Source organism: Schistosoma haematobium, chromosome ZW (genome assembly GCF_000699445.3).
Source record: "Schistosoma haematobium chromosome ZW, whole genome shotgun sequence".
Classification (NCBI taxonomy): Eukaryota; Metazoa; Platyhelminthes; class Trematoda; order Strigeidida; family Schistosomatidae; genus Schistosoma; species Schistosoma haematobium.
Window position 1 is genome coordinate 86,615,683 of NC_067195.1, and position 144,179 is coordinate 86,759,861.

At 37.3% G+C, this 144,179-nt stretch overlaps 5 protein-coding genes across 8 annotated transcripts; 2 read left to right on the forward strand and 3 right to left on the reverse strand.

Moving 5' to 3' along the window:
- Positions 1-24,766: 24,766 nt before the first annotated feature.
- Positions 24,767-26,971, reverse strand: ANKRD42_2 (Ankyrin repeat domain-containing protein 42; the record flags this gene model as incomplete). Its single annotated transcript, XM_012943917.3, has 1 exon — positions 24,767-26,971. Exon 1 carries the CDS (start codon positions 26,768-26,770, stop codon positions 24,767-24,769), a length of 2,004 nt encoding a protein of 667 aa, XP_012799371.2. The 5' UTR covers positions 26,771-26,971.
- Positions 26,972-45,457: 18,486 nt separating this feature from the next.
- On the reverse strand, positions 45,458-79,293 carry GFM1_1 (elongation factor EF-G). 2 transcript variants are annotated; one of them, XM_051212587.1, is made up of 13 exons: positions 79,178-79,293; positions 79,025-79,144; positions 74,551-74,888; positions 72,427-72,543; positions 70,515-70,588; positions 68,704-68,938; positions 66,560-66,635; positions 58,581-58,823; positions 56,012-56,289; positions 53,450-53,757; positions 52,403-52,563; positions 49,641-49,882; positions 45,458-48,069 (listed from the first exon to the last, which is right to left on the reverse strand). In XM_051212587.1, exons 1-12 carry the CDS (start codon positions 79,253-79,255, stop codon positions 49,676-49,678), a joined length of 2,235 nt encoding a protein of 744 aa, XP_051072778.1. In that variant the 5' UTR covers positions 79,256-79,293; the 3' UTR covers positions 45,458-48,069; positions 49,641-49,675. The 2 variants fall into 2 exon arrangements, with proteins under 2 accessions (XP_051072778.1, XP_051072777.1); XM_051212586.1 differs by having other exon boundaries at positions 45,458-49,882; positions 68,704-72,543.
- A 20,376-nt stretch (positions 79,294-99,669) lies between these two features.
- Positions 99,670-108,188, forward strand: TRUB2_1 (TruB pseudouridine (psi) synthase 2). Of its 2 annotated transcripts, XM_012944470.2 has the most exons (7): positions 99,670-100,114; positions 100,959-101,091; positions 101,135-101,254; positions 101,299-101,379; positions 101,418-101,567; positions 103,307-103,660; positions 106,023-108,188. In XM_012944470.2, the coding sequence occupies exons 2-7, from the start codon at positions 100,959-100,961 to the stop codon at positions 106,442-106,444; spliced, it is 1,260 nt and encodes a 419-aa protein (XP_012799924.1). In that variant the 5' UTR covers positions 99,670-100,114; the 3' UTR covers positions 106,445-108,188. The 2 variants fall into 2 exon arrangements, with proteins under 2 accessions (XP_012799924.1, XP_051072779.1); XM_051212588.1 differs by having other exon boundaries at positions 99,670-100,028; positions 103,307-108,188.
- Positions 108,189-111,483: 3,295 nt separating this feature from the next.
- On the reverse strand, positions 111,484-113,181 carry MS3_00004644 (uncharacterized protein). The gene has a single exon (XM_051212589.1). The coding sequence runs from the start codon at positions 112,774-112,776 to the stop codon at positions 111,889-111,891; it is 888 nt and encodes a 295-aa protein (XP_051072780.1). The 5' UTR covers positions 112,777-113,181; the 3' UTR covers positions 111,484-111,888.
- Positions 113,182-118,703: 5,522 nt separating this feature from the next.
- MS3_00004645 (uncharacterized protein) lies at positions 118,704-135,567 on the forward strand (the record flags this gene model as incomplete). Of its 2 annotated transcripts, XM_012944471.3 has the most annotated exons (6): positions 118,704-118,895; positions 120,463-120,685; positions 123,747-124,111; positions 125,388-125,870; positions 128,899-129,314; positions 131,520-135,567. In XM_012944471.3, the coding sequence occupies 6 exons, from the start codon at positions 118,704-118,706 to the stop codon at positions 131,917-131,919; spliced, it is 2,079 nt and encodes a 692-aa protein (XP_012799925.1). In that variant the 3' UTR covers positions 131,920-135,567. The 2 variants fall into 2 exon arrangements, with proteins under 2 accessions (XP_012799925.1, XP_051072781.1); XM_051212590.1 differs by having other exon boundaries at positions 120,463-124,111; positions 125,388-135,567.
- Positions 135,568-144,179: the final 8,612 nt, after the last annotated feature.

Below are 144,179 nucleotides of genomic sequence, written 5' to 3' on the forward strand. Positions count from 1 at the left end.
AAAAGACTAGGAGAACACCACAGTAAGTGCTGTCTTCAAAACAGGTACAAGACTTATACCTAAGAAAACACAATTTGGAAGGAGTTGTTTAAGTATGCAGATAAAAACCGGATTCTTTTTGAAAAGCAGCATGGCTTTAGAACAGGTTATTTATGTCTTACTAACTTATTAGTAGCCCGTGAAATTTGGTGCTCTGTTAATGACTAAAATTCACCTATAAATGTAGCCTAAATTGATTTAAGTAAGGCTTTTGAAAAAGTTCTTCAGGGCTAGCTGTTACATAAGTTAAGGAACATCGGGATTAGAGGCAAATTATTAATGTATTTATTTATTTCAACACATAAATATTGGTACAAGGGGGTACCAGATACATATGCGCCACACAAATCTCATTTGATATATGTGAGGGCCGTGATACTGCCCGGGTGCCCAAACCAAAGCAGGTGGTTTTCTCAGGGGGCCACTCCCCGAGCCTTTGACCTAAAGGTCTAACCCACAAGGCAGTGGAGCATCGTAAGGAGATGCAGTCCCATGGAAGCCGGTGACCAACAATTAGTTCATGCCCCATTTGTCCCAGCAGGATACTGGAGCCCATGTGCACCATTGGTTTGTAATCCGATTAAAGAGCCGGATATTCGCTTTTCATCCTCTCAATTTCGCAAACAACACTCCCGCCACGAGAAGGCAGTGAGTAGGACTTCCTTGGCAGAAGTTGTAAACGCATGGCCGTGTGAGCGCATTTCGAGAGGGAGGGCGAACCCACCCCACTCTCGGCCATACCAGGGCATTTGGGCATCAATAAAGAGTACGACTGAACTCAAGGTTGTCCAGTTGGGACACTGTAAAAATGTTCACAATCCCAAACCAAATTACTTGTCAGCTGACTATCAACTTTCTCATCGAATCATCAACGAATAGAACTCATTATCTCAACAAGTGATTGAAGCTCCATCTGTTGACGCTTTCAAAAGAAATTTGGATCACCTGAGAGACCACCACTGACAGGACTAACATAGACCATCTAGCCTCTTGTCCTTTCCAAACTGAAACTGAAATTAATTTAATATTTGTTGAGAATAAATGAAATGGAGAATTTCTTTAAATTATAGAAAAATTTATAATTTTTATCAGGGAGTAACATCGACTAGGGAACTATCAGGAGCAATGAGGCATCAAAGAAATACTCCTAATGACTTAACATCAAACCGTAGATCATACGATGTTGAATTATGTAAAGTGGTAGTCACGCTGCAACTCTATCAATAGCAGTTAATTGTTATTAACGTTTGATAAATATGACACTAATTATCACTAACTTAGAGATCACTGTAAATATTCTAATCTTATAGATGGGGAATTATGTCCTGCATAAGGCAGTCATAACTCCTCTGACAGTAAGATCTCCACGGTTAATGCTCACTTCTATGTAAATTAGTAATCAATCCTAAATGGAATAAAACGTATATCCAGAGCTTCTTATTGTTGGCCTCTTGCTAATTTATAGAGCTATTTTACCTAAGATCACAATTCCAAATTTGTATTTACTAATGATTTCATATATAATCAAAATAAAATGTCTTAACTAATATGATACATGTATGTAGTGATTTATAATACCATGATTTACATTTATTAACTTTAGTTGAATATCATCAGTAATAAATGTTTCCCTTCTGTTGTGAATAAACCATCATAAACACACTTATTTACTGATGCATGTTACGCCTTGTGGAGAAGTATAGGCCATCCATCAGTATTCCCCATTCAACACTGTACTGAGATATACTACGCAGTCATTTGCAGTTGCTATTCCTATTTTCAATGTCTGCTTCCAGTTACCGACTCAGTGTGTTCTTTGGCATTCCTCTTTTTTGTTTCTCTTTAGGATTCCAAGTTGGCGCTTCCTTTGTGATGGAGTTTGATGGTTACGACGATGTGTGTCCTATAAACCTCCATCATTTTTTCTAATATTTTCTTCAGATGGAAGCTTGTTTGTTTTCTCCCACAGTAGGCTGTTTGTTGCTGATGGTATCCGGTCAACAACGAACAATGAGTATCTTCAGTTTACAATTGTTTATGAGTACTTGTGCATTCTTGATGATGGTTGTGATAGTTCTGCAATCTCCACCTCCATACAGTTCCTATTGAAGATTGTGACTTTCATATTGGTTGACAGTTGTTTTGAGTTCCATATGTTGTTCAACTGTACGTCCTTGAATGCCCTGGTTGGCTCCCAAATGCTCTCAAGTTGCCACGTAAATACAACCACATCCACAGAAGTCCCACTCACTACCTTCTCGTGGCAGGAGTGTTGTTTACGAAATTGAGAGGACAAAAAGAGAATGTCCAGCGCTTTAACCGGGTTGCTAGATACGGCGGATTCATATAAGGGAGTTGAGAAACCCTGATTCCAAACCAATGGTACACATGGGCTCTAGGATCCTATGGACACAAATGGCACATGAACCAATTATTGGTCACCGGCCACCATGAGACTGCATCTCTTTATATTGCTCCACTGCTTTGTGGATTAGACCTTAAGGTCAAAGACTCAGGGTGTTTCCCTTTAAGAAAACCACTTTCTTCGGTTTGGGCAAACGGGTAGTACCCCAGCCCTCACACAAATCGGATGATTTATGTAACGCATATCTATTTGGTGCCTTCTTCTACCAATGTTTATGTGTTTAAATAAATAAATAATTGATGTGTGGGGCGTAGGTGATAATGATTGGTTGTCTGCTCAGACAGACATGTAGATAGTCTGACAGATGTCAGATGAGTTATATATTCCTCTGTCTTTATTATTATTACTCACTTATTATTGATTGTTCGATTGTGTTGGGTTTTGGTGTGGAAACATATTTACTTTGTGGTCAGGCTAATCACGTTTTCTTTATCTGAGTTGTGTTGAAGTCCCGTAAAATAAACACTAGGTGGGGTGAGAATCTAGTGTAGATATTCGTCCAAGTTAAATTAACGTCCCATACGTGTAAACGTTGAAAAATCAACCGTTATAACATTAGACGAGGTAAAACCAAGCAATATAACAATAATCAAGTGTAGAAATGCAGTCTTTACTTTGTCAATCGTCACCTTCACGTTTGTATCAGATCTTCCACATTCATCGATGATGCTACTAACCACGTAGATATGTAGAAGTTTTCACCTGTTCCAGAGTTTCTTCATCGAGTGTGATTGAGTTAATGTTCTTTGTGTTGTATTTCAGGTTGTTACTTTTTACTTTATGTATATTGAGACCTATTGTTTAGAGGTTTCTATTACATTGATTCTGTTTATACATATATTTATAGGATAATTAGTGTTATGAATAGTTATTGATTATGCTTTTTTCTGGTTAGCGTTTTTTTAACGAGTTAGTTTTCTACGGCTAAGGGTCGTTAGCCCCATGCCCAACCCTCCTCCTTTATCCGGGCTTTGGACCGGCAGTAGCTCATGGAGGGACTCCAGGCGGAGTTAGTTATTCATTATAGATGTATACAATTCGTGAATTAGTGAAAGTCGACAATTCACAGGAATATTCTATCATTCTAACTATTGATTAATTACCTTTTATATACATATACATAGTTTCTTGTTGTGTTTTTTTTAAAAAAGATTTAATTACATTATTATTATTATATTGGTTAATTCCAGATTGTTTTTGACTTGTCATTAAATGAGAACAATTATCCATGTGTAACTGTTAAATGTAAAATGAATGAGATAAATATCACTTCTTTTCTTTCTCCTTTTTTTTCTCTTTTCTCCGTTGTTATATGAATATCAAAGAGATAAAGATAATGAATTTCAATATTTTATTACGTTCATATTTCATTGACTAACTAAGAATCTAACTTTATTGTGAAGTGATTATTGAGGAAATAAAGGGAATGTGGAAATAGAAAAACTGATTAAGGAGTTAGAATGAAGAGATCGATAGAAGGCCTTTTCTAGGGCCAAATATTACTTACTTACTTACTTACTTACTTACTTACTTACTTACTTGCTGACGCCTGTTCCACCTCACAAAGGAGCACAGGCCGCTCACCATCATTCTCCATCCAACCATGTCCTGAACAATCCTTTCCAGCTCCTTCCAGTTCTTATTCATCCTCTTCATATCTGATCCTACTTTCTAACGTAATGTGTTCTTTCGCCTTCCTCTTTTCCGTTTCCCTTCAGGATTCCAACTAAGGGCTTGCCTCATGATGTAGTTTGATGATTTCTCACATATATGTCCTATCCATCTCCATCGTATTTTCCTAATTTTCTCTTCATGTGGAAGCTGGTTCTTTCTCTCCCACAATAGGCTGTTTATTGCTGGTGGTATCGGGCAAATGAATGTTGAGTATATTGCGTAGAAAATTACTTATATATACTTTTACCTTCTTGATGATGGTTGTAGTAGTTCTCGAAGTTTTAGATTCGTATATTCGAACTGTCTTGATGTTCGCATTAAAGATTCTGATATTGATGTTGGCTTGTAGTCAGTTGTTTTGAGTTCCATATGTTCTTCAATTGTAGGAATGGTGTACTTGCTTTGTCAATCCTCGCCTTTACGTCTGCATCTGAACTTCCTTGTTTATCGATGATGCTTCCCAGGTCCAAATATAATTTGATATAAATTTTTTATTTTGTAATTCATTACAAATTGTATCAACAAATTACTGTCATTCACATACGATTAACGTTTTCTATGTTTTCAATGACAATTTATTTATTTATTGGAACACATAAATATTTGTTTGAATTGGCATCGAATACATGTGCATCATACAAGTCACTTGATTTGTGTGAAGGCTGGGATACTGCCCGTGTGCCCAAATCGAAACATGTGGTTTTCTTAGGGGATCACTCATCGGGCCTTCGACCTAAAGGTTTGATCCACAATGCAGTGGAGCAACGTAAGGGGATACAGTCTTATAGTGGCCGGTGACCATCAATAGGTTCGTATATCAATTGTTCTTTCATGATACTGGAGCCTATATACACCATTGGTTTGGAATCAGGGTTTTCCAACTCCTCTAGGTGGATCCTCCATATACACGAACCCTGTTAAAGCGCCGGATATTCGCTTTTTGTCTTCGCAATTTTGTAAATTCAGCGAGTCACACTTCAATAACAGTTCAGCCAGCATTACGTATCCATGATCTTATATTACAGTTGTATTTGTTCCCTTTTTGTATTTTTCCAAATTCACATCATTCTTATGTGTTCCAAAACAATTCTGTGGTTACGAAAAACCGATTACACTGTAACAATTACATTTTTAAGAATGATAAATACTGACACTTGTATGGCCTGCAGTTTAGGCGATATTAAATCGTACAGACTGAAACTAATGAAAATGTAGTTAAACGCTTGACGAGCTTATTACAGTCCTTCAGTAAATGTAATACGTGGCATTATTTAGACATCATTTTTGGTATATATATATATGCTTCATATTCATTTCATGGAAGGTGAGAAGAAACTACCCTGTTATCCGATAGTACGCATTTTTTTACATCTTATATGTGTAACATATGCAACATGCACTAAGCCGTATGTCCTTCATGCATGAAAACATATGAATATGTTCAACCTTATATTTTCAAAACATTAATTTATGCATTTAAGCTAATTTTATTATATCCCGACGAGGATCATGGATGATAATTGGTGGAATCTATTTATGGACCAATATGACACATATACTTTTTATTGTACAATTGTTAAGTAGTTCAACTTTGCATATTCATGTTCTTCTTATTATAAGCTTCCATTTGATCTATAGACTATTATTATACGATTTACCATTCTTGAATTATACCCAAGTCTATCAATTACTACCCTTCACATTTACAGTTATATTTAGCTAAATCTTGTACAAATATTGTTTCCTATTTTATGATACGATGTGATCTGTCTGGTTGGTATATAAACCCAGTATGCTCATACGAGTTTATGTGTCTTCGGTCTTGTCGATAACTCACTGTTCACCAATTGGCAGTATCGTTACGTTATACATTGATAGGGGCACAAACCAAAAAATTGTAACAAATTTGCATTAACCTTCATCTTTAAGCAATATCTGTTATCTTAGTATATGCCATTATGTTAACTGTGAATCACATGAAATACAAAGATTGGTGCAGAATAATATGGATTCATTTTATTTCGTTAGATTCTTATCAGCTGCTTACAAACTATAATATCCCTATTATGTTAGCACCAATTGTGTATACAAATTCACATGTATCTGTCAAATCAGTTACAATGGTAGAATAGAAAGAAGAGCCTACGTCTGATTCAAAGAATATATTTTAAAAAGTCTGAGATCAATCGTATTCATCAGTGTTATCTCAAGACCTCTCATTGAAACAGGACATCAAGTGAATATACGGAAGTTTTTCAAGTTGATTAATAAACAATAGAATATCGATTGTTGAAATTCCCTGAAGTGATAGTGATCAAACATCTAAAACTAGATTTGTATGTCCAAAAAGAAACAGCATTATATCTTTTGTTATCTTGATAACATCACATCCTTTTTATTGCATCATTCATTATTTCAACTATTTGTGAAGTTTGATTACAGCATCATCGTTTCTCCTTAACACTTAAATGAGTGATTTCAATTCTTATTTTTCTTTATTAACATTATTCTATTTTCAATAATTGAATCGATGGGTCAATTAAAGCTAGACCGTCATAGAAAATCTGGAAGCACTGGATGGCCGTCTCGTCATAGTATGGGACTAATCAGCAGTGTGTATCTACGATCCTATTCGTGGGATTCAGACCCAGGACCCTCGGTCTCATGCTCAAACGCTTAATATGTAGACCACTGAGCCGGCATCCCATGGCGTTAATATCTAACTTCAACCAATCCAAGATAATAATCTGTTTTCAGTTACTTTATTACTTATTCATCTAATGTCTGTTAACTCTATGAGTTCTAATCACTAATTCAATGTACTAGAACTTTCCTTCCGAAACTTTACGTATCCACAACAAAATATTTTTTCTGACCCTATTAACCCTCTCGAAATCTTCGTTATATAATGATACATAAATTTATTTGTCATCACCTTCGTATGTATAAATATGTCAATATCTGTAATAACGTTAATTTCAAAATACTATAGGTTGTAAGTGGCAGATGAGAATCTAACATCAATCGGATATTGATCTCAATCAAAACTTAACAATCTCCACAACCCCTATACTCATAATTACCATGTGCTCACTGGTGACTAGTTTCGTGAGAAAATTCTCGGAGTTCTGGTGAGAAGCCGTGACCAGTGGAGCTAATTCATGTCGGGTAGAAACAGATGTCTACCTCAGTACAATGGAAGGTGGTTGCGCAATTTCATGGATTGGTTGAGGTTAGATATTAACACCATTGGATACCGGCTCAGTGGTCCAGTAGGTTAAGCGTTCGCGCGCGAGACTGGAGGCCCTGTGTTCGAGTCCCGCGAGAAGGATCGTGGATGCGTACTGCTGAGGAGTCCCACAACAGGACAAAACGGCCGTCCAGTGCTTCCAGGTTTTCCATGGTGGTTTAGCTTACATCAACTCATGAATTCAATCATTAAAATAGACTCTAATAATCTATCGTCTGTTTGAATCATTCACAATAAAACATATACATTTTCTTATTTCTATCTAAATCATAAGTTTTAATAGCCCTATATAACGATTCTCTTTACCTTTCTTAATTCTCAACCACATTCGGTCAGTGTTTAGTTCCTCATACTATCATTGATTTTACTATTATTTCGAATCTTTTGGTAACTCGGTCAAACACACATGGATACCAAGGACAAAGATGATAAAGACCAACCGGTTGGTCCGTAATCATGATGTAGTATTCATATCTATTGTTCATATACATATATTTGTAAAAACATACCATGGTACCGACTATCATTGAAAATGCATTGAAATTTTAAATAAAACTTAATGTATACACTCATTTTGGTCATCGTCCAATACACCTAAATCTCTAGTTTCTCCCTATCGGTTCTATTAAGAGACATATCCAAGAATGAGAGATTTTTTTCGGACTCCTTTTGCAATATGAATTGTTTACTGTTGATTAAATTCCAGTCATTTCTCAATTCATTCTCTTCAATGATGACAAATATGTTGTTCACATAATGTATCTATATTATTGGCGTGATTACTAGTAAGATTAAAGCTATTAGTCGTCAAAAGGATTACTGTTTCAACAATTGTTTCGTTATCTTATTATACTCTTGTGTGTATTTATGTACAAAATTTGATTTCTTCGGTATTATTCCTAGTTATACAACTCAATCCAAAGTTCCAACTGATTGAAGGTTCTAGACTCAAGTCACGTGTATGAGATCGTGGATATGCACTGTTGAAGAGTCCCATGCTGGAACGAAACAACCATCCACTGCTTCTAGGTTTACAATAGTTGTCTAACATTGATCAATTCATGATCTCAATCAAAAATCGTGACAATCTCCACAATCCCATACTGTTAATCCAGTAAATCTTTCTCTCGGTTGCATCGGCGCGCGTGCTTTATCATCTTTTCTTTCTTCATAGTGAAAAAAAAACAACCATACAAACAAATGAAAAGCATTTCATTTTATTTTTATCAATATAAAATCAGTGATTCTGACAGAATTCGTTAAAAGCAAATATGAATGTTTCACGAATTTCATATCTTTTCAATTGATCCTCTTATTCGATATCATTCTAATTAAAGTAAAGTGAAGTAAGTAAGTAAGTAAGGAAGGAAGGAAGGAAGGAAGGAAGGAAGTAGGGAAGTACATATAGTTTTCTTTAATTAAATTTGATATTTATATAAACATTTGCTATTCTTCAATATTGTACTTTATCAGATTTGAATTATCAAATTATTCAATCATGATTGCATAATATACCTTTTTTTAATAAATAAATAAAAAACAAACATACAGAAAAATAGATAAAACTATAGATAAAGATAGAAAAAATTATTAAAAGGAAAACTCTCAGACAGACATCAGTTAAAATCTACTCAAGTTTCAATTTTTCCATATTGTGAAAAATATGTTGTTGTTGTTGTTATTGCTATCGTCGTTGTCGCTGTCGTTGCTGTTGCTATCTTTCTCGCTGTAGTTGTTGTCGCTGTCGTCATAGCTGTCGTTGTCGTTGCTGTCATTGTTGTTGCTGCTGCTATCTTTCTCGCTGTCGTTGTTGTCGCTGTCGTTGCCGTTGCTGTCGTTGTCGTTGCCGTTGCTATCTTTCTCGCTGTAGTTGTTGTTGCTGTCGTCGTAGCTGTCGTTGTTGTCGCTGTCGTTCCCGTTGCTATTTTTCTCGCTGTAGTTGTCGTTGCTGTCGCTGTCGTTGCTGTTGCTATTTTTCTCGCTGTAGTTGTTGTTGTCACTGTCTCTGTTATTATCGTTATCGTTACTACTTTTATTGTTTTGTTTGGTTGTTTTCCCTTTAAGAAAATAATCTGATTAGAACTATACTACATAATGTGATTTAAACAAACAAAAAAATAGTAAGATTTTCGTTTGTTTTTAGATAACAAAATTAATGTGATTTATTTCTATTTTAATGCTTCTTATCCATTGTAAATTAGTTTAAAGTTATAATTAAATGAAAATTTTGTATACAGTTTAATTAATGAAATTAAGTTTAATAAAGCAAAGACAAACATATGGAGGAAGGAGAGCAAGGAGATATGACATAATTAACATAGTACTTTCAGATTGTTGATGAATACTTATAATTTAGAGACGAAATCATGCAGAGCAGAAGAAAAAAAAGAGGAAAAGGAAGAGAAGTGGGAGGAGAAAGAGAAGAATAACGTCATAAATACTAATTAGAAGACAACATTTAAAATCTTTCTCTTCACAAATGATTGATTCTATAATGATTCCTTCCAGTTGGTTGAAAATCTCATTTTAATATTGTGAAAGAATGTTAATGAAACATTTTGTTTTAAAGTTCGTAACAGAATAAATGAATTATGCACATGAGGGAAACTTCTCTTGAAGCTCTTTTAAAAGGTTAATCTTAGCCTCAATGCTGGATAAAAGGAGTTGGTTAGGTGTAGGGATAGTAACTACATCCAATAAAAAGGAATCTCATTAAAAAAGTTTAATCGAATTATGAATTCAACTATGAAATGATTATCATTTTACTTAAACTCGATAGTTTTTCATTTAATTTTCTAAGGTGAACTCATTAACTCATAATTTAAAAGAAATGACATTAACTAAACTAAGACAATATTTGTGAATTTTAATTTCGCAAACCAAATTGCGACACTACGGATCATCGTTGAACAATCAATTGAGTGCAACTCAACACTGTACATCAAATTCATTGATTATGAAAAGGCATTTGACAGTGTAGATAGGAGGACGTTATGGAAACTTATTCGACACTACGGAGTTCCTGAGAAGATTGTCAACATTATCCGGAACTCGTACGACGGACTACAGTGCAAGGTCGCGCATGAAGGAAAGATGACAGATGCATTTCAAGTAAGGACTGGAGTCAGACAAGGCTGCCTACTCTCTCCCCTCCTCTTTCTTCTGGTGGTCGACTGGATTATGAAGACCTTAACATCTGAGGGAAAACACGGAATACAATGGACAGCTCAGAACCAATTAGACAATTTGAACTTCGCAGATGACCTAGCCCTCCTATCTCATACACATGAACAAATTCAGACAAAGACAGTCAGTGTATAAGCAGCCTCTGCAGTAGTGGGCCTCAACATATACAAGGGGAAAACACCAACACAATCACAATTGATGACGAAACACTGGAAAATGTGGAGTCTTTCACGTGCCAGGGAAGTTCAGATGCAGACGTAAAGGCGAGGATTGACAAAGCAAGTACACCATTCCTACAATTGAAGAACATATGGAACTCAAAACAACTGACTACAAGCCAACATCAATATCAGAATCTTTAATGCGAACATCAAGACAGTTCGAATATACGAATCTAAAACTTCGAGAACTACTACAACCATCATCAAGAAGGTAAAAGTATATATAAGTAATTTTCTACGCAATATACTCAACATTCATTTGCCCGATACCACCAGCAATAAACAGCCTATTGTGGGAGAGAAAGAACCAGCTTCCACATGAAGAGAAAATTAGGAAAATACGATGGAGATGGATAGGACATATATGTGAGAAATCATCAAACTACATCATGAGGCAAGCCCTTAGTTGGAATCCTGAAGGGAAACGGAAAAGAGGAAGGCGAAAGAACACATTACGTTAGAAAGTAGGATCAGATATGAAGAGGATGAATAAGAACTGGAAGGAGCTGGAAAGGATTGTTCAGGACGCCAAAATCACAACTAAAGATACGAAATTCCTGTATATGGTCACCTCGCGTCCTAAGATACGACAAGGGGGAAAGGTTTAGGCGTTTTAGGCGCTCATCGTAAGGGAGATGGTTTGTGGCAAGTTTCATTGTTCTAAACATAGATTGATTTTAGTTAGATAATCAATGGAAAAAAGAAACACAAGAATTATTGGACAAGTATTTTGTTCTATTGCAGGACGTATCAGAATTGTGCATCCGATAGCACTGGGAGACGGTTGCATGATATCACGAATTAGTTAAAGTTAGCAATATAAATGACTGGATAATGTTTAATGGTTTAAAAATTAAGTGCTTAACATGAGAGTTGAGACTCTAACCGTACTTACACGGCCTACCCAAAACTCACAAGCCCAATATCCCGATTAGACCAATATTATCCATGGCCAATTCGCCTTTCCATAAACTCGCCCGCTGGCTGACAAAGTGCCTTGAACCAATACGAAAGAAACTAACACCTTACAGTCTAAAAGATAGTTTTGAATTTGTACAAAAACTCGACAACCTAAATGTTTCCGATAAATTTATGGTTTCATTTGACGTCTCATCGCTCTTCACAAACATCCCCTTGGAAGAAACGATAGAGATCATATGTGATTATCCTGAACTTCTACCCCTACCAATCCATGCATTCAAAAAGAGACTTTAATTAACTTATCACTACCCTAGTAACCCTTTTTTTATTTTATTATTTATTTATTTTAAAATATTTGTACTCCTCCCCTATTACATAATTCTTAAACCACATTATTATTCACATATTTCCACCACCTGATCCTCTTAAATTATCTTAACTTTTCGAATTCTATTTAATTATTATTACGTAACCTATCTTATGATTATTCAATTAAATTATTACACCACCCAACCTGAATTAATTCCTTTTGACCTCTGACCTGTTCTAGCATATATATATTTATTTATAGTTATTATTGTAACCCAGTTATTTACACTCATCTATGTCATTTGTTTTCACTCTATCTCAATGTAAAAATTTTCTATCACATTTTTTGGTTTGTAACCAGCTGACGAGAAACCTCGAAATAATATGAATTCATACTATTCTGCACCAATATTTTTTCTTGCTTTATTTAAATTCATAAAGGGAACCAATTGCATGAAAAACATATTAATCTTCACAACCCCATACTGATCATTAGATGAATAGTTTATTTCTGAAAAGTTGACAGTTACTATGGGATGTCGACTCAGTGGTCTAGAGGTTAAGTGTTTGCGTACGAGACCGAAGACTTTGGGCGCGAATCCCGCGAGCGGGATCGTGGATACGCACTGCTAAGGAGTCCCACAATGGGATGAAACGTCCATCTAGTGATTCCAGGTTTTTGATGGTGGTCTAACATCAATCGGTTCATGATCTAAATCAATCAATCATTAATCTGCACAACCCTATACTGATAATTACTATGGAATTTATTCATATTTACATTCCTTATTTAATCATCTTTTTACAGGTATAGATTTTTGAAAATCATCTTTTCATCTAGTACTAGCCATGAGTAGTAGATTATCTTTCTTCTATGTGTTTAATCACTACCCTAAAGTTTACTTCCTTTCCATTTTGTCTTTCATTGATAAAAAAAAGGTTCATAAATAACATTTTAACATAATGGATAGTTTAAAATACTTTTGTTTTTCATACTCTCACGTATATAACCATAGGATGTTATTACGTGAATGAGACAAGTCACATTATACCGGATCCATGATTCACAATAACTCACAATAGACAATCATATCAATAGCAAAATAATAGTTTATTTAGTACAATTACAACGAATCAATTAAGAGTAGAAATCAATAAGAGAAAAGGAAATCATATACTTAATAGTCATCCATTCTCAATGACCAACCATATTTTATTTTCATTACCATATATCCATACATTTCTGAATTAGAATTTCGGTTGACAAGAGAAAAGAGATAACAGATGGAGACAATTATCTATCTCAGACGATGAATGAAGGATTGCATAAGGTCATGAATCGATTGAATTTGGTTATCAACATCGTTGAATTTCGACATAGTAGTCTTAAGGTTATGCATTTGCGCGCGAGACTGTAGGTCCTGGTCTTGAGTCTTGCATGTAGGGTATACATTGCTGAGGAGTCCCATTTTAGACTGTTTGTTTATGAGATAGAGATTTTATTATGATAAATTTGTATTCATACTCTTAAGCAGTCTGGTTAACATTAATTAGACATAATATTTTGCTGATGGACAAATCAGAATGAATCATTCAATCATTTTTCCATTGTAATTTCAAGTTAGTTAAAAGGGTACATTAATAATTGCTTTCTTTTTATAACTATAGATCATATCGCTCGTTCAACAAGACAAGAAATATTGATGTTTGTGACAAATTCAATGCACTTTTATTGTTGCACTTGTCCACTCTACCGTACATGGAAACATACAACTGAATCTAGGGAAACAGGGACATACTGTAAACATAAATTCTTGTAATTTACATTATAGACTTACCTTAGTTAGATAACAATTGAAAACGAAGATGCACTGGATAGTTATTTGGTTCTATTATAGGACTAGTCGGTAGTGCACATTCACGAACTTACCAGCAATCGAAAAGAAGAGTTTCGGATCTAATATTCAATGAGTTGGTATTCAATAGTTTACATTTTGATCTCGATCAATTCGTGATATATATCACAACCATCTTTTAATGTCATCAATGGCTAACTGTTACTTCTCCGGATATGGATGAAATCTATTGGTGATAGATTCTTATTAGAACTCCAGGGATAAGATATAGACTGATTCAGCACCAAAACTAAATGCAGAACATACTTTTATATTGATTTCGTTTATATGAGCTAATTGTAGGATATCAAATAAAAATTCTAATAGATTAGTGTTACATCCCGATGAGAATTATGAATGGTAACTTTGGAGATCCATTTATGGACCAATACTATGCGTATATTTTAATTGTATAATTATTAAGCAATTAAACTATTCATATTCGTGTCGCTCTTGTTATAAGGTTTATTTTTACCTCTGAACTATTATTATACGATTTACCATTCTTGAATTATGCCCTGTCTATCAATTACTATCTCCCACATTCACCAACATATTTGGCTAAATCTTGTACAGGCGTTGTTTCCTATTTTATGGTACGATGTGGTCTGTTTGGTTTGTATATAAAACCAGTATGTTTGAAATAAGTGATTTATATCGCAGAGGCTGAGATTGGTGTTCTGGACACCGACGGGCAGGGCTAAGCAGGAAGCAAGGACTGATAATGACTCTAGACTGCTTGTATATGTTTTATATGTCATTGGTCTGATCGATAATTCACTGTTCTTTAATTGGTGGTATGATTACGTTGTACATTACCAAGGCATACAGGCCACAATTAACACTCCCTAAGCAACCGTCAATAATTTTTCGGATGAAATCAGTTTACAAATGTTAGATTATTCATACTAGAATCAGCAAATTTAACAAATGTAATGAACTAACCGAATTGAATACTTAGTTCGTTTGGAATTATTGTTATGATCAAATGGGACGTTTGTTTATCAATAATCAAATATGATTTGAACAAATTTCAAGAAATTTCACAAGTTGAAATCATGAGTCAATTAAAGCTAGACCACCATGGAAAACCTGGAAGCACTGGACGGCCGTTTCGTCCTAGTATGGGACTCCTCAGCAGTGCGAAGTCGTTACCAGTGGAGTTGAACCAGGTCTGTTGTGAGATAGGAACTCACTGAAGACAATGGTGTACGGTGGCGCAACTTCGTGGATTGGTTGAAGTTAGACATTAACACCGTTGGATGCCGGCTCAGTGGTCTAGTGGTTAAGTGCTCGCGCGCGAAGCCAGTAGGTCCTGGGTTCGAATCCTGCGAGGTGAGGGGTCGTGGATGTGCACTGTTGAGAAGTCCCATACTAGGACGAAACGGCCGTCCAGTGGTTCCAGGTTTTCAATGGTGGTCTAGCTTCAATTGACTCATGATTTCAACTTGTGAAATTTCCTAAAAATCTCCACAAAACCCATTCTGATAAATTTCAAGAAGTTAACACTCATTTTTGTATTAGCTGTGTTAAATCTTCAGATTGATGTTAAGAATTACAGTTGATTAGTCTCATATTGACTCTTATTGAGATGATTCAGGTAATCAATACAAAAATAAATTGAACTTTATCTCATTACATAAGCTAGTGACTACATGAACTCAGTAGCTAAATAGATAACTGTATGGTGTTTGAAATGAACGGTAGAATTAGAGTGTAGATTTATGGTCTACTTCGTTATTAGTACTGCTCTAATAATAGACCTAATCCTAAAATTGTAGATTTGTCTTGATGTAACTGCTTAATCTATAAGATCTTACGTGGAAGTCACATCATTGCCTACCCTGACTCATCGTATTTTAAAAATCACCAATATATGATATAGAACACATTTAGGAAGGAGATAGTACAATGTATAAAAGTTACACCACTCCTGCAAAGCTGAGCTATACCATCCAATGAATTCAATTTCTTCCCATCTTCTCCATCATTGGGTTTTTCTTCGTGTTAAATGTTAAATATCTATTTTCCCAGTTGTTTTGTGTTCCATTTTGAGGATTGTGTGGTTAGGGTCCAATGCTATTACAACAATCCTGAAATGAACATCAACTCTAAGGATACAGATATATCTAGTTGAATGAGTGTCAAGATAGGACGACAGATAAGTCTTGATATCCATTGCTAACCACTATCATTTTAGCTTACAAATGAACATTGTATAGATTTTTAAAGAGAATTAAAACTGTTGTTTATAAGTAAAGTATCCAATTAAGAATGAAATGCCAGTTAATAAATGAAAATAATTAATCAAATGTCAAAATAAAGGTTACTTTATTGTCTTAGATACTTGATTCAACCAGATATATATCTATGATAGAATGTTGAAAGAAAAGTAGTAATAGTGGTAGTAGTAGTTATTCACTATTATATAACTTGTTGAATGAAAACAATCTATAGGAACTTCTGATTAATATTGTACATTATCTCTAATATAAACTAACTAAACAACCAACTAAACAAACACAAAGGATTCAATGATTCATCTTTCACATTCCATAGTTGAAAATGTCAATTGAACTTCAGTTTATACAATGATGTATATCTTTAAAGGTTTCATATACTCTAGATTGTTTTTTTAATGATTAGATATTAAGTGAATAGATAAATGTAGAATGTAGCATCGTTTGATGGAAGCTTTCAACAAGAATATTTATTACAGAAATATATAGGTTTTAATGAAAATCATAAATATAAAGATAAGATTCAACCTGCATGAAGAATGACCTGATATACATGAAAATGATCGCCACGTAGTAACTAATCAATTGTAAATATATATCAGTCTTACAGGAGGTCAGTTGCGGCCCGAATAGTTCAATGGTAACGTCTATTATTGTAAAGCTGGGTGACATGGAGTCGAATATGTCAGGGAGCATTCGTTTCTTCAAGATTACAGGTACACCTTCCTGACGAGTGCCAAGTAGTAGGAAACGTAGGTCCAGAGTTTCCTGTCAATTAACTTCAATCATCATCTTATCTCAACATAGTACACGCAATGTTGAGTCACCTAGACTGGTGGTCACATAGCAACTTGATCGATCTGTACTAAGAATGACCTGACATATATGATATTGATCACCATGCAGTAACCAATCAGTTCTATCAACATTACAGGTACACTTCATTGAAGCAGTTATGAAAAAGACGAATAACAACAGGAAAGAACTGGACAGGGTTGGATAGAGAATGCTGATGGATGGCCTATGCTCCTCCACAAAAAGCAATGTTACATGTAGAGTATATAGATATATTGTATAACTGTTAAGAAAGATATGTTTACAAATTGTTTTGACAGAATATTTATTATAAGAATGATAATTATGTGAGATAGTAGTCATTTTTAATAAGAGGGACTGCAATATCCTGTCAAAGTATAAATCCTGTATTGATGGACGTTTTTAGAGTGATTACAGTGTAGTTATGATCATCTAACTCCGCCTGGAGCCAATCTGGGGCTACTCCCACTCCCAAGTTCGGATAAAGCAGGAGGTTTGGGCATGGAGTTATCTACCCTATCCCGTAGAAAACTAACTCGCTAAAGAAAAACGCTAACCAGAAAAAATAATTCAAGCCATATAAATGTTACCCTGGAAGTTAGGTCTTCATTTAGAAGAGTTGTGACTCCTCATGATGAAAGCCGAGTTCTTTCAGAAGTCACAAGGCTTATCCCCCTTCTGACAACCAGAGCAACCATTAATTTACGTACATGGAATGCTCGTACAATGTGGAAGACCGGGAGAGTCTTCCAAATTGCTGCAGAAATTATGATCATTTACATTTAAGGAAAAGTAACTAGAGACAGACAGTAGAGAATAACAACTTAAGTACATTTAGAAGTATTTTTTGAGTACAAAATGAATTCGAAGAATTATTCATTGAATATATGCTTGGTCATATTTCAGAGATTTTATCTTCAATATGACTTAAATGACTGACTGAAATGTTATCCATGTGATGTCTAGACAATAACAAAAACTGATATGACGGAATAAAAAAGCGAAATCGAATTTTGACTCGTTTTTTTTGTTTTTCAGTGTGTTATTCTATTCGTTATAACACTGATTTATCTGAGTGTAATGTATGTTTACGTGAGAAAATCGTCAGCGTCATACGGAATTCACACAACGGACTACAGTGCAAGGTCGCGCATGAAGGAAAGATGACAGATGCATTTCAAGTAAGGACTGGAGTCAGACAAGGCTGCCTACTCTCTCCCTTCCTCTTTCTTCTGGTGGTCAACTGGATTACGAACACCTCAACATCTGAGGGAAAACAAGGAATACAATAGAAAGCTCAGAACCAATTAGACAATTTGAACTTCGCAGATGACCTAGCCCTCCTATCTCATACACATGAACGAATTCAGATAAAGACAGCCAGTGTAGCAGCAGTCTCTGCAGTAGTAGGCCTCAACATATACAAGGGGAAAACCAAGACCCTGAAATATAACACGGTGAAACCAACTCAATCACGCTTGATAGAGAAACTCTGTAAAAGGTGGAAACAATCACGTGCCTGGGAAGCATCATCGATGAACATAGAGGATCTGATGCAGACGTAAAGGCGAGGATTGACAAAGCAAATACACCATTCCCACAATTGAAGAACATATGGAACTCAAAACAACTGACTACAAGCCAACATCAATGTCAGAATCTTTTATACGAACATCAAGACAGTTTGAATATAGGGATCTAAAACTTCCAGAACTATGACAAACACCATCAAAAAGGTACAAATATTTATAGATAATTGTCTACTCAAGATACTCAATATCCGTCGTTGATTGATTACCATCATCATCAGCCTACTGTAGAAATGAACAGATCAGCCTCCATCTAAGAACTGCAGTAATTCCTTATCTTTTTCAAGTATTATTAATAAACAATGCGGACATAACAAGAATATTTCTTACATTAGATTGTAAATATAACAGACATAACCTTTATAATCAGGTAATGCACCATTTTGTTGTTTTTAACATAAATGTTCAATAAATTACTGAATATGAATCAAGTTTGTTATTAATAATAATAATATTTATTTGCAAGTCACTGATGTTGTAACAAAACATTTATAATAGTTTACATTCATGATCTCGCGTAAGGGACTCAAACTAAGGATCCTCGGTCTCGCGAGCGAACGCTTAACCTCTAGACTACTGAGCCTAACTTACATCGACTTATGAATTCAACTATTAAACATCACTCAGTCAGTCAGTCGACGACGTGGAACTTCGTACGTAAGTATATCAGTCCAAGTTGCCATACCACTTTAGCACAGAAATATAATTATCTATTTAAATCCCATAGTGGTAGAGGCAGTAAAAGTATAAGCAGCAGTCGGAAACATTAGGGTTTGAAGATGTTATTCAAGGAGTACAATCCAGTGAAATAAATTTGGAAAGAGTAAAAAAAGAGAAAGGGGCATGAAGAATTCAGAAGATTAGAATTTGGGAGAACATAAAGAGTGGAGTCACCTGCGCCATTGCAAACGATTTTGAGCCATGTCATTCAGGGTCTCTAACCATCAGTTGCTATCGTCTCGCGGATCCCAACCAGATAGTCTACATCTACGAATATGGCTTAGTCCACGTGTCAGTGACTTCATGGATTTGTGTCATGTTTTGGTCTGGCCGCCTCTAGCTTTCTTACAACCTACTACTACACGATAAAACATTGCACACCGAGGCAGTCGATGGTTAGGCATACGTAACACATGTCTCAGCCCTCTCAACTGACGAAGTTCCGAAGACACCTATGGTCAAATACTAGTAACATATGAATATCCTCTACTCTTACCGGCCATGTTTCACAGCCATAAAGTAGGACGGAAAGAACATTAAAAATCACTACAATCTCCCATTCTAAAGTAAAACATTCATAACAAGTTATTTAAATATGAAGTGTAGTTAATAGATATCATTCTTAGCATGGACTGAACTACTTTTAATTTTCAAGTAGTGTCTTAGGAATATGGCATCAATTGTGAACAACTTTCTGACTTAGTGCCTTGTTTCTAACTGGATATAAAGTATAATGTTGAAATGCTGTAAAAAAGTTATTTGGATGAAAGGTCTATGATGACTGTACTTACCACGAGACAGAAGGTTCTAGTTTGATCTTTGACCGTATTGTAAATGAGTCATGTTTAAAGGTCTTACACTGAGACAAAACAGTTTTACCTTGTTTAGTTATTAGCCAGTCCATAATGTTAATCTTCATCCAAATATCACTTCATATTTACAGTAAGCTGCAGAAAATTATGAAGTCCTTATTTCTCAACTATATACACTGATTCGTTTTATTTTAAAAAAACTTACAACTTATAATGATACTAAATACTAGAAAATACTAAGTTAACCATCTTAATTGTTTGCACGTTTCCTCTTTGTTTACTCTTTGAAGAAATAGGCGACTACATTGGCATTTAGACAATCATAATATGAAGCATGAAGAAATAAATGTAACCGCTAAACTATTATGGCGTTCCTTAGCAGTGCATACCCATGATATCGATAGCAGAACTCGAACCCAGAACCGGTCTCGTGTATGAACACTTAACATATAGACTACTGAGCCGGTGTTCAATGGTGTTAATGTCTAGTTTTAACCAAATAGTAGTCAGTGATATATAGAAGTATAACTTTTAAAATTGTCATAGAAGGGGTTATTCGTCCCACAACAAGACCAAACGGCTGTCCAGTACTTCCACATTATCAATAGTGGTCTAACATCAATCAGTTCATGATCTCAATCAAAGACCATTTATTTCTTTTTTATACAGATAAATGTTCTTAACAAGTATATTAAGTGTGATTAGATTGTTCAAAATGTATTGGGCTAATATACATTATCACATAGTTCTTTTTATTACATTATCATAGAGACTAATTGCTTTAAATTGAAAACCCCTATAAACTAATAGTATTTAGTTGTCATGATTCAAAGTATTGACTATTAATTTATTTTTTTTTTAAAAGGGATCATAAAGAGAAAAATTGTTAAAATTCATTCACACAAATCAATGTTGTCTAGGCAACTAATTCATTTATTTCATATATACATAGAATTCCCTTTTATTATTTCGTTAAGAGTAAGAATAAAGATTCTAGTAGATTAGCATAAATTCATTTTTATTTTGTCTAATTCTCATCAACTACTTACAATCTGTGATAATCATAATTATCGTTTAAAGATCCTCATTATATTCAGTGACTAATATTGAATGAAGAATATTCTTTTCGATAAATTCTCTTCAGGTTCTACAATTACCACATATCCAAATTGTTACTCCAAATATTACACCGTTGGATGCCGGCTCAGTGGTCTAATGGTTAAGAGCTCGCGCGCGAAGCCAGTAGGTCCTGGGTCCGAATCCCGCGGGGTGCGGGTTTGTGGATGCACACTGCTGAGGAGTCCCATACTAGGACGAAACGGCCGTCCAGTGCTTCCATGTTTTCTATGGTGGTCTAGCTTCAATTGACTCATGATTTCAACTTGTGAAATTTCCTAAAAATCTCCACAAAACTCATTCTGATAATCCAAATGTTAGCCAGGTTAAGGGCATAGCTTATTGTTTAAACATCATTAATCTCCCTTATACATGATTCATTCGCTTCACATTCATCCTTCCGTATTACGTCTTACTTATTTGATCGAATTGTAATTGCACTATTATTTCTCTCTCTCTCTAACCCTATTTGATCCATATTTATTCGGATCATGGATCTTGAAAAAAATTTCACTTAACATACACGCAAATTCAAGTTAACATTAACATTAAGAATTTTATTGTAGTTTGCTTATCGCAATCCTAAATTCACATGCTTCAAACGATGTACTTTGCCCTTAACCTGGCCATTTTTTCGGATTATTCATTTGGATATGGGATAATCATAGAACGCGGCGGCCTGCTTGAATATCTGGGCTACCTGTTTCTCCGATCTAGATAATTCATCAAGTTATGTGTTTTGTTGTTTGTTTCAGCACATCATTATGTCTATTGTGTTCACAATCTATTCAGGCGCGTTTATGGAAAGTTTACAACCTTTCACTATACGGGATACAAAAAGGTACAATCAGCGACATTATGGCGGCTGGCAATATGCATTGAAACGAATGAACATTAATCAAATGTGGATTACCGAACTCCTAACATCTAACTGGTGATCATTCAAAATTTATCGTCACAATCGATCGAGGTATAAGAAAAGGAAACTTGTTGAAATACTTTATGCTGAGAATTCTATATTGTACCAAAAATATAATGTTGAATAAAGCTTCTAATAATAATAATAATAATAATAATAATAATAATAATAATAATAATAATAATGGTAATGATACTCATTATGTAATCACTTGTTTCTAACCGTTTGAATTGTTGTCACAATCAATGTTGTGGGAATGTCTTTCAAATAAGATACAATATTCAGTCTATTAAGTTTGTTTACACCCCTTACTATAGTATACTAATGTGTCTTCAATATCACTTCTAACCAAACTCTTTCATGTAAGTAATTTAAACCCATTATGTAATTATGATGTTTAAATATCCCAAGTTGTAAGCAACTGATGAGAACCAAACGAAATGAAATGAATTCATACTATTCAGCTAGAATCTTTCTCCTTTTATAGTTACGTAATCATCATCAAACGGTGTTGATATTTTTAAAAAAATATCTGATATTTCTTTAAGTATTGTTCAGATCTATAGCATTGTGAATCGTAATTGATTAAATAGAAATGTTTAGCTAAATGAATGTTGAATTGAAGATACTTTTCGGTTTGAGAACAAACCAGATCCCAGCGGAGGAATAGATCAGAAAGAAACGATGGAAGTGGATAGGATACATATTGAGGAAAGCACCGAACTGTGTCACAAGGCAATCTCTCACTTAGAATCCATAACGCCAAAGGAAATGAGGAAAACCAAAGAATATATTACTGTGAGGAATGAAGACAGACATGAGAAGAATGAACAACAATTGGATAGAACTGGAAAGGTTTGCCAAGGATAGGGTTGGATGGAGAGTGCTGGCCGTCGGCCTATGATCCATTGAGTGTAACAGGCGAAAGTAAGTAAGTACTCTTCGGTTTAGTGGAACAAGACAGTTAGCGTTTTTAGAAAAAAAATTGATAACGATTGGAAAAACTACTGGATACTAAAGAACAGTAGAGACTTCATTACTTCATATCTCTAGTTGAATTTGTTATGAATCAATGAGTGAATAAAAATCTGGTATAGAATGTTTTTAACTGATATTTGTTGTCATCTTTGATAATTAAATTTTGGTTAACATGACTGAACTCGACTGATAATGATTTCTAACTAAAATCCATCAACAAATATTTCTAGTAATTTCAGTAGTTGAGATCATGAGTCAATTAGAGCTAGATCATCATGGAAAACCTGGAAGCACTGGAAGGCAGTTTCGTCCTATTGTGAAGCTCCTCAGCAGTGCGCATCCACGACACCGCCCCGAGGGATTCGAACCCAGGACCTATCAGTCTCGCGCGCGAGCACTTAGCCACCAGACCACTGAATCGGCATCCAACGATATTGATGTCTAACCTCAACTAATTAAGCAAGACATCCACCATTGTCATCAATGAATTACTATCTCACAAATTAACACAAAGAAATCCATTCATGAATAATATAATCATGATCAATAATAAATTGTTTTGAGAAGAGTCCTTAAATTTCCAATGAATCGTTTAGAAATGTCAAGAGAAGAATAGTTGTCATCAGTTATTTTGAATAACATTCATGCTACTGTATGAATTAATCTAAACTGTAATTATTTGCTATTGTATTACATCCTAGTGATCTAACATTTAGGCGCTTACTATGAGATTTGAATGTTTCGGTATTACATTGAAGTGTATTTATGGATGAATATTAATGAGTTATTCCATTACCAAGATGAAAGAGTTATGTAGTACTTTGTGGTTAACAATGATACTTTAGTCAAAGTTAACCTGTTGAAAATATCACCTATAAAGAGACATCTATTTATTACTACATTGATTATCGTCGAATCACTTACAATCATCGCACTAATAATTTAACAAGCCATGAACTTCTTAATTCACATGTACATTTTGACCAGGTAAAATGTTTACTTATATTTAATATTTTACTAAAAATAATAAGAAATCCAGATGATCACAACTAAAAAATTACATATCAAGCATTAATGATCCCAAAAAAATTGATCCCGGATCATTAGTCTAGTTTGATATCAGTCAAATTCTCACTATTCATTCATTCATTCATCCATTTCTTTATGCCTGTTACTCCTAATAGAGTATAAGCAATCAATCAATATTTTCCAATCCTTTCTATCCTATACCTTCCCTCATAATTCTATCCAATTGTTGTATCAATTCTTCTCCACTGGAAGTCCTTTTTTAAGCTATTGTCGATTTCAAATCTGGATAATTGAATATTAGGTTAATGACCACATCTCATAGAAAACTAAATCTCTATTAAAATTAGAAAGACAACGTTAACCAGACAAACATCTCAGTATATTATTCATCCAATATCAATCAATCATTTTTTTTTATTCAATCTAAATTAACTACTTATATAATCATATTTATGAGTAGTTATGTTAGAGAAGAAGAAGAAGAAGAAAAATGAACTAACCAAAAATGCTTGAATGATTTGTTTGTTCGTTTGTTTGCTTCTTTTCAATGTGTCAATATATAAAACACAATAATAATAATAAGAAGAAGAATCCTTCATTAATTTTGTTTTAATCCTTATTCAATATTCAATATTTCGCAAGTAAACGTTTTAATCTTTCACGAAAACTTTGATTAAATAATGAATAAATAAAAAAATTCACAGCATTATTGACATAATAAAATTCATGATGTACAGTTGTCATAAAACTTCCATCATTCTCTTGATTATTAAGAATAAATTTTGTTCTATTATGTAATTGATTCGTAGAGTAATTCGTGATGGTGGTGTTGGTGGTAGTGGTCATGGCGGCGGTAGGGATAGTGGTGGTAGGAGTAGCAATGATGGTATATTTCCACCAAAATTTAAAATGTACCCATAAAACAGGAAATAATGTAGCATAAAATATTACAGTAGAAATAAATATCATTAAACCTGTACGATGACTACGTGTTACACGTTTAGATAATAAACGATTTACAGATAATGGAGATATTGAAGACGATATTGTTGTTGTCGTTGTTGTTGTTGTTGTTGTTGTTCCAATAGATTGATTATTATGTTTTGATATTATAGATTTATTAGATTCTTGTTTAGCTTTTGAATGTTCAAATAATGTTGATATAGATGGTGTTTTTAATAGAATACGTCTTTTTAATATATTCCATTGTATACTTGTCTCTAATTGATGTTGATGATAACATTGTTCTTGTTGTTGTTGTTGTGCTGGTGGTGGTTCTTGTTGTTGTAGTTGTGGTTGTTTTGTAATCACTTGATCACAACTTAATTGTTTCATTAATCTAAATGATAATCCATATCTTCTAGATTGTGTTGTATCACAATGATGTATTTTGGTGTCATGTTCATTTGTTACCTTTAATATTGGTTCTATTTCATTATTATTATAGATAGATGATTGTAAAAATGAATTTGATTTATTCAATAATTTCATTGATGTATAATTTGTATTATTATGAATAGTAGTTAACCATCGTTGTTTCCTTAAATCATTCTCTCTAACTATTCTAAATATTCTTACATATAAATATGTTATAATAATAAATGAGATAAATGTTAATAGAATATAAATTTGATTAATTAATTCACGTAATTGTTCAGTGAATTGACAATTCCATTTCATTAATTCCAATATAATTAATATACATTCAAATAAACATGTTCCAATAATCACTAGAATCAATATGGATGTAATACATCTATTCAATGAACATAATAGATGATTCTTATCTTTTTGATTAGTGATATTCATCAATGTTGTAGATGATCTTGTTAATTCATTCGAATGATTAGTATGATGAATCGATGGAGTCTTATGAAATAATGAAGTGACATTATTATTATTATTATTATTATTATTATTCAATAAATGATGACAACATAGAGATGATTTACATAGATCTTGTTTAACAAGTATCATATAACGTTCAAATGCAATCGCTGTTAATACACTACCTTCACATGCAAATATAATATTACGTAATAATGTTAATATAATATTTAATTGATAATTTATATAGAATCCTTTATTAGAATTTATATCAATACGATTTCCAGAAGAACTATTCTGATTCAGATTATTATTATTATTATCATTTATAGATAAGATAGGAATAGTTTCATCATAGGCATAATTAGCAACACGATATATATCCCATGGTAATATAAAAACACATGTGAATAAATCAATAAATGCCAATAATAATATTAAATTATGTTGATTTAATTTATTTTTATATAATGGTAATTTATATGATTTCAATGAAATTGAATGAGTGCCAAATTTTTTTGTCATTTTAGTATCCAAGGGATTATTATTATTACTATTATTATTATTATTACTATGGTTACTATTTATGATTGTATGCTGATTCATCATATAACGATTAGTATAATGTTTAGGTTTAATACAATAAACAATAATTACTAAACTATTTCCAATAATACCTAATAAACATATGAGACTTAATAGGATCACTGATATAATCGATTGTATAAATGAGACATGATCTCTTTCATGTAAATTATTACATAATTGTAATTGATTATTATTTATGATCAGATCAATAGTCATAATCAATTTTTTTTCTAAAAAAAAAATAATGGATTGAATTCAATAATAAATGAAATGATTAATGAATTTATTCAATAATTATTAATCATTTCATGATTTCTTCAATTGATCATTTCGAATGCCATTGGTGAGTGTGTGTGTGTGTGTGTATGAGGCGAGGGGGGGTATTGTTGTTGTCTTCATGAAATGTTTTGGTTTGCCTAACTACTACCATTGCTACTATTATTATTATTATGCAATGCCCATTGTACAAATAGATTTCATTGGTTATTGAATAGTAACTAATCATTGGTTTATTTTTGTAATTTTTTACATGAAATGGAAACAGTGCTTAAAACTTATTATTAAATTAAAGGAGTTCATTGATTGGTTAGAACTATATTCAACGTTGTTGTCATGTCAACTTGCTTCATTTTGTTTGGTTACTAAGTAGACTGTTAAAAAATGACCAATTGGAATTAAATTTAATTTCAGTCTATTTATTTGATGTAAATAGTGGTAAATGATAGTTTATTTATTTTATAGTAAAAATTCCCAATTAGACATTTAGTAAATAAAGAAGGACAGAATCGAGTGAAGAAGTTACCGTGAGACTATAATGTATGGACAACCACCTTTGAGCGACGCTAGACTGACCTTTACAGTATTCACCTAATAAGTAACACCAAACCTGTGTGAAGACCTCAAATTGTGATTTACAGTTGACGTTTAAGGTCAGGAATAAGATTTAGGGTTTTCACTACGAATTGACATCACCTATAATGCCAAAATTCTATTTATCCAAATGTGAACGTCGCACCAAAGTCCGAGACCCGTTATCTTATACGTGATTGGTCCGTCCATAAATTATACTCTCACCGATTAGTTTTTCACTATGGCTCAACACTATATATATATGGGGCGTACAACTCAGCAAGTTCGTCATCGTATAACAGGACACCATCCGTTGTGTTTGAGTAAAAGATAAATAAGAGTGATTAACAGTTCTATTCTCGCTCACTTAATGAACACAAGTCATCAAGTTGAATTTCAATAAAACTTTTAAGGTTATCCACCGTATTCCATCAAATTTGCCACATAGTTTACGTGTACATCTTGTGCACATAGCTAAAGTCATTTCAATCCGTGTTCACAAACGGAACCTTTGCATCTAAAATAACTTTCTACAACCACTCTCTACTTTGACTATCGGTATAGGAGAGTTTAAAGCAGAACTTTGATATACTATTTTCGTATTCCTTCAACTTTTTGTATTTTATTTATTTTCAACATTCGTCTCTTGATTCTTACATAACTACTATACTACTGATTATTCAACAAAATATTCTATTAGTTCCTTCTCTTTTCTATATTATGCAACGTAGCAACTGATTGATCTTCGAATAATTACTTTGATCAGTTAATGGTTGAATTCATGAGTGGGTTAAAGCTACACCACCATGGAAAACCTAAGAGTGCTGAACAGCCGTTTCGTCTTAGTATGGGACTTCTCATTGCTGAGCATTTACGATCCAGCCTTGCGGGATTCGAACCCAGGACTTATCGGTCTAGCGTGATTATTGATTATTATGATCCTCTTTCTTCCAATCACTCAATGTTAGTTTATAATTGATATGTCATTATATAATTATTGCGTTACGTATCTACTCGATGAGTATTATTTCATTAATGTAAATCATATAGATATACATATGCATTAGTGTAGAGCTATGATGAAGAACTAATTGAAAAGAAATTTGTTCACTCGATTCGTTCCTTCTTTAATTTTTTTAAAATGCCTGTTAACTGATTATACAGTTTGAGATGCGATGATCTATAATGCTGCTAAAGTTCTGGTTATCGTTTTTTTCTACGTGTTGGGGTCGCTAACCCGATGCCCAACTCTCCTTCTTTATCCGGGCTTGCGACCGGCAGTAACCAAAGGAAGGCTCCAGGTGGAGTAAGAGGCCTAAGTAAGTAAGTAAGTAAGTAAATAAATAAATAAATAAATAAGCTGGTGATGTTCGATCTTGACAGAAAATTAAGCAAGTCATGAATTGAATATCAGAATAGCCAACTTGACCCATTCATCAATTTCAAAGATGAAATAGAAAAAATACAAGGGGTTTTTTAACACTCTTATTAATTTTATTTATTTGATATCGTTTTTTCTATGAATATTAGAAGACATATACTTCTTTCAATAAACTCCATTCAAAGAATCGTATTCCTTCATCAGACACCATTGCTAAAAGCTTTACAACAGATCTCTAAAAGATTTATTATTCTTAAGTAACTCTTCGGCTGTGCGATTACAGATTCATGTATCGAAATTTATCGTGAAACTTTTACATGGTTTATGAACTTGGGTAGATTAAAGATTTGGGTAGAATAGTACGAATTCATTCTATTTCGTTTGGTTCTAGTCAGTTGCTTACAACCTGTGATATTTAAACATCATAATTAAATAATGGGTTTAAATTACTTACATGAAGTAGTTTAAGCAAAGATGGATAGTAGCTAGCAACAGAATCCAAGACGTACGTTTCGTCTTATTTGAGACTCACCAGCCGGATGTATCTGCATCCCACAGTTGATGTTCACTCTGGGACTCGAACTCAGTGCCGTCCGCTTCAGACGCTATCACGTTATCCACTTAACTACGTGCTTGTGCACGTATATATCTTGATTATCAATATTCCTCATTATTCATTATGTAATTGATCAGATTGTGACGAAATATTATTGTTTGTAGAATATTTTAAATCAAACAACAAACTTGTTATATGTCAAAATCATCATGTTCAACTTGAAAATCGAAAAAGAAAAACACAAGTATTTGTTTACAGTAAATAAATGAACTAAATAATAAAAGTACATGCATGTTATCACAAAAACAACATTGAAGTAAATGTGTCTAGATAAACAAACAAACAAACAAACAAACAGATAGATAGATAGATAGATAGATAGATAGATAGATAGATAGATAGATAGATAGATAGATAGATAGATAGATAGATAGATAGATAGATAGATAGATAGATAGATAGATAGATAGATAGATAGATAGATAGATAGATAGATAGATAGATAGATAGATAGATAGATAGATAGATAGATAGATAGATAGATAGATAGATAGATAGATAGATAGATAGATAGATAGATAGATAGATAGATAGATAGATAGATAGATAGATAGATAGATAGATAGATAGATAGATAGATAGATAGATAGATAGATAGATAGATAGATAGATAGATAGATAGATAGATAGATAGATAGATAGATAGATAGATAGATAGATAGATAGATAGATAGATAGATAGATAGATAGATAGATAGATAGATAGATAGATAGATAGATAGATAGATAGATAGATAGATAGATAGATAGATAGATAGATAGATAGATAGATAGATAGATAGATAGATAGATAGATAGATAGATAGATAGATAGATAGATAGATAGATAGATAGATAGATAGAATCACCTATCGCTAACTTATTTTATTACATCTGACTGAGAGCATTGTGACTGGGAATCAAAATAGTTATTTAGTTATCTAAGCTCATACAATTCTGCATACTTTAACTTTCATTATCATAGACTGATAGCAGTAGGTAGTGAAAATCCATCAATCATGTTACAATCAAGTGACAAATTGAAGCTTTGTCACCAATAGTTGTGACACATCTTAAACAAATTACTCATAGTGTATTTAGTTAACCCAAGATTCTCTCACATAAGACATTATTGTTGGTTACTTCGTTTAATGCTATGAAGATCAAATCATCTAAACTAATTCATTGTTTGACAAATTTACAATGTAAATGTTTATAATGATTCAAGTGATGTTTTACGTTATTCTGACAATCAGTATTCAAAGTTCAAATCATTTTGATTTGTCCTATACAATAAGAAAAATCAATGAGTTGATCAACTACTTTTGTAGTGAACGATGTCCTTTGAGCGACATTCGGTTAATCTTCAGATTGTTCACCTTATAACCAGGATCTAAATTGAGAATGATGAATCTGTATGAGGAATTAGAATTATGATTTAAAATTACTGATTAAGATAACGAATTAGATTTAGGGTTTTCATTACGAACTGATATCACCTATAATACTAAAGTTGTATTTATTCAAATAGATGAGTGAATTTCGCGCCAAAACATTCGAAATCTTTTTTTCTTATATCTGATTGGTTCATTCATTCATTTATCAGAGTCTTGCCCATTTATCTCTTTTAATAACATAATCTATTATTACTTCCATTTTCTATGTGTAATGTAAAGGTCTACTTGAATCAATTACATAATTCACTAAAATAAGGAGTTCACTGAAAACAATCAAACTTTCATATTTTTTTTACCAATAATACAAAAGGATCATTGATAGTGACCAAAATATCATAATCCCCTGTTAGTCCACATTACTCCATTTATTCTTAATGTCTAGTCAGAATAAGTGAACTATGAACAAACTTGAATAGAAGAAAGAAAACATATATATATATATATATATATATATATATATATATATACACCTTACATTGCCTATGTAATTTAACTACATGATCATTATGTACCATAAATAAGAAACTATCATTTGTATATAACTAGGTCATAAGTGGGACATCTAGGATGCAACTGGACGATCTGGACTTCGTAGATGATCTGGCTCTTCTATCCCAAACGCAACAACAAATGCAGGAGAAGACGAACAGTGTGGCAGTAGCCTCAGCAGTAGTAGGTCTCAATATACACAAAGGGAAAAGCAGGATTCTCCGATACAACACAGAATGCACCAATCCAATCACAATTGAGGGAGAAGATTTGGAAGATGTAAAAACCTTAACATATCTGGGCAGCATCATTGATGAACATGGTGGGTCTGATGCAGATGTAAAGGCGCGGATCGGCAAAGCAAGAGCAGAATATTTACAACTGAATGACATCTGGAACTCAAAACAACTGTCAACCAACACCAAGGTCAGGATTTTCAATACAATTGTCAACACAGTTCTACTGTATGGGTCAGAAACCTGCAGAACTACCAAAGCTATCATCCAGAAAATACAGGTGTTTATTAACAGTTGTCTACGCAAAGTACTTCAGACAAACACTATTAGCAACAACCTGCTGTGGGCGAGAACAAACCAGATCTCAGCGGAGGAAGAAATCAGGAAGAAGCGCTGGAAGTGGATAGGACACACATTGAGGAAAGCACCCAACTGCGTCACAAGACAAGCCTTCACATGGAATCCTTAAGGTCAAAGGAGGAGAGGAAGACCAAAGAACAAATTACGCCGAGAAATGGAGACAGACATGAGAAAAATGTACAAGAATTGGATGGAGCTAGAAAAGAAGGCTCAGGACAGAGTGGGTTGGAGAATGCTGATGGGTGGCCTATGCTTCACTGGGAGTAACAGGCGTAAGTAAGTAAGTACTAAGTCAGCATATTTAGTTTAAATGAAATAGATGTAAGAGAATTCATTCGCACATGTGATTTACTTACTAAAAGCCTGTTATATCGCCGATAAGCCTAATGAATGGTAATGAATGGTATTACATTTATTATAATTCCGTTATTCGCTAACACAAATGAAGTCGATAATTACATACGACGGTAGCTGACATATGAATGTATTCATTAAAGCCTTATGAAAATTAATTTCTAATTTATCAAACTATTTGAAATGACGTAATAGTTTAATTTAAATAAATTTTCATTAATGAATATATATCATGAGTCATTTGAAGCTAGATCATCATGGAAAAGCTAGAAGCACGGAATGGCCGTTTCGTCCTATTATCTGACTACTCAGCTGTACACAACCACGACATTGCCTCGCAAGATTCAAACCCATGACCTATCAGTTACGCGAATGAGCGCTTAATCATTAAACCACTAAGCCAGTCGGCATCCAATGGTGTTAATGTCTAACTTTAACTAATCCACGAAATTAAGCAACACATCCACCATTGTCATTAGTGAGTTACTATCTCACAATAGACCTGGTTGAACTCCATTGATCACTGCTTCTCATTAGAACTAGAACAAGACAAAAAGGCCGTCCAGTGCTTCCAGATTTTCCATGGTGGTCTAGCTTCAATTGATTCATGATCTCAACTATTAAAATTACTATAATATCCACAAGAAACCCCTTCGAATATATATATATATATATATATATATATATATATATATATATATATATATATATATATATATATATCTTAAATGAATTTCCTGTTTTTAGTGCAATCTATATATCCCTAATTCATTAAACTGTTGATATTGAATAAATGGTATGTTCATTTAGATGTAATTAGTTCTTTTTTCATATTTTATGTGATCCTGTAATTTAGGAAATCATTTTATGAACAAATAAATCATTGAATTAATATTAAAACAAACAAACAAACCTGGAAGTAATAGATGGCTATTACATCCTATGATGGAACTCCTCAGGAGTGAGCATCCATGATCTCGCTTCACAATATTCTTCATCCAATACTTCCAAGTATTCGATGATTGTCTAACTTGAATTGATTCATGATCTTAACTATTAAAATGACTATAATCTCCACACAAAACCCCTTCTGAAATGAATTATCTATCTATTATTCAGTTTTCTATCACTTATGACCTACTTACTTTACTTACTTACGCCTGTTACTCCCAGTGAAGCATAGGCCACCCATCAGCATTCTCCAACCCACTCTGTCCTGAGCCTTCTTTTCTAGCTCCATCCAATTCTTGTACATTTTTCTCATGTCTGTCTCCATTTCTCGGCGTAATTTGTTCTTTGGTCTTCCTCTCCTCCTTTGACCTTAAGGATTCCATGTGAAGGCTTGTCTTGTGACGCAGTTGGGTGCTTTCCTCAATGTGTGTCCTATCCACTTCCAGCGCTTCTTCCTGATTTCTTCCTCCGCTGAGATCTGGTTTGTTCTCGCCCACAGCAGGTTGTTGCTAATAGTGTTTGTCTGAAGTACTTTGCGTAGACAACTGTTAATAAACACCTGTATTTTCTGGATGATAGCTTTGGTAGTTCTGCAGGTTTCTGCCCCATACAGTAGAACTGTGTTGACAATTGTATTGAAAATCCTGACCTTGGTGTTGGTGCTGACTTAGTAGGAACCCCTAAATTACTAAGTTCATTGTTGACGGGTTCATTTTACGTCATTAATAATAATAATAATAATAATAATAATAACCTTTTTGTAAACTATATATTCATTAATTGTGCTGACACAAATTGGCCCATTTGAATTGTTTCTGTTCTCAAATTGATCAATCAGAATATAAGAGCAGCCATTCGATATTTATTTCCTATTATCACAGCTTAAAAATATATATTAATAGAAATTAATTACAATATCACAACAGACAATAAATAGATAATCATAATGTCTATATAATTAGGTTTTTAACAATATATAACCAAATAACTGGTACATGATTAGTTAGTAGTGATTTAACGCCCAAACCCCTGGTACGACTGAGTGTGGGGAGACTCCTTTTTTCCTTGCGAAATGCTTTCATGTGGTTACGCTTATACAGTCACTTCCAGAGAAGTCCTAATCACTGCCTTCTAGCTGTGGAAGAGTTGTTTACGAAATGGAGAGGATGAAAAGTGAATATCCGGTGCTTTAACCGGGTTGCTGGGTACAGAATATTCACTTAGGGGAGTTGGGAAATCCTGAATCCAATTCAATGGTGTACATGGGCTTCAGGATCCTAAGGAAACAAATGGTGTATGAACTTGTTGTTGGACGCTGGATACCATTGGATTTCGCCTTCTAACGTCGTTCTACTGTCTTATGGATTAGACCTCTAAGTCGAAGGCTCGGTGAGTGGCCCCCTAAGAAAACCACCTGCTTCGGTTTAGGTACCTGGGAAGTATTCTAGCCTTCATACATATCGACTGATTTCTGTGGCGCATATATATTTATTACTTTATTGTACCAATGTTTATATGTTTAAATGAAGAAATAAATAACATTTACAGACAGCAAATTAGTTAGTGAGTTTAATAAAGACATATAATTAAGGCAACAGAAGATTATGAACATAGCAACAATATACACAATAATATATCGTAAAACATTACTTAAACTTAAACCATTTCAACATAATCACCCATATTAAACATGCATAAAATTAACCCTCATACTTAAATTGTGGCTTAAGGTTACTTATATTTAAGGGGAAAAACACATAAATAACAGGCTATAATTAATAATGTCTTATTTCTAGATATTTCAAGGCATTGAATAAACTAAATGTGTAAAAGTGTGTGTCTAGTTCGTTGATCGACTTTAATTTACACTTGAAGCTCATGACACGATGACGACAATTCGAATATAATAATAATGGGAGGCGAAACTAATTTATGGACGAGCCAATCAGAGCATTTAAGGGATTTCAAGGTCACGGCACTAATTTCAGTACTCGATACTCACATACCATCGGTTTACAGAGAATTTTAGAGAAAGCGTGATAAGTGAGCGGCTACAACAGATGGGACTTTTAAGAAATTCCTTTATTTGTGATTGCGGTAATCAAATGACTTGTTGACCACGTGCAGACTACTGTGATGATGTTGTCTTTCGATGTGATATGTGTTGGAAGAAGAAGTCTGTTAGAATAGGATTTTTTCACTTGATCCAGATTGAGAGTAAGGCAAATTATAAAAATTATTGCGAACTGGATAATAAAAGCACCAGTAATATCGGCTGCAGCCGGGTACTACAATATATATGGATGGTTGAAGAGCGTACAGATGCCTACATAGACTTAGTTATATGCATCGTGTCGTTATCCACAAGTGGCATTTTGTGGACCCAACAACCGGAGCGCACACAAACAATGTCGAAGCTATATGGTCACGGCTGACAGATTCATTGCGACCTCATCATGGCTACAGAAGCTTACTACTATGAAGCGATATAGATAATTTCCTCTACTGCATGCATTACGATTTTAGAACCTCTGAACCTCTTTCTAACCCTGACAAGTTTTTGAACTATGTAAAAGAAGTGTATTCACTTTAATTCCTTGGTTTTGTATAGTATATTTTTCCCTTATACTAACTGTTTTCTGATTGACTGATATTTCCCAACGTCACTGAAAATCCGTTCAAAGGTCGTTCGTAAATTATAGTCTCGCCGTAATCAGTCAGTCAGTAGTGGATGATGAAACATTATAGTCAGTTAATTATTCTAACTAATTACTTTAATGTAAGTAATGCAATACTATGTATCAGAATAAGTTTCAAAACAGAATGTTGCTGAACCGGATGAAAGATTCAGTAGACATTCAGCTTCCAGATCAATAGATTGAATTCCGTAAGGATCAGTCGTGTATAGACCAAATTGTGACACAGCAGACAGTTGTTGAACAATTAATTTAATGGGACATGTCACTATACATCAACTTCATTGATTATGAGAAGGCGTTTGACAGTGTAAATAAGAGAAAATTATAGAACATTCTTTGACACTATGGTGTAACTGGGAAAATTATCAACATCAAACGGAATTCATACGACAGAATACATAGCAAAGTGGTGCATGCAGGATAGCTGACAGGTGCATTTCAAGTGAAGATCAGAGTTAGACAAGGCTACTTATTCTCGCCCTTTCTATTTCTTCTATCAGTTGACTAGATTATGAAGACCTCCATATCTCAGGGGAAGCACGGAATAAAATGGACATGTTGGATTCATCTAGACGATTTGGACTTTACAAATGACCTGTCTCTTTTATCTAATGCACACAAACAAATTTAGGTCAAGAAAACCAGTGTGGCAGAAGTTTCTGAATCAGTAGGCCTCAGCATACACAAGGGGAAAACCAATATCCTCAAATACAACACGGAGAACATCGACCCATTCACACTTGATGGAGAAACGCTGGAAAACGTTGAAATTTTCACATATCTGGGTAGCATTATCGATGAACCAGGACGATCCGATACAGACGTAAAAGCAAGGACAGCATTCCTACAATTAAAGAACATATGGAACTCAAAACAACTGTCAACCAATATCAGAGTCAGAATCTTCAATACGAACATCAAAACGGTTCTACTATATGGAGCTGAAACTTCAAGAACTATCACAATCATCATCAAAAGAGTACAAGTATTTACACATAGTTGTCTACGTAAGATACTCAACACCCATTCGCCCGATATCATCAGCAACAACCTACTGTGGCGGAGAACAAACCAGCTTCCAGATGAGCAGGAAATTAGGTAAAAACGATGGAGTGGGTGGTTAGTGTTAGGATATTCGGAAAAATATACCAATAATTTCGGGTTAAGTCTAATAGTGTCCTTGGACTTTAAATGGCCATTCCCTATTGGTCGATATTTGTTTCACTGGTTAAATATTGTATAAATGTTGTTTTCTATTTTATGGTACGATGTGGTTTGTTTGGTTGGTAATATAAACAGAGTATGTCTGAAATATAATGATTCATATCTCAGAGGCTGTGACTTGCGTTCTGGACTCAACTGGCTGGGATAGACAGCGAAGCAGGGCCAATCGGGACTCTAGGTCGTTCATACGTGTTTACGTGTCATTGATCCGATCGATAATATACGCTGCGCATCTAGTCTGCAGTCCTTCACGTTACAACAATTGGCGACGGGGATGGGGGCAGTGAAAACAAAGCCTAGACCCAGGGACATTACTACCCTACGATCATTCTTAGGGTTGGTCAGCCATTATGTTACCTTCCTCCCCGATCTCCATCGTCTACGTGCTCCACTAAACAACCCACTACAGAAGAATACAAGATGGAATTGGTCTGCAGACTGCCAAGCGTCTTTCGAGAAAATCAAGCAAATTCTGACTTCCAATCTCTTATTGACACATTATGATCCTTCGCTACCGATAGTCGTCGCTTCAGATGCTTCTAACTATAGTGTGGGCGCAGTTACCTCTCACATTTTTCCTGATGGGTCTGAAAAAGCTATCGCACACGCTGCCAGATCTTTGACAACGACCGAAAGGAACTATAGTCAGATTGAGAAAGAAGCCCTATCAATTATCTTTGCAGTGAAAAAGTTCTATAAGATGATATATGGTCGACATTTTACCCTAATAACAGACCATAAGCCACTACTTGCAGTTTTTGGGTCAAAGAAAGGTATTCCTGTTCATACAGCTAACCGACTCCAACGATGGGCAACCACACTTCTGGGTTACGACTTCAAGATCAAGTATCAGTCTACTACCACCTTCGGACAAGCTGACGCATTTTCAAGATTAATAGGCTCCCAATCAAAAACCCCAGAGGAGACTCTTGTAGCAAATATAAAAGCCGAGGAAGAAGTTCATCGTGTGTTGGATGACGCAATTAATGGACTCCCAATAACCTTTGAAACTATCAAGAAGATCACTGAAAGTGATAAGATACTGAGCACAGTTAAATGCTATCTCTCGAGCAAATGGCCAAACAATCGCCTTAACGGAGAACTTTTGCAATATTTTCGTCGACTAGACTCACTAATGGTTGTTGACTAGTGTATTATGTTCAGTGATCGAATTGTTATTCCGAAGTTATTAAGTCACAAGGTTCTCAAGCAGTTTCACAGTGGCCATCCTGGAATCAATAAAATGAAATCGTTGACTCGTAGTTATACTTATTGGCCGTCAATGGACAAAGATATCGAGAATAAATGCCGTAACTGTTCATCATGCATTCAAGCCGCAGATTTTGCCGGTCCAACACAAGGAAAAACGTTTCTAATTATCGTAGATGCATTCACCAAATGGCCGGAAGTATATACCATGCCAAATTGTACAACATCAAAAACAATCCACAAGTTGTCTACCCTATTTAGCTGTTTCGGAGTACCAGAGACCTTAGTAACGGATAACGGCTCGCAATTCGCCGCAGAATCGCTTAAGCATTTCTGTAGAGCAAACGGAGTAACTCATCTTCTTTCTCCACCCTATCATCCACAATCAAACGGACAAGCAGAACGCTTTGTGGACACCTTTAAACGAGCATTACTGAAAGGGGGAGGAGAAGGGACGACTTGGCAGGTGATCACAAAATTTTTAACACCCTGCAGATCCACCCCGAACCCGAATGTTCCAGACGGCAAGTCCCCTGCGGAAGCCATGTTCGGATTTTTTATTTTATTTTATTTTATTTGAACACATGAATATTGGTACAAGAGAGCGCCAATATATATGCGCCACACAAAACAATGAGAATTCGAAGAGAAGTAGAAAAAAAAACTAAGGAGCGCAAAAGAAAAAGAGGACAGTAACGAAGAGATTGGTGTAAGGTAGTGTGGTAGTAACGAGGGAACAAAAAGGTACAATCAGAAGAAATCTTTTAGGTAAGAGAGACACAACCACTTTTTATGAAGAAAGTAAAAGGTTACAGCAGGATCGCCACTGGCTTCTATTCTGAGCCATATCTGATAACGTCTCTAGCCACTGTGTAGCACCATCTCTCAGACCCCAACCAGGGAGTCGTGAAGGACCGACACAAGCCAGTCCTTTGCAGCTTTCTTTCATACCACGACACCATGTCATGCACTGACCACCTCTCCGCTTCTTCCAACCAGTCCCAGAGTCGGCAAATAATGCACGACGTGGAATTATCTGGGACGACATTCGGAGAACATGTCCAAGCCACCGAAGTCGGTGTTTCAAGATGGTGACACCAATTGAACTATCATCTCTGTGCCCGAACACACGATGCCGAACCTCTGCATTACTGACATGGTGTTGCCACTGAATGTCAGCAATCCTTCGGAGACAGCGATGATCGAACACAGAGAGTCGTCTAACGTCCTCAACTCGGAGAGACCAGGTTTCACAAGCATGGGGCGAAACTGCTATCACCGACGCGTTGTAGATCCGACCTTTTACAGCCAGACTAACATCATGAAGGCGCCAAAGATGGCCCGGATTGGCATGAGCCGCTCTGGCTTTCACTATACGTGTATTGATCTCATCACTCACACCCCCACCAGCACTTATGAAGCTACCCAGGGTGAGTACAGGATTACGGTCCTGCCAGACTTGTAGAAGTACTTTGCACTTCGAAGGTGCAAAGCACATACCATACCTACGGACACTGATTGCCAACTGATTAAGTGCGGATTGCATACCTTGAGAATTATCGCACAGTAAGACAATATCGTCCGCATACTCAAGGTCGAGAAGTCTTTCTCCAGGCAACAGATCCACACCACTATTACTTACATCCATCAGAGCTGTTTCCAGAATGTCATCGATGGAAAAGTTGAAGAGGAATGGTGAGATTGGGCAACCCTGCCTAACCCCACTGCTCGAATGGAACAATGGAGAGAGGTGGTTGTATGCCCTCACTCTGCCTGAGGTGTTTTTATATAGGGCTTTCAGGATGTTAATAAACTTCTCAGGCACACCCTTCTTCAATAGACAATCCCAGAGAACAGTCCTGTCCAACGAATCGAAGGCAGCCCTGATGTCAAGAAACACTACGATTGTTGGCCTTTGATAAGTATGGCGGTGTCCTAACATTTGGCGGAGGATGAAGATGTGATCAATACATCCTCGACCAGAACGAAACCCAGCCTGCTCCTCGCGAGTCAATCTTTCTCGGGTTTTGAACAACCCACGAAGTATGACGGAAGCCAATAGCTTGGACGCAATCGGAAGTAGACTTATCCCCCGATAGTTGTTACAGGAACGACGTGAACCCTTTTTAAAGATAGGGACAACTATCGACTCATTCCATGACGTTGGTACACTCTCGAGCTCCAAGACCTTTGTAAACAACGTCGTCAATTCCTTAGTCAAAAAGTCACCACCATCTTTAAAAAGAGCCGGAGGTAAGTCATCTGGGCCAGGTGATTTGTAACGCTTCAAGAGTTGGAGTTCCTTGCGGACTTCCTCCTCATTTGGTGGATCAGTCGTCACCGGCCATGGAGGGCAGGACAGTCTGACCGATGTTGCCGGAGCAGCAGGCCAGTTGGACTGCCCTTCGAAAAATTCTGCCCATCGTCCAAGACGTCGATGGATGTTAGTGATTGGCATCCCGTCATCCTCGCAGATTGTTTCACTCACACCAGACTTCTTGCTGCCAGTGGCTCGGATGAGCTGGAAGAGCTTCCGGTAGTTACCAGATGCAGCTGCTGCTTCCAGCTCATTAGCACGCATCGACCACCAGGCTTCTCGGTCCTTACTCAAGCTTTGCCCAATTTCATTACGTAACATCCTTCGTTTATGGTCAAACTCACGGTCACCCGGAGTAGACCGACGGGCTTCAATGAGTTGTAAGGAACCTGGAGAAACCCAGTGCTTAAAAGCGGGACGTTTCGCAAACCCACAACTGACTGTTCCCGCCATTTTCATGGCGTCATGCAATTGCAACCAATGCTCATCTATACTTTTCGGTGGAGTAGTAGCTAGCCTAGAGGCTAGCTCGGTTCGATACTTACTTGCAACAGAAGTTGCAACCAGCTTGCTAACATCAATCTTTTGGTGGTGATCACTTCGTTGTCCACTGAAAAGTAAGGCAAGATTGGCGCAGACCAAAGCATTGTCAGAGTCCAGATAGGTACTCCAGAAGGAGCGGCAGTCTTGTACACAACCACGCCAGAGGTAGCTGATTGCGATGTGATCAATCTGAGTCCAGGCTTGAGATGCAGAGGGAGGACGCCAGGTGGCACATCGGCGATGACTGTGCCGAAAGTTAGTGCTAGCCAGAAACAGGTTGTGGTCTGTGCAAAGTTGCAGTAGACGGTCCCCGTTATCTGACCTGCGACCAACGAGTCCCCATCGGTCACCTAAACGACTCTCTTCTGTGCCTAGACGCCCGACCTGAGCATTCAAGTCTCCGGCTAGTACTACAATATCTGTCGAACGCACTTTCTGGAGAAGAACAGATAACTGGTGGTAAAACTCATCCTTGATTGCATCCGGGCTGCAATCTGTCGGGGCATAGGCGGAGATGACGAAAAGACATCGTTTCTCACGCCGATTTCTTCTCACTTTGATGGAACTTTCCAATCTAACAGCACATAACCGACTGTTAATGGGGATCCAATCGACTAGTGCTGCCTCAGCTCTAGCGCTTAGTGCGACGCCAACGCCAGCAAGACCAGACGAAGATGCCACAGGGTCCCCGGATAAGCGCACGTAAAACAAGCTTTTCGAAGCGACAGATGGAGATCGAATTTGTAGTACTTCGCCAGAGTCTTGAATACGGGTCTCGGATAGACAACAAACATCAATATTAAGACTTTCCAAAGACATAGCCAGCCCTATCTGTTGTCCGACCTGCATAAATGTGCGAACGTTGAAGGTAGCCAGTTTGAATGGTGCACGTGGTTTCAGAAAAACTGCTTCAGTCCTCGTATTCGGTGGTAACATACAATTTTCAACCGGACAGTGACTCGAGAGCGTTTAGATACAGTCGAATTTCCACCAAAGACGAGCCGCTGTATAAGTATAAAAGAGGGTGAATAATGTGGATAATAATAATAATAATAATAATAACAATAATGACAATAATAGTAGCAATAATAATAATAGTATTAATAATGACAATAATTGTGATGATAATAATCCGAATCAGTTGTTTGTTTTTCAAAGCGAGAAAGGTAATTTCCATAGGCATAAAGAGTTCATCAATTTGTGTGTGGGCTGTGATACTACCCGGGTGCCCAAACCGAAGCAGGTGGTTATCTTAGGAGGCCACTCCCCGAGCCTTTGACCTAAAGGTCTAACCCACAAGGCAGTGGAGCATCGTAAGGAGATGCAGTCCCATGGAAGCCAGTGACCAACGATTGGTTCATACGCCATTTGTTCCCGCAGGATACTGGAGCCCATGTGCACCATTGGTTTGGGATCCGGTTAAAGCGCCGGACATTCGCTTTTCGTCCTCTCATTTTCGTAAACAACACCCCCGCCACGAGAAGGCAGTGAGTAGGACTTCCCTGGTAGAGGCTGTATACGCGTGGCCGTGTGAGAGTATTTCGAGAAGGAGAGCGGACTCTCCCCACTCTCGGCCGTACCAGGGCATTCAGGGGGCAGAATCGGAAGGCGTATTCGAACTGTCTTCAATGCCATGTTGCCATCCAAATTAGTGGATGAGCCCAGTCACAATCCAAGTATCCGGAACTTCAATGTTGGTGACAAAGTTTACATTAAATCCTACATCGGGAAGAACCGATGGGAACTGGGAGAAGTTGTACAAAAATTGGGAAGAGTTCTGTACAGAGTTCAAGGAACTTTTGGGACATGTATACGACACACAAATCAAATCCACAAGGACGAAAGAACGAGGCAGACTCGAAGTGATCGGCCGATTTTCCCGTTAGATTTAATCTTAGATGCACCAATGCCACAAATGCCCAGGAACACTGAAAAGAAGCCTTGGACAAGGAGGACGACAAGAATAATGGGACGCCGTCGCAACCCAGTTGTCAAACTACAAGTTGATCCTAGAAAGAAATCTTATTCGAGGGAGGTGTTGAGTCGGCCTTCGGAGAACTTTAACGGAGGCTCCAGAGGCCTAAAAGGAGCCGAAGAGTCCTAGCCAATCTCAGCACGATGGGACATTCTAGAATTCCAACGTGGCGTGCTACTATTGGTCAGTAGCATAATATATCGCTAACGGATTGGCTGAATTATGATGTTGATTTAACAAACGTTAACATCTATAAATACCAATGTGTTTCTGTACAAGAATGAACCTTGGAGTAAAGTATTTTCTCTCATACTTGCGTCCTCTCTGGTGTTCAAGTCGCTGTGTAGTTCTAGCCTGCGGGCTACCAGAATAGCTTAGGAAAACGAATATAGCGTTCAATCGACAAGAATTATCAGTTAGGACATACATGTGAGAAATGATCAAACTGCATCACAATACAAGCCCTAACTTGGAATCCTGAAGGGAAGTGGAAAAGACGAAGGTGAAGGAACACACTTGACCGAGAATCGAATGCACATATAAAAAGGATGAATAGCAACTGGAAAGGATCGCCCAGGGCAGAGTTGGATGGAGAATACTGATAGACGGCCTATGTTCTACCACGAAGAGTAACAGGCGTAAATGCTGCACAGAACATCGAACGTCATCAGAAGGGTTAGCTATACATACTGTTCAATAAATCTTTTCTGCTGTTGTAGCAACTATTCTAATTTATTTAGATTAACAGTCAAGGTTAGAATGTGACCTGTACGGATTAAATTTGATGAAATTTCTTCACCTCCCCTAACTTGACTTAGTATTATCGAGATAATTACTTCTTTCTTGTCTTATCGTCAACAATGGTTTCTCATTTGGCTCATTCTTGTGTAGTAGACTTTACTGTCAACAAATGTACAGTAACTTATGTTATTATCAAAATCGGCAAAGCAAGAGCAGCATATTTACAACTGAATAACATCTGGAACGCGAAAAAAACTGTCAAACAACACCAAGGTCAGGATTTTCAATACAAATTTCAAGACAGTTCTACTGTATAGGGCGGAAACCTGGAGAACTACCAAAGCTATCATCCAGAAACTACAGATGTTTATTAACAGTTGTCTACGCAAAATACTTCAGATCCGTTGGCCAAACACTATTAGTAACAACCTACTATGGGAGAGAACAAACCAGATCTCAGCGAAGGAAGAAATCAGGAAGAAGCGCTGGAAGTGGATAGGACACACATTGAGGAAAGCACCCAAATGCGTCACAAGACAAGCCTTCACATGGAATCCTTAAGGTCAAAGGAGGAGAGGAAGACCAAAGAACAAATTACGCCGAGAAATGGAGACAGACATGAGAAAAATGTACAAGAATTGGATGGAGCTAGAAAAGAAGGCTCAGGACAGAGTGGGTTGGAGAATGCTGATCGGTGGCCTATGCTTCATTGGGAGTAACAGGTGTATGTTATTATCAACCGTTTTTGAAACGTCACACAATTCCTCCACATTGTTGTTACATTACTATGTATTTACATGAATTCGTGACATTTAATTTACTTTAACTGTATTCTGCCAACATACTTAATAGTTTACCTTCACTTATTGTGAGTTCACTGAAAATTCTGTTTTCTTATCGTACCTTAAGTTTAAATTTTGATTACTAGTATAGGGGTTGTGGAGATTATTAAGTTTTTTGATTGAGATCATGAACCGATTGATGTTAGACCATCACAATTGAAAACCTGGAAGCACTGGACGGCCGTTTCGTCCTATTGTAGGACTCCTCAGCAGTGCGCATCCACGCCCCCGCGAGCGGGATTCGAACCCAGGGCCTTCGATCTCGCGCGCGAACGCTTAGCTAACTGGACCACTGAGCCGGCATCCAATGGTGACCAGTGGAGCTAATCCTTGTCGGGTAGAGACAGGTATCTACCTCAGTACAATGGAAGTTGGTCGCGCAATTTCGTGGATTGGTTGATGTTATAAACTATCACTATCGGATGCCGGCTCAGTGGTCCAGTTGGTTAAGCGTTCGCGCGCGAGACCGAAGGCCCTGGGTTCGGATCCCGCTCGCGGGGTCGTGGATGGCACTGCTGAGGAGTCCCACAATAGGACGAAACGGCCGTTCAGTGCTTCCAGGTTTTCAACTGTGATGGTCTAACATCAATCGGTTCATGATCTCAATCAAAAAATTTAAATTTTGATTTATTGTCAATCATTATTTAATCTAACACAGATACTTGAATAATCTCGCGTTCTCGTTAATTATTCTTACGTAACTATTACCAAAAACAATTCTTCTTTGACCATACTTTGACGAGTGTTACTACCTAGATACTTCACACACAGAAGATTGTAAGACGTACTACTTATGATATCATTTATTAGTAGTATCGTCCTGCAAGCAAATTCTATCTTGAGGTATGAGGAAATTATAAAATCTTTTATTAGGATCATGAGTCGATTGATGTTTGACCACCATTGAAAACCTGGAAGCATTGGATGGCCGTTTCATTCTAGTATGGGACTCTTCAGCAGTATCCATCGAACCAAGGACGTTCGATCTCGCGCGCGAACGCTTAACCACTAAACCACTGAGTCGGTATCCAACGGTGTTAATGTCTAACTTCAACCAATCCGCGAAATTGTGCAACCATCTTCCATTGTTTGAAGTAGATAACGGTTTCCAGATTTTCAATAGTGGTCTAACATCAATCGATTCGTGATCTCAATCAAAGCTTTTATCCTTGTTTGGATTCGGGATTTTCTGCATGATTCAATCGTTCAGTCTTTAATCCTCAGGCGGATTTACCACACTTAATGTCCCAATTTCCAGATATTTCTGGACAGTAAAACACACAGCGAGAATTAGTGATGACATTTCGCACAATAATTTTAACTAAACCTTTCACGATTATGAAACAGTTTTCGCATACGTTTATTCTTTCCTTTCTGTACTGCCATCACTGAATATTAGTGTACCTGTCCTACAAATAAAGATATGATTATTTGTAAATTAATTCGATGCCATTTTGTCGATCAGTCAGAAAATGTGTGATTTCCAAAGGGATACATATATCCCGTCCTGTATGCCAAGTCCTACTTAGTGGTGATAGAATTTTATTGATCACACTGTAATGTGGTTACCAGCCTAGATGACTCGATATTGCACGTATAATGTTGAGATGTAAGGTGGTTGAAATTAGTTAGTAGAAATACCTGGACCTAGGTCTTTTATATGACGGGATAGAAAGATGATATTATTTAGGTCAATCTTATCTTTTGTCAATTCAGTATAAACTTTGTTCTATATGACAAGTGTGGAAATTATATTTCCTATATCAGTTCGCATCAACTATAATTAGTGTACATTTTCGCAGTTGACTCTACACATTTCTTCCTTTATGTTTCATTATAAATTGAGTAAAAAGTACTATAGAAATGATTGTGTTTTGAGACTTGATTCTGGGGAGTCAATAGATCTTCATTACTCCGATCTTTCATGTTCTCACTTTTTATCTTCGGAATTGCAGTGGCCCCCAATTGTCCAGTAAAAGCAGTAAGAGTGAAGACCCAACATAGTTGAAAAGCAGGAAGTGACTCCCCGACATAACAGTTTTGTGCTATTTGAGACAAGTCGTTAAGGTGTGCCTGAAATCTTGAGGAAACTAATAGACCCTGACCAATTCAACTTCGTGTTACCTATAATCACAGTAAGAGATATTGGTACTGAGCTACTTTTCGGATAAGTGGATGGAAACAAATAAAAACATACAGAACACAAGTTCATCTTGATATGAAGTACATAGAATAACAACCACTAAGATTATTATTAAAATTTCTGGAACGATGAAAAAACTCCCTTCACTATTATATACCTGACTATTTTCATTCTGTGTCATGAAAATTCTACATAACATCTTTACATGGGCAGAGTTTTTTCCCCACAAAATCAGGTAATCAACTTTTAGACGGAATAAATAGGGTGACTAAAAAGCTTTTAATTCGAATTATTTGTGAATATGAACCCCAACAAATTGGAAAAATAAAGAATGTTTATATCTGCTTTGCTCACTGACTATTATTACGGGAACGAACCTACAGCTAATTCATTATGGTTAAAAATTTGAAATGAATTATCTGGATGATATTCATCGAAAAAATTACTGAACAATTATTACTGTGTATACTTGACTTGGTTATCGATTTGTATTAGTGTATCAGTAATGGTGAGTAGACCAGGATCCGGACAGATACTTACTGAGTGTCACAATCTTTCCCCCCCCTTGCCCCCCTTCCAGCCAAACAGGTTGGTGAAGCCTAGTAGGCCCATCTGGAGAGAAACAGGCCACATTGAAGCACTGCACAACTACCGGGGCTAGAATAGCTGTTTCTGCAACCAGTTGGAGTTTTCCCCGTAAGGAGCAACCCCGTACATTACATGCACCACTTTAGTAAGTTTTTTGTCGTTTTCCCATCCAAGAGTCATTGTGCTGCTTTTCTTGGTGGAGTTCGTAATCGTTTGAGGGTATCGGTCGAGTGGGTGATTATCTCGACCTCTACCATTCGGGTTACCGCTCACGTTAATTCATAGATCATCTGTCCCACTATTCAGGAGGCACGACGCGGACGTGTGAGTCGGATTTTGTCACAACGTTGCCAAAATAATATTGAGAACAAAATAGAAATAATTTCTAGTATCAAATCAATTTATTAAAACAAACTACAAACAACAGGGACAAGGTGACACGGAAAATATACATTGTATATATGAATGATGTTCTTTTTACAGTTGAGAAAGACATATGTATGAATGATTTACCATCAGAAAGAGAATAATCCTTCCTCTTCATTGACTTCTTAAATCAATTCTTTCATAAGGAAGGGAAGATATGTAAAATAAGGTGAGAGAAAAAACAGAGGTTTGTCACTTATTAGTTTATAATAATCAGGATAATAAGCAAACTATTACTGTCATGTCCGTTTGCATTCTATGTAAATTCTCTTCTTTTCTGACTCTCGTATATACGGTATTATACTACTTAATAACGTTCAGTAATCAGTTTCAATTCTAACTGTAGGGTGTACATCATGTTGTGTTTATCTGTTAATTATTAACAGGAGGCGACGTTCCACGGTATCCGGCGTTCAACAATAAGTTTATATGCCATTTGTTCCCTCGGGATCCTAGAGCCCATGTGCATCATTGGTGTGGATTCAGGGTTTCCCAACTCCCCTAGGTGGATATTCTGTACTCATCAACCCGGTTAAAGCACCGTAAATCCACCTTCTATCCTCTCAATTTCGTAAACAATTCTGCCGCCGCCAGAAGGTAGTGAGTAGGCCATGTGAGGGCATTCCGCGAGGGGAAGCGAACTTTCCGTCATCCTCGGTCGTACTAGAGCATTTTGGGGTAATTAAAAACCACTAGATTTACCTGATAACAGTTTCAAGTGATTTGCATAGAAATTTCTAAAGGCCCATTCCTAAGTTTATACATTTTTCCAATCAACTCTGCCTTCCTAGACTAGCGGAATTTAAATACACATGTCATGACCATCTTTTTTTGTATATTACCCCAAACTACTTACTAATATAAGTAGGTCAAGTGATTTTCAAACTTTTCTAAAGATTGAATACAGTAAAATTTGCCAACCATAATCTCAGCGTTTTATTTCGCTCTGCTTACTTGTAAACGATTTGTCTACACTAGTTACTAATATTATTTCATTGTATTTATGTGGTACGTATCCTGAATAATTTGCTTATTTTCATATTGAGTGCTATTAACAAAATATTCTGTGATATTATTCATACCCAACAGATTGGGATATGATTTCTCTTGAACTAAAAGGCATAAACTTTTGGCTTAGTTTTGATTATTAAGTGCAAAAACACTCTGTTTCTTTCAACTCTGACCAATCTAACCTCCCAATGAAGATTTATTTGGTAGAGAATAAAGCATACGGATCTAAGCAAGCGAAATACGTGCATGAGCACGTGTACAATGAACTCAGAAGTACATCAAGAACTTAGTACAGTAAAAGACACGAACCAATAAAAAAACAGCACCTTTAAACACGACTGACGGTTTCAAAGGAAAAAACATAGATTCAACTTCAAAAAAATAATGATTCAATAAGCGATTTCCTGGAGACTTCACATCCTTTTCCTTTCAACAAATACTAACTCAAAGATAATTGTCGTCACAAACAAATGTCAGTTGAATAGCATCATTGGATATCATCAGCAAGGATTTGGGAATTACTTCGTTATAATCCGAGAGCCTTATTAAGCAGTGAGCACTTATATGACAAGCCCGTAACAACATTTATGGATTATCGTTAGCATGATATTCGTCAACAACAGCTTCCTATATTAAAATTTCGACTTATTTAGTAGACTTGATTTAAGAATGATAAATAACAATTGAATAACTTGCTTGTCTTAGTCCCTTCAATAAGAGTCGATAATCAATTACTTCTTCTTTCTTCTAGTAATTGCTCCACCTTTACCGCTAGCAATCAATTTCGCCTCTTCAGCTGCTTCATATTCTTCAATTAATGCATCGCTAGTTGCTTGTCGAGTTGGACAATACTTTAGATACTCCATTGTAAATTCACCTTTACCCTCAGTAATACTGCGTAATTCACCGGAAAAGCCAAACATATCATTTAATGGTACCTATTAGAAACAGTGGAGAGGATGAATAATTGTTAGGTGTGAAAAGCTTAACGACCTGTTTAAAAATATTGCATAACAATTAGATTTCTATGTTACATTCTTTTTAAATACACATATACAAATCAGGTTGTATGTATTTAATGATGATATTTTCAGATCTGTGATATCCGAGTCATCCGAAAATCAAATATGTTATTATTATTACTGTTAGTCAGTAATAATATAGATAATAGAATAGTAATGATCGTTATCGGACTATGTGATTACATGGTGGTGATAAGAGGATAGACAGTCAGTCAGTTACAATGTAGGACAAGGCACATACATGCATCAGGTCCAAGTTTAAATACCTCATTAGTACGGCAAGATGAACATCGGATTTATAGAAGCAGTTAATTCAATGGTGTAATATATAAAGGAAAGATTTTATATACGGATATAATACAGAAAGAAGGAATTAGCTTGTAGAAAGAAAGATATAAAATAATTTTAATCGTATAGTTTAAGAGAAGACAGAGAGTGTATACACCTACCTACTGTGATCGATTCTGAGCCATGTCACCAAGTCTCCAACTATTGGTTACGATAGTCGCATAGACCCCAACCAAGTAGTCTGCATCTACCAACATGGCTCAGACTAGAAGTTAGTGACTTCAAGCACTGATGCCACGTTTTGGTTTGGCCACCCCTAACTTTCTTACAACCATCCCGAACACCGGTCAGCATTGCACGTCGTGGTAATCGGTGTTCAGGTATATGCAACACGTGACCCAACAATCTCAGTCGACGAAGATTCACAACCTCACCAATTGATTTACCATTATTCCCTAATACCATGCGTCTAACCTCACTATTACTTACCCGGTGATCCCAGCAGATGCGAGCAATATTTTTAAGGCACCTGTGGTCAAATACTAGTGACTTACGAGTATCTTCTACTCTTAATGCTCACGTTTCGCAGCCGTAAAGTAGAACAGAACGAACTACAGCGCAGTATACTCGTTCTTTAAATGATAGACGGATATCTCGCCTTCGTCATAGGTGACGTAAGTTGGAAAAAGTCAGTGGTCTTGGGTGCTCTTAGAGGTATGAGGGCGGTTATCACTTCCCGGTTGCCCACACCGTGGAAGGGTTCTTCTGGAGGTACCTGAAAAGGAAATTGGATTAGAAGTGGTCTCAGTGACCTGAGAGCGTGACCGCAGTGCCCAAGGGACAACTGCTTGAGGCCGGTCGCGCACGGCCTTTTCGTGGGAGGTTTTTGACGTGTTAGCTCCGTTCTTCAAAGGGCCTTACCGCCGGAGACGGAAATCCGTGAGGTAAGGTGAGGTGCGCATTTTTAGGGTCGACCTTTTCTAACCCCACCCCTCCTTGTGGGAAGGCAGCATCGCTGTCATGCTGGTTGTCTGAAGGAAACACCTTACTGCTGTCACACCTCTGTACAGTCAGCAGTACGACTTCGCCTTCGGACCTTGGGTTTGTTGCTTTTAGTCTTACCGCTCTTCAACCGACCTGTTTGACATGGTAGGACCTTGAGGAACGGTTGTTCCAGCCAGTATAGCTCGGTTGCTTCATCACGATAGGCAAGCCCGACCACCACGTCAAGGTAGCAACAACGGTCGGGAAAAAGCCAAAGAAGCTTCTTAAATGCGTGCAGAGATTTCGTCAGACATCAACCCATTAAGGCTGATTAGACTTCCAAGATAAGTGAAGTTGTCGACGCGTTCGACTACTTCGCTCCCTACCCTATCCGTAATTTAGGTGTTGACGCAGGCCAGTCCTGAAGCAACAACTTGCATTTAGAGGGGAAGAAGCTCATCCCAAACATCCTGGCATTGTTTCACAGTGCTATTAAAAGACTCTGCATTTTATCAGCGTCTTCACCATACATGACTATATCATCTGTGGGGATAGACAACACTTAAGGATTTGTCTTGCATAAATGGGTCGAGAACAATTCGGATGTTGATTTCGGTTGAATCATTCAAGGTGAACGAGTATTTAAGAAGTTAATCGAAGCTTTTTTTATGTAACTGTTAAGTAAAACCTTGAGTAATTTTGTTTTATACTTTTGTACAAATCAATAGGGCTTCTTTTTGTAGTATGCTTGATGCCATGATATTAAAATTGTTTTATATTTTTCTATCAACTAATTCTTTCTTCCTGTATTATATCCTTATATGCAATTTTTCTTTTATATATTACTACCATTGAAGCAACTAGTTCTTTGAATTCGGTGTTCATCTTGTTGTGCTAATGAAGTATGACATCTTGGACCGATGCATATATGTGCCTGGTTCAACGTTGTAGCTGACTAACTGAGTATATTTGATGTTCACATTATTCTGTGTTTTCTTTCGATAGCAGTAGATCGTGTAAAGTATACTGGTACGAAGAGTATTACAAATGGTAAATACAAGAAGTTTCCGAAGTTTAACACAACAAGAGGAAACAAATAATTTAATGATTATGATTGATTGAAAATATTCATATCGAATTTTAAGAAAAAAATATAGAACTCACTTCTGCATTAACCATAGCATAAGATTCACTAACTTCCGTACTGACAATAAGACCATTACGTCGTGTTACAGTGGCAATTAATACACCTTGAAATTCTGCTGGTGCAGATACTTCCACATACATAATTGGCTCTAATAATAACCAGGAACCTTCATCCATAGCTAGATAGATACATATTGATATAGAAGAAAAGAAAACATTCAATAGTTACTCATTTAGACGAAGAGAAGAGTCTTTTTTTTTGTTTCAAGGATTTGCGTTAAACGCTTACAATCGTAATTAAGTAATAATCATTGGTAACTAAGAAAAATTGACATGTCACACACAGTTGGTTCTCTTCACAATTTTAATAAAAGAAAGAATGATACTGATTATAGAATACAATTCTTTGAGAGACGATATATTGACTTTGAGAGTGTTCACTTAATAACCACGACCAAATGACGGTTATAAACCAGTGTGGGCAATTAGAATTATGACTTATAGTTGATGGTTAAGGTTACGAAATAGATTTATGGTTTTCATCACGAACTGATATCATCTATGATGCCAAAACTCTATTTAGCCAAATGAATGAGTAAATTTGGCGCCAAAATCTAAGATCTGTTATCTTGTACCTGATTATAGTCTCGTAGGGAAAACAATAAAATACAATGAATTGAATGTATATCTACAATCAGTCAGTCAGCAACAACTTAAGAATATACAATACTTCCAGTTGCCATACCACATTAGCACACAGATACAATTGTCCATTCAAATCCCACAGTAGTAGAGGTAGTAAAAGTATAAGCAGTAGTCGGAAACATTAGGGTTTGAAGATGTTATTCAAGGAGTATAATCCAGTGAAATAAATTTGGAAAGAGAACAAGTAAAGGGACATGAAGAATTCAGAAGATTAGAATTTGGGAGAACACAAAGAGTAGATGCACCTGCTCCATTACAAACGATTTTGAGCCATGTCTACAATCAATGTTAGCGTTACCTTATTTAACATTTATTCTGTAAATTAATTGAACTAATTCAATTGAAGAAAAAAACATTTACCTTGTTTCATAGCACCTTCAGCTGCTTGTTGAAAAGCCCAATCACTACTATCTACACAATGATTATCTCCATCTTGTAAACGAAATCGTAAACCAGTAATTTTTTGTCCGGCTAACTGACCAACTTGACAAGAATTACGAAAACCAGTTTCAATAGCTGGAACATAATTTTTAGGTACATTTGTACCAACTGTTTCATCGGAAAAAATCAATTTTGTATAAGAATTAGGAGGTAAAGGTTCAAGTATACCGATTACTCGACCATATTGACCAGCACCACCAGATTGTCGTTTATGAAGATAATCAAATCTAGAATAAAGGTGAAAGAAAGAATAAGAAAATGGAAAAAAAAGTAACTATTGAACAGGTATGAGTAGAATTACTATTGGGTACTATTCTATACCATAGGTATGATAATGTCTCAAAGACACTGAATGTACTATCGCTTTCTAAGACTCAAACAATAGAGTTCTGGCAGACTAACAGATATCGGTTTTATATAAACTGCTTTTATACCATAAAGATATGTAATAATCTGATCACTATATTCTAGCTTTTTTTACCCAGTCTCAGTGTGAACAAATAGTGGACGATGATGAAAAGGCAGAGATTTTATTCATAGTGGAAGTGCCAAACAGTAGCGAAATATAGTTAAATCAAGGTTAATGGATGTTTAAATCTCAGAAAATTTGTTTCTGTTGCCCAATAATTTGTTAATTATTCTTTCAAATTCTGATTTTTATATTTCTTATCATCAAAATCGCCATCCCTACTCACCTAGACAAGATGTTCGTGTTTTTCATGACTGACAACGATTTCGCCCTACTGGTTTGTGCTGGGACGACTTCCGAGAGCTACGACAGAGCCTCCAGAGAACCTAGAGGAGCCGAAAAGTTCCATCCAATCGGAACGCAATGGAGCATTCTAGAAAATCAACTTGAGATAATACTAATGGTCAGTGGCATAACATGCCTCTTTGCGGATTGGTTGAATTATAATGTTGATGTAACAAACGGTAATATCTATAAATACCCATGATTTTCTGTACATTTTGATTCTTGCCAACAAGCACTTTCTCCAGTCTTCTTATTTGCGACTCGAAAGGTCCTAAGCGTTCGATTGCTTAAGTTATATGCGGTATATTAAGAATATAAGCTCTAAATATAACAATTTGTCACTCTTTTGGTATACTAATTTTGTGTCCTACATTGTGAACATATTTCAATGCAATTGCATTTCGTTAAGATAATACTTGTTTTAAGGTCTCCAGATAAATTTCTTGAGCAAGATTCTTTCTTACATTGACTGGAGCAAATAAGTCAATCAATCATAATAAATATACAGTCTTGATGGGGTTTTGTTCTCTGAGCTGGATGGTTTGGTCGTGGTACCTACCTGAAGTTTGTGCTGATGATATCGTTCAGAAGAACGATGAAAGTTCCATGACCAAACCATCCAGCTCAGAGAACAAAACTCCATCAAAATCATTCACCTGAGCTACAAATCTTCTCCACCATCTCAAATATACAGTCTAGCACAATTATGCGTTGTTCAAACAAAACTAACAAGACGAAAAGTAAATGTTTATTGGTCACTACAAGATTGTCACCTTCAAATGAATTCAAATTAAATGAAAATAGATTTCTTGTTTACTATGGTTTCTACAGATGTTTTCTTCCTACTTTACTCATATTTCTCAATAAATCTCTTTATTTTTTATTTATCTAAACACATAAATATTGATACAAAGAGGCACCGAATACAAATGCGCCACATAAGTCACTTGATTTGTGAGTGGGCTGTGATACTATCCGGGTGCCCAAACCGAAGCAGGTGGTTTTCTTAGGGGCCACACCCGGAGCTTTTGGCACAAAGGTCTGATCCACAAGGCAGTGGAGCAACGTAAGGAGATGTGATCCCATGGTAGCCGATGACCAACAATTGGTTTATATGCTATTTGTTTCTTCAGTATCCTGAGGCCCATGTGGAGCATTGGTTTGGAATCAGGGTTTTCCAACTCCCCTGTGAGGTCAGACAAGGAAGACCGCATCAACCAAAACTTTTTAGGTCACTGATCAATGATTGAATGGACTGATGTCACACATTGGGTTTAACCTCTGTTATCTTCCTACCGACCTATTCCAACCAGCATTATATGTTGATACGCAACACATATATTTGATAAATGTGTCGATGAAGACTTACAGTCTTAACAACTGACTTGCCATCTTTGCCTACTACATCTACTATCTATGAAAAAGAAAGATGAAGAGAACAGTTGTTTTTATCCAGGGTCGAAAGGAAGTAATCTGTCAACATACAGCCAAACCACATTACTTTATGTTTGTCAATTTTTTCTCTACCATGTACTTCCATGAATGTACATTATATGCGAAGGTCATTACATAATAGGAAAATTTATTCACAATACTACTGCACTTATATGTACACGGGAAAGTCTAGTAACAGGAAAGTAATTAATTCTAATCAAAGTATGTAACAATGTCCTGAATATCAAATCATTATCACATTATGATTTTAGAAACAACAAAAACAAACTTACTCGAATGGTTCACTTAATGTTTCACGAAATGCAACACGAGGTTTACCTAATGTACATGGTGCATTATACTCTCGTGCTAAACGTTGAGCATAAATTTCCAAGTGTAATTCCCCCATACCAGACACTATTGATTCACCAGTATCAGAATCTTGCGAAAGAATAAACGTTGGGTCTTCACGTGTAAATCGTGCTAAACCCTTACTAAATGATTCAATAGTTGATTTATTTGTCGGTTTAACTGACATTGATACAACTGGTTCTGGGATGAACATTGATTCCTATAGTAAAGAAAAAATCAAATATTCCAAAGAAATGATAGAATGATTTGGAACTCAAATGGATGCTTCTTGTGTTGTGTTCGCTAAGCTACATAGTTTTGCTTGTAGAACTTTTATTGTCATTCTGGGAAGCATCATCAGTCTATACTTCATGCAGAAGTGAGCTTTTCAATTATTCTACTGTAGTGAAGGAGAACACAGGTGAGGACAACCGAATTGTATTTAGCATAAAATTACAGAGTTACTTGGTAAAATAGAAAAACCATATAGTAAATCATTAATTTGCAAAATATCATTCCATCATATCAAACCGGACTGTTGCCGTTGCAAACATCAATCCATTGTCTCACATTTCATTGTTCATGCGATTTCTTACAAATTCCACTGTGTTTTCGCTCTTTCTTTCTTGATTTTCCCCATCTTCTGCTGCCAGACATTACGTTCCTTAACTTGCGTTATATACTACTTACATCAATATAAGTAGCACGCACCACACTACGAGTGTTACATCAACTAGCTTTGATAGCCTTGTTTATGATTGGTTGTCTAAATAAGTTCTACTATCATCATATCTTAGTGTTCCAGTTGAATGTTTTATTCAGTCAACCTCCGAACATTTGATTGGTTGGTCTCTTCCATATGGGTTGACAGATCGGATCTATATCGAGATGCATATAAATTGCCGAATGATTTGGATGACGGACTTCTAAAAATTATGTCACGTTCTTAGAACTCCCATGCTTCATAATTTCAAAATTCACCTAATCCAATTTAAATATTCGGTTGTCTGTGTGTACTGATATTGCTAATAATGCATACCGTTTCGCCTTACTGCTAATCTATGTTCATGTATGGATAGATGAAGAGGGTGTCCACTTTATTCAATGTAAATAGACACAGATGGAAGCTCTGCAATTAGACAATTCGGTGCATAGAATACAATATCAATATATTCAGAAGGAATAAAGAAGCCATAATAGTGTACTTTCGCACAGTGATATGAGGTGTAGAACGATTTAGAAAATAAGGACTAGTAGCACTGTCTTGTGCTACTTTTGGATCTTTTGACAGTATGCATCTATAGATCCATAAGCTATATCTAGTTGTCCACATTTTCTGAATCCAAGTCTACCCGTAATATAACGTGATTGAAAACCAACATCATTGATGAGCCATCACTACACACCATTCTCTATTTATCTGACTAATAAGTGACTTTGAGATGATTTACTTGGAAGTGATGACAGAAAATTTGCCAGTTACATTGGTTAAGGAGTGAACTAGATCACAAATTGGTCGGAGCTGAAAACATGGGTCGGTGGATTCTGATTCACATGTTGAATTAAATCGTGTTCACTATGAGAATTTAGTCTTGCGCTCGATTCCGTGTGATGAAAATCAACTTCACCATTAGCAACTTAAATTTGACGGATTTTTCATTTCGGCGATAAAATCATGCAGTGAGCTAACAATAATGTCTTGTTAAAAGTGAATGTGAAGAGACGCTACTTCAAAGTTGTTCACACAGTGGAAGAATGTTTCTTGAGGGACCTATAAGGGGAATTGGATTACTGGTGGTTTTTATCAAACTAGAAATGTAACTTTGAGACCAAAAGGATAAATGCTTAAGCCTCGTCACACACACACACACTGCCTTTCTGCAAGTAGTTATTAAAGTGTTAAGTTCTTATTTTGAAGGCCTATCATAAGTACATTGTCATCTATTGAAACCGCGTAGTAAAATAAACTTGATATTAATAATATACTTTGCTTATATTCGTGCTTCATTTTCACTGGCACTTACAAAAACAATATTAGGTTGTTTTAATCTCAACTATCATAACAACTATAAATCGATAATTCGAAGACGCATATCGGTTACATTATTAGGAAAGTAGTCAACATTCAATATTTAAAATAACTTGATCCAGATCACAATTTAATTTAGAAATATAACCAGAGAAGATAGGTTTTCTTATCTCGATTCTAATAAGAAACTTAGTAATAAAACATACCTATTTAAATGTCATTAAAAAGGTAGTTTAGTGGTTAAATAACTTGCTTTTCAACTACTAACAACTCCATTTGTTCGAGTCCCATTTAATATTAATACTGGCCTATATATAGTGAATGCCTTATGGAAGAATGCATAAACATGTCATTAATAAGTTAAGTTTGCATACGTGATTACAAAATAGCGTCATGTTAGACAAGTTAATGTTCCACTAGCAAAATAAACACCGTCATCACGTTATAAACTTACTCAGACTTTGTTAAGTAGAAAAACTCACCATAGCTAATGGTTCTTTCATATTTACATCAACCATTGTATCACCAGATGCACAATCAACACCGAAAAATGCAGCAATATCTCCTGCATAGACAGCTTCTAAATCTTCTAATTCTGTAACATTTAATCGACCAAGTCGAGACACTCGAATACGACGACCTGTACGAGAATTTCTCACTGAATCACCACGACGTAAACAACCTTGATAGATACGCATATAAGTTAACTGACCAAATTTACTAGCCTAAATTTTTAAAAAAAAAAAAACTAAGATGATCCGATCAACAACAACAAAAAATGAACCAAATTCAATAAGCAATCTTACTAAACTATTTTTAATTGATAAACTCACATTTAGTCTGATTGACACTGTATGTAACTTCAGTGCTTATATGATAGGAGATCAAGTTGATATCAGCCTATATAGTAACAATTTTTTCAAATCAATACCTTAACTCATTTTTACTATAGCTTTTACAAAAATCAAATTAATTCTGATATATTCATTTCCAGTTAATATACTTTGTGTGAATTACAATTTGACAAGAAAGTATCAATAAGATAGATGAATTGGATAAAAGCCATCGATGTAACTATGCTATTAAGACCGAGTCAATTAGAATTCAACAAATAGGAATTTCGGTTTGTTGTGCAAAATTCAAAAGTCAATCAGTCAGTGACAACATAGAACTTCTTACGTATATACATCACTTCCAGTTACCATACCACGTTAGCACAGAAATACAATTGTCGTTTCAGATCGCATAGTTGTAGAGGTAGTAAAAGTATAAGTAGTAATTGCAAAGATTAGGGTTTGAAGATGTTATTCAAGGAGTATAATCCAATGAAATAAATTTGGAAAGAGAAAAAAGAAAGGGACATAAAGAATTCAGAAGATTAGGATTTGGGAGAACATAAAGAGTGGAGTCACCTGCGCTATTACAAATGATTGTGAGTGTTATATCCGGTGAAGATTAAGTTACAGGTAATTTCCGAGGACTATTCATGGACTAATATTCTATAATATCCTTATTGTATAACTACTCAACAATTACACTATGTATATTTGTATTCCTTTTATGATAAGCTTTATTTTGACCTATAATTTATTATTGTACGATTTACGCTTCTTAAGTTATGTTCAGTTTATTAACTAATGCCTCCCACATTCACAGCCACTTTTTGGCTTATTTGTGTACAAGTATTATTTCCTATTTTATGGTACGTTGAGGTTTGTCTGATTGATATATAAACCGAGTATGTCTGAAATAAATGATCTGCTCTGATCTGCTCTGATTCGGAAGCTGGCATCTTGTTCTGGACTCAAGTGGAAGGGCTCGTAGGACATAGGACCAATAAGGACGCTAAACTGCCCACACCGGTTGAACGTCATTGGTTGGCCTAGTGTGAAGATTCGTATAAGTCGTATTCGGATTGGTAGATAGATCGTGTGATCGAAAAGTCAGACATCCAAGGTCATAACAATTGGCGACGGGGATTTTGGCAAAAAAATACAAGTGGTGACTCAGATTTTGGAAATAAATTAGCTGTTATAATTGCCGGTGATTTTTGGAGCTAATATTATTGGCAAAATAAAAAAATGTCGATTTCCTTAGAACAGTTGCAGTTATTATTACAACAACAGCAGCAACAATATCAACAACAGCAGCAACAACTTCAACAACAGCAGCAGCAGATGTTAGCTTCTCAACAGAAACTCTTGGAAACACTTTTGGGGAAACTATCTATCCAACAAGAGATTCCAGAACATAAAAGTATTGAGTCATACCTTAATCCAGTTTCAGAATTTATATTTGATGCAGACAACGGTCACACTTTTGAAGCATGGTTTGGCAGAATTGAAGATATTTTCCGAGTTGAATTTGCTGCTATAGATGACGCAAAGAAAGTTCGGCTGCTATTACAAAAACTTGGTCCTAATGAGCATCAAAAGTATAAAAACCATATTCTGCCTAAACATCCGCGAGAAGTTAGTTTCGATGAAACTGTTAACATCCTAAATAAAATGTTTTGTGAACAGTCGTCTTTATTCCGTATCCGGTATAACTGTCTACAGCTGACTAAAGAGGCTGATGAAGATTATACTACGTACGCCGGAAGAGTAAATTTACAAGCAGAACGATTTAAATTAAATGTATTAACCAGTGATCAATTTAAATGCTTATTATTCATTTCTGGTCTGAACTCTCCTGTTGATGCCGACTTTCGCATGAAGTTGTTATCCCGTATGGAACATGATGATGAAATGACGTTACAAACTATCACCACTGAATGTCAACGATTAATAAATTTAAAACAAGATACAGCTATGCTGGGAACCAAAAGTGCTGCCCCATCGAATTCTGTTCATGCCGTTAAGATAGGTCAAAGACGAAATAGTACCAAAAGTCATAAATATCACTCGAAAAGCCCTAAACCTGCAACTAAATGTTGGTATTGTGGTGCGTGGCATTTCTCAAGATTTTGCCGGTTTAGAAATCATAGATGCACTATATGCAATAAAGTTGGCCACAAAGAATTAGTCTGCCGAACTAGAGAAAGTTTAAGATCAAAACGAACCAGACGTCCGCACCAGTACGAAAATAAGTATATAAACAGCGTATATTCTACACTGGCTCTAAGCGTAGCGGATAAAAGAAGATATGTGGAATTAATTGTTAATGGTGTTCATATTCGATTGCAACTGGACACGGCGTCAGATATCACACTAATCTCGAAACGAACGTGGTATTTAATTGGGTGTCCGAAAGTATTACCAACAGAGCACATTGCACGGAATGCGTCCGGAGATATATTGAAACTTGTGGGAATGATAAAATGCTCTGTTAAATTCCGAGGTAATTACTTTACAGGAAATTGTTACTTAACGAACAGACATGAGTTAGACCTTATTGGTATAGACTGGATAGATAAACTAAATTTATGGGATGTACCATTAAATGAAATATGCACAATGAAAAGCGCAAGTAATCCTAGAGATCCACCCACAGTTCATGTAACTAAGAAAGTCGTAACTATAGAAGATCTTTTGCAGAAACATAAAAACTTGTTCCAGAATAAATTGGGATGCTGCACAATTGAGAAGGCAAAATTATACCTACGACAGGATGTAAAACCTGTTTTCCGTCCAAAGCGTCAAGTTCCATATGCAGCTATTGACAAAGTCGACAAAGAATTAGACCGACTAGAGAAACTCGGTGTCATACAACCTGTTAATTATTCGGCATGGGCAGCACCAATTGTAGTAGTTCAGAAAGCGAGCGGAGCTATTCGCCTTTGTGCAGATTTTTCAACAGGATTAAATGACGTTTTACAAAATCATTCATATCCATTACCTTTACCAGAGGATTTATTTATTAAACTGAACGGTGGACGTTATTTTTCTAAACTTGATTTGTCTGAAGCTTACTTACAGGTGGAAGTTGACGAAGATTCAAAGGAGTTATTAACCATTAATACCCACCGTGGGCTTTATCGATTTAACCGATTACCGTTTGGTGTTAAGCCAGCTCCAGCAATTTTCCAGCAGATAATGGATACTATGGTGTCTAACATCGAAGGTGTAGCAGTTTATTTGGATGATATTATAGTTGTTGGCTCTTCCACGCAGGAATTAATGCGTCGGTTAGATGTGGTGCTCACTAAAATATCACAAGCTGGGTTTCAGTTACAAAAAGAAAAGTGTGAATTTCTGCTCGAGTCTGTTAAATACCTGGGATATATATTTGATAAAGATGGTCGTCGACCGGATCCAGACAATATAAATGCTATCAAAAATATGCCCAGACCGACTGAGGTTACAACCCTTCGTTCATTCTTGGGGATGATTGGTTATTATAGTATGTTCGTACCCCAGATGTATAAATTGCGACAACCATTAAATCAACTTTTGATGGCTAATACAACATGGCACTGGACAAAAGAATGCCAAGATTCTTTCGATGAAATAAAAAGGATTTTATCTTCTAAACTGTTGCTGACTCATTATAATCCAAAGCTTGAAATAATTGTAGCCGCCGATGCTTCAAACTATGGAATTGGAGCCGTTATCAGTCATCGTTTTCCTGATGGTAAAGAAAAGCCAATTGCCCATGCATCCCGAACTCTTAACTCAGCCGAGCGAAAATATAGTCAGATTGAGAAGGAAGGATTAGCTTTAGTTTTTGCAGTAAAGAAATTTCATAAAATGATTTATGGTCGTCGATTTACGCTTTTAACAGACCACAAGCCGCTTATATCTATATTTGGATCAAAGTCAGGTATTCCTGCTTATACAGCGAATCGGTTACAACGCTGGGCTATTACGTTGCTTGCTTATGATTTCCAAATCCTATATAAATCAACTGAAAAGTTTGGACAAGCTGATGCCTTATCTCGATTAATTGCGAATCAGAAGCAGGAACGTGAAGATTCTATTATCGCAACGATATCGTTGGAAGATGATATTCACCATATACTGCAAGTTGCCATAAAAGCAACACCATTATCCTCTGAAGATATTAGACGCTATACTCAAGAAGATGATGAATTGAATCAGATTATTAGTTACCTCGAACATGGTTGGCCTGCCCATATAGACGACAAAAATATTGAACAGTATTCCCACCGTCGGAATTCCCTATCACTTGTGGATGGATGCTTGATGTTTGGGAATCGAGTAATCGTACCCATAAATTTACGCTGTAAGGTGATGTCACAACTGCATGCCGCACACCCAGGGGTAGCAAGGATGAAGGCACTTGCACGTGGATACGTATATTGGCCGAATATTGACGCTCAGATCAAAGAATATGTTGAGAGATGTTCCGCGTGTGCAAAAGCTATCAAAGCCCCTCGCAAGACCGAAATGCAGAGTTGGGGGACACCAACAAATCCATGGTCAAGAGTACACGTAGATTTCGCCGGTCCCATAAACGGAAAACAGTACTTAGTGATGGTTGATGCTTTCTCAAAATGGCCGGAAATCCACTACGTTAAGTCTCTTTCTACAAAAGCTACTATTGAAAAACTGAGACAAGTATTTAGCTGTTTTGGGTGTCCAGATGTATTAGTATCCGATAATGGACCACAGTTCACCTCCGCTGAATTCTCGAAGTTCTGCGCCGCCAACGCTGTTAGGCATATAAAGACACCCCCATATCATCCACAGTCAAACGGTCTAGTCGAGAGGTTCGTAGATACATTTAAAAGAGCGCTACTTAAAGCCGAGGGAGAAGGTGAAATAGACGAGATGATTCAAAGATTTCTACAAACATACCGAGCAACACCAAACCCAACAACAAATAATCAAGAAAGCCCGGCAGAAGCAATTTTTGGGAGAAAGATTAGAATACCTATGGAGCAAATGAAACCAAAGCTTAGAGCCAACATCCGAAAGAACAAACGAATGGAACAGCAATTCAACAAGCGGCACGGTGCATTGCCCAGAAGGTTTAAGGTGGGACAAGCGGTAATAACAAGAGATTTCACGGGAGTAAAGCCAACTTGGAAGTTTGGCATAATAATACGAAAAAAAGGGAAAGTTATCTACGAAGTAAAAGTTGGACAAAAGATATGGGTGAGACATGCAAACCAGATACAGCCAGCCAGAGAGACAGAAAATGCTACAAAGTCGAAGATACCAATAAATATATTAACTGAGTCGAATAATGAAATTAAAAATGATCCGAATAATAACAAGACGTGTGAAACACTCCTGAGGAGGTCGCAGCGCATCAGACGAAAGCCCAATCGAATAAAAATAAATCCTAAGGATCATTATTATCTCTAATGCTTCAAAAAAAAGGGAGGTGTTATATCCGGTGAAGATTAAGTTACAGGTAATTTCCGAGGACTATTCATGGACTAATATTCTATAATATCCTTATTGTATAACTACTCAACAATTACACTATGTATATTTGTATTCCTTTTATGATAAGCTTTATTTTGACCTATAATTTATTATTGTACGATTTACGCTTCTTAAGTTATGTTCAGTTTATTAACTAATGCCTCCCACATTCACAGCCACTTTTTGGCTTATTTGTGTACAAGTATTATTTCCTATTTTATGGTACGTTGAGGTTTGTCTGATTGATATATAAACCGAGTATGTCTGAAATAAATGATCTGCTCTGATCTGCTCTGATTCGGAAGCTGGCATCTTGTTCTGGACTCAAGTGGAAGGGCTCGTAGGACATAGGACCAATAAGGACGCTAAACTGCCCACACCGGTTGAACGTCATTGGTTGGCCTAGTGTGAAGATTCGTATAAGTCGTATTCGGATTGGTAGATAGATCGTGTGATCGAAAAGTCAGACATCCAAGGTCATAACAGTGAGCCATGTCATTCAAGGTCTCTAACCATCGGTTTCTATCGTCTCGCGGATCCCAACCAGGTAATCTACACCTAACAACATGGCTCACTTCACTTATCAGTGACCTCATGGATTTGTGTCGTCTTTTGATTTGACCACCCCCCATAGTAAACAGCTCTTACTTTATACGATGAGAATTTTACAAAACATTTGTAAACTGCTCAGGAAGTTTATAACTAGTAAAGAAAGTTTACAGATTCCTTTCTTACTGGTTGAAAAGTGATTTCAAAATCATAAGGTCAATTAAACACCGTTACTGTCTCAGGCCTATAGTACAGTTACACTATTTGGCCTGTGTACAGATGGAAACAGATGAGACTAGTCGATTAGGAGAAAGGTAAGATTGATCAAACGATCAATCAGATTAAATTAATTCCGAACAATGTAAAATTTATGAGTGGGCCAATCATAATCGAATAAACGCCTTTGAGTTTATGTGTGAAATTTACGTACAATGAATAGTACAAATACTACTTTGTTAAGTGCTTGGAACGTTAGAGATTTTTAAAAAAAATGTTTGTTACCATGAAGTTGATATGCTTGAATGCTAATACGAGTTCACCGTACTCGGTGAACGGAACAAAGGTCAAAGACACAGTGACACGATAGGCTATTCTAATCCGTTGTCCTCGGCCCTGCCAATTAGATCGAGAATTCTTGATGAGGCGTAGAGAATGTATTTTACAAGCACCCAGGAAATACGAGGTCACTAAGTACACAAAGCAAGCTTATTTGTACAATGATAGAAACATCCTTGGGAGAGCCACAAAATAGTGTACTAAAAAAGTCCGTCAACCAATGACAGTCAAGGATTTCCGAGGGGGAAATGTAAGCTGTAGGTCAACTAAGCGTCTCTTGGAGCGAAAACACAAAGTTCAAATTTTCGGAATAAAATTACAAAATGTTGGACCTTTTCCAAATGAGTTCTGGGGACCTAACGTTCTCAATAGAAGTAAAGACGATAGTTTTAAACATATCGAAGGTGAAATTCTCTGTGTATCGGTTGTATACTACAAGCAAATTAATCCCAAACCTTCAAACTTAATTCTATAACTGTAAACTCGAACCGGGAATAATGTTCAGACCATTAAAAAATATCTCTTGCTACCTTATAAGGTTCGAGAAGACGAATATTTTGTAGCTACATACACAAATTCATGTGTCGTTGTTTTTTCTAATTACGGGTAAAGAAAAAACTTGTCAACGACCCCGATAGATACATTAATTACGAAAAATTTTCATAATATTATGATTCTTCTCCATATGCCACTGACTGATAATAACTGCTTTCCCCAAGTGTTTGACAACGGGATAGAATTTGCTGTAGTTATTTTAGGAATTATTCAAGTTTGTCTCACTTTATAATCCCCAATTAAATTGAAACCGCACTAACAACAATAAAAGGCATATCATTATAACGAATATTGCCGAAAATTTAATCATGTTAGGATTATACTAGTATAACACGTTTTGTAGTTAACAACTAAAACTATTGGAAAAGTCACTAATGTAATTTGTAAGACAACTGGGAATCAGTAATAACTCTGAAAATATGTAAACGAAACACGTTAAAAGTAATGAATATGAGAATATTACTAACTTCCAGTTTGAAAGCCAGTCCCAGGAATGGATTATCACTGCTTCGTTCAGGTTTCAGTGGGACCTTTCTAGTTTCACTGAAACATAAAAGCACATATAGAAAGTGTTAAATAAATCTAAAACAGGTAATAATATTAGTATGTACACCAGTGGATTCCCGCTCAGTAATATAGAGGTCAAGTGTTCACGAGTGGGACCGAAGGTCCTCGGTTCGATTCCAGATGACAGAATCGTTGATAAACATTTCACATTACTACAGAAACGAAATAGCTATTTAGTGTTCCAAGGATTTTAATAGTTGTCTAACTCAGATCAGTTCATAACTTCAATAACAGAATTGATATTAGCTGGTTAAACTTTAAAAGCTATTAATTAAAAAAAGAAACATTTAGAAAAGAGGTCTCTAATTTCAAACTATTACATGGTGTGACCAAACTTTAATAAGGCTTGACTAGTCAATGTAAATCATCCTCAAATAAAAATCATTTAAACACTAGCCCCCAAATGCCCTGGTACGGCCGAGAGTGGGGAGAGTCCGCTCTCCTTCTCGAAATGCTCTCATATGGCCACGCGTATATAGCCTCTGCCAGGGAAGTCCTACTCACTGCCTTCTCGTGGCGGGGGTGTTGTTTACAAAAATGAGAGGACGAAAAGCGAATGTCCGGCGCTTTAACCGGATCCCGAACCAATGGTGCACATGGGCTCCAGTATCCTGCGGGAACAAATGGCGTATGAACCAATCTTTGGTCACCGGCTTCCATGGGACTGCATCTCCTTACGATGCTCCACTGCCTTGTGGGTCAGACCTTTAGGTCAAAGGCTCGGGGAGTGGCCCCCTAAGAAAACCACCTGCTTCGGTTCGGGCACCCGGGCAGTATCACAGCCCTCACACATATCGAATGAGATTTGTGTGGCGCATATGTATTTGGTGCCTCCTTGTACTAATGTTTATGTGTTAAAATAAATAAGTTAGGAGATGAAATGTAATCCCTGATAAATAAATGCATCAGGTATACGAAAAGAAGATTGACACAGTTGTTGAGTACAAATATTTTTATATTATCTTGAGAAATAAAGCAACGGGTAGACGTATGCTATATTGATCACCCGCAAAGACTTCTGAATAATCCTAAGAAAATAAAGTCAACTTTTAACCAACCAGGATGAGATTGATAAAAACAAACAATTTACCACACAAAAACCCGAAAAAGGTCGTGGCCTTATTAAGAATTTACGGTTAGACCTAGAAATTGGAATCGGATGGAATACAGCGTTAGCGGTTAGGCGTAATAATTAAGAATCAAGCAGAGAACTACTTTGTAGTCCAGTACGAATCAATACTTATATTTTTAGTCCTTTGATTCTAGATATCAAGAAACGTTAAATTACCCTTGAAAACGTATTAATCATGGTGTACATCGTCTCCTATATTTATCAATTATAAACATCCTAGTAACTAAATATTAGAAGTATTTAGTTAGTTATTCATAAGATACAAGCTATTCATAATCGAATTTCGAACTTCGTGCAAAAATTCAAGAGACACTATCTTAAACCTCATCGGTTCGTCAATATAGTATAGTTTTACCAACTGGTGAGAAAAAAAAGGACAAATCGAACAATGAAGAAAGTTAACTTTAAGGTGAATCCTGTGATCTATTCTTGCGGATCTGAACATTAACACGAAATTTTCCATTGTAGGTACTGATTGACTGACTGACTGATATAGAGCCTTCGGTAGTTAGCCCTCCAGTGTTATGAATGAGTACTTTTTCCTAAAGACATCGATAGTTCGAGTGGTTAACGACATTTGGATTGTCGAAAACCTCCCATGAGAGTAAGTCTAATACGTAATTCTAAATTTTCATTGATTTTGCAAATCACATCGATTAGTAACGTAACCCTTCTTTGTGCAAACTTTCTTTAACATTTGTGTTAAATATAAACAAATAATTTCACTGGAAAATGTCTACAAACACTTCTAGAAAGACCCAGAAACTGGAGAATCCCAACATTAGCTTAAACCAGTCAAAATATTTTGAAAATTCCATAAATCGTTCAAAGGTCAGTACTATAAGTGTTTAGGATAAATAAATATTAACAAATTTTCATTAAGAAACAGATAAACCAATGAAAAGAACCTACCCAGAACTTTCATTCAAAGCATGATAGATTACTTCTCCAGGATTAGGCAAATAATCCAAAATGGCATCGAGTAAAAGCTGTACACCACGGTTACGTAATGCTGAACCAACTAAAACTGGAACAAATCGTCTTGCAAGTGTAGCTCTATGTAAACCAGCTTTTAATTCAGTTTGAGTTAATGGCTTTTCACTTAAAAATGCTTCTCCAATCTCGTCATCAGCATTAGCTAAACATTCTGGAATGTAAGAAGAGAAAGAATGTTAGAAAATAATAACCATGGAAAAAAGTTCGATTCAATAAAAGATTGAACTAACGAAGTAAGACGTCAAACAAGTAAAATTGTAACCAGATTTTTGACTTGTAGGTATTAGATTCGTTTAATAATTGAATTCGTGAGTCAACTGAAGCTAGACAATCATGGAAAACCTGGAATCACTGGATGGCCGTTTCATCCTAGTATGGGACTCCTCAGCAGTGCGCATCCATGATCCCGCCCCGCGAGATTCGAATCCAGAACATATCAGTCTCGCGTGCGAACGCTTAACCTTTAGACCACTGAGCCGGCTGCGGCCGCCTTTCGTAACCTAAGTAATTTTACCCCATAAAAACTTGATGAAATTAGTTAAGATCCAAAGCATACCGCAAAGTTTTCCACTGAATTATAGAAAACTTGCACCAAAAACCGATAGGAAGTGTGTCACGCACTATGTTATCACATTTGATCTCAGTACAATGATATACACAAGTAATGGCTTAATTCAAGAAGAAAAATATTAGCGCAACAAAACTTGTTTATCTTATGGTTAAGAAAATATATTTGATACATTCTCATAAGAATTGCAACGTGATCCGGTCATCAACTAAGTATCTACGTTCTAGATGGCTTTTAAAGTGTCAGTTTCTTTTATAAACTACGGGCTGGCTAAAGATAAACCATACCAATAAAGAAGCTTATCAAAACCTAGGAAAGTAACTACGAAACTTTAATAGATCTGGCTACATATGATTATGCTCTGAACTTCAGGTAGATAATTTTCGCTTAGTCTTCTCGATTGTGAATTCTCGTAAACAACATTTCATAAATAGTATATTGGTTGAAGTTAGACATTAACATTGCCGGTTCAGTGTTCTAGTTGGTTAAGCGCCTGGCGCGAGACTGATAGGTCCTGGGTTCGAATTTCGCTAGGCGGGATCGTGGATGCGCACTGCTGAGGAGCCCCGTACTAGGACGAAACGGCCGTCCAGTGCTTCCAGGTTTTCCATGGTGGTATAGCTCCAATTGACTCATGATTTCACCCAGTGGAATAGTATATTGTCGACATTTATCATGGTCAACCTGTATTATGCCCCTTTTTTCATGTAAAAACTATAAATATATTAACGTTTTTTTTCTTATTGTGCTTCTTACTTACATCTACCCATGTTGTATGGAATATAACTTCGTTCCTGTTCAACTATGTTCTGATTTGGGTAATTGTCGAGTGAATTGGTGTCCCAGAATATTAAGCAATAGGAATAGCTGGGTAGTAATAAGAGAAATTATAACACATTTCATTCTTACATACCAAGCAAGTTTGAATAAATCACATACTGTTGCAAAGTTATATGGTCATATAGAAAAAAACGTGTAAAATAATTTTGAAACTCAATATCTAAGGGAATACAAAGAGTAAATGTATTTACGGCGTTCAGATTGGTCCTGAGCTGTTACGCAACCATTAAGTTAACAGAGCAAAAAGGTGAATAATGAAAGGGAAAACATAAGACTAAATAAAAATAAACTATATTTCATTAAAACAAAACAAAATTACCGATAAATTCAGCACGACGTTCTTTAGTTTCGGCTAACATGGAAGATGGGATAGCATCCTGTCTTACAGTTAAACTATTAGGGAAAAATCACAGTAAGATAAATTGTACATTTTAGATCAAAAGATGTAAGGTTAATGTGACACGTTAAACTGTATAGCAACCATAACTAATCACAGATAGTACTCCAGTTACATGATATTATTATACTCTTCAGTCAAGTTTACCGACCAATTTAAACAAATTGGTCTTTTCTTATCATAAACCGGGTTTGTCACTAAAATATTAAGAGAAGATCAAATTATTTTTGAACGGAAGCCTGAGTACCATGGAACAACAGAGTGAGAAATCCTAAGACTAAAGATGTATAATAAGTCAGTGGATGAAGCTGAGTTCTCATCCACCGAGGTGTTTGGGATATACATTATCGATGAGCAACTGAAATCTACCCTTGTGCGAGAAAGTAACTGGAGTAGGAATAGGTTGTAAGAGGGATAAAAGGGTTCGAACAATTAAGTTATTGACTGATAGTCTGAGCCGCGTTGGTAGGTTCAGACTATTCAGTCGGGATCCGTATAACAATCGTGGCCAATGGTCGAAGATCTTAGATGACATGACTTAAGATCCGTCGCAGTGGCATGGATGTATTCACTCTTCTTGTCTTAGATCTTAAGTGAAATTTACTGTTAGAAAGTTAGTCGCATTTCCTCTTTGACCAAGCCTATGTAGATATGTAACTAACTAGTTCACATTCAAATGCTTACACCTCAACGAATCACAACTTTAGAGTCATAGAATAACACGCAACAAAAATTAAATAAATTAATCATAGTTATCACAAGTTAGGATGAGTGTACACAAACATGATATTTCTTACCCTTATCAATATTTAACGATAAAATTAAATAAAATCGATGAACCAAACTACTTCACAAAATAAAATGAGAAGTAGTTACCTTTGATACTACTATTTAACTTTAAATCAAGGATACTAAAACTCCTTAGTTCATTCATCAACAATAACAATAAAAAATTGTAGCACAATAGTTCAATGGGTGAAAAATTTTCATATTTTGTTTAATAGAACAAGACACAACAGCTAGAAAGTAAATGTATTCTAGTAAACAAGAAAACATGGGATGGTGAGTTATCCACTGAACGGTTCGGGTTCCAATTCTATATACTTTGTTTCAAGTAGCTGAGTAGCATTACTACTCCTTAGACAAACAATAGGATTGGACAGGAGTGAATGGACGTATACTTGATGAGTTACACTATGGTAAGATATATCATCATATCAATGAGATCAACACTATTTCATGTTTTTCAGTTGTTAACGCGTTTAACCTTAAGAATCACGTTCTGGTAGTCCGCAGTTTTATAAACGATTGAGGCTGATAAATAATGATTTCATACGGATTTGAGCAACGCACTTTGTATGACGACCGGTAACGCTGCTCCCCAGTTAAAACCCAAAGCAAACGAGGAGGGGGTCCGTATCAGTAACGGTTAAAAGTTAGACAGGTTGACCACTAAATTACAGCACTAAATGAGAGAATACAAAATATTCATTAAAACTAAGGAGGGTGTTAGCGGAACCTAGACTGGATTAAAGCATGCTCAATGTACATTGCCTTTGCGCACGCTGATTGGCTAATTATTATCCAGCCAGCTTTAGCCAATACTTAGTGAACACTAGAAATCTCATGTGAAAAAACTATAAATATACTAACGTTTTCCCTATTGCATTTACTCACTTCCTAAACAACCGTGTTCTTATTTGGGGAATTGTCGAGTGAATCAGTGTCCGAGAATACTAAGCAATAGGAATAGCTGGGTTATAACCCTAAGAGAGAATTATAACAGAGGGGAATACAAAAACTGATGAGAAAAAATCTTTACTCAAACACTTACCCAAACGGTTCATCAAAATAAACAACTGTCTCACTAATCAAGTCAATTATTCCTGTACTTTTTGGCTCTTGACATATGGGTATATTAATAAAAGCTGAATTGAAGTTAAGTTTTGACCTAAACAAAAGTCAATGAGAAGGAAAGGAGTATATATATTTACAATATAAATGGCATTTAGATAATTAAACTAGTGAATTTGAATAATTTTCGATCGGATTTGGGTAGACATTGAGACTAAACATTATTCGTCCACTAGTCAATATTTCTAAGTGATGTTCTCCTGCTAATATGACCACTACTATATTATTACTACCAATAGTATTGATATCACCTGGCTCCCCAGATCAAATCAAGTAAGATTTGAAATTTAGATCTACCAGTTGGAAGCCGAGAGGGTTTATCTCTAAGCCTCTATATAAAGCATGCTTAAGGGCCGTGAAACATTAAAAAAAACTTACTTTAAATGGCATCCAAAGGTTATTTTATACACATACCCTAAGTTAGTACACTAAGATTGGGAATTAATGAAACGAGAAGCAAAGGATAGAAATTAGTTTCGACTAAAATGCGAATAAGAACGTAAAAAATAGTTTTAACGGAATAAACGGAACAAATGACTGAAAACCTAGGAATGGCATAACTAGTGCTTTGGGAGAAGACAAAAGAATGCGATTCGGTTAGTACAATCGATATTGAGTCATGTAACTCAAAAATTGAGAGTATTGTAGAGACCCAAACCAAGAGGTCTGCACCTACCGATAAGGCTTGAACTAGCAGTCAATAATTTCATACAATAACCATTTTATGTCATCTGCCAAGTGTTTTAATATTTAGTTTTGTTTATTTATTTGCAAATTCCCTGTAATTAGAAGTGAACAATTTCTACAGCTAAATTTCTATATAAAGATCATCGAACAAACTCAATAAATCGGATGCATAACGATAACACTATTATCATGATTATGAACGAACTATGGTGTAGTTATTGTTGACAGAGAATTGTGTCAATAAAGTCAAGTTACTTTTGCATGGTTCATTAAGATTCTCAATAGTTTATTCAAAAAAGAATATATTTAACGCATACGTAGCCCTTCGGGCACGATGAGTTCATACTTCCTTTTGTGCTAACTATTGATGCAGCTAATCTTTTGTCAACTGTGACAGTCATAATCAGTGTAGAGCGCGGAACAAATATTTGATTTCACGAGTTGGCATATTATGTTAGTACGACGAGAGGAAATTAACAAGTCGAAATAATGCATTAGTAATGATAATGAGAAAGACTAAACATCGATAATACGGTTCGAAAACTGAATGAAAAGGTATGCATGAAGGAATACTAAAACTCAAGATTCAGATGAAAATAAAAAGTGGACGAACCTAGGCCACTGTAACCAATCCTAAGTCATTTCATCTACCATCTTCAATCACTGATAGCAACTATCGCAGTGACCCCAACTAGGGGATCCAGACATATCTATATGGCTCAAACTAGTGGTCAATGACTATAATTTTCGCCCAATTTGTCACATTTAACTAACACCCTAAGCTTAACCTCAGCATTACACACTCGGTTGCTCCATGGGACGCGAGCAACATTTCGAAGACATCTATCATCAAAAACCTGCAGCTTATGCATGCCTCCAACTTCCAAAGTCCAAGTTACATGCCCAAAAAGTGATTCATCAGCTCTACTTTTACTGAATCAAATACTAATTTCAAATTAGCTTGATATACGAAATAAGTTATATGAACTGGGTTCAGAATTCTAGTCGCGGACCATTACAATAACATCCTACTTAAAACATTTAAGAATGGTTTACGAAGTTTCCTCTCGTAAAAAGATTTATTTCAATGACGGTGAACTGTATTGACACAAGCTATCGTTTATTCAAATATGGCCTAAATTGCACTCGATTTTCTGTGCAACTGATTATTCTGAACTAGTACAGATAGGAAAACCAGTAAATAATAATTCATTATATTGGTAGATTCTACAACTACGATCCAGACAATAAGTTGTGGAGTTAGAATGTGATTGGTTTAAAAGTTGCTGAAACAGTGATAATCAATTAAAAACTAGATAAAACTAGCAAATTTATGAAGCTCGGTCTTAGGAATCACCTTATTTGATTAAGAACTCGAACATGATCTGCACCTTGGCGATCAAGTTTGTTAATAAATGCGATTCGAGGTATATTATAACGATCCATTTGCCTAGTCACTGTGATTGTTTGACATTGGACTCCACCGACAGCACATAATACTAGAACTGCACCATCAAGTACTCGAAGAGCTCTTTCAACTTCGACTGTGAAATCTACGTGACCGGGTGTATCAATGAGATTGATAGTGCAATCTTTCCACATTGTAAAGGTTGAAGCAGATTGAATTGTTATTCCACGGAGTCTCTCTAGCTCCATTGAGTCCATTACAGCACCAACTCCATCTTTGCCTCTAACCTATATCAAAAGCGTCATTTTTACAAAACATACGTAAACTTTATATGCAACTATAATTGACCGATATTTATTCATCATACCAGTAATTCAAAAATAGGCTAATATAATATTATATGACCAAGATAAAACTAATAATAGCAATGATAAGGATACTATATAGTACGTTGTGGATGGGAATGAATAAAATCAAACCTAATCGCACTTCATAATACAACATACTGTTAATGGAGAACATAACAGTAATAGATTACCAACTATTAGAGAGCTGTACTGTGATCATGTGTTTGTTCTGTATACTTGCATTGTAAGGAGACGTATACAGCCGTAAAATAAAGGATGTCAATATTATAATATCCAGTATTGGATCCCAAAGATTGTACAACTCATTAGATTGATTTTAAAGGCGACTACAATTTATGGATGAACTAATAGAATTAAGAATAGCGTCTTGGACTTCAGCACACACTCCGTTCACTCCTATAGTTAAATAGCATTTTGAAACCATAGCTGATATCAGTTCGCGATGAAAAACTTTACTTTAACTCCTAACTCTAAATACAAACTCGAAATCCTAATTTCTCATACTAATTTATAGCCCTCTTTAGATCTTTGTAAGTAGGTGGGCTGTCTCGAGATCTTTTCAGCGTCACTCAAAGGTCGTCTATAAATAAGTCTCATTTGAGATTAGAAATAATATAACACAGAACCTAATGGTTATATTGCAAAAGCTTTAGAATATATTCTCCATTAAAAGACAACGTAGTTTGCAACTAAATGCAATCCACGCTAGGTATGTTTTTATTCAAACTGCATTTCCTAACAGATTCTAGAAAGAGTTTGCTCATACACAACGGGCACGGTAATAGTTACCATTATACTATTGATGGTACATCTCTTCCACGCGTTCAAGAACATTAAGATTTAGGAGTAATAATAAGTCATTACTTCAAAACAACTACGCATTGCAACGCAGCTGCTGCCAAACGTTATCGTGAGTTATGGTCACTCTGCCGAGCATTCAAATGCTTTGACGAGATGTTTCAGATTTTATATCCCACCTATGTAAGACCACACTTAGAGTACTGTATCCAAGCAGCTAGCCCATGTCTGATAAAGGATACTAACTTACTTGAGAGTGTGGGAACAAAATTAGTGAAGGGTCTTTCTAGACTCCCTTACGATTAGCGCTTAAAACGCCTAAGCCTTTTCCCCGTGTCGTATCGTAGGACGCGAGATGACCTTACACTGGCATTTCGTATCTTTAATTATGATTTGGGTGTTAATATTTCTTATCTTTTTGCTCCCTCTAGCACTAATAATCTCCGACATCATAGCAAGAAGGTTCACAAACCGCGATCTAATAAACTTAAAGTGGGTCCCGTTTTTTTCGAGTAGTCAATGACTGGAACGCCTTACCCAAGCAAGTGATATCAGACCCATCAGTGAATAGTTTCAAGGAGCTGGACCTTCACTGGAAGGTAATCTGTTAGGATTGACACAGGCTCACCAACCTACTATCCTTATTACTGAAGACTAAATCAGTGTTCAAGTGATTTCATTTACTCATCCCATGGTTGCAAGTTTCCCAGGTCTATATTTCTTTAAAAAAGATCGGGAAGCCTGTGCGTTGTAGGTACATACTCAAGGGGGCGAGAATCTAATTTATGGACAAGCCAACCAGAGGCATTTTAGAGATTTCAAGGTTACGGCTCCAACTTCTGGCATTATAACTGATGTCAGTTCATGATGAAAACCCCATATATAATTCCTAAGGCAAATTACGACAATTATTGCGAACTGGATAATAAAAGAACAAGTAACACTGGCTGCAGCCAGGTACGACAAAATATACGGATGTTTGGAAGGTGTACAAACTCCTACATAGGCTTGGTTATGTGCATCGTGTCGTTATCCACAAGTAGTACTTTGTGCACTCAACAACCGGACTGCACATAAACAATATTGAAGCTATGTGGTCGAGGCTAAAAGAGTTTTTGAGACTTTATCATGGAACACTACAGATCGATAAGAAACGAGTGTATAACTAAAATTCGGGAAGCGCAAAGAAAATATGAAATGCAGCTGGCAGAATCCGCACTCAAGCAGCCCAAGAGGATATTCTCGTACATAAACTACAGAACAAGGATTCATCACTGGATTCCCAACCTAATTAAAGTAGGAAGTGAATCTGAAATGATAGAGGAAGATCAGGAAAAAGCTGAGGTTATGGCTGACTATTTTGGGGCAGTTTTCACTCAGGAACCTCCTCTAGAGAAAGAACCAGACCCAATTACAGAGTCAACAAACCAGCTGCTCACCGTGGACTTCGACCAAAACGATGTGCTTAAGGCTCTTAGCACCCTAAACATGGAGAAGTCAACAGGACCAGATGAGCTACACCCCAAAATCTTGAGACATATTGCCCAATATATCGCAGCCCACTGACTGTGATATTCAAAACGTCACTTGACCAAGGTGTGTTACCTATGGACTGGAAGGACGCAATCGTCACTCCCATACATAAAACTGGTCTACGACAAGTTCCATCAAATTACAGACCCGTAAGCCTCACCAGTGTTGTAATTAAAATACTGGAAAGGATAATCAAACGGACCATAACAGCATTTATGGAAACCAATAACTTGCTGAACATGGCACAACATGGTTTTAGAAAGGGTCTATCCTGTACAACGAACCTCCTTATAGCTAGGGAGCTCTGGATTAATGCGCTAGACAATGGAAACTCAGTGGATGTTGTCTACATAGACTTCAGTAAGGCTTTTGACAAGGTGCCAACTAATAGACTGCTATTGAAGTTGGCAAACCTTGGTATTGCCGGACCTCTTTTAAAATGGATTAAGGATTTCCTAGTAGGTCGTAGGCAAAAAGTAAGAATAAATTCCAAGTGCTCCATCTGGAGACCAGTACTTAGTGGAGTACCCCAAGGTTCCGTCCTAGGTCCTTTACTTTTTATAATGTACGTTAATGATCTTACAAGTATAGTACAGTCTCCAATGTTATTATACGCTGACGATGTAAAAATTTGGCGAGTTATAACTGGAGACAAAGACGTATTTACTCTTCAGACCGACTTAAATAATATGATAAACTGGTCTAAAGAGTGGCTAATGCCTATCAACTCGGAAAAGTGTGTCTACATGCACTTGGGGGATTCAAAGGTTAATACGTACAACATAGGGGATGTGTCATTACCCGTAGTCCGGTCTCATAAGGACCTAGGGGTGACAGTGAGCAATGATCTTAAGACGACGGCCCATTGCCGGGAGGTCGCAGTTAAGGGGTTTCGAACCCTCTGGGCTTTAAAAAGGACATTCACTAAGCTTGATACTACCATGTTCACCACATTATACACATCCTTAGTGAGAACTAAGTTAGAGAACTGTGTTCAGGCTGCAAGCCCCTGTTTAAAAGGTGACTCAGACATACTAGAAAAGGTACAGAGGGCAGCTACGCGTGCAATTCCGGAACTCCGGGGTTTATCATATAAAGAGCGGCTTGAAAAACTGAACCTCTTTACTCTGTCCTATCGCAGACTAAGGGGAGATCTAATATTGATGTACAGAATACTAAGAAATGATTTCGGACCTAACTTATTCTCTCTCTTTCTTCCCACTAGATCGGGACACCTCAGAGGACATAGCAGGCGAGTAGAAAAGCCAAGAACGAACAAAATACCCGTGGCATACAGGTTTTCACACCGAGTCATCAATACTTGGAACCTGCTGCCTGAAGCAGTGGTATCTGCACCTTCAATTGACTCTTTTAAGAAAAGACTGGACACTCACAGAAGCATACTAGAAAAGGAATAACATAGGCCGTAGGCCTTCTGTCCTTACTACACAAATCTGAATCTGAATCCAGAGGCCGACTATTCTGTAGCCATATGGATAATTTCCTCTACCGCATGCACTACGGTTTTAGAACGCCTAAGTCTTTCTAATTTTGACAAGTTTGTGAACCACGTAAAAGAAGTGTATCCACTTTATTTCCTTGGTTTTGTACATATTTTTACTCTATATTGACTGTTTGCTGATTAGCTAATATTTCTCAAGGTCACTTAAGATTTGTTCAAAGGTCGTCCATAAATTAGAACCTTGCCAAAAGTTTGAACTCACTTCGTGCATCTCGTTTATTCTGTTGGTGTAGAAAAGAATTCTTTCGGAAAGTGTTGTCTTCCCACTATCAATGTGAGCAGATATACCGATATTACGAATTTTAGAAAGGTCCGAGACATTCTAGACAAAAGTTGTACTAAAATACTAGTTTACATTATTGGTTGATATGTTTCTTAAAATAACTGGAGGGGCCTTCAGTAATGCGCGTATAGCGCGCACAACATGAAGCATACTGTTGACCTTCAAATGAAACTAGGCGCCTTCGTTTTCAAATGGATCTGGACGACTAGAAGCTTTCGCTTAACGGGCTTCCGCATCTAGTAGCGGTGAATCACCGATGCCTTCAGTTTAGCACCAAGGCGAATTAACGATAAAAGACGAAGAAGAAAAAAACTTGGTAAGTTATGGTAAAATTTTGTCCTTAGTTCATAGAGAAATATATCAAGTTTTCTTCAAAAGGACTCCTGGAAAGTCACTTCGACTACCTCAGACGTTAGCGATTTCCGGAACTTGACTTCTCTCGAGTACTAAAGTGCGAGCCTACAGTCTGTTGGTGTATGTTGTATTCCCAGTTCCGGGGTGTTACTCCTAGGCTTTATGTTGCCACTAAGCTTAAGTAGGTGTTTAAGAGGATGGTCAGAAGTATTTAGGATTATCTACGTCATTGAAAGGTCACCTCTAAGACGCCCGTTCTCTAACGGGTAAAGGTCCAGTGGTTAGAGCTGCTCTTCATGAGACTTGAATTTCAGTCACTGGACCGGTTTCGTGGCTCGTCGTTTGAATACGTTCCATTGTGTTCTTATCCTGTTCAGATGAGGGAGGGAACACTATGTTTCCATAGACGGGGACAACTTAAACTACTGAAGGTTGTGTGGGAAATTCTTCCATCGAACTGACCGAAAATGCGCTTCAACGTTACCAACTCAAGATTTGCTCGGAAGGCATTTTTGTCGCCGGACCAGGAGAAGTGTCTTTTTTAGATGCTGCAGTTTCCGGTATACCGAGTCAGAGCTTAGGTTCACTTCGGAAAGTCTTGTGGAGTTAAGGATGAGGCTTTCATCTACGACGTTGATGTGAGTCCATCGAAATGTCCGAGTGTTGTCCTGTCACTGTCGTTGTTGTTTGAGCCACTAAGACCTGGCAGTTAGGAAACTCTAGTTTCGGCTTGTTGAAGCGAGGCTGCGTGAAAGAATAAGGTTTTAAGATTGAAGACAAATTTATCGATAAGCTTTATCTGGTAGTGAAGCCTGTCTTCTCTTATTGTGTTTTTTACATACGTTACTTATTTGTTTGAATCGCCTGTATGTGCTGTTGTTACCAGTTCATTTGTATTCCTTCCAGTGGTGCGCTTTGCAGCCTAGCAAATAAAGGTTGCGATTCTTGATGACTGCACCACAATCTGACGTATCGTCTTGATTGCACTGCCCCAATTGTCCACCATGTTATTTATAATACCAATATGGGCCAAAATGCTTCTAAGACATTAGATAGAAAGTTATGGAAATTAAAGCACCAACACCACAAGCACCATGTCGTATATCGGCTTCAGAGCTCACTTAACTTGATTAGCAGAAATAATTCACTCCGAAGCAAGTATTTTCGACCATTCAGAATAAAGCTTAATGTAGTGAAAACTTAGACTTGTCAATGAATCGGCATTTCCAATCATGTATGGAATCAAATTCTCTTAACACAACCAGATTATTCATAATTAATGACAGCAATGTAGATGACCCCAGTATTATTTATAAACAATTCAAGCACCATCTCCTGCGGTGCTTCATTACGGAAAACGGAACCACTATCGATGCACTAACAATATTGACAAATAAGCATGTGTAGAATTTTGGTCTACTATGATATCAGTACTGCTCCAATAATAGACCTAATCCTAAAATTGTAAATTTGTCATGATATAACCGCCTAATCTATAAGATCTTACGTGGAAGTCACACCATCGACTACACCAACTCACTGTATCGTATCAGTTACCAATACATGATGTAGAACAAGGTTAGGCTAGAGAAAGAACAATATATTTAATATGAATAGAAGATATAAGGTAACATTCAGCAGAGACCACGCCTGCATGGCCGAGCCATGCCACTCGATCAACTCCAGTCTATTCAATTCATTCTCCGCGCCTTCTCCATTGTTAGGCATTTCCCCGAGTTAAATATTGAATATCTATTTTCTGAGTAGTCTCGTGTTCACAGCTTTGTGGATTGTGTGGCTATTGTCCAATGCCACTACACTACTCTCCCACCAGAATCGACGTGATGTTGGTTCGATACCGAACTGGATGGGATTGTCGTGCGCCGAAGGTTACCAAGACTAGGAAGAGTCCCCCGGGGTAATGATAAGCTGGAAGGTAAATCAAAAAGAAGGCGGCAGCATCTGGTCGGGAAATACATGTAATAATCTTAAAATATCTGCTTTCATGATTAACACGCTTAAAATGAAAATTTGGTTGAAGATTATTTGAACTATAAAAAATGGGATTACAATAATAATAATAAAACGATGCGTGTTAATAACTTAACTTATAGGCAGTAATTATTTTGTGTTTAGAAATATTAAAATAATGAATATTGTAGAAATGTTAATACTGGTATTAGTTTTGGTTTAAATTATGAAATCAAATAACGATTATGCCGGTAAGTTGTCCATATGAGTTGAATTCCAATTGCATCTGTATTAGTAGGCTAACTGAAAGAACAAAAGTATACCGTGGAGAAGAATTCCAACTAGTGTTCCAGTTAGTTTGATACGGTTTATTTAGTTACGGGGAGATTTTCTCAACCTCATTTTTACTTGACCGTGATAGAATTTAGTAATATTACTAATACACATGAATGGTTATCAAAATAAAATTTAAATACATCAGTGATAATTATATGAATTTTGGACAGATAGCTAGGAACAAATCGTTAAACATGAGTGTATTCGTAAGAGACATGCTCTAGACTCAATGTTCTGATCTGCGGCAGACTATTTATTTATATTTATACTTGCCGGCTGATTGGGCATACAAGTTAGTTGCAAGTATGCAGTTTATTATAAGGCGGAATACGATTTAATTGAGATATAGTGGTTGTAAGTTATTAAAATCAGTTAAGCCTATGAATCATATTACGAAGTGATGTGGTGCTGCAAGATGTATTTAGCTAAATAAGTTTTTACAAGATGATTAATAGTGAGTGATGCTCATGTGATTAACAGGGAGAACATAAGTTGTAACCAGGGGGAGTACACTCCCAACTCATGTCTATGATAATGGTTTGAACCTTAGTCAGTGTTGTGGTAAATTCGACATTGATGTTTTCAGTTTGCAGGAGATTTGCTTGACTGCTTATACTGATTATTTGCATGCATGATTGTGTCGCTAAACCATCAATTAGACTGACAAGGTTTTGAGATATTTACTGAGTGAGCAACAGATAGAGAAACACACTGTAATCATCTGTGATGGATGAAGATACCAAGAAAACAACACCATTTAATGGTAATTATAAGTCGATTTGCTGACCGGTTATGTTAATAGTTTCATTAATTTTATCAGTCATATTACGTGATTGTCAAGTTATGACAATGCTTTATAACGATATCCTGAAACTATTAAATTTAAGTAGTTATAGTGTAGTGACTCACATTTATCACGAGAACACGACTGGTTTAATAAAAACAATTATTATTATTATTATAACCAACTGTACCAGTGTTTGTTTTAATGTGCTTTTGTTTAACTGTGCTAATTATAGCCATTTTGTGCTTCCATTACCTTCCATCATTGTTCCGCGGTTTTTGGTACTGTTCGCGCGTACTCCTGTCTTCTGCTTCCACTTGTACCACTTCTTGGCACGATCTCGGTATTCGTTCAATACCACGAGATCGCCAACGAAATAAATCTGGTTACACTCGATCCTCGCCTTCTGATTTATCTGGCACGTGTTTCTGGGTAGCGGTGTTCACAGTTAATCTCAACTCGACGCCACGCTACAATTGGTGATCCCAAAGTTTGGAACACGCCTCAACCCCGGGTCAAATCTTCTAAAGAAGCCAATTTGGTGAGTCTATTATTTATCTATCCACGTCTGTCGTATATTTTCATATTAATTTTTAATATATAATATACACGACATGACGGATAGCGAGAAGAATACTATTAATGTTATAGACTCAGACGTACAGGCCATTCATTTTCGACCTGTATCATTTATCCCCCACGACCCTGAGGTCTGGTTTGCTGCTTTAGAGTCTCAGTTCGAGACTCGTCGCATCACGAGCCAAAGGCAAAAATACGCCTACGCTCTCGAATCATTACCCGGGGACCATTTAGTAGCTGTTCGTGAGGTCGTCCTCAATTCTAACGTGCCTGATGTTTATGACCGCCTCAAGGAGGCAATTCTCCGACATTTCCTCCCATCGAGGGAGGAACGATTGAGGACCCTGTTAGCACGTCACCCCTTGGGTGATGCTAAACCAAGCCATCACCTCACGCGCCTGCAATCTCTTGCAGGACCAACAGCATCTGACTCGGAGATAGTTAAGGAATTATGGCTCGAGTCACTACCAGCTCATATCCAACCTACTGTGACGGCACTGCTCGAGGACTCACCGCTTAACCAGGTAGCCCTCATAGCAGACAAAATTTTGGCGAGGACTAGTAATAGAGACACCTATGTAGTTGCTTCGACGGCACGTCCTAAAGTAGACATGGACGCCGGTCATTCCTCAGCTCATGGTGACAGGGCCGGGTGTATTCACACACGTCTTAGTTTTCGAGACCGTTGTAACGTACCCCAACCCTACGTCCCCCGAGCTCGCTCAAGTTCTCGCAAACCCGTCACCACTCGCCCAAAAAGGGATCTTCCAGGCCACGCCGAAAGGCGGCTACGGAAGCGAGTGACAGTTGGTGCTGGTTCCATAGGTCCTTCGGGTCCGGCGCCCGCCGTTGTCGAGCACCATGCTCATACAAGGCGGTAAACGCCAGCGCCGGCGAGTAAAAGCGGCCGTACTCGCCGGCCCTTCACCCCAGGTTGGTCGCCTATTCTATGTGCACGATTACCGCACGAACGCTAGGTTCCTAGTAGACACTGGGGCCCAAGTTTCTGTCGTACCACGAGGTAGCAGCAAGTCACAAACCACAGTGCTTCGACTACGCGCTGCGAATGGCTCAGTCATTCCTACCTACGGTACACGACAACTCGCGGTCAACCTGGGCAACCGACGACGGTATCTGTGGACGTTCATCATTGCTGATGTTCCCACAGCCATACTAGGTATCGATTTTCTACAGCACTATGAATTGCTTGTCGATTCACGTAGGCTGCAGCTAATCGGTACTTCGTCGAACAGCAAATTCATGGGCTGTAAAGCCCACATGAACGCGTACCGAATCCTGGGCACTTTTTATTCGCGTGACGATAAATTCCACGCTTTATTCGAGAAATTCCCCGTAATCACTAAACCACTCGAGGAGCTTCCATCGGTGACCAATCGTGTGGTACACCACATAGTCACCCGCGGACCGCCAGTCACAGCACGACCTCGCCGACTGGCACCGGACAAATTAGCTTTTGCTAAGCGTGAGTTTGACAATTTACTAGCTACTGGTATTATTCGTCCTTCTCACAGTCCATGGGCCTCTCCTCTACACATGGTGCGCAAAAAAGATGGGGTTAGTTAGAGACCATGCGGCGACTACCGAGCTCTAAACGTAGTTACGCGCTTTGATAGCTACCCCATCCCCCACATACACGACATCATCGCATCGCTCAAGGGCACGACTATCTTTTCTAAGATCGATCTGGTACGAGCATATCATCAGATCCCAGTCGCTCTTGAAGATATCGAAAATACCGCTATCACGACTCCTTTCGGTTTGTTTGAGTTCCTACGAATGCCATTTGGATTACGGAATGCTGCTCAAACTTTTCAAAGGTTTATCGATAGCATTGTACGAGACCTCGATTTTGTTCACGTCTATATTGATGACCTGCTAATCGCATCATCAAACGTAGATGAACATTATCAACATCTTACGCTATTATTCCAACGCCTTTCGGATAATGGAATAGTAGTTAACCCAGACAAATGCGAGTTAGGTAAACGAGAAATAATATTTCTGGGTCATGTTATCAAGCAAGAGGGTATTCTTCCTTGTGAGGACAAAGTGCAAGCAATAAAGGAGTACAACGAGCCGTCCTCACTCAAGGGACTGAAAGCTTTTCTCGGTTTGGTTAACTTCTACCGTCGTTTCATCCCACACGCGGCAGAACGGTTACGACCACTAACCGACTTATTACGCGGCAACCCACGCAGATTGGAAATGAACGATTCTGCACGTACTGCATTCACTGAAATCAAAACGGCTCTTGCGCAAGCCACTCTTCTCGCCCATCCCGATCCATCAGCCACGCTTAGTATAGCGGTTGATGCATCCGATGTTGTTATAGGAGCAGTTATGCAACAAAACATCTCCGGTAGTTGGCAACCTCTCGAGTTTTTCTCACGACGCCTTACTACCACGGAGACGAGATATAGCGCTTTTGGTCGCGAGCTGCTAGCAGCCTACTGCGCCATCAAACATTTTCGGCACGCAGTAGAAGGACGTCAATTCATTTTATTTACCGACCATAAGCCCTTAACGTATGCTTTGCATACCAAGTCTGACCGCTACTCACCACGAGAGTGCAGACATTTGGACTATATCTCCCAGTTCACGACAGAACTTTGTCACATCCAAGGCAAGTCGAACTGTGTTGCCGATGCTCTATCACGAATCCAAATGAATGCAGTTACCCTGCCGGTGCTCGATCTTCCCGCTATGGCCGCTGCCCAAGCAAACGATCCCAGTTGTACAAAAGCATCACACTCTACGTCCCTTCAGTATCAGGAAGTACCTCTAGCCACGACTTCTGGCACCATTCTATGTGATACTTCTACCGGTCTTCCCCGACCCATCGTACCCTCTGCTTATCGCCGTCTCGCATTCGATGCCCTGAATGGATTATCTCACCCAGGTATCGCAGCTACATTACGCCTCATCACTGCACGATACGTCTGGCCGTCCATGAATAAAGATGTTCGTATGTGGGCGAAGCAATACTTACAATGTCAACGATCAGAAGTGCACAGGCACGTAGCCGCCCCTCTCGGTACATTCGCTACGCCTGATGCTCGCTTCGATCACGTTCACTTAGACATTGTAGGACCACTGCCACCATCGCACGGGTATGATCACATACTCACGTGCATCGACCGCTTCACCAGATGGCCCGAAGCTATACCCATCACGTCTATCACGGCGGAGACAGTTGCTCACCGCTTCGTAGAACGATGGATAGCTTTATACGGTTGTCCCTCGACTGTCACGACTGACCGAGGACAACAATTCGAGTCCGCACTATTCTCCTCACTTACTCGGCTGCTTGGTACGGAACGCATACGCACTACCGCCTACCATCCAGCTTCAAATGGTTTAGTTGAAAGGTTTCACCGTCAACTTAAAAGTGCTCTTCGGGCACACGAAAACGACGACTGGTGCGAAACCTTACCGCTCGTTCTACTAGGTATTCGAACGAGCTTGAAGGCAGATATCCAATGTTCCGCCCTTGAACTTGTATACGGCACGACATTGCGTCTGCCCGGAGAATTCTTCACACCACGGAGCAGACCTAATTTCGCTAAATCAGACTACGTCCATCGACTGTCTGCATTTATGCGAACGCTGCCTCCGGTGTCAACTCGAATACAACATCGACAGGTCGCTCTCCCTCGAGAGTTATCCACCTGTTCACATGTTTTCATACGAGTAGATTCGGTACGCAAACCTTTGCAACAACCTTACGAAGGCCCTTTTCGCGTGATCGCTCGTCACGAAAAGACCTTCAAGGTTGATCGACACGGCCGCGTCGAGATCGTCAGCATTGATCGTCTCAAACCAGCACACGTCGATGACAGTACCCTATCTGATAACCTGAGATTCAATGCTAGACCAAGCAAACCTACTAGCGGGATCCTCAAACCATCTTCAGGTCCCACGCTAGATACACCTGAGACCTCACTCTCACGTCCCAGTCAACAGCACGCGTCATCTGCACCGTCTACGGACGAGACGACAGTCTCACGTCCAGATCAGCAGACCACGCCGCCCTTGACTTCGGATGAGATTGCAGGCTCACGTTCCGGTCGCCGAGCACGTTTACCCGTACGCTTCCTCGACTAGTCGCACAGTCGACAACCGATACGGTGTAGGAATACTCCTATGCTACTTGCATGCTACACTCTTCTCTTTTTTTGATTTTCTTTTTGTTTCCTGAGCCCTCGGCCTCGACCATCTCCGTTTGGTTCCGTCGACTTCAGTCAACTTTGGCGAAAGCTGGATTGGCCACCCACGCTCTTGTCAACGCACTCAGTCGATATATTGGTTTCGAATGCTTGGCATACGCTTGGTCTCGAACTTGGTCGTTATGGTCGCTTCTGGTCTTTTGGCTCAACGTGGTTTCGTCCTTCGTCTGCAGCGCTTCTGGTCCGCATTCCCTACGAACGCCATCTTCAGATTCTGGATACAAACCACTCTGGTGTAGCATGCCAACTCAAACAATAAATACAACACATCGCTCCTGGTACCGTTCTCCGAAAACGACCTTCGTTGGCAACTCGACGATCAACGATCGCTTTTCTGTTCGCCAATTCTTCCGTCCTACAATCGCTCGTCAGCCGATCAGTCCCACGATTCAAACCGCTATTTATCGAAAGTGTAAACCCTTTCTAGCGGGGGGCTCCTGTAGTGACTCACATTTATCACGAGAACACGACTGGTTTAATAAAAACAATTATTATTATTATTATAACCAACTGTACCAGTGTTTGTTTTAATGTGCTTTTGTTTAACTGTGCTAATTATAGCCATTTTGTGCTTCCATTACCTTCCATCATTGTTCCGCGGTTTTTGGTACTGTTCGCGCGTACTCCTGTCTTCTGCTTCCACTTGTACCACTTCTTGGCACGATCTCGGTATTCGTTCAATACCACGAGATCGCCAACGAAATAAATCTGGTTACACTCGATCCTCGCCTTCTGATTTATCTGGCACGTGTTTCTGGGTAGCGGTGTTCACAGTTAATCTCAACTCGACGCCACGCTACAATAGTGTTGATTGAGGATTAGTCAGTGGAAAAATAGGTATTGTTGCTTTAGGTGATTCGAAATCATCAGAAACTTATAACGTTAAAGAACCCGAGACGCCTAATTTAATTATAAATTTCAATTCAGAAATATTCGTTTAGTGTTAATTCTAGTAGGCTAATGAGTTTTGATTTTAAACGTTTGTTTAGCCAACAGCCACCTAGGGATTTAGTTATTTTACTAGTGCAGTTGATAGTACCTAGTTTTTTAATCTTATTATCTAAACTATGTTCGCATTTTAGGCTGCTAATATGATAAACCAATCCATAAACCCAAATACGATTAGCAACAACGACTATGATGGGTTTATTGATAAATGTTAAAGGCGATTCAGATGATTTCTAAATTCAAAAGATATGAAGATATAGTGTAACGTATGTACGGGCCAGGTTAACATGCAGGTTGTTGACGTATATAAAAATTTAAAAATAATGAACATGACCAGGGAAAGTAATTTTAAAGTCAAGACTGCTTACGAAACTTCAGGCAGGAATATAACGCGTTATAAACATTCCATAAGAAGTTACTGCATTTAGCCTAGGGACACTTGCAAATGTGGCAAAAGCAACTGGAAAACATATACATGTTAAGTACAAAAAAATCATCCAGTAAAATAGTTGAACTCGCCTGGATTATTTTTGAAAATTAGATTATTCAGTGGACGACATATATAACTCCATTCGTGAGTAGTAATTATCCAAAAGCATCCAGAATAAAACATGCAGTATGGTAATCACTTCCAGGGTGCTTGGTGCTGTTGAGGTTTTTGGGACTCGCTCTGATCAGAACAACTGAATGAATCCAGATAATTGTGTGTGCCATTGAATGAGCCATCTAAAATGAACTTATGATTGCAGAAAACTTATAGCTGGAACTCACCGTATTTTTTTGGAGAAGTGTCACCCTTGTTGTTTGGCAATGGAACTCGAGAATATGAAATTAGGCAGGCAGTGGTCGGAAGGAAAGATATTACAGGATAGTGCGTAGTTTAAAACAGGATGAGGTGTTAAGTGTATGAACACTGAGAATTAGATCCATATAACTATTTAGTCCTTGATTGCATTGTTAGTCAATGTATATTTACGCTATTAACAGGTCATATTTGCTAGAGCTTGATGTTTAAACAAGTCTATGTCGCTGAAGCAGGTAAATGCTATTAAAGCTTGCTAACGAACCATCAAAGCTAATTAGTTGATATAGATGATCAACTTTTATTATCGATTGAGCTAGTAAGTTATGTGAACTAATAGATATAACATTACGATAATATATGTGACCATTAATCAGAGGACTATACGAATACTGGGTTTACAAAAATAAAAACCGATTGAGAAGGTTAAGGTGGAAATAAGGATTAACAGTAATGGGTTGCGTTTCTTTAGTTGGGTTCACCAATGTAGAATTATGGTCTACTATGATATTAGTACTGCTCTAATAATAGACCTAATCCTAAATTTGTAGATTTGTCATGATATAACTGCCTAATCTATAAGATCTTACGTGGAAGTCACACCATCGACTACACCAACTCACTGTATCGTATCAGTTACCAATACATGATGTAGAACAAGGTTAGGCTAGAGAAAGAACAATATATTTAATATGAATAGAAGATATAAGGTAACATTCAGTAGAGACCACGCCTGCATGGCCGAGCCATGCCACTCGATCAACTCCAGTCTATTCAATTCATTCTCCGCGCCTTCTCCATTGTTAGGCATTTCCCCGAGTTAAATATTGAATATCTATTTTCTGAGTAGTCTCGTGTTCACAGCTTTGTGGATTGTGTGGCTATTGTCCAATGCCACTACACATCACTCTTCCTACTTCTGATTATTTACGTGTGTTTATTCTTCCAATACTGGAAACCACCCCTTTTTGTCGATGACCTAAATGTGGTTTATTCATTCTGGTCAGTTACCAAAGAAGGCTGTATTTCAGCTGTAACCAAGGATGGCACAAAGACGTTGCACGAGTGGGCTGTGTCGTATGATATTATTATAGTATATTGTTATCACATTATTTATTTACATATCTGGTTCTGCATAATGCGGAAAGGCATGAATTACGGAAAAACGATAACTCCATGCCGAATAATTGTTCCTGCATTCTCCATTGCCAACCTCCTCCAGGTATTGCGTGCCAAATACCAATGTTCTGAATAATTATGTGATCACTTTAGAGAGTCGTGTAGTTAGGAACGAATACCACTACACTACTCTCCCACTAGAACCAAAGTGAAGTTGGTTCGATACCAAGTCTAGTGGAATTTTCACGCTCTGGAGGCTGTCAAAAGAGAGATAAAAATCCTCCGGGTATTGATAAGCTGAAAGATAAATCGAAAAGAAAACGGCATGGACTGGCCAGTAAACATATGTAATAATTTCGAGATGTCTGGTGAAATGCTTAACACGCTTAAATTGAAAATCTGCGTGAACATTGTTTAAACGTCAAGTAAATTGGGAAAGTAATTTAGTATAGAAATATTTTAACAAGTCACATTAAGATGCATAATAACAGTTTTTGGACTTAATGACAACTTTCGTAGCACCATTCCAAACTATTGCTGCTCAAACTATCATTTTGCCACCGAATCTTATTACATTAAAGATTTATTTTCTTATTTACTTATTTTTTGATTCATTTTGTAATACATACATTGTCATTCATTCCTATCCAGTTTTACAAACGCACTTGTTGAATTGTTTACATATTTTACTTTTCTTTCCCTCACTTTTCTCCTTTTTTTCTCCAAAGCCAACCGAACATTCCTCTAAGTTCCACATAACTGGTTTAATACAGCGAATGTTATTTAAAATATATTGGGACTTGTGTATGATTGCATTTTTGAAGGAACCCGAAGTGGTTTCTTCACAACACCTGTGTACTGAAAAGCTGTTTTTGGGTAATAAAAATTGTTACTTATATTCTATCCATCTCAACAACCCACACATACCGGTTATCATTTTGACTAGATTAATTATTCTGATCTTTCTGGTTCTTTTCTCATTTATATATGACCTTTAGAATGTGTGTGTTGTCAATGTATGTGTCAATATATATTTGCTTGTATCTGCCACCCTCACAAATGTTGAGTCACGTTGAATTGTTGCCTTTCTTACTACTTGTCTATGTAAATAAATTCCCAGAATATACTCTTTCAACTCAACTTGTAACACCATCGAACAATTAGATTAGCCTACGTATAAAATACAGAGTAAAAAGGAAAAATGATTTATCCTAGTTTATCCATACAACCGTTCATCGCCATGCATCATAAAGTCAAACCAGATGGTTAATCTTTCAGCAGTTTCCTCCAATGTTTTCTGTTCTGTTCCCCAATTAAGACTGATTCCCTGAACACAGTCGAAGGGACGATATACTCTTGTTATTTGAAGAGCTGTAATTATCATCAGCCCTGTCACCAGGTATTTCAGAGTACAGCTTATAACCTGCTGCAATCCGCATCAATCATGGTCATTTATAAAGCAAAATAGAAGTTATAGGGCATAACAACCACTCAGATTGACTGGCTGTTCAGCATCAGCTCAAAATCTCTCTTGAAGTCAGTTAGCTCACACTGATTCTGGGGCAGCCTATGCTTAAGGTTCCGTTGGAGGCCTGTTCGACAATAATCAGTCTCACATTGGTGGCTTTTTTCAATGGGGTTGGCAGGATGTTGATTGATAAATAATATTTGGTCGTAAATACAACTGCACTATTAATCAGTATCCTAAAATCTCTATCAGAGGAAGCCACTAGAATGAGATTGATTATTACTGAATAGTGCGAATGTGCTTATTTCCCTGTTTTAAACTTAGTATCTCGATGAGCATAAAATCATTAAATGGTTTTCATTGTTACAACCTGAGTTCAATCTAAGTTTATGGAACAGAATATTTAATATATATGACCTCAGTTCGAAGTCACACCGTTGTCTGCATTGACTCTTCCTATCGTGGCGATAAGCAGTTACTTCCGAGGACTTTTGAAGATCACATATTGGATGGGGATAGAATAATATGTTTAACATAAAGAGGAAGAGGTTATATATAGTGATCGCGCCAAACCGAAGCACGGCATCAGTCGTTTAAGTCACTAACTTCTGGTAGGTTCAGACTACTTGGTTGGGGTGCATGTGACTATCGTAACCAATGGTTGGAGACTCTTGGTGACATGTCTCAGAATCGATCACAATGGCGTCGGTGTATACACTCTTTGTCTTCCCTCAAACTATGAGATTAAAATCGCTTCATTTCTTTCTTTCTATGTACTAATTCTTTCTTCCTGTACTATATTCTTATATGCGATCTTTGTTTTACATATTACCACCATTGAATTAACTACTATGAACCCGGTGTTCATCTTGCTGTGCTAATGCGGTATGGCAACTTGGACTGATGCATATATGTGCCTGGCCCTACTTTGTGGTTGACTGACTGGCACTGCCTTGGTTCAGAGTTCTTTTATCCACCTTTTTGATATTCTTCAGGTGCTCGTAGTCTATTGCAAGTCTTCTCAGATATTCTATGTTCAGCTTTAATGATCATATGGTTAGAAACCAGTGCCACTACTATATAACATTCAGTCACTTCTAATATATCCATAAATCTCAACACAATCCTTCATCTTCTAAGGTAGAACTTATTTTTTCCAGTTCCTTTACAATCGTACAGATAGATGCCTAGTTATTGCTTCAATCACTGGCGAAGAATTCAATTCACGTTCTGTGTTTATAGGCAGCAAAGCGCTTCTGGACACGAACGCACTATCGAAGAACTCCATTAACTCTTCTGAGTTGTCCTTAGCTGGTAATCACTGCTCTTTGCTACTTCTGACACTGTTGAAGTATGTTAAGGACTTTTCACTGGATCGCCGATAAACACTAGGGATTAAATACAGTACCTAGTGGAGCACCCCAAGATTCTGTTCTTGGTCCTTTACTTTTCGCATTTTGTTTGGATGACTTCCTGCGTTTCGTTAAGCTTGTGATTCTACTTTACACTGATGTTGAAATCTGGAGAGCTAAGATAGAGGAAGGGGATGTATGTGCACTCCAGGCTAATCTAGACGTCCTGACTCAGCTTCTGGTTTATTTCAATCAACGTGGCCGTGCGCATTTATATGCATCTTGGGCACAAATATTTGTATTGCTCCAACAAAGGAACGGCGTTATTGTATTTGGTCTTGTCAAATAGTGATATGAGCTTACTGATGAATCATATCTTCAAAATCAGGGCTTACTGTAGTCTGGTTGGCGCTTACTTAATTACTTACGCCTATTACTCCTAATGGAGCATAGGCCGCCGGTCAGCATTCTCCAACCCACTCTGTCCTGGTCCTTCTTTTCTAGTTCCATCCAATTCTTCTTCATTTTTCTCATGTCCATTTCCACTTCTCGGCGTAATGTGTTCTTTGGTCTACCTCTTTTCATTTGGCCTTGAGGATTCCATGTGAGGGCTTGTCTTGTGACGTAGTTGGGTGCTTCCCTCAAGGTATTTCCTATCCACTTCCAGCGCTTCTTCCTGATTTCTTCCTCCGCTGAGATCTGGTTTGTTCTCGCCCACAGTAGGTTGTTACTAATAGTGTTTGGCCAACGGATCTGAAGTATTTTGCGTAGACAACTGTTAATAAACATCTGTATTTTCTGGATGATGGATTTCGTAGTTCTCCAGGTTTCCGCCCCATACAGTAGAACTGTCTTCACATTTGTATTGAAAATCCTGACCTTGATGTTGGTTGACAGTTGTTTTGGGTTCCAGATGTTATTCAGTTGTAAATATTCTGCTCTTGCTTTGCCGATCCGCGCCTTCACATCTGCATCAGATCCACCATGTTCATCAATGATGCTGCCCAGATATGTAAATGTTTTTACATCTTCCAAATCGTCTCCGTCAATTGTGACTGGATTGGTGCACGCTGTGTTGTATCTGAGAATCTTGTTTTTCCTTTTGTGTATATTGAGACCTTGTACTGCTGAGGCTGCTGCCACACTGTTCGTCTTCTCCTGCATTTGTTGTTGCGTTTGGGATAGAAGGGCCAGATCATCTGCGAAGTCCAGATCGTCCAACTGCATCCTAGATGTCCATTGTATCCCGCGCTTCCCTTCAGATGTTGACGTCTTCATGATCCAGTCGATCACCAGGAGAAAGAGAAAGGGTGAGAGTAAGCAATATTGCCTAACACCGGTCTTCACTTCGAATGACTTTGTCAACTGTCCTCCATGCACGATTTTTCAGTGTAATCCATCATATGAACTCTGTATGATATTGACTATCTTCTGAGGCACGCCGTAATGTCGAAGAAGTTTCCATAGTGTTGTTCTGTCCACGCTATCAAATGCCCTTTCGTAGTCAATGAAGTTGATGTAGAGTGATGAATGCCATTCAATTGATTGTTCCACAATGATCCGTAGAGTTGCGATTTGGTCTGTACACGATCTATCCTTACGGAATCCTGCCTGTTGGTCACGAAGTTGAGCGTCTACGCAGTTCTTCATCCTGTTTAACAATACCCTGTTGAAGACTTTTCCCGGTATTGAGAGAAGAGTGATGCCCCTGTAGTTATCACATTTGCTGAGATCGCCTTTCTTCGGTATTTTGACCAGAAGTCATTCTTTCCAGTCTTTTGGTATGTTGGAATGTTGTCTGGTTCTGCTGCTTTGCCACTCTTGATTTGTCTGATGGCCATGATGATTTCTTCAATTGTTGGTGGGCCAACATTGATTGGGAGGTCCTTGTGTACTATTTCGATATTGGGTGGGTCCAGTGGGGCTGGTCGATTCAAGAGTTTATTGAAGTGTTCCACCCACCCGTTTCGTTGTTCTTCAATGTTGGTGATTACCTTGCCTTCCCTGCTTTTCACTGGTCGATTTCTATAGAGTTTCTTCGTTATGTCATGCAGTTGTCTCATGTTTCCTTCTCTTGCAGACTTTTCCGCCGTCGTTGCTAAATCTTCCACATATTTCCGTTTGTCAGTTCTGATGCTTCTCTTCACTTGTTTGTTTACTTCTGCATTTTCAGCTTCTGCCTTGTCTTTCTCTGCTCATGTTCGGCTGGTATTGATTGCTGCCTTCTTGTTCCTCATTTCTTGAATCTTATCCAGTGTATCAACAGTGATCCATTCCTTGTGATGGTGCTTCTTGTGATCCATGACCTCATGACATGTTGAAGTGATTGCCTCTTTGATCCCCTTCCAGTTGTTCTCCACAGTAGTTCCTTCTCCATTGAGTAGATCATGAAAGGCTTGGAACTTATTGCTGACGACTATCTTGAATTTGTTGAGTTTGTTAGTATCCTGAAGAAAGGCCGTATTGAACTTTTGTGATATTGTCCGCCCCATTGTCCAGTGCTTCTTGAGTTTCAATTTCATCTTGGTGATCAGCAGGTGATGGTCTAATGCTATATCAGCTTCTCTCTTGGTTCTCACGTCCTCTATAGTCCTCCTGAACGTTTTGTTGATGCAAATATGGTCGATTTGGTTTTGTGTAGTGTGATCCGGTGAAGTCCATGTGGTTTTGTGAATGCGTTTATGTGGGAATATGGTGCCGCCTATGACTAGTTTATTGAAGGCACATAGATTTGCAAATCTCTCACCATTTTCGTTCCTTTCTCCCAGTTCGTGTCGTCCCATGATGTCTTCATATCCAGTGTTGTCCACTTCAACCTTGGCATTGAAATCTCTCATCAGAATGGTCAGGTCCTTTGTTGGGCACTTCTCGATGATTGACTGCAGCCTATTGTAGAATTGATCTTTAGCGTCTTCATTGTAGTCGTTGGTAGGCACATAGCATTGGATGATGTTCATTGAAATGCCCTCTTTCTTTGTTTTGAAGGAGGCTTTGATGATCCTTGGTCCATGAGATTCTCATCCTATAAGTGCCTTTTGCGCTTGTTTGGACAGCATCAATGCAACTCCTTGTGTATGTGTGGCATTTACTTCTTCATGGCCGGAGTATAACAGAAGCTCCCCTTAAGTTAGTCGTTGTTGTCCAACTTGTTTCCAATGTGTTTCACTGATCCCAAGCACCTCTAGGTTGTATCTCCTCATTTCTGCAGCAATTTGGAAGGCTCTCCCGGTGTCCCACATTGTACGAACATTCCATGTACCTAAATAAATGGTTGCTCTGGTTGTCAGAAGGGGCATCGGCCTCGTAACTTCCGAAGGAATTCGGCTTTCATCATGAGGCGTCATAGTTCTTCTAAATTAAGACCCGACTCCGAATAATTTTTTTGGTTAGCGTTTTTTTAGCGAGTTAGTTTTCTACGGGATTGGGACACAAACCCCATGCCAAACCCTCCTCCTTTATCCGGGCTTGGGACCGGCAGTAGCCCCCGGAGGGACTCCAGGAGGAGTTAATTTTACAGAATGTACATAGATTAAAGGGTTCAGGAGTTTTTATTCGTAAGAACTTACCGTTAGCAGACCGCGTAAAAAGATGGGAAGCGGAAAAAGAACTACAACTTAGGTTAGACGCTAGCGAAAAAGACCTGAAAATTGTAAATTTTCGGGTTGTAAGTCTTCGACAGAAAATGATGCCTAAACCACTCTGGGTGAAGAACGAAGTCACTTAAATAGGCTTCGGATCTGTTGCATTAATGCCCGAAGCTTACTCAATAAGCGATCGGAACTAGGTGTACAGATTGACTCTACAAAGCCAGACATAATCGCAGTAACAGAAACCTGGCTGACACAGGATATAGATAGTATAGAACTTGATTTCGAGGGTTTTACGTTAGTAAGGGCCGACAGAACACAAAAGCGCAAAGGAGGGGGAGTAGCTCTATTCATTAGGAATGCTATCCCATTTGCCATTTTCGGTAGTGTATCCCATGAGAGTGGGACGTGTGAATTAGTTAGTCTTCGCTTAAAATGCAAGGGACAAGAGCTGCTGATTGGTTTGGTCTATCGCAGTCCAAGCTGTGAGACAAATGGGATCCTGTTAAGCAGTCTCAATACTTGGTCCCAAAGTGGTCGATATCTAATCCTAGGGGACTTTAATGCACCAATGGTAGACTGGGTAAAACCGCGAATTGAATCGTCAGAAAATTCCTTCAACGGGAACTAGTTGATGTGATTATCACATGTGCCTTAGTGCAACATGTGAAGAAGCGACTAGGTACAACCCGGACACTGAATCATCCTTACTAGATCTTATATTGACTCACTATGAGGATGATGTTGCAAACCTCCATTACATGCCACTCCTAGGTAAAAGTGATCACGCAGTTTTAACTTTGGACTTCCATATAACTGTCAATCACAAGCACGCGTCAGTCCAATCCAGACCCAACGTCTGGAAAGCAAACATACCAGACATCATGCTTTCAGCATCGTTAATAGATTGGACAATAGACCCAGAGTCCTCCATTGAAACGGCCTGGGACGCATTTCGAAATTCATACTTAAAAGTTACCACACCTCATATCCCTTGAACTATACCAAAGGGCCGAAAAACTCACCACCATGGTTCAGTACGGAGGTCCGTATCCTTCTCCGTAAGAAAAGGAAAATGTGGGATAGATTTAGGTTACTGGGGACTGATGAGTCAAAATCTCAGTATCGAAAGGCTCGGAACACTTGTGCCTCGACCCTCCGTAAGTCTAGAAAACTGTACGAAGAAAAACTTGTTAAGGAATCCATAGAATGTCCTAAACGCTTGTATTCCTATATAAACCAAAGGACAAGGAGAAAAGGAAATATTCCTGCTCTATGGGGAGACAGTACTGCTTCATCATTAGTGGAGGACGACTTTGGTAAGGCTCAAGTGTTCTCGAACTACTTTAGCGAACCCTTTAAGTATATGCTTTAATCTGTTCGTAATCCAGGGTCGTTTACCCAAAGACTGGAAAAACGCCATAGTAAGTCCTGTCTTTAAAACAAGTACGAAACACAAAACTGAGAGTTACCGCCCCGTTAGCCTAACTAGTGTGGTTGTTAAAATCTTAGAAAAGATTATTCGGAAGAAGCTGTTTAAGTATCTCGATAAAAACCGGATCCTCTCGGAGAAGCGGCACGGTTTCCGAATAGGTTATTCTTGTCTCACTAACTTATTAGTGGCTCGTGAAAGCTGGTGCGCTCTTAAGGACCAAAAGCTACCTGTAGACGTCGCCTTCATTGACTTCAGTAAAGCTTTTGACAAAGTTCCGCACAACCGGCTGTTATATAAGCTAAGAAATGTCGGAATTGGAGGCAATTTATTGATGTGGATAAAAGACTTCTTAGTTGGGCGTCAACAAAGAGTAAGGGTGAACTCAAAGTTATCTAGCTGGGAAACTGTGCTTAGTGGAGTGCCCCAGGGCGGAGTTTTGGTGTCAGTGCTATTCCTCTTGTATGTAAATGACCTTCCTTGTCTCCTATCATCATCGGTCTTGCTATATGCTGACGATGTCAAGATATGGAGAACGATACGATGTAAGAGTGATAACTTAGAACTACAAAATGACCTGAAGAAATTATCTGAATGGTCTCAAACATGGCAGTTGCCGATAAATACTTCCGAGTGTGTTGTGATGCATATCGGTCATAAAGGTACAGATACATGCACGATGAATAACTCTGAGCTACCTGTCGTCCAGACATATAATGACTTAGGAGTCATCGTTAGCCAAGACTTAAAGACTACTGCACACTGCCGTGCAATAGCCGCCGAAGATTTTAGAACCTTATCGTCCATACATAGGGCTAAAACGTTTTTGACTTTGTATACGGTCTTCGTACTTCCGAAACTTGAGTACTGCATACAGGCGGCTAGCCCCTGCTTAAAAAAGGACAGTGAACTTTTGGAGAAGGTTCAGAGAACGGCGACTAAGCTGATTCCCGGAATGGTGAAGCTTTCGTATGATTCTCGACTGGCCTAGCTAAACCTCTTCCTGTTGTCATATCGTAGAACTAGAGGCGACTTGATTATAGTTTTCAAATTGCTTAGTGACACATTTGCGCCTGATATACCCTCATTTTTCTTGTCTTCCAAAACAGAGAATTCGCGAGGACACTCCAGAAAGTTCACAACCCGAAGACAAATTACTTGTCAGCTGACTATCGACTTTCCCGTCGAATCATTCAGTTGCAGTTTGGAAAGGACAAGAGGCTTGATGGCCTGTGTTAGTCCTGGCAATGGTGGTCTCTCAGTTGATCCAAGTTTCTCTTGAAAGGGTCGACGGATGGAGCCTCAACCACGTGCTGAGGTTGTAGCGTGAGGTCGAGTCGCGATTGACTATGAACACCACTACAAGGAAACGCATACCAGAGACACCAGAAGGCGAAGATGGAGCGTAACCAGATTTACTTCGTTGGCGATCTCGTGGTATCGAACGGATACCGAGATCGGACCAAAATGAGTACAATTGGAATCAGCTGGCAAGAGTACGAACGTACGAGGTCACAATCCGCGGAAAAAGTAATGGAGAGTAATTGAGTAGTAATATGGCTGTCTTTAGCACAGTTAAACCAACGAGCTCGGTAAAATAATCACTGGTACAATTGGTTATAATAATGGTTGTTTCCATTAAATCAATCGCGTTCTTTAGGTAAAAGTAGGTCACTACAAGGTAATGAATTCCACTCAACGAGGGGAGACTGATATCATGCATCATCACGACGGCATCGTTTTCGTTACTTGAAGGATGGACGTCATCAGACACATTGTGGCTGAACTCAATCCAAATCTAAAAATGTATTAATTTGGCCGCTCCGGCAAAACTTTACAAACTGTCGAAGTGACGCACCAATCGTTTTACAACAGCTTGACCTTCAAGTGCTTGCAACCTCCATCAGTGGACGATACCCTTGAAGCGCCGTTTTTTGTAACAGGGTTGGTTACCTACTAGGAGATACGATCCCAAGTTTTTCTTAATTTAAGGCTTGTGTTATTGCTGTCTATTACTTTCCTTTATAAATGTAAGTGCGTTGTTAACGCTTAATGAGTAGTCGGCTCACTTTTTTCCTCTTTTCCACATCTCTTCATTCTATCCCAAGCTGCCAATTTTGGGGGAAAATTTGGTACATTTTGGGGAAATTTTGGAGAAGCCGCTATAGTAAATTTTGGGGAAATGGCACAAAAACCCCAAAATTTCCCCAGACTTGGGGAAACCCCCAAAGTTGGGAGCTTGGGAGTACACAATGTACCTCTGGTTAAGCCTGAACCACTACAGTGTCAGGCGTTCGGGGTTTCATTTTGTCAACTTCTAGTCCTAATCATCAGATTATTTTCACCACATACTAAGGGCATTCTATGAGCTCTCTGAGTTAGTACGTATTAACACTGGATCAGACTTCACCCATGACATCAACATAATGGAAAATCTACAGAAAGATGAAACTAACATGATTGGACACTGCAATGATGAGAAAGGTTTGTAGTTCGGATGGATGCTTTTGATTGTGTTATGGTATCTGAGCTTGGTGACTGTTACTAAGTCTTCATTTTCGTTCTGGTCATCATCCATACTTCTACGTGTGAGTGTATTTCTTTCTGTCGTCTCAAGTGAGCCAGTCATAGTTTCTATAGTTTTGTGGATCAATAGTGTTTCTATTTTAGTATTGTGTTCTGATAAAAAAATCCAAGGTACCAGATATTTTCATCATATCTCTTGAGCAACAAAAGTATGGATACCTTAAACAACTTATAACACTGCTACTTAAGCATTTCTTTTCGTTGTGTGAGGTTATTAAGTATAGTTTACTCTTAAACTGATTATTTCTTGACCGTTTTAACTTTTAATTTAAAAACCACTCGTTCTAGATGAATAAGGTTATGTACAATCCAGGACGTATTCAACTGTTCAATCTACTGAACGGAATATTATGCGTTTATAAATCACCTGGGTTGAATGTTGAAAAATTAACCAGAAATGTGAAATGCTCTTTGGCAGATGGTTTGTCACTTTATATAAAATCAATTGTTTTCTTTCCTAATAGCTTTTAATTCACTTCCAGCTGAGAAACAGTCGATCAGAACGATCATTCAGACATCCGGTGATGTCAACTGTACTCTACCAAAAATAATTACAGAACCTGATATTGTTGATAGTGATCTTGGTACTTGAGTAATGTATTTCATTTATTTATTTATCTAATTCAAGTATTGGGTAAACGTTTTCTTCCAGGAGATGTTATGTTATATCCTATTGATCCCCTTAGTGATTTTATGTCTGGTGTGCAAGGTGAGTTTTGTGTTTATTTATGTTTGTTTATTTAATAGTCTATGGTATTGGAGAAGATGGTATTTACAATTATGCTGATAAGTTCGAACAATCTTCTTGGCTTAAAACCTATCACTTAACATGCATGATGGGACGTGCATCAACTGATGGAACAGCCAATAGTACAACATTACTAAGAGCTTCATGGAGTGAGTGATAACTCCTAAATGATATTTAAGAATAAATTCTTAATTTTGTTCGGAATCTCATCTATCTGTGGTTGTTTTTCCTGGAGTTGGCCATTAAAAAATAGACCTTTGTTAGACTATTTCAGACAGGTCGCAATAGCATAAATACTTTCGTTTTTATGTTTCGCTGAATCCTGAACACTTTGTTCCTGCGGTCTCACTTCTTAATTATTTACTTAATGTGGTCACTCACTTTAAATTACATAGTGTTTGTGTATTGTTGAGTTAATGGGTCAGTTCGACACAGTTACCATTTATTATTAAGCTAGACTAATATGATTGCGAAATCTGCCTTTTCGGCAAAATCTCTTTCAGTATAGCTCAAAAGTATGTAAAAAAGGTGATCTAGTAGCATTGTGATCGAATTTCGGGTGAAAAGTACATAAAGCCGAAAATCTATTCACGTACATACATGTATGCAAGACTAGATCTCTGGCAACTTGAACCGATGCATATATGTGCCTGGTCCTACGTTGTAGCTGACTGACTGAGATCTCTGTATACATTGTATGACTAACCAGAAGGTTTTCTTATCTACATGGCCTAGAAGGATTAACTCGGTCTAGGTGATATATAACAGTTTGTGAGTAATCCAACCGAAATTTAAATAATATCATGCGAACACTTTCATTTTAAAACGTAATACATAGCGCATGCGTTGATGATGCGTAGGTTAAAGTAAGCCATGACTACCTAGTGAACGAAGACTGATATATCTAGCTATATTAGCCATGAGTTTATGTAAGACTGATTTCACTTGTGTTCCGCTTACTAACTGCTCGTAACTTTGTGTCTGTAAACTATCGTGTGGTTTTATCTGGTTTTCAATCGGTTGTCAGATAATTGAGTAGAGTGCATCACATGATTAAGTATTGTGATCTTTCTATCGATCAACTCATCGAGTGACCAGTCTAGAGTTAATTTATGCCGATCTGTGTATCGAGTGTCTATTATCGGATAGTCCAGTGTCCAGCACATAATCAATCGAATTCATTCCCAATATATCAATTAACCGCTATACTTTTGAGAACCTCACAACTATTATTCGTACATGCCATGGTGTATATTGTTTTCCTGTTTTCAAACGGGAAACATGTTCTTAGCCTATGAAAAGAAAAAAAGGTGACTGTTATATTACAAAATTGGTAATATTTAGTCATTTTATGTAACCTACATTTATTGACCATTAGTTTCTGTTATAAAATTGGTTCTCATTACGGATTGAAATCAGCTGGTAAGTTGTGTGAGGAAGAAGTAATCACATAACCCAGTAAATTAGTTACACTTGTTAGTTCTAACATTTCAATCCTGTGGTATTGAAAATTGTGTTCATACATTGTTATTGATCTAAACGTCTAGGACTGCCCAGTTCAATTAATTCAAATTTCTATGTTGACTAATATCAGCAAAATGTGAATTCAGATATATTTTTAGTGCATAAATTTTCTGTTGTCTTAGTCTTCTGCCTTACGTTGCGCTGTATTAGTTTCTGCTCAGTTATAACACTTAAAGCCACTAGAGTTAATCGCACTGTATCGCAGTTATAAATATGAACTATGGAGTTTCAAGTCATTAATCTAAATGGCAACATGCCCACCTTATTCACAACTTAATCAACTAAATATTAGTTTGTTAGTGCCCGTTCCGTAAATGTGAATGTGTATGATTTCAACCATTTAATGGTTTTTCTTTTGTATCAGGACATGTTCAAAAATGCAAAATAGATCAGGTTCTTGTTGGACTACAAGCTCAATTCAATGCTTCTGGATTATTACAAGCAGGACTTCGTCCTAATTCACAAAACGCATATCTAGCACTGTGTGGTCGTAGAGCTGGCAGTGATCTTCGTCCGGTAAAACCCACACACGGCGTAGAAGATTATGAAGGAGAGGAACAGTTACTTTCACCATGGGAACGTTCAATGCCAGATGAAAATCGAAATCCCGAAACACTACCTGATCGTAAGTATGAGTGGGAAGAAGAAAGAAGGCGAATGGCACCTTATGTAAATGCGATTTGTTGTGTGGATTTTGATCCTCCGTTTTTTACAATTGGTATGTTGATTTTTATTTAATCCGCAGAAGTTTTTGGGTTTTACAAAATGCTAAGATATTTATTCTGTAGTTTTTGTAAAATGTTGTTCTCCTTAATTATTAAAATGAATCAGATTTTTTCGTATACTTTCATTGGTTATGAACATTTGGTAGGTACAGTGGAATGTCAGGAGTTGGTTTTTCACTTTTGATTATGATTACTATTAGCTCAAATATGTTCTATTTCTTCAGAATCTTAAATTTTGTTTTCATTATTAGGCTTCAAATCAGTTATTCAAATGTACTATGTAAATGTCTGTACCCACCAGTTTAGTGCCTAAACGTTTCTGCTCATTCTTTCACTCTTGTTCTCAATATCCCTGTTATACTATTAAAATATATACGATTCCTGTGACTTACTTCATATTTCATATGTATCCAGCTCACTTACCTACGCCTGTCACCCCTCATGAAGGAGCATAGGCCACCGATCAGCATTCTCCATCAAACTCTGTTTTAGACAATTCTTTCCAGTTACTATTTATCCTTTTGATGTCTGCTTCCGATTCTTGACTCAGTGTATTCTTTGCCATTCCTCTTTTCAGTTTCCTTTCAGGATTCCAAGTTAGGGCTCATCTCTTGATGCAGTTTAGTGATTTCCACAATGCATGTTCTATCCACCTCCACCATCTTTCCCTAGTTTCCTCTTCAGCTGGGAGTTGGTATATTCTCTCACACAGTTGGCTACTGCTGATGGTGCCCGGTCAACAATCGACATTGAGTATCTTGTGAAGACAATTGTTTATAAATGCCTGTGCCTCTTTGATGATGGTTGTAGTAGTTCTCCAATTTTCAGCTCCCTACAGTAGAATCGTCCTAATGTTCGCATTGAACAATGGGACTTTGATATTGGTTGATGGCTATTTCTAGTTCCGTATGTTTTTCAACTGTAGGAATGCTGCCCTTATATTGTCAATCCTCGCCTTTACGTCTGCATCGGGTCTTCATTGTTCATCGATGATACTGTCCAGGTGCGTGAAAATTTCAACATCCTGCAGAGTTTCCTGATTAGGTGTGATTGGGTCGCTATTCTTCGTATTATATTTCAGGATCTTGGTTTTCCCCTTGTGTGTGTTGAGGCCCATTGATCCAAAGTGTTGTGACTTTATGTCCGGCTAGTTATCACGTGGTTTATCCACCTTTCAAAATACGACTTATAAAATCTTAGCACTGTGCCAAACCAATGATCTTCGACCGGTATGAGCAGCCTAGCGTCCTTATTGGTCCTATGTTCGCCTAACCCGTCCACTTGAGTCCAGAACACAAATACCAGCTTCCAATATGCGAATCGAATCATTTATTTCAGACATACTGGGTTTATATATCAACCAAACAAACCGCAACACATTATAAAATAGGAAATAACATTCATACACAATAAAGCCAAAAAGTGGCTGTGAACGTGGGAGGCAGTAGTCAGTAAACTGAACATAGCTTAAGAACAGTAAATCGTACAATAATAAAATATAAATCAAAATAAAGCTTATGGCAGGGGGAATATATACATAATCTAGTTGCTGAATATTTATACCATAAGAATATTTAAGTAATATTAGTTCATTAATATAAACCCAGTATATTTAAAATATTTTTGATTGAGATCATGAAGTGATTGATGTTAGACCCTCACAATTGAAAACCTGGAAGCACTGGACGGCCGTTTCGTCCTATTGTGGGACTCCTCAGCAGTGCGCATATGCTTTGCATAGTGAGAGCTGGTATTGGTGTTCTGGATTCAAGTGGACGGGTTAAGCGAACATAAGACCAATGAGACGCTAGGCTGCTCATACCGGTCGAAGGTCATTGGTTTGGCACAGTGCTAAGATTTTACGTGATTTCTAGGGGCCCATAAAGACACAACTATAACATCAAAACGTAAAAAAATACAACAATTATGTATCAAACTAAATCTTACAAGTTTCAGTATGCAAAAATACAATAGTTTTAGTATTTAATGTTTGTATAACAAAAATATAAACATTAACTTCATATAGAACAGTTCCATAGGTTTAACTTTACCGAATACGTATTTCAACATAGCAGTTTTGTCGTATTGTAATGAAAAGTTCAAAATGTTACTGATAAACTTACTACTTACAAAAAGACTTACTGATTTTGGTATTAGTTGATATTCTTAACTGAAGAAAAAAACTTTCTGTAAGCTCATAGAAGTCGTTTGATTTGGTGGGAGGCGGACATAGACTAACTTGGTCTTTTTTCTTCTTAAACTGTATAGCAATAATGCATTACTTAAATTAGTATTTTGTTTACACAATTCCTCCACATGTTCTTCTTTTTCAAAAAAAAACAAACAAAATAATAGAAATTCAAGTTACACATGAAACATTGAAGTTTTTCACTGATTTAGTTGCTAATCTTGGTCCAAAATTACGTACAGCTACTTTATTATCAAAAGTTAGACGAGTTAGACATGGACCAATCACAGCGGAAAATTCATTACTTATGAAACATTTACATAATATACCTATTGAATTTTATCATGAATTTATTCAATGTATCAATGATATATTAATACAATATAAAAAACATGATAAAAATTTATCTATACCATTAGAAATGGATTTTATAGAAGATTTGAACTTATTAAAATGTTTAATGAATCGTACACAAGGTAAATATGGTTATCATGTATTTGAGAATTTGTTTCAATGTAATCAATTATATTCAATAGGATTTGAATGTACTAAACAATATAAATATCGTATGATTCCAATAAATTCTTAATTATTATTGATGATTATTATTTGTATATTCCTACAATGTGTACATAATGTTTCAATATATTAATTGTATATAAATTTCATGTATTATAACTTTCTGTTTATGAAAATCATCATTTAGAAAAAAATGTTTTGTAAACCTTTGTACGAAATGATTATATTATGTTAGGTAAACTCACTTTGAGAGTCTTTTGCTTGTTTATTCTTATCAGTCCTACTCACTAACTTCTCGCGGCATTACAGTTGTTTCCAAAATTGAGAGGACGAATAGCAAACGTCCGGTGTTTTAACCGAGTTAGTGGATACGGAGGATCCACCTAGAAAAGTTGGAAAACCCTAATTCCAAACCAATGGTGTACATGGGCTCCAAGATCCTACGGAAACAAATGACGTATGAGCCAGTTATTGATCACGAGCTACCATGTGACTGCATCCTTATGTTGCTCCACTGTCTTGTGGATTAGACCTTTAGATGAAAGGTTTGAGGTGTTGCCCTCTAAGAAAACCATCTTCTTCGGTTTGAGCACCTGGGCAATATCCCAGCCCTCACACAATTCGAATGAATGATATATGTGGCGCATATCTGTTTGGTGCCTCCTTGTACCAATGTTTATGTGTTTAAATAAATGAATATAAAATTATTATCAGTAAATGAAAATTGCCTATAAGCACCAGTATTTTTTTTAAATGCATATGACAACCAAGTAGAAAGTGAAGTATGTATGCACTGAATGATAACTATTCTACATTAGTTAATTAATAAAATCCAAGAAAATTATATCATTATGTGTTGGTAGCAATTTAGGGCCAGGATTTTGAATGGTGACTTCACGCGGGTTATGGGTTCAACAAGGCATAACAGAGATTCACTACTGAATCTATAGAACAAAAATGCTAGTTAACATGGAGTCATTGAGGAGTATTACTTCGAGTAATCTCTGTCTGTGAGACTAAAGTGAGTGTTAGAACTTTTCACAAGGTTCTGTAGAGAGTTCCACTACTATAGTTTCTGGTATAGTGTTCCACTACCTGCTGTTCCTTCTTCTCCAACTTTAACCTTAGCTGTAATTTGCAACCGAGGCACATACAGGGACTGTTGAGTTTACATAGGATATGTTAGATCATGATTGTATCCATCTATTCTTTCTGTATTGTACTTGTCACGTGTTTAGGTTCATCTAACTGAGCGGGTTTCATTTCTAAGTTTAAATCGTTTTTTGGTTCCTCTGAACTGACTTTAAGAGTAAGATACTCTTCTTATCTTTAGGGAACGTGATGGCGTTTTCTCCAGACTATATATTTTGAATCGTTTGAAACCTGGAGTAAGACTCAATATTTGGTACATGAAAAAGAAGGGTTTATTTAGCGTTAGCTCTTGGTCATCTTAAGAAGTTTGGTTCTGGTGAAGATATCAAGTACACCACTTTTATTTCCTAGTAGTTTTGTGAAACTACTGCCTGCTATCTGATTTCCGTGTAAAACAGTCGAACAGGAGAACCATTTGCAGTGTTTGACTAATTCCTCATCTGAAAACCTCTGAGTGATGTCCGCTTACCTTAGGAGAGATATCGCTCTCTTAGATAATGTCTAACGAAGAGCGGCAGGAATGATACTCTTCCTCTAAGATAAACTCTACTCAGCTCGTCTTTACATATTATGAGTGGATTAGGGGAGATGCGATAGAAATGCATAATATCACTTAAAATCCGCTTCAGCTAACAAACTGTAGCATTTGTGCTGCACGCATCTAACATCGAGTATGATATGATAATTCCAGTTCACTGAATATCTTACAAGACTGGTATCGATATAACTTTAAGAGCCTTTTAGGACTTTTCGAATGAATGTTTGACGGAATCCCTTCACGTACAAACTCCTAGATGTAACTCGTTGTTTTGCTTTCTGAAATGAAGTTACTCTTAGATGGTGGTTGGAGGTAGTCGACAGGAAACCCGGGTTCCGTGCTACTTGGGACTCGTCAGCAAGGTGTACCTGTAATCCTGAAGGAACTGGTGCTCCCTGGCGGATTCGATCTCGTGTCACCCAGCTTCACAGTCAGACGTTACCACTGAGCCATTCAGGGTTTCCTGTCGACTACCTCCAACCACCATCTAATCTCAATATATAGTGCCCACAGTGTCGAGTCACCTAGACTGGTGGCCACATGGCAACATGATCGATAGCATTCGATCTGCACTAATGAGGACTAGACAAGCATGACATTGATCGCCACCCAGTGATCAATCAATTGTGATGAAGTCACTCTCCTTGATTCCATACATGCATTCCTTTGATCCTTTAATTCCAGATAAGACGGTTATAGTTTATTTCTTATTGTAGCCTTTGTTTTTTAGTCGTTTCTACTGACTTTTTAAGATCCTCGTTATCTATTTCTACGTTGTTTTACTTTGTCCTGATTATAAATGCTGCCATATCGATTTGTTCCCTCTCAGATTGTTTCACTTGAACAGATTGAAATTGTGTTTTGATTGTGAATTGAGGCACACTTTCATAACTGGAAACACACTGCTATAACGAAGTTAAGTAGTACTTTTTGAAAATACGATATTCCCAGAAGAAATAGAATAATGTTCTTGCATTAGCAAAACACCAATTTTTGTAACTGAATGGGTTATTATACTGTACTGAACATTTAATAGTTGACATAATGGGCGGTGATATTTGTATAGTACAGTTAACTCCAAACGAACGAAGATTGGAATTAGTAATAACTCTGGATGTTAGTTCAAATGCTAGATCCCTATCCTTAACTTTAACTGGGTAGGAGTACTCCATAGTTTGATGTACAGCTGTCAAGACACATTGAGGCTGCTGAATCTGATGATATGTTCCTTATTGGGTACGCCACACCCAATCTTTCATCTTCAGCAAACGTGCGTGCATAAGAGTTAATTGTTGAAATGGGACTGAAGACATCAAAATGTTTATGTATTAAATGCCTATAAGGTATCGGAAATTCGCTTAGTTGGCTGTTTGGTTGACGTCAGACCTTACTAGGCTGAAATTATACTTAGGTCGCCACTTTCTCACATCAGGATTAATTCATGGGTAAACAAAACATTCTATGATGAAAATTGTAGTTGTTTGGATACCGAGATTCGTTAACTCATGGTGTTGGAATATTTTTGGAATAAAAGGATGATTATTGCCATCAGAGACATCGCAGATGACAGATGTTTGAATATCAGATAAGATTCTTTCCAGTATGTGTCATATGCTTGTTAATTAGCCATGTTTTCAAGATTGATATCCTTTTGTCATATTAGAGTGTTGGTTTCTCTTCATGATAAGGTATATGCTATGATACTAGTGTGTCCCCTGATGAACCGGGAGTCGGTTTAGAAATGGAAGTTGTCGTTTAGTTGTCTAGCTTTTCGAGGCGAATGCTGATCGTACGGTGAAGAATTAACGTGAGGGTTGATAACCGGTAATTATGGTAAACTCACGTCCTTGTAATGAGGGTCTGAAATGTTTGGCAACTAAATACATCGACAGTAATCCAACCCCTTAGGCTAGGCTGCGTGTTTGTCGGGCAATAATCGGTTGAAAAAGAGCACTAAATGTTTGGTAACGTTGTTGAATTTCTTTTGGAAAACTGTCTCCGGTTTGCGAGACATCGTTGCACATAATAAAGTGGGTCGTATGATTTAAGTTTAGATAGGACACCATAGTGGCATCCTGTCTCACTGTCTTTTAAAGGATAGGACGGGAGACTGAAAACTTCACTTTCTTTCGTCCTCATCTTAACGGAATTCATATGGCTCTAATTTTTATGAACGGAATAGAGGAAGCTTTCGCCTAGCGGGCTCCCGTAGCCAGTAGTAGTGAATCACCGATATCCCCATTCTGGGATCTGGGTATTTTTGACGGTAAAAGAGAAAAAATGCTCGCGATTTAGAACGGGATACTGACATGAGTCCATAAGCATATTACATGTTTTTTCTTGAAGAACTCCTGAGAAGTTACTTGGACCACCCCAGCCGTTAGCGAACTCCGGATTTTGATTGCCCAAGAGTAGTAAATTGTGTGCCTAAAGTAGGTTGGGGTATGCTGTGTTGGGACTAAGCTTAAGCAGGTATTTAAGAGGATGTTCAGAAGTATTTAGGATTTTCTACGTCATTAAAAGGTCAGCCCTAATACGCCCTTCCTCTAATGCGTAAAGGTTCAGTGATTGAAGGTGCTCTTAATAAGACTTGAATTTGATACCATGAACTGGTTTCGTGGCTCGTTGAATACGTTCCAGCGTGTTCTTATTCTTTGGAGTGAGGGAGGAAACACTACCTTTCCGTTCTCTAGATGGGGACATATAAAACTGTTGGAAATTATGTAGGAAATTCTTCCATCGGACCTGCCGAAAATGTACTTCAACTTTACCAGTGCAAGATTTGCTCGGTAGGCATTTTTGTTGAAGTTGATGTAAGACCTCAGACAGTAGGGTACTAGCACCTATAGATCCTTTCCAACTTGGAATGCATCTGAAAGGTGGCTATCAAAGTTGTGGTTGTAGTCTGCAACATATCTCTGTCCGTTGTTATCTTCCCAACCTTGAAGTCAACTCAGATCCTCTTGAAGTTCCATCTTATCATTTTGGCTGTAAGCTACACGTCAGTGAAAATTACTGTCAGAATACAGTTGCTGAGGAGGGTCTCTTATATAAATCAAGGAGAGAATAAATCCTAGTTCTAAGCCCTAAGGGCCCCTACTAGGATATTCTGTGGCCCAAAGAAATGTTACGATTACCCTGACTCTAAAATCTCGATCGTTTAGTTATGAAGTAAGCCAGTCTCTTGACACCTAATGGTTTAAACCTCCTTGTTATGACCTTGGATGTCTGACTTTTCGATCACACGACTTATCTACCAATCCGGATACGACTTATACGAATCTTCACACTAGGCCAACCAATGACGTTTAACCGGTGTGGGCAGTTTAGTGTCCTTATTGGTCCTATGTCCTACGAGCCCTTCCACTTGAGTCCAGAACAAGATACCAGCTTCCGAATCAGGGCAGATCAGACCAGAATCAGAGCAGATCGTTTATTTCAGGCATACTTAGTTTATATATCAATCACACAGACCGCAACGTACCATAAAATAGGAAATAATATTTGTACACAAATAAGCCCAAAAAGTGGCTGTGAATGTGGGAGGCAGTAGTTAATAAACTGAACATAACTTAAGAACCGTAAATCGTACAATAATAAGTTATAGGTCAAAATAAAGCTTATAATAAGAGGAATATAAATATATGTAATGTAATTGTTGAATAATTATACAATAAGAATATTTATAGAATATTAGTCCATTAATAGTCCTCGGGAGTTACCTGTAATTTAATCTCCACTCGGACATAACACCTCCCCCCTTTTTTTTTTTTGAAAAACCCAACTTTAGATTCTGATTAAAAAAAAAAGAATCATATGTGACTTTAAATTCCTCGACATTCTCCTCCTCCTCGAAATAATGTTGGGTCCTTATGGCTCCAAATTACAACTAGTAGGACTTTATTTAAACCATGTTTCTTGTATTGACTGGAGAATCCACTAAAAATGACTAGATGATGATGAACGACCATCGACTTGAGGTCATTACTTCCAAATTCATTATGAATCTCGTTAGTAGATAATGAGTCATTAAGAAAGTCAACGCCTAACAAAATTAAATTAGATTTTTGACCATCATTTGAAACAGCCGACATATTTTCTTCATTGTTATAAGAAGTTTCATTAAAATTATATGTATTATTCTGAGAACCAATATTTGGTACATTGTCATTAGAAATCGGATAAGTCGACTCAATATCAATTTCTGTCTTCCGGTGATTTCGAGTAACATCTGGTACAATTGGGTTCATCGTGTTGCTCCAGTTATTTTCTGAATACGAGTCCCCACAGCTTTCTCGACTAATAGCACGTGGATCACAATTTTGTTCGAGCTGGAGTTTATTTTCAGAGCTAGACAGAACCAGTAGCGTTTCATTCAATTCTGGACTCTGGGCTTCATCTACAGGATCTGGTTCTTGATCATCTGGTATTGTCACAACTTCATGAGCATTTAGAACAGTATTTTCTTGCTGTGAGCCGGATACGTTACAAATATTACGTTCTGATTCAGGTATAAGGGGATGTGAATCCTCCACAGGATATGCTTCTGAATTGTCCATTGCTGCACCATTATCTGCATGATATATAGATTTCTTATTTTCTGCTTGAATGCAAAGTCTGCCCAAAACTGTTATAAATAGCTCTTGTTGCAAGGCAAACATCTTCTGCTGGTGCTGTAATATTAACCGCAACTGTTCGAAAGAAATCGACATTTTTTTTTTTTGCCAATAATATTAGCTCCAAAAATCACCGGCAATTATACAGCTAATTTATTTCCAAAATCTGAGTCACCACTTGTATTATTATTATTTCTTTGTTGCCAAAATCCCCGTCGCCAGTTGTTATGACCTTGCGTCTCCCAATTATTTTGTTTTTGCCAAAATCCCCGTCGCCAATTGTTATGACCTTGGATGTCTGACTTTTCGATCACACGACTTATCTACCAATCCGGATACGACTTATACGAATCTTCACACTAGGCCAACCAATGACGTTTAACCGGTGTGGGCAGTTTAGTGTCCTTATTGGTCCTATGTCCTACGAGCCCTTCCACTTGAGTCCAGAACAAGATACCAGCTTCCGAATCAGGGCAGATCAGACCAGAATCAGAGCAGATCGTTTATTTCAGGCATACTTAGTTTATATATCAATCACACAGACCGCAACGTACCATAAAATAGGAAATAATATTTGTACACAAATAAGCCCAAAAAGTGGCTGTGAATGTGGGAGGCAGTAGTTAATAAACTGAACATAACTTAAGAACCGTAAATCGTACAATAATAAGTTATAGGTCAAAATAAAGCTTATAATAAGAGGAATATAAATATATGTAATGTAATTGTTGAATAATTATACAATAAGAATATTTATAGAATATTAGTCCATTAATAGTCCTCGGGAGTTACCTGTAATTTAATCTCCACTCGGACATAACACTCCTGATGAAACATATGTAGTTGACCCTATCAATAACTTCTGAGAAGTAAATGCGAATAATATCAACTCTCCTTAAGTGACTAAAGATTATTGTCCATCTGTCCACCGCAGTCAGCAGGTTGGTTGAAATGCTTAAAAACACTGTTCTGCCAAAAGATCAGCCTTTAGGGCCTAACAACTTAGAAACCCTGGTTTTGGCTCGTCTAAGTGGGGCTGCACTACAGAATAAACTTTCGGATTGAAGACAAATTGATCGATTAGTTTGGCTGGAGAAGAATGAGTAGATTGGTCTGTCCAGAAGTTAGAATAACCTATGTGGGCTTGACATGTCGCCAACCACTACAAGGTACCCTATAGAAAAAAACACATCTCGTTGAAAAATGTCTCACACGTATGAGATGCGTTCCTTAAACCGAATATTCTGAATATTCAGAAGGAACAAGAAGGGATTTATGGAACTTCTCAACTAAGAGCTCCACAATTAGAAAGTAGATCCCAAAAACAAATTGTTCTGAAGCTTATTTGAGCATATTTAGTGGGCAGGTGCTCATATTTTGGGAGGTAATTGTCAGCTAAATACACATCAAAGCTATAATTTAAAGAGTCAATTGTCGCTGTTTGTGACTCGGACTAAACTGCTAATAAACTCATCGTAGTTTCGAGAAGTGTGAAAGAACGATATCTTACCTTCCAGGTTTAAGTATATACCTTTGTTCTTTTAAAAAAGCTTCTTATACACTTTTCTGTATTTCTTCTCGGAGTAATTGAGGGTTGAAGAATGCAGCATAACATTCATGCCAACGTACAGTTCAGTTTTTGCGTTATTTAAAAAGGACAGTGGTATTTTTCCTCGCTGAGTAAATTTGTTTGTTTTGATCGTTTATTATGTATCAAGACTACTGTTTTCACTTTAATTGAATTTATTTCAGTTAAAGTATTCGACTAGAGTATCGTTTTTACTGTTCTCTCAATTAGTTTTGTCGTTGGTACTCTTGAGTACCTCTTTTTCAACTGTATCTGTTAGTACTTTTGGTCCTAGCAATCTACAGTTCTTCACTTTTGGTCATTGATTATTATTTTTGTTTCTGAGTATCATCGCGTCTTGAAAAAGAACCCCTCCTAAATGACCGGACAGTGTAAAAAAAGCAGTTATCAACGTCCGGGTTGTCGCTATCCTGTTGAAAGCGGCATGCAGTGCGACGAGTGCGAAGGCTGGTACCACGAGGTTTGCACGAACTTAACGCCTGCTGCTTTCAAACGGTTCAGTAAGAAGGGTTGTGTGTGGCTTTGTCAACAGTGCTGCTCGGATGCAAACAGCTTGTTAACCAAGGCCATCTCACTGGTTGATGCTGCAAAGAAGTGTTTTAGCAAGCATAGTCGGAACGCGTCAAACAGCACTCGATCTGTCGACACGCAAATCAACGTAAAGGAAACTAAGGTTAGTCTGGTGGTAGATGACTCACGCCCGTCAAAGAAGGAAAAGCAGTCCCCAAAGTGGCCTGCCTTAAACAAAAGCTCAAGAAAAGTAGGGTCGTCTGTTTCCCGTCTCCCAGATGGGATCCAACAGGAAACACCTAAAAGCCGCAATCGCAAGGCTCGATCGGTTTCAAACGGTAAACATAACCCGACCTCTCAGGTCGTCGACAACCCCCCGAAATCCAACACTAGGTTTGACGCAACTGTTATTGCTTCTACCAGCACCGTTGACGAATGGGTAAAGGTTGTAAGGAAGAAAAGTAGGGATATAAAAGGGAACCCTGCCCCCGTAAAAGTAGTTGAGAAATCGAAAGCTGATCATAGCGACAGATCAGCTATTTTTCATAGAATCAAGGAGAGCGAGAGCTCTGAACCTAAAGCTCGTTTTGAGCATGACATTGTACTGATTAGGCAGCTGTTTAATCAACTCATGCCTCAAAATATGACTGGGGTCACCTTGCTAAAGGTGTACAGACTAGGGAGTCTAACGGACTCGAAACCAAATCATTCCAGACTGCTTAAAGTAGTATTCAAATCTTCGAACGAACGTCACCTAATTTTACAAAATGGACACAAATTAAAGGGTTCAGGAGTCTTTATCCGAAAGGACCTACCGTTGGCAGACCGTGTTAAAAGACGGGAAGCCGAGAAAGAACTACAACATAGGTTAGACGCTGGCGAAAAGGACCTGAAAATTGTAAATTTTCGGGTTGTGAGATTTCGACAGAGAATGATGCCGAAGCCACTCTGGGTGAAGCACGAAGGCACCTAAACAGGCTTCGGATCTGTTACACCAATGCATGAAGCTTACTTAATAAGCGATCGGAACTAGGTGTACAGATTGACTCTACAAAGCCAGACATAATCGCAGTAACAGAAACCTGGCTGACACAGGATATAGATAGTATAGAACTTGATTTCGAGGGCTTTACGTTAGTAAGGGCCGACAGAACACAAAAGCGCAAAGGAGGGGGAGTAGCTCTATTCATTAGGAATGCTATCCCATTTGCCATTTTCGGTAGTGTATCCCATGAGAGTGGGACGTGTGAATTAGTTAGTCTTCGCTTAAAATGCAAGGGACAAGAGCTGCTGATTGGTTTGGTCTATCGCAGTCCAAGCTGTGAGACAAATGGGATCCTGTTAAGCAGTCTCAATACTTGGTCCCAAAGTGGTCGATATCTAATCCTAGGGGACTTTAATGCACCAATGGTAGACTGGGTAAAACCGCGAATTGAATCGTCAGAAAATTCCTTCAACGGGAACTAGTTGATGTGATTATCACATGTGCCTTAGTGCAACATGTGAAGAAGCGACTAGGTACAACCCGGACACTGAATCATCCTTACTAGATCTTATATTGACTCACTATGAGGATGATGTTGCAAACCTCCATTATATGCCACTCCTAGGTAAAAGTGATCACGCAGTTTTAACTTTGGACTTCCATATAACTGTCAATCACAAGCACGCGTCAGTCCAATCCAGACCCAACGTCTGGAAAGCAAACATACCAGACATCATGCATTCAGCATCGTTAATAGATTGGACAATAGACCCAGAGTCCTCCATTGAAACGGCCTGGGACGCATTTCGAAATTCATACTTAAAAGTTACCACACCTCATATCCCTTGAACTATACCAAAGGGCCGAAAAACTCACCACCATGGTTCAGTACGGAGGTCCGTATCCTTCTCCGTAAGAAAAGGAAAATGTGGGATAGATTTAGGTTACTGGGGACTGATGAATCAAAATCTCAGTATCGAAAGGCTCGGAACACTTGTGCCTCGACCCTCCGTAAGTCTAGAAAACTGTACGAAGAAAAACTTGTTAAGGAATCCATAGAATGTCCTAAACGCTTGTATTCCTATATAAACCAAAGGACAAGGAGAAAAGGAAATATTCCTGCTCTATGGGGAGACAGTACTGCTTCATCATTAGTGGAGGACGACTTTGGTAAGGCTCAAGTGTTCTCGAACTACTTTAACAACGTATATACCATAGAAGCGCCCTTCTCATCAGCGTATACAGATCCCCCCATACATACACTGGATAGCGTGACCATTAAAGAACTCGATGTCTTTGGTCAGCTAAATAAGCTTGACATAGGTAAATCCACGGGGCCCGATGAATTACATCCTAGGCTACTGAAGGAATTATCTAACTTCGTTGCGAACCCTTTAAGTATATGCTTTAATCTGTTCGTAATCCAGGGTCGTTTACCCAAAGACTGGAAAAACGCCATAGTAAGTCCTGTCTTTAAAACAAGTACGAAACACAAAACTGAGAGTTACCGCCCCGTTAGCCTAACTAGTGTGGTTGTTAAAATCTTAGAAAAGATTATTCGGAAGAAGCTGTTTAAGTATCTCGATAAAAACCGGATCCTCTCGGAGAAGCGGCACGGTTTCCGAATAGGTTATTCTTGTCTCACTAACTTATTAGTGGCTCGTGAAAGCTGGTGCGCACTTAAGGACCAAAAGCTACCTGTAGACGTCGCCTTCATTGATTTCAGTAAAGCTTTTGACAAAGTTCCGCACAACCGGCTGTTATATAAGCTAAGAAATGTCGGAATTGGAGGCAATTTATTGATGTGGATAAAAGACTTCTTAGTTGGGCGTCAACAAAGAATAAGGGTGAACTCAAAGTTATCTAGCTGGGAAACTGTGCTTAGTGGAGTGCCCCAGGGCGGAGTTTTGGTGTCAGTGCTATTCCTCTTGTATGTAAATGACCTTCCTTGTCTCCTATCATCATCGGTCTTGCTATATGCTGACGATGTCAAGATATGGAGAACGATACGATGTAAGAGTGATAACTTAGAACTACAAAATGACCTGAAGAAATTATCTGAATGGTCTCAAACATGGCAGTTGCCGATAAATACTTCCGAGTGTGTTGTGATGCATATCGGTCATAAAGGTACAGATACATGCACGATGAATAACTCTGAGCTACCTGTCGTCCAGACATATAATGACTTAGGAGTTATCGTTAGTCAGGACTTAGAGACTACTGCACACTGCCGTGCAATAGCCGCCGAAGATTTTAGAACCTTATGGTCAATACGTAAGGCTTTTAGTCATGTCGACGCTAAAACGTTTTTGACTTTGTATACAGTGTTTGTTCGTCCTAAACTTGAGTACTGCATACATGCGGCTAGCCCCTGCTTAAAAAAAGAGAGTGAGCTTCTGGAAAAGGTTCAGAGAACGGGCGACTAAGCTGATTCCCGGAATAGCGAAGCTTTCGTATGAATCTCGACTGGCCAAGCTGAACCTTTTCCCGTTGTCATATCGCAGAACTAGAGGCGACTTGATTACAGTCTACAAATTGCTTAGTGATAAATTTGCACCTAACGTGCCCTCATTTTTCTTGTCTTCCAAAACAGAGAATTTACGAGGACACTCCAGAAAGTTCACAAGCCGAGAACAAATTACTTGTCAGCTGACTATCGACTTTCCCATCGAATCATCAACGAGTGGAATTCACTACCTCAGCACGTGGTTGAGGCTCCATCCGTCGACTCTTTCAAAAGAAAGTTGGATCAACTGAGAGACCACCATTGCCAGGACTAACATAGGCCATCGAGCCTCCTGTCCTTCCCAAACTGAAACTGAAACAAACCGCGCGTAGTTTGCGCTTGGTGACACGACTGCAAAATCTCAAGGTTTACTGTGCCTATATTTCCAAGGAAGATCCCGAATTAAGACCATTGAGTTGCGCAACATTTTGATGGAAAATAAAAGGACTGGTTTTAGCGCCCTTGGATTTCCTTATCCATTATATGTTGTTGACGTTCTGGATCGAAACTCTTTGGTTGTAGCGGGTGGAGGAGGTTCCGTAAAAACGGGTGTTCCTAATCGGATAGATATTATCAATCTCTATCGAAATGGCCTTGATGCTCGCACTCCCGTTGATGTTCAGGTACTGTCTCATATTTTAGACCGATTTCAACTAATTTACTAGGGTTTCTAAACCAGGGACCTCGTGATTAATATTCCTATCGTTTTTTTATTTTTCTGGTATGCAATAAGTTATTGGAAAGCTTATTTCATAGCTCATCTTTGTGTTGAGCAATTTAATAACACGTACTATATATCATGCATGTATAGTGAATCTAGGTGTTTTATCTTCTCCCTAATTTTGGTGTCCACTCTTCGAACATCGACAATGTCTTAAAAATGTGCAATCATTCGTGTATACTCGGTTCATTTGTATGGCTTCGAGTGCTTAGTATACACTAATTCTTACAACGTCTAACATCGAAATACATAATTTCAAATCTAAAGGCTCAATAACGATTTCTGACAGCCATAAGCAATTTAGGTTCGTTAAAGATTTTGCAGTGTAATACAAAATGGGACTTTGGTGCCATGATTTATGATGTATGTGAAAGCAAACGTACTCAGCACATACTTATCTAGCATAAGTTCCTACATAAGTTATTTTCCTGGGTTAGTTTTTTCACACTGCTGAAAGGACTGGATAGTCCGCACTAACACTTGCTCTAAAAGTTTTACAGTGGACTTTTAATAGATTTTGTTGATAACAGTGCTTAGACTTATGGATTACAATATTGTGGCGGGGGGGGTATATCAATTGTTTGTCTTAAGATTATTGGCATAGTGTAGCATTGTAGATCCAATGATTCGTGGAATTTCATTGAAATGATTGATAAACGAGTCCAGTGCTGATCCTTATGGTACTCCACTTGGTCGATTAACGTAGCTGATTTAACAATTACATGTTTGTGTATTCGGGTTTAGGAAACTTTATGTAGGGGCCCATTATATTTTTACCTGGCTTTTAAAACTAGTAAGCAGAACATGTTTTGAAAAACCGACTTAATGTTTCCAAATCGAGTGCCCAAATCACTGAGCCGCTGCCTCTGTAAAATGCTTAAACCATTGAGACAGCTTCTACTGAAACAGTTTTTATTCCTACAAACCTACTAAAAATACATCCATGTTATTTCTTTGAGTAGTGAATTATGGTCAGGACGTCCTGCTTTTGGCCACTTAGTAGTAGTAGTCTGGAGAGGAGCTAGGTCTAGTCAAACCAACGATTGGTTCATACGCCATTTGTTCCCTCAGGATACTGGGGCCCATGTGCACCAATGGTTTGGAATCAGGGTTTTCCAACTCCCCTAGGTGGACTCTCCATGTCCACCAACCTGGTTAAAGTGCCGGACATTCGCTTTTCGTCCTCTCATTTTTGTAAACAACACCCCCGCCACGAGAAGGCAGTGAGTAGGACTTCCCTGTCAGAGGCTATTTACGCGTGGCCATGTGAGAGCACTTCGAGAGGGTGAGCGGACTCCCCCACTCTCGGCCATACCAGACCATTTGGGGGCCCTATCATTGTAGTGTCAATGTTTTCTTTTCTTTTCTTAGTTCACTGGGAGAGATTTCAATGACACGTTTTAATATTTAGATTGCTTTGCGGTTATATCCGTGTAATTTATCTGCAATATTTCTCTTTTTCGTTTTAGAAATCCGGTGGTTTGGACACTGGCACAGAAGCTGTTATGAGTTTGACGGTCGTCAATCCTGGAGACGGTGGTTTTATTGCTAGTTTGGAAGGTCAGAAGTGTGTAGAGTACATTGTACAATCAAAAGTGAATCTTGTTACCTCACTGCCAAAGTTATTAAATGTTGAAAAGCCTGATTCTACTACAGATGTCTTAGAGGAAACTAACTTACGTCACAGATCAGGTACGTTTTGTCATGTTCTTTTCTGGTTATTAGGTCAATCAGTCATCCACAACGTAGGACCAGGCACATACATGCATCGGTTCAAGTTGCCATACCACATTAGCATAGCAAGATGAACACCGGACTCATAGAAGCAGTTAAGTCAATGGTGGTAATATATAAAAGAAAGATTGCAGATAAGGATATAGTACAGGAAGAAAGAATTAGTTCGTAGGAAGAAAGAAATGAGGCGATTTTAATCTCATAGTTTGAGGGAAGACAAAGAGTGTATACACCGACATCATTGTGATCGATTCTGAGCCATGTCACCAAGAGTCTCCAACCATTGGTTACGATAGTCACATGCACCCCAACCAAGTATTCTGCATCTACCAACATTGCTCAGACCAGAAGTTAGTGACTGCAATGAGTGATGCCACGTTTTGGTTTGGCCACCCCTGACTTTCTTCCAACCATCCCCAACACTAGTCAGCATTGCTCATCGTGGTAATCGGTGTTCAGGAATATGTAACACGTGGCCCAACCACCTGAGTCGATATAGATTCGCAACCTCATCAACTGATGTACCATTATTCACTAATACCCTGTATCTAACCTCACTATTACTTACCTGGTTATATATAATGATCAGAAGTAGTCGGATTATTGTACTAGCTAGGAACCAAAATAGTGCAATTTACAGCAAGTAGAACTAAATGAACGTATTTTCTTTGGAATTCGTAATAAGCGGGTAATCAAGTACAAAAGAATCATTAGTTCTTACAAATACTGCATAATCCCAGCAGATGTGAGCAATATTTCTAAGACATCTGTGATCAAATACTAGTAACTCACGAGTATCTTCTACTCTCAATGGCCACGTTTCGCAGCCGTAAAGTAGAACAGAACGAACTGCAGCGCAGTATACTCGTTCTTTAAATGATAGACGGATATCTCGCCTTCGCCATAGGTGACGTAAGTTGGCAAAAGCCAAGCGAGCTTTTCGAATCCGTGCAGAGATTTCGTCAGACATCAACCGATTAAGGCTGATTAGACTTCCAAGATAAGTGAAGTTGTCAACGCGTTCGACTACTTCACTCCTTATCCTTAGTTCAGGTGTTGACGCAGACCAGTCCTGAAGCAACAACTTGCATTTAGTGGGGGGGAGAAGCGCATCCCAAACATCCTGCCATTGTTGCCGCGTGCTAATAAAAGACTGGATTTTATAGGCGTCTTCACCAAACAGGACTATATCATCTGCGTATTCTAAGTTGATAAGTGAACCTCCTGATAGGAGATAAATGCCCGAAAATTCAGACGACGAGGTTATTCCCAGTAGTAAATCAATGATAAAACTAAACAAAAATGGAGATATTGGACAGTCTTGTTGGACATCACGTGAGGTTGCAAAATCTGATGACAGTTCGCCATAAGCTATGACTCGACTAGTAGTGTTCGAGTAAAGAACCTTCACAAGGTTTATGTACTTCTGAGGTACGAGATTCTAGGGTTCTAGCCAAGGAAGCCTGTTGACCGATTTGACATAGGGTGCGTACGCTGAAGGCTCCAATGTGTAGTTTGGAGCGAGATTTCAATAGACCTGGGACAGGGTTTTAAGCACTAGAATCGTTGGCTATGGTGACATTTGAGGAGGAAGCCGAAAAAGGATGTTTGGAGGTGAAAGTCGATGTAGGAGGAATAATAGAAAGTGAAGATGGAGGTTGATTATGAATACAGTGGTTTTGAGTGCTGTTAGGGGTATGAGGGCGGTTATCACTTGCCGGTTGCCCACACCGTGGAAGGATTCTTCTGGAGGTACCTGAAAAGGAAATTGGATTAGAGATGGTCTTAGTAACCTGAGAGCGTGACCACAGTGCCCAAGGGTCAACTGCTTGAGGTCGGTCACACACGACCTTTTTATGGGTAATTTTCGTGTCAGCTCCGTACTTTTTGGGACCTTACGGCCAGAGACGGATATCCGTGGGATAAGGCGAGGTGTGCATTTTTAGGGTCGACCTTTTCTAACCCCACCCCTTCTTATGAGAAGGCAGCATCGCTGTCATGCTGGTTGTCTGAAGGAAACACCTTACTGCTGTCACACCTCTGTACAGTGAGCAGTACGACTTCGCCTTCGGACCTTGGGTTTGTTGCTCTTAGTCTTACCGCTCTTCAACCGACCTGTCTGACGTGGTAGGACCTTGAGAAACAGTTGTTCTAGTCAGTATAGCTCGGTTGCTTTATCACGATAGGCAAGCCCGACCACCACGTCAAGGTAGCAACAACGGTTATCATTATTATTATTGTTCTTGTTATTACTGTTATTCCACTCATACACTAATCCCTTTTCATTATTGTTCTTTTTATTGTACTCACCCTTCATTCTCTTCTCTTCGCAACTTCATTGTTATTGTGTGGCACATATGTATTTGGTGCCCCCTTGTCCCAAAGTTTATGTGTTCAAAGAAATAAACTGTTCTGATATGGTGCGGTAACAGATTGATGCAAATATGTGCCAAATGCTACTTTGTTTGTAACTGTATGACTGTTTCGCTTTTACATTTTTCCGAGTTGTCATTACGAAAAACCTATGCGTCGCTATGAGATCAACAGGCCGGATTTCGTAAGGATCGGTCGTGCACAGACCAAATCGCGGCTCTACGGATCATCGTTAAACAATCAGTTGAGTGGGATTCGTCGATTTACTGTTGTGACATCTTAGACTAGTTCACATTATTATGCTCGATTTTAATTAGCATTTATTTGTATACCTGTTTTATAAAACATCGGACATAAGTTGTCCAGCCAAGTTTGTTTAACTCAACTTAATCCCAAGCAAGTAACACAACAGAATTACAAATTTTATATGGTCTTTATAATGAAAATACACTTTTGTCCAGTCTGTATGTTCTTAACAAGCTACTATAGGATCTTGGCCCTGTTTAAAATGTTCACAAAAATACATTCATATGTATTGAACCCGTTCATGTTACCTGATTTTATTCACTCATGCTTTCCTTTATTCTCATATCTAGACATTTTACTTAATAATTACTATGGTGTATTCTGTAAATATCTGGTTTAGGAAGGCATTGGAAGGATGACAAAGATTCTAAGTTGAATAAGATGTCTACCTCAACGCAGGACTCTGATAAGAAAGACAAGAAAAATAGTGTATGTGAACCAGTGCCTTTAGAATGGGAATTAACCAAAGTTCGTGAATACACACTCATGGAACAGATTTCTTGTTCAGCTGATGATTCTGGCTCTGAATCACCATCGGGATCTGCACCGAAAAGTTTGTCGGGAATGCCTACATGTGTAACACATGGTGGACCTGCTGGTACTTGGTTAGCTATTGGTTCTGATAGTGGATCTGTCTTTCTTATCAATCGTCATGTTCAACAACGTTTTCTTGACGAAAAACAACTAGGTGATAGTCCGTATCAGGTTTGTTGTATGTCTGACAGTTTTGATATTTTGATGCTTCTTTACACTTCTGCTCTTAAAGCTCTAGTTAATATAACAGGATTTTTTCGATAATACAAAGCATAATCGATTAACAAATGTTTCGTTCAATTAATTTTGTTTCTTTTAAACATACAGAAATGACGTGATTGATAAAATCCAGCGTGTATTCATTCTACATTTTCCATTGTAAATTGTACACGCATTAATTTAGAATAGATGGAATATAGCTAGCAATGGAACCCAGGATGCGCATTGGGATGTGCCTGCATCGGAGTGAATGTTCGCAACGGGATTCGAACCCAGTACCGTTCGCTTCAGACACCATCGCGTCATCTCCTTAGCTACTGAGTCCTGGTTTCGAGTCCCGGATAGAACATCAACTTTGGGATGCAGGTATATCCAGCTGACAAGTCCCAAAAGTAAGACGAATCGCGTGTCTCGGATTTCACTGCTAATCTTATTCCAATTGATTTTTGCTGTTCTATATATATATATTGAAAAGTCGATAAATGAGGAAAGCATTTAACGTTGTACAACTTTTTGTCGACAGTTAGTGAAGAATTTCCTTCAGTTCTTTCCATTTTTAAATTCCAGTAAATAAAGAACAGATTGCAGCAGAATAACATTCATTTTATCATGAACTCTCCTCAGATAATTACAATCTGGAAACAATATAGCAATTTCCTAGAAAAAAGTAACTTAGAAACAGGTTTTTTCGGAATCAAAAATTTATACCACGGTTTATATATTACCTATAAGTATAAACTAGCTGAGTAAAACTAGGGTTTTTTTGCCGACTACTTAGTACCACTTAACATCTAAATATAGTGCTCACGATGTTGAGTCACTTACGCCAGCTGCTATACTGCAATTCAATCGATATAATTTAACCAGCGCTAAGAACTAAACAAACACGACTTTGGCCACTACTCATTGACCAATCAATGTGTCAGGTGCAAGCATACGCACTCGGCTTTAAGCCTCAGTGTTTATTTCTCATTTTATTATCCAATTCTCCAAACCAAGGTGGATGGGGCAGGTTTTTAACCCATATAATCTGTTGTTTAAACGATAAGTGACCGAAGCACTGAGCCATCTCTTTACTGCAGCATAAAAATTATTATTAAGTACGTGATTTTAAACCAATGATATGGTTACTGGTGGTAGTGATAAACTTATTATCATAAAAATGTTTATTATTATTATTATTATTATTATTATTATTATTATTATTAATGTCTTCCTTTCTTTGTAGTCACTGATTGTATATCCAGATGTTAGTGGTGGCTTGTCAACTGGTGTTTGCAGTATGGCTTTTTCACATGCATATGCATCTAAACAGGATGATTCTACTTCATATCCCCTATTGGCTACAATATGCGATAGACCTGATTGGAGTACATTAAGAGTATGGTGTACTAATGTTAATCTCCCATCAAAATCACTCCTATTTTTAAATGATATTAAATCAATGCATTCAACACTGAATTCTCGTCAACAACTGGTCAAATTAAAAACTAACACTTCAAAAAGAAATCCTAGTAATGAAAGAGGTATTCGAATGAAAACTTTCCTATCAAATTCAGACAATGATAATTCATTTAAAATTCAAGATGATATTTTATTCAGTCAATCAATGGAAAAATATCCATATGCAATTGCTTCTTGCAGTTCTTTGTCATCTTATGGAACTACACCGCCACCTTCACCGAATCTTGTATCTACATCGAATAAAGTAGTAAGTAGTGATGATAACAAATCTGTGTTATTTTATTTTTCATTTTACTTTAATTGATCATATGTAATATAATTTGAACTGTAGTTCAAACTTGTAGTCAGATCATTAAAAATTTTGTGCTTAGGTAACTAAGTAACAATATTAATTAGCCACTGACATAAGAACCTATTGCATAACTTGACTTTATTTATTTTAGGCCTCGGTTAATTTCATATGTCTTCTATGGTAATCCCGTTGTCAAGTCAGATTAACTTGACGGCCTGATATTAAAAGTCAGATACTCAATATTTTGGTAATAGATATGTTTCAAATTGATTCAATAGACCACAGAGATTGTAGAAAGTATGAAATGTGTCTGATGTGGATCGGTATAGCGGTCAGTCTTTATGTTTTATGGATTGATTAAAGTAGTAATCAATTGTAGTATAAATTATTGAATGTGCTCATATGTTACAAGTGGTTGATGGATACAGCCGACAAATTGTAACACACAAAAATGGATAAAAGTCAATAGTTAATTATGGGAATAAGTATAAAATAAATAATAGGACTAAACTTGACATGTTTAGTAGTCAAATGTGTGTTAGGCCGTATACTTGCTTGAACTACTCTAGGTGTATATAGTAAAGTGTTTTAGGTGAACAATATGAGGCTGTTACAAACTACATTGAAACACCAAACCACAGAATCGAGTCCCATTTGTCAATCAGTGAACGGATAGTTAAGGAATATAGTTGATTCTTACGTAATAGGTGGTAATTCATTGTTTCAGCCCAGTTGTCTACTATGACTTTGTCTTGGTGATTTATTAGGTGAGGTTTGTAACAGATAATTTAAGCAATTTATACTGGAACATAGTAATAATTATCCGAAATGCAGTTCCAGGGGGTACCTTCTACTTTGCAATTACTTTGATGTGTGGTAGTGACTTGATGGTTAGAGCACTCGGTTACCAACCGTTAGGTTTCAGGTTATAATTAAGTTCTACTTCAGGTTGAACAACCCGGTATTATCCCATCATAAAGGTGTATTTCCAGGATTACTACGTTAATGTATAATCTAATTTCAAATTTCTCAAAAATGCATATTCTAGTATCTTAACCCATACTTCTAGAATACGATTACCTTATAGTTCATAGCATATGCATGTATAACGACCGTACTTATCACTAAATTATAAACATGTTGCTTCATTTTGACAATTAATTATGCCAAAACAGTGGTTTTATGTTGCTTTCTTACTCTTTACTGTACCATTCATATAACCAGTAATCATAGATATCCGATTTCTGTGGTAATATTATTGATAAGATGACCTCAAATTATCTAATTTTACAAATAATTGATATTTCTAATGTGTGAGGAAATCCTCAGTAAATTTTTTTTTATCGGAAGGGGTTTTGTGGAGTTTAGTAATTTCAATAGTTGAAATCATGAGTCAATTGAAGCTAGCCCACCATGGAAAACCTGGAAGCACTGAACGGCTGTTTCGTCGTAGTATGGGACTTCTCACCAGTGCGTATCCACGATCCCGCCCCCTGCGAGATTCGAACTCAGGACCTACCAGTCTCGCGCGCGAGCGCTTGACCGTTAGACCACTGAACCGGCATCCAACGGTGTTAATGTCTAACTTCAACCAATTCACGAAATTGCGCCACCGTACACCATTGTCTTCAGTGGGCTGATATCTCACAACAGACCTGGTTGAACTCCACTGGTCACGGCTGACAGGTCCTGGGTTCGAATCTCGCTGGGGGCAGGATCATGGATGCGCACTGCTGAGGAGTCCCATACTGGGACGAAACGGCCGTCCAGTGGTCCTAGGTCTCCCATGGTGGTCTAGCTTCAATTGACTCATGATTTCAACTATTGAAATTTGTTTCTGTTTAGACTTCTACACGGACGCTTTTCTCATCTGAATGGTCGTTATCGCTTTGATTTTGCCAATTTTATATTTCTTAAAATCGTCCTTTTAGCTATACAAACACTTGTTTTATTACAATTTCAATTTGTTGAATATTAAACTTTTTTCTCAGTTTTTAACTCTCTTCTCTTTCATTCACGTGTAAATTCTTGTTGAAGTTGTTATGTGTCAATCTTGCGGTCTATCTGGTTAGCGTAAATCTCGTTTTGTATTAGAGAAATCTTAAAATCATTCAGAATTCAGAATCACCTCAAAGTATTCCAAAATATAACGATTATTTGGTGAACTATTTAAACAACAGACGCTATTGTACAATCAAATTTTGTTTTTACTGTTTTTTGTAAGTTTAGTCATCATTAGAATATTATCAGAATTGAGATTTGTGGAAATTGTAGTAATTTTAGTAGTTGATCTTAGTCGATCTAAGCTAGACCACTATTTAAAACCTGTAGGCACTGGACGGCTGTTTTGTCCTAGTATGGGACTCCGTAGCAGTGTGAGTCCGCGATCCCTCACTCGGGACACGAACCCAGTGTATTCGGTCTCGAGTGTGAACACCTAACCTCGTGATCACTGAGCCGGCATCCAACGGTGATAATGCCTAACTTCAATCAATTCATGATCTTGAGCAACCCTTCATCTATTGTCTGGAGTGGATAACTGTCTCCACCCGTTACCGATTGGACTCCACTGGTCACGGCTTCTCATTAGAACTCCAAAATGAAGGGTTGTGCAAGATCATGGATCAATTGAAATTAGGCATTGACACCGTTCCATATAGACTCAGTAGTCTAGAGGTTAAGCGTTTGTGTGCGGGGTCGTGGGTGCGCATTACTAAGGAGTTCCATACTAGGACAAAACAGCCGTCCAGTGCCTCCAGGTGGTCTAGCTTAGATCGACTGATGAATTCAAATATTAAAATTATTGGAATAATTAAATAATTTGAGTAAATATATGCATAGGATTTTTGTGAACGATTTTCATTTATAACCATTGACATGTTATAGTGATCTTATCATTATTATATAATCTAATAGGCATCTTTGTAGTTATTTTCTACTTTACTAAACTGCTAAGTGTTTTTTATCATTTTGTAAATTGTAGACATCAGAACGTTCTTCGGATCGTTCTAATTATCGCTTCAGACATTGTCAGTTTATGAAATATTCTCTCAAATCTCCAATTTCATCGAATCAATCTTTATCTTCCTCTGAAGGTTTAAAGACCAGTGAAATTTATACTGTTGAATCTATGCTTGTTACTACGATTCAGCCTTTGTGTGCAAATCGTCGGAGTTTTAGTCGTTTAGTTGTATGGTCAGTACCGCATCCTTCTGAGGCGGCAACCTTTGAATCGTTATCGTCAAATAATATAAAAATGCATCAACCAATTCAACTCAACACTTTTGCAGAAATTACTCTTCCTCAGGGACATTTACCTGCTTGTCTAGCTGTTCATCCAAGTCGGTCACGAGGCTTAATTGGTGTGGGCACTATGGAAGGACGTGTTGATGTGTATTTGTAAGTTTACTACTTAAATTTTATTATGTTGGTTATATTTACAGTTTATGTAAATCAATAAACTTATGCGAGTTCCGTACAATACTAATGACTGATATCTTTCATTGGGCCAGTTAGAATTGATGTAACAACACTCCATCAATAATTTTATTGTTTGGAGTATTGTTTGAAATATTTGAAAAAAAAAACGAAACTTAACTATCATAATATCAGTAATTCCTTACTGAAGTTTTATTCTAATGATGAATTTGCCACAGTCTATACAAACAACAACTGATGGCACATTCAAATGGCTGGCAGTGTCACCTATTTTTCCTCCCTTTCTTGAGAAAATGTTTCCTTCGTGAACAGATTCTACACTTTCCTTTTTCATGGAATGCTCATCGAGTTTATATCATAAGGTTTCCTCCTACATTGGTTATAGATGATGGTATTATAACAACATGAATATATTTCATTGATCTACTAGTTTCTCGAGTTCACCTTCTATAAGATCGGTTCATAAAACTAACTATTCAAGAAGAACGACAATCTTCTATGGATACTAATTCTATGTTGTCTAATAACTAAGTTTCATACACATAGTTGTTCCCCTTATCATCATAATGATAACAAGGACAAACATTCTATTTCGTTTGGTTCTCATCAACTGCTTATAACCTGTGATATTTAAAAGCCTAACTACAAAATGAATTTAAATTACTTACATATCAGCATAGTTATAGCAAGGATATAAACAAATTTAATAGACTGAATAAAATTGTTAATATTTACCTTGTGTAAAAGAACATTCTACAACATTGATTGTAACAAGAGTTTAAAGGGTTTAGAAACAAGTGGTTAGTTACCTAATGAATAAACTCTGATAATAAGTAAGAATAAAATGAGTAAAGTTCATTTGATTAGAATAAGATTACTGATCTAGAAGACAATCGAAATGAACTAAGAAACGTAATGATGTTATTAATTCTTGCTCTCTTTAATATAATAACTAGGTGTTCCGTTATTATCATCCATCGTCCATATCAGGATTAACATTGATAATCTTCAATGTAGGCATCTTGATTAGGAATTCAATAATCCACTTAAAAGGTTAATTGTAAGACCGATATAACAAGTAATAAATTATAATTTTGTGAATATCTTTATTTCTATTATGAAAGGTACTCGTTTTTCATATATGAACTACTCTTTTGCAGAGAAGTAAAACTGTTATAGTCTATAAAAGCAGAGCCACTAAATGCCCTGGTACGGCCGATAGTGGGGAAAGTCAGCTCTCCCTCTCGAAATCCTCTCACATGGTCACATGCATACAATCACTGCCTTCTCGCGGCAAGGGTGTTTTTTATGAAATTGAGAGGACGAAAAGCGAATATCCTGTAGTTTAACTCGGATTTGTGGGTACGGTGGATCCACTTAGGAAAGTTAAAAACCCTGATTCCAAGCCAATAGAGCACATGGATTTCAGGATCCTAAGAAAACAATTGGCGTATGAACCTATTGTTGATTACCGGTTACCATGAAAGTGCATCTCCTTACGATGCTCCACTGCCTTGTGGATCAGACCTTCAGGTCGAAGGCTCCGGGTGTGGCCGCCTAAGTAAATCACCTGCTTCGGTCTGGGCACGCGAGCAGTATCACAGCCCTCACACATATCAAATGAGAATAATGTGGCGCTTATGTATTTAGTGCCCCCTTGTACCAATATATGTGTTAAAATAAAATAAATAACTACTGGTAACTTTCGAGTATCCTCTACTGTTAATGGTCACGTTTCACAGCCGTAAAGTAGAACAGAAAGAACTGCTGCGTAGTATACTTGTCCTTTTATTGATAGACGGATATCACGCCTTCGACATAGGTGACATAAATTGGCAAAAGCCAAACGAGCTTTTCGAATCCGTGCAGAGATTTCGTCAGACATCAACCGATTACGGCTGATTAGACTTCCGAGATAAGTGAAGCTTTCGACGCATTCGACTACTTCACTCCCTATCGTTAGTTGAGGTGTTGACACAGACCAGTCCTAAAGCAACAACTTGCTCTCCAAACATTTTGACATAACATTAAAGATGTAAATCGCTGATTGATCATAATATTTTGCATAAATCTTTTCCATTGCATTTTCTTTATTTTAATGATAAAAATGACAAGTTAATAATTGTATTTCTTTTTTTTTCTTTTAAACTTTATATCCTAATTTAGTTTATCACCGTCAAATCATTGTTTAGTCAATATTTATACATTAAATAATGCTCATCCAATATTTGTTACTGCTTTAACTTTCTTACGAGAAGATTCATGTGTATTAGCTAGAACATCTAAAAAACCTATATCTCGTCTTCCATTAAAATCAGATTCATTTGATTTAGTTAGTGTAAGTGTAGATCGTCTTGTAAAATGGCATCATGGTCCAACCTATTCAATTGTTGGTAAATTATCCCATGGTATTATTAATATAAATAATAAGAATAAGAATAATGTTAGTTTATTAAAAACTATTATTAATGCAAAAACATGTATTTGTGTATTTTGTTTATTCAGTATATTATTTTTACCAATATTAATGGTATTTCTTGAGTCTATGTTATCTAACTTTTATTAGTTCTTCTATTTTCTTTTACTAGTTGAAATTCTTTTTTGTTTGTTTGTTTGTTTGTTCGTTACCTGTTGATTTGTTTCCCTTTTTTGTGTACCGCTGTTCATCGATTTCAGCTCTCCCCATCTCTCCCTCTCTCTCTCTATATATATATATATATATAAACGTGTATATTTTGTCAGGCGTAGTTTACTTCAATATGACCGATATGTCTTTCATTAGTCCAATTCATCTACTCATTTATTCTCTTATTCATCTTTTGACATTATATAATTAGATAATAAAATTGTAATTTCATTTTGCCTAATTTGTTTCATACTTACTTACGCCTGTTACTCCTCGTGAAGGAGTATAGGCCAGTTACTAGCATTCTCTATCCAACCCTGTCATGGGCAATCTTTTCCAGCTCCTTCCAATTGTTATTCATCCTTTTCATAATTATAAATAAATTATATATGCATAGAAAATGATGTACTTGTATACCGTGTACACAATAATCTTTATGATGTGTGTGTGTGTATGCTTTGTTCTATTCTATTCTATTCTGTTTTGTTCTAGATCATCTAAACATACTATCCATTGAATATTTATCGTTCCTGTTAATAATTGCCTTTTATGGTTTCGGTTACTGAATGTTTTAATTGATTGTAGATATAATTAATTAATTAATTAGTTAAATGAAAGTGAATAATGTATGGGTGTATGTATGTGTGTGTGTTTGTATGTGATACATATATACAGTCAATCACTTGAGAACTAAATTGATTTCTTAAAAGCTTATTCTTTCTCTTCTAATTTAGATTAAAGGTTGTTTGTTTGTTTGTTTTTCACAAGAAAAATGTTTACTTGGTTTCATTCAATTTTTATCAATCCAAATGAATCAGTAGTATCAGTCATTTGGATTCATTCATTGATTATTATCAATTTTGTTATTCTTTCTAGTTGATCATTATTATTATCTTTATTGATTTCGTCATATTCACTTCTCTTCAAATTGTACTTGTTTTTTTCTTTTCTTTTCTTTCTTTCTTGTCTTCTTTCATCTTATTCCACAAGTAATTCAATGGTTATTATTATTATTATTATTAAAACTAATCATCTTGATGAGTTATGTTTTGCAAAAGCTTAAAAATTAATAAATAAACAGAATAGAGACAATTTCCTTCACTTATCAGACTAGTTTATAAGAGCGTAAAATTTTAATGAGTATTTCCCCCCCTCTAATTTTTCTTCCTCTTTTTTCTCCCCTCCCCCTCTATAAAACAGCATTATTCATGATTTAAATAATAAAAAAAAATTTTTTAAAGGATGATCTGTTTGATGAATATCTAGGCTACTTGTTCCTGCTATGTATCTAGATATTTTGTTTGTTTGTTTGTTTTCACATATTATTATGTTAATTAATTGCATAATCTATTCAAATGGGTTTATGAATAGTTTACAACCTTTCGTTATAAAAGTTATAAAAACTTACAATCGGAGACATTATGATGGTTGATAATATGTATTGAAAAGAGTGTATATTATTCAAATGTTGACTTTTGAAATCTCAATATCCACTTACTTACTTACTTACGCCTGTTACTCCTCGTGAATGAGCATAGGCCGCTCATCAGCATTCTCCATCCAACCCTGTCCTGGGCAATCCTTTCTAGCTCCTTCTAGTTGTTATTCATCCCTTTCATATCTGCTTCTATTATCCGGCGTAATGTGTTCTTTGGCCTTCCTCTTTTCCGCTTCCCTTCAGGATTCCAAGTTAGAGCTTGCCTCGTGATGCAGTTTGACGATTTGCGTAATGTATGTCTTATCTATTTTCATCGTCATTTCCTAATTTCCTCTTCAACTGGAAGTTGGTTTGTTCTCTCTCACAGTAGGCTGTTGCTGATGGTATCCGGCCAATGGATGTTGAGTATCTGATGATTATTCAATATGTTATTGTCAGGATCGTTCAAGAAATAAGTAAAGTATAACTTATTGAAATAATTTGTATTGAGAATTCTATATTATAACAAGTAATACAGTGAGATCAAATTATAAAGTTGAATCATAAAAATAGTAGTTCTATCAATGATAGAAAGAGATAATGGGAAAACAGATTATGATTATAGAAAAGAAGAATATTTAATAGGATATAAAGTTGAAATTTAAGGTCTATATGATGGACACACAAAAAGTGTGGATGTATCTGGATCATTATTACTTATTTTAAATTACTTTATCCTATTTCTTCTACTATTAACTAGAGTTTTGCATGAACTTCAATCACATAGTTTGAACTTACCAACACTGCTCAAATCAGTCAGTAACTTCAGTATGGTGACTGTACTTATTTCAGAGTACTAAGCCAGTCAGGATTGTATGTTGAGGTAAGGTGTGATTGGTTATGTCACATACCAGCCGTTTCAGTGGATGAGGATTCACAAATTCATAGTCTCACATGGAGTCATTAACTGATATCCTACATCTAAGACTATAACTACTCACTTGGTGGTCCTAATGTATACGAGCAATGGTCTGAAGACACTAAAGCCAGTTGAGTATTCTAAATCTGTGCTAAGATTTCGCTAAACGATAATTCACCAGGATCTATAAGACTTTCAAGACAAATAACTTGGTCGATGTGCTTAACTATATCACTCTCCATTGTTAGTTTTGGAGTTGATGCTCTGTTTCTGAAGATAATAGGATTTTAAAAGTAATTGTCAGAAGCAGTCTGTTGCAAATGATTTTTCATTGATTCTGAGTTTAGTCAGGGGTCACAGATATCCCGGATATTGCCGTTTACGATTATTGGACATGTGTGGTGCATATTCCAACCTGCTAACTCACTGGTGATTCACAATCAACATACCATTTTCATTTGTCACTCTATACCGACCTAGCTACAACATTACTTTGTTGGTTTAGCTTTAGTAAACCAAGTACCTTCAACAAACCTAGATTGGTATGTAAACTCAAATACGTGGTAAATGTAACGGAATCATTCCTATTCAAAGTTTAAAGTACAAAAGCTAGTGAATAAAGTAATTTTGTAGCCCGGTATCTGATTATAATTCGGTCGTACGAGGGTGCTATGAACATAAATATTCCATTTAATTCCGTATATTACCTAGGCTAACCCTGTTTATGTGACGGGGGTAATGTGAAGCCAAATGTGCGTTGTGTTGGATGAAGCACTCATATATCACAATAAAAAGCGGAGCAAAGACGAGTGAGCCGACTCGATTTAATTAAGCGTGACTCAATATTTATAATCGGACAAAAACAAGTAGGATAAGCAATGCACACACATGCACTCCTATAAAAACAATCAAAGTTAATAAGCAAATAATTAACAAAGCAAAAAGGTAGTTAAAGAAAGATACTCAACACTACACAGTCATTTCTCTAGCATTGTTCTACATCACAAATGTACTTTTATTGGTTCGTTCCTTTTAATGAAATAATTTTATATAGTTCTGATCATTGGTTATCTTTCAACTCAGAATGACTAATGAGATTACTTTTCATATCTTCATTGATTTATTCAATGTAAGTGTAATAATTTTTCATTAGCAGCTTAAACAACATGACAAGAGAGTATGAATTACTCTATTAGGGTCTTATATCAATCATTTTCAATTATCCAATAAGAACTAAAATGGAAGCATAGTCAATTATACTCTAATAGATATTAGTAAAGAATGCTTGTGATTAATTCAAGTGTTTTTCTCACTAATTATACTTAGTACAAAGTAAAATGAGATCAAGGTATCTTTAAATTATAAGTCTATATATTCTGATGCTCAATAACTAGAGATATTTTCAAATACGATTCATACTAGAATTTAGTGTCTACTGCATAATACTTCTTTTTTTTTATTGTGTTCTCTTTTACAAGCTGTTTGCAATATTCTTTGATATAAACCAAATTTATGCTCTTCATGAACTTAATTACACTTTTACTTACGTGTAAACAATCTTTAACAGGTTACCAGAGTTCCGTGTATTACTTTACTTGTGCCTTTTGCTCTCAGTGGAGCATAGGCCGCCGACCGGCATTCTACAACCCATTCTGTCGTGGGTCTTCCTTTCTAGTTCAATCCAATTGTTGTTCATTCTTATCATGTCTGTCTCCATTTCTCGGCATAATTTGTTCGTTGGTCTTCCTCTTTTCCTTTGGCCTTGAGGATTCTAAGTGAGTGATTGCCTTGTGACGCAGTTCGGTGCTTTGCTCAATATGTGTCCTATCCACTTCCAGCTCTTCTTCCTCCGCTGGGATCTGGTTTGTTCTCTCCCACAATGGGTTGTTACTAATAGTGTCTGGCCAACTTATCCGAAGTATTTTGCGTAGACAACTGTTAATAAACACTTTTATCTTCTGGATGATGGCTTTCGTAGTTCTCCAGGTTTCCGCCCCATACAGTAGAACTGTCTTTACATTTGTATTGAAAATTCTAACCTTGGTGTTGGTTGACAGTTGTTTTGAGTTTCAGATGTTCAGTTGTAAAAATGCTGCTCTCGCTTTGCCGATCCGCGCCTTCACATCTGCATCAGATCCACTGTGTTCATCAATGATGCTGCCCAGATATATAAATGTTTTTACATCTCCCAAAGCTTCTGTGTCCAGTGTGATTCGATTGTTGCATACTGTGTTGTATCGAAGAATCTTGCTTTTCTCTTTGTGTATGTTGAGACCTGCTGCTGCTGCTACACTGGTCGTCTTCTTGATTTGTTATTGCGTGTGCGATAGAAGAGTCAGGTCATCTGCGGAGTCTAGGTCGTCCAGCTGCATTCTAGCTGTTCACTGTACCCCGTGCTTCCCCTCAGATGTTGACGTCTTCATAATCCAGTCTATCACCAAGAGCAAGAGAAAGGGTGGGAGTAAGCAACGTTACCTGACACCGGTCTTTATTTCGAACGAGTCTGTCAGCTATCTTCCATGTTGTCCTCCATTCATGAGAATCTTTTAGTTTGAAGTTGGTTTCTCTTACTATCTGACGTCATCTACAGAAAAAGTACTGAAAATCGAAGAACATTAGACAGCTATTTCATTCTAGAAATATGTGCTCAGGATCGTTCCAGTGATCGAACTCATAGACCTCCTCGAACATGATACTTTTAGATCATTTTGTTGAGATTCAGTGATTGGCATTTCCAACTCCGGTTAATTAAAAACCACGCAACCATTATCATGTGATATCTTCCACCAGTCACAATTTCTCACCTGAACCATAGAATTTTGTGTAGAAGTTAGTTTGTAATGAGTCCATAATTAAAACTAAGATAGTTTAGATTGTTCAATCTAAAATTTATTTTCATCATGAAATGATATTGACCAAAGAACAAGCATTAAAAATCGTATTACACTTGACAATCACTTCGTTGTTTTTTTAATCTGACACCCTTTCTATGACTCAAATATTTATTTTCTTGAGTCATTTAATGAAAAACAGGACTGGTTTTTATAAAACTTCTCTAAAAATATAAGCTAAGGTGGATGGTGGTTAGCAATGTGGAATCCAAGACGCACGTTTTGTCCTACTTTAGGCTTCGTCAGCTAGATGTACCTGCATCCCAGAGTTGATGTTCACTCCGGGACTCGAAACCAGGACTCAGTAGCTAAGGAGATGACGCGATGGTGTTTGGAGCAAACAGTACTGAGTTCGAGTCCTAGGGTGAACATTAACTTTGAGATGCAGGTACATCCAGCTGACGAGTTCCAAATAGAACGAAACGCATGTCCTGAATTCCTCTGCTAGTCACCATCCATCTTTGCTTATAACGCTTCTGGCTTAAGGCATTATTGAATCAGTACGCACATATGCAAATAGGAGACTGATCAATTGCAATTCTAAACAACAGTCGGAAGATTCAAACAAACAATACCAAGTGAATTTCTCTAAAATTAGTTTACTAATTAATCAAATTCACATAGGTATTCATCAGTAAACAAATGTTTCTTTTTGGTTTTAGTAACTCATCATTAAATACTATGGTTTGATGAATCTCTCTCACACTTAATGACAATATAAACTTTTTCTTTAACAAAATTCTAAATTAATAATTTAAACTTAATATATTATTTTGGATTCATGTAGTGTAGTGTATGCTACTGATGTCGACAGATATAAGTAGTATGTATCATCAATCGAAAGTGAAATGTTTGGAGGCAGATGGTTAAGAAGATCAAAGAGAAGAGAATGATTACAGTAAATAATTGATGTAGAAATGAAGGGACAATGAAATCTGAGACGATTCATTGACTTTCTAATTTATGATTCTCAGATTGTACTAAGACATTCTGTCAATTTGTATTCAAATACATTTGATTGTCGCTGCCTGTGTTTTCGTCCACTATAATGTTAGCATCGTAAATAAACAGAAAATTGATAGACCAGCTAAACTGCATTTATTAAAAACGTTTTCTTTTCATGTGAAACTTGTGAATGAGTGTTTGTTAGTTACTTAATTTCTTTTCTATAAGATGGAAAGTTACAGCTTAAGCATTCTATGTTCAACTACTGGGTAGAAAGCTCGTTTGGCTTTTGCTAACTTACGTCACTTATGGCGAAGGCGACATATCCGTCTATCAATAAAAGGACAAGTATACTGCGCAGCAGTTCTTTCTGTTTTGCTTTACGGCTGTGAAACGTGGCCATTGAGAGTAGAAGATACTCGTGAGTTACTAGTATTTGACCACAGATGTCTTAGAAATATTACTCGCATCTGCTGGGATCATCGGGTAAGTAATAGTAAGGTTACATACAGGATATTAGGGAATGATGGTATATCAGTTGATGAGGTTGTGAGTTTTCATCGACTGAGATGGTTGTGCCACGTGTTGCGTACGCCTGAACACCGATTACTACGCTGATAGGGGGAAGGAGAGTCCCCTCTCCCTTTCAAAATGCTCTCACATGGTCACGCGTACATAGCCTCTGCCAGGGAAGTCCTACTCACCGCCTTCTCGGGTCGGGGTGTTGTTTACGGAATTGAGAGGACAAAGAGCGAATGTCTGGCGCTTTAACCGGGTCGGTGGACACGGAGAGTCCATCAAGGGGGTTGGGAAACCCTGATTCCAAACCAATGGTGCATATGGGCTCCAGTATCCTGAGGGCACAAATGGCGTATGGACAAATCGTTGGTCACCGGCTACAATGGGACTGCATCTCCTCACTATGCTCCACTGCCTTGTGGATCAGACCTTTAGGTCGAAGGCTCGGGGTAGGGCCCCCTAAGAAAACTACCTGCTTCGGTTTGAGAACCCGTTCAGTATTACAGTCCTCGTACCAATCAAACGAGATTTATGTGGAGCATATCTATTTGGTGCCCTCTTGTACCAATATTTATGTGTTCAAATAAATAATAAACTATTGGCAGTGATGTACTGAAACCACATGTATGTGATTACTTAAGTTATCAAGTAGAAATAATTTCAAAAGAAATCAAAATTGTTGAATTTTATTGGACCATGTGTCTTTTAAATTAAATGTTTGTATATTTAGTTCCGTTTTCTGAGAGATTATTGATAACACCATTTGCAAGTTCAACTTACCTAGTATTGTCACTTTAAGCCCTGTTTGATATCATGTGATTTATTCGTCAATCGAAATACAACTTATACAATCTTAGTACTGTGCCAAACCAATGACTTATCAATCAATATGAGCATCCCAGCGTCCTTTTTGGTCCTTTGTTCGCCTAACCCCGTCCAATTGAGTCCAGAACATCAATAGCAGTTTCCACTATACGAATAATTTATTTCAGACACTCTTGGTTTATATACCAGCCAAACAGACTTCATCACACCTTAAAATAGAAAATAACATTTGTACAAGACCAAGCCAAAAAGTGGCTGTGAACTTGGGAGACTGTAATTAAATAAACTGAGTATGATTTAAGAATAGTAAATCATATCATAATAGTCTATAGATAAAAATAAAGCTTATAATATGAGGAATTTAGATATACATAATATTAGTCCATTAATAGTTCTCAGAAGTTACCCGTAATTTAATCTTCACTAGGATATAACACCTAGGTTTCATGGAAATGATGGGACCAATAGGATTTAAAACATGTTATTCTTAAAGGCGACCCCAATATGTCTTTCGGACTGCAAAGATCATCTTGGAGGTTGTTGATTCAATTAGACTGCAGAATTCGGTCTGCAAAAAGGCTAGATATTCGTAATATTTGCTTCTGGCTCAATATTCAGTAGACGTCTCTCTAGCTTAATAAGTTATCATGATATCGGAATTTTTTATAAAAACTAATTTCAGTAGTTGAAATCATGATTCAATTGAAGCTAGACCACCATGGAAAACCTGGAAGTACTGGACAGCCTTTTCGTCCTAGTATGGACAGTACGCATCCACGATCCCGCCCCCGCGAGATTCGAACTCTGGACCTATCAGGGTTTGATTTGATAATTTCGAGTAAGTTGAGGATTGATTTGATTGTTATAAATAAATAATGTTTTTAATATCCCAATGAGTAGAAAAATTAGATTTTCTACTCATTGGGATATTACAAATATATTATTTATTTATCAGGACCTATAAGTTTCACACGCGATTGCTTAACCAATAGACCACTGAACCTGCATCCAACGGTGTTAATGTCTAACTTCAATCAATCCACGAAATTGCGCCACCGTACACCATTGTCTTCAGTGGGCTGATATCTCACAACAGACCTCGTTGAACTCCACTGGTCACGGCTTCTCACTAGAACTCCAGGAGTGTCTCTTGAAATCAGTCACTAGTGAGCAGATGATTATTATCAGAAGGGATAAAATCTTCACAAAACCAGTTTTGATAAAAACTAATTTGTCCATTTTCGGTTCCAATATTGGTTTTTCGTTAACAGTAAAAGTACCATATAAGTCAATCCAACTACTGAGTTCGCCTAAACCGTTGTTTTGGATTCATTCAAATTCGTAAAGAGAACCAATCGTATGAAGTAATATTTAAGTGCTCGCTTGAGCTGCAATTCTGTTAATTATCATACTCTGAAAACACTACGTTCCAGCATAAATAGTTTAAACTGTCTGTTACAAACCTCACCTAATAAATCACCAAGACAAAGTCATAGTAGACAACTGAGTTGGAACCTAGTACGTAAGAATCAATCATACTCCTTAACTATCCGTTCACTGATTGACAAATGGGACTCGATTCTGTGGTTTGGTGTTTCAATGTAGTTTGTAACAGCCTCATATTATTCACCTAAAACATTTACCTACATACACCTAGAGTAGTTCAAGCAAGTATACGGCCTAACACACATATGTGACTGTTTTATCAACTATGGTGAAAAAGGAATGAAGAATTAATTACTTAAACCTAAAGTCAATCACATTTAATTGGTCAATTTTCGACAGAAATTATTTCACAAAAAGTCAGTTTTCGGCAATTCAACAGATCAGTATACATGTGACTTTCAATATTTACCATCAAAAAAGTACGAAGAATAAATTGTTTTGTATAGAATAACATGAATTCATTTTAAGAAAAGCCTAATTATTATAGTAAGACATGAAATTGATCAAGTACAATATAAGTTGATATGATAAGAATGGGGTTTGTAAAAATTGTAGTATTTTGATAGTTGGATCGATCTAAACTAGATCACCATTGAATACCTAGAAGCACTGGACGCCCGTTTCGTCCTGTTGTGGGACCCTTCCTTGGCAGTGTAAATCTACGATCCTGCTTCGCGAGATTCGAACCCAGGGCCTATCAGTCTCACGAGCACGCCTAACCACTAGACTACTGAGCCGACATTCAATGGTATTATTAATGTCTAACTTCAACCGATCCACGAAATTGAGCTACACATCCACCATTTTTTTCAGTGAGTTACTATATAACAACAGACTCGACTGAACTCCACTGGTCACGGCTCCTCACTACAACTCCAGGAAATACCTCTTGAAGACCGTCACTAGTGGGCATATGTTGATTGGTATCAGAAGGGGTTTTGTGTATATTATAGTAATTTCAATAGTTGAGTTGATGAGTCAATTGAAGCTAGATCACCATGGAAAACTTGGAAACACTAGTCAGAATTAATGACTAGTGGAGTTCGATCGTGTCTGTTGTAGAGGTAGTTAATCATTGAATACAATAGTGGAGGATGGCCTAATTTCATGGATTAATTAAATTTATACATTAACACCGTTAGATGCCGACTCAGTGGTTTAGACGTTAGACGTACGTGCGCGAGACCGACAAGTCCTGGGTTTGAGATTGTGAATGCGCACCGCTGAGGAGTCCCACAATAGGACGAAACGGCTATCCAAGTTTTCCATGGTGATCTAGCTTCAATTGACTCATAATTACAACTATTGAAAATAACCATAAATACCTTTGAACAGTTTAAGTAAATTATTTCATATAAAGAAAATTTTCTTTACTTTCTTTTCATATGACTTGAAGAAGTCCATTAAAATGTAGTTTAGTTTCGATCTTTTCTCTTTCTATAGTAATAAGCTTTAATAGTCACATGTGTACATGTATTATAGGGTATTACAAATCAATAACTTAACTATCTATCACACATATTCTTATCCTGTAATTAATGTCGTTTAACAATAGAACCCATCATTTAGTACATTATCGTTCTGTTATGTAATAGTAAAATGGCGATAATTGAGTTAATCACTTATTATGAACTGATGTTAACTAATAGAGGACTATTGTATATCAGAAAGATTTGTAAGTAGCTAGTAACGCCAAACATATATAAGATCGAACCTAGATCACATGGAAAGCAGGATATCTTCAACTTATAAGTGTTAGTTTGCTTAACTTCTAGATAGGATAAAATTTCACTTGAGATGGTGGAGAAGATTTTTAGCTCAAGTGGATCATTTTGATGAAGTTTTGTTCTCTAGGCTGGTTGGTTTTCTTCATCACTGAAAGGTATTACTTTCAAAGACTTTAGTTTATCAGTGTAGGATTGTGGAGATTATTACGTTTTTGATTGAGATCATGGACCGATTGATGTTAGACCACCATTGAAAACCTGGAAGCACTGAACGGTTGTTTCGTCCTATTGTGAGACTCCTGAGCAGTGCGAGTCCACGATCCCGTTCGCGGAATTAGAAAACTTAATAATCTCCACAACCCTATACTGATAATTGCCATGTGCTCACTAGCGACAAGCTTTGTGAGTGGATTCTCGGAGTTCTAGTGAGAAGTCGTGACCAGTGGAAGTAATCCGTGTCGGATAGAGACAGGTATCTACCTCAAACAATGAAAGATAGTCGTGCAATTTCGCAGATTGGTTGAGGTTAAACATTAACACAGCTGGATGCCGACTCACTGGTCTAGAGATTAAGCATTCACGCGCGAGACTGAAGGCCTTGGGTTCAAATCCTACGATAAGGTTCGTGATTGCGCACTACAGAAGAGTCACGCAATAGGACGAAACGGCCGTCTAGTGCTTCCACTTTTGTTTATGTTGGACATAACATCCACATCCTAAAATGACTGGATGATTTTAGAGACTCATTTATTTTAAAGGTGATATTGCTGAAGAATCTCATACTAGATCAAACTGGTTACCTAGTACTTTTTAGCTTCAAATGTTACCCAAACTCAGGTCATGATTAATATCGCCTATAACCTTCATCTATCTCCATGAAGCCCCTCTAATGAATATAAATTACTAAATAAATTTCGATAGTGATTAGCAGTGGTATCTAGGACTTGAGCTATGTTCTATTTGGAACATTTCAGTTGGCGTTTATACAGAAACTCAAACCCAACACGTAATTCACTTAGGTATTGACTTTAGGCAATCACTAACCTACAAAACTTCAAATGTAAATTATATACAACAATAAAAATTAAAGCTATAAATCATATTTGTAAACATTATAGTTGATTCTTCAACGTATACTTAGGCCTTTAATCACTTTAAATAACTGTTAAGAGAGGAAGATGTTTGTACTAGAAAAATGAAAGTGAATACGTGTAAGCACTTTCAATGTTTAATCATAGGCTACAATAAAACAAAGAATAATTTCAGTTCAAAGACAAATACATGTTTACATAGTTATTATGTGTACACAAGTGGACCTAAGTACATATGAATGTATAAAGAAATGTTTACTTTTTTTTAAATGGTATGATTTTTTCACAAATATATTTTTTGATTAAGATCATGAATCGATCAATGTTAGACCAACATTGGAAACCTGGAAGCACTAGGCTAACGTTTCGTTCTAGTATGGGACTCCTCAGAAGTGCGGACCTATAACTCCGCTCGTGGGA

Coding starts and splice junctions, on each gene's coding strand:
- MS3_00004644 (XM_051212589.1), bottom strand. CDS start 112,776: ATGTCGATTTCTTTCGAACAGTTGCGGTTAATATTACAGCACCAGCAG.
- GFM1_1 (XM_051212587.1), bottom strand. CDS start 79,255: ATGCTTCATGTTGTGCGCGCTATACGCGCATTACTGAAGGCCCCTCCA. Junction 68,939..70,514: donor ACGTCGTGCTGAATTTATCG/GTAATTTTGTTT, acceptor CTTACATTCCAG/AATGTTTAGCTAATGCTGAT. Junction 66,636..68,703: donor GCTTTGAATGAAAGTTCTGG/GTAGGTTCTTTT, acceptor TTTATGTTTCAG/TGAAACTAGAAAGGTCCCAC.
- TRUB2_1 (XM_012944470.2), top strand. CDS start 100,959: ATGAATAAGGTTATGTACAATCCAGGACGTATTCAACTGTTCAATCTA. Junction 101,255..101,298: donor TATTGTTGATAGTGATCTTG/GTACTTGAGTAA, acceptor ATCTAATTCAAG/TATTGGGTAAACGTTTTCTT. Junction 101,568..103,306: donor ATTACTAAGAGCTTCATGGA/GTGAGTGATAAC, acceptor CTTTTGTATCAG/GACATGTTCAAAAATGCAAA.